Below are 134,030 nucleotides of genomic sequence, written 5' to 3'. Positions count from 1 at the left end.
CAGGTCGACCCTCTTCCCTCCCCTGTGCCCTCCTCTCCCATTCTTCCCCCCACAGTATGCCCCCCCTTCATCACTTCAGCCGGACCTCTAGCTAATCCGCTCCTCGGCCAATCTGCACCATCCAACCTTATCTCCTCCCCCCTTTCCCTATCTGCCACCCCCCTTTTTAGTCCACCTCTCCTCCAACCGTCCCCCCTAGTTAACTTTCCTCACGTCCCCCTTATTCCCTCCTCTTCTCTTCTCTTCCCCCTCCTCCCCTCGCTTTGTACCCTGATTTCTCTATTTCGAAATGACAGAATTGACAAAGTTGGGGAAGGTGTTGCAGTCATCTTTAGAAACTCCCTTCAACTCAAGGCTTTTCCTAACAGCTCCTTCTGCACTTTTGAATGTCTATCTCTTGAACTTCAATTGCACCACCGCTCACCCCTCAGATTCCATGCCATTTACCGCCCGCCTTGTAACGGCCCTTCGTTTATGGAGGAACTCACTGACTTCATTAGCAACCAATACTCGCAAAGTGACAATCAGATCTTTGTGGGTGACTTCAATTTCCACTGGGGCTCATCTCAAGACTCTTCTGCAAATTTGCTGGCCACCTTCCTCTCTGCAAACGATCTTATCCAACACTGCACAGAGACAACACACTCTAAGGGCTCAATACTGGACCTTGTTATTTCAAAAACAGGCATGCTTACTATCGCTACCCCGTTCGCTGGCGTCGTGTGCGAAACAGAGTTCTAAATCTTGAACTTATTGATGATCAAGTGCATTTCACTGAACCTGTCTGGAGCCTTAAACGGCCAATTTGAGCAAGATCACAAATGTTGGATACCTCGCAGAGAATCCCAAGGTGATAAGGATATCACTGAAGAAGTGAATATTGGAGGATTACTCATCGACTTGCTAGGACGTGGAATAGAATTTTCGACGATAGCCCTGATGAAGCCCGCTGGGGTGAAACGCGTTGGCTGTGTGGATCAGGAATAAAAGGATATTTTTCTATGAAGACAAGTCTCTTTAACAATCTGTGTGATTTGTGCGCATACTGCATGCTATTTAATTTGTGCCTCTTTGAGCAATTATATTGTATCCTTACTATCGCTACCCCTATTCATGTTGACTGGTCTGACCACTTCCTCATCCCATTCTCTCTTCACCTATCACACTCTATAACACTTGGCCAACCTAAGAGGGCTACCTCCTGGTTCCATGACACTAAAAATATTGACCTCGGTACCTTCTGTGAATCAGCTTTGCTATCACTTCCAAGGATGGACCCGAACCTAGATGTTAACGAACTCACCTTCCAATGCCTCACAGTCCTTGCAGTCAAAATCAATAACGTCGCTCCTCTCCAAAGCAAAAAGAAAAGGCCCACTCCCTCAGCACCTTGGTTCAACAAATCCCTCTATGAAGAAAGGAAGTACCTAAGATTCCTGGAGAAACAATGGAGACAAGCGCCCTCCACCGATAATTTGGCCACGCTTCGTTCAGCAAGATCCAAGTACCACAAGCACATCTTCCTTGGAAAAGCGACGCACTTCAGAACCCTCCTCAACTCAGCCAAAAATAGACCCAAAAGACTATTCGATCTCATCAAGAATGCAAATTGCTCTCCCCCATCCTCCAAGGTGGAGGATTCTACAAAGAAAGCAGCGGAATTTGCTACATTCTTTGACGAAACAGTGAAATCACTTGTGGATCAGGTCAGTCATCCTACCCCTCCAGAGGAGTGCAAATCCTTAGCCATTTCGCAGAACTTTGACCCCATCTCCGAAGATGCGCTCCTCAAATGCATCCTCGAAACAAAGCCCTCCAACCATTCTCTTGACCCCCATCCCTAGTGCCATTGCCATTGCCTTCTATACCCATTCTCTGTCCTACTGGACGACTTTGGTTAACCGCTCCCTCTGTCAATGCTCCCTTCCTGTTTCCTTCAAAACTGGGCAGGTCACCCCTCTGCTTAAAAAACCCACTGCTGATGCGGACAACCTCAACAACTTCCGCCCCATCACCAACCTATCTTTTCTTGCGAAAATCACAAAAAGATGTGTAGCGAAACAACTCTCTCGTCATATCAAAGACAATGATCTTGTTAACAATTTCCCAGTCCGGCTTCATTCAAAACTGCAGCACTGACACAGCCAAAGTGATTGATGAAGCGCTGCAGATACTCGATTCTGGGGAGTCTTGTCTTCTTATTCTCCTTGACCGTTCTGCAGCCTTTGACACTGTCAATCACAACACTCTCCTTAACACACTTCAACAAAGAATGGGCATGGAGGGCACTGTGCTTAAATGGTTTGCTTCCTTCCTCTCTGATAGATCCCAATGATCAAAATAGCGAATAGTCTTTCATTTCTTTGGTGGTAGGTCAAGGTGTTCCTCAAGGCTCTATACTTGCATCCACATTGTTCAATCTCTATTTAGAACCATTGGGAAATCTCCTAAGTAAATCCGGGATCCACTATCATCTCTATGCGGACAACACTCAAATCTACATCAAGGTTGCCTCCACTCACGATCTCTCCATCCAAAGCTCTACTCTCGACTCCATTCAAAACTGGATGTTAACTCATCAACTGATTCTGAATCCCTCAAAAACTGAATTCCTCCTCCTCTCCTCCTCACTTTCTCCTTCCCCAGTTCAATCATGGATGGATCAGATGAATCTACTTAACAATAAACCCATCATTGTCGACAGTGCAAAATCCCTTGGTGTCATACTCAACACAAAACTCAATCTACTCTCCCACATTAATTCCATTGCAAAGTCTGCTCGATACCAACTGCACCTTCTTTGGAGGATTTGTCGCTTCTTCCCGGAGCATGACCTTAAAACCCTGGTCCAATCGCTGGTTCTTTCCAGACTCGACTACTGCAACTCTCTTCTTACTGGCCTCCCCAAATCCCAACTGTCTCCCCTTAAATCTGTTCTCCATTCAGCAGATTGTTTCATACATGGGGCAAAAAGAAGCGACCACATCACACCCATTTTATCCACCCTCCGTTGGCTTCCCGTTGAGGCAAGATCTATCTACAAGACTGCCTGAATCACTCACAAAGCCTTGCACTCCTCCTTTCCTCGTTACCTGGCGAATAAACTGAAACTCTCTGGAGGCTCTAGACCATCACGTAATGCGGAAAATCTATTGCTTGAACCTCCCACTTTCAAGAAGGAAAAGTCAATGGCCCAATCCTTTTCAGGCAACGCAGTAAGAATCTGGAACTCACTTCCGCCTCAGCTCCAGACCACCACCTCTTCCCAGGCCTTCAAAACTTACCTCAAAGCTCTCAAAGACACTTCCAAACTTAATTCACGCCCTCTCTATTATCTGAAGGAAGTCCCTCCTTTATAGGAAATTCTGTTCTACATGGCTAGAAGTGCTTTCCCAATGTGTTCTTTTGGTTTGAGAGTCTGCCATTTATTGCAGTATTATACTTCTACTTGTATTGTGTACTCCTTTGTAACATGCACACGTCACTTTCCCTCTTGAAATTTATCGTTTGCTACCTCTTGTATTTTGTTTGCTTTTGATACATGCACAATTGCCACCATTGCCTCATGTAACATAACGCTTGTTCTTGTGTTTTGAGTATCTGCCATTTAGTGCAGTATTATACCTCTATTTGTACTTTGTACACTTTTGTAACATACACACATGTCACTTTTTTTTTCCTTTTGCAACGTATCGTTTGCTACCTCTTGTATTTTGCTTGCTCTTGATACATGCACAATTGTCACTATTGCCTTATGTAACGTAATGTTTGCTCTTGTAACATGCTGACTTGAAATTTTTCCTCATGTTCCACTACTGTTCCTATTTTGAAGCACTCTGACACCTTTGGGTAAAGTCCGTGCTATATAAAAACGCATTAAATAAAAAAATAAAAATGAAATAAATGTAAGTCTGCCCTGGGCACACCAAGTAGCCTAGGGTGCCTCTCATGATGCGAGTGCGTGTGCGACAGCTAGAACGACAACTTGTTTGTCAGTTGCGACTCATACGCTTCGACGCCACAGGCTCGTAGTCATCTTTGATTACAAGGTTATCAAATTCAACTATGCCACAAAATTGATGTTTAAAAGCAATATGGCAAAGTTCTAAGGCGGCATCTACAGTAATCTGATCTCAAATATTTTTCTATTCGACGTAGCTTTCGCTTTTACCTGAGTGGATCTATTACGATGAAGCTCAAAAAAACAACAATACTTAAATATGTCCTGACTTTACAGGTCGTTTTTGTTGAGTCTCGAGCCAGATCTTTCCTGCCTCGAGATCTGGCTCGAGCACTACTCGCGCTATGTTGGTAAGTAATTGTTATTAATCAAACTGCATGAGTTGTTCTATTTAGAATTAGGGAAGTTGGTCGACCACTGATTGGGAAGAGAGCTGACCAGCAGCGGCTGCGTCCGCAGTTCCTCTGCAACCGGGTTATGCTTAATAAAGGAGTATAATTAATTTTAAAGAATCGTTTCATCATTACAACAATGGCAACGATGGCAGCATAACCCGACGGAGAACCTACGCTGAATATTCATTCAAAAGTGATTTAGGATCATTTTGTGCATTCGGATACGTCGTATTCAATTTCAAAGTGGACTATCGAATTTTTAGGAGCTCTACCAATGTAGGTCATTGATTTAATTAAACCTTTAATGCTGGCTGCACGTCTTAAACAACCACAGTTTCGTGTTATTCAGCCTTGATATAAATTACGTGTTAAAGAAAAGAAAGTTCAGCTCGCAATTACAAGTCTTTGGTTTTTATTACTTCCAGACGTTATGTATGTGTTTGGAGATTGAATAACACAGCGGATTAAGCCACCTTGATGCTTGTGTTTGGATAATATATAAAGTCCACTTAACCAAAACCATTGTGTATATTTGGAAGAACGCATCCGTTACTTGAGGAATCATTATTCTTAAATGAGTAGTTAAAGTGAATTACCTTCAAGTGCAGGTGAAAGTGCGTGGAGACGAACGTTGAGAACCGCATCTTGTGATTTTCACAACGTTCTACTGCGAGGCACCGTATACTTGAGGTTCGTCATTACGTCTAACAACGTCATAAAGTCATAACGAGAGACTACAGAAGTCACGTACACAGGTCACGGTACGTGACTCCATTTTGGATTTTCTTTTTTTTTAAAAGGCAACGTATTGAATTTAATTGAGGAACACGCGCATGCATCCCTCTGTGGTCAGACAAGGCGTCATATTTATTTCAAGAAAATAAGTTATGCGAGCAAAACGAGGAGAGCTTCATCAGTGACACGCACACTGTGTGTCGCTAAGGATTGTCCATCAGTGACACACACACTGTGTGTTGCTACGATTACAAGGTATCTTTCGTGCATATATAAATATATATAGTCTTCATCCAAGAATCGCCATCTCTTATTATTCTGTTATACTTAAAATAACATATAAATAAGGGAGTACCTTTTGCGTCTTTACATAGCTGACTTCTTTATATTGTATTGTGTTTATGACTCCTTGCTTGTTTTCTTTTCTTTCTGTGAATTTCCTCTGACTGCATGCTATTACATAGAAGGAAGCAATTGTTGTTAGACACATTACTGTACTTTCAAACTAATTGATGGTGTGACATTATTATTATACTATTACCTACAGTCTAACAATACAACTATAAAATGGCTACTACAACTATGAACTTACCTGCACCTCAAGCGTTTATGATTAAAGATGGAGAGTTTTCCAGCCAAAGATGTGAGGAATGGAGAGACTATTTAATTAATTACTTAGAAACATTTGAAAGTAAAGAATTAACCCCGGAAAGGAAAAAGAAAATACTTTTGCACTGTCTAGGCCCTGGTGGATTAAGAGCCTACAACAGAACTGAAAAAAAAAACAAGTGGTGGAAGTGATGACAATGTATTTACACGTGCTTTAAATGACCTTAACGCATACTTTGCCCCTACAGTCTGCAAGGCAGTGCACAGGTTCAATTTTTACCATAGGAAACAGGAACCTAATGAAAAAATTGAAGACTACATAGCTTCACTCAGGAGACTAGCTCTGTCATGTAATTTTGGCACTTTAGAAGTGTGGTAAATAAATAATTAATTACCGGTACTATTTTTCTATGCATTAAATAAAACAGATAGCTCAATAAATAAGAGGCAGGATCCGGGGTATCTGAGTTGAACAGGCTTTAATCAGGCACAAGGGAAGGGACAGGATCGGAACAGCCTGAAATAGAATGGCATGGAATGGCAGCTGCAACGTCTCATTAACAGTACATGATATATATAGTAAAACAGTACAATTACATTGCATACAGTAGGCGTAACAAGTGACAAACGTAAGATAAGAACACATGGGCGTACAAAGAAGGCGTGCATAGGGCGTGCACGTAGACATGTGATGAAAACGTCACAGAAGTGTCATAAATGGGTGGATACATGGAGGGGGCTACCTGGGCAGCTGGAACCTTTAACCTAGTGGTGCGCGCAAACGGACCATGACGTGTAACCAGGGAGAGCTGGGGGCTCTGACTTCTGCACTAGAAGAGGAGACTAAAGTCTGCGATGTCAGGACGACATGTACCTATAGCATATCTGGTATCTGGTGTTTGGAGTACATGTTGATAGAATCTAAAAGTTATCAGGGCAAAGGCTACTTGACACTAAGGCTGGTGCATGCATATATTCTTCATGTATTGCGTGTGCTATGAATCTTCTATGGATATTAATACAGTAATCCTCTTGCATGGAGACAGGAAGACTAGACTATAGCTGAAGATGTTTATGCGGTTCGTTAGCTTAGGAATGTGAAGACGGAGAGCTGAACTGATAACTGTAGGCATAACATATTCTTGGCAGACAGGCAGGCAGAGCCAGGCCGGGCACCGCGCTGCGCGGCAGGAAGTAAGCGAAGGGTCAGGGATGCGGGAGGGGCTGCATCGCTCCTCGGAGTGGGTTCAGGAGACTGGAGCTTGAATCTGGTGTTCAGGCCCTTTGAGGCCTAGAAACGGGGACAATTCGATGAATTAACGTGCACAATGTAAAACGTTGGCAACATAGGCCTAGAAGCCTAATTCACGTTGCTTTCACGGGGACCGGATAACTACCGGATTAACTGACATACTAACGTTGGACACAACTATAATTGCATCTTTATCGATCATAGGGGGATATATGCATATTAATCATGCACATATTACATAGGATGGGGAACACGTAGGCACACATGACAAGGCAAAATTCAATTTTCCTCAGAAGAAGAATTGATTTGTGACCAGTTGGTAATGCATTGTAATAATGAAAACCTACAAGATAAACTATGGGTCAGAAGCACTAGGTTGTCTGTGGGGTCTCAAACATTTCAAACAATTCATTTGGGGGACATGCGCTACAATATGTACAGACCATAAGCCACTAACTAAGGTCCTCACATCCTCCGGACTTGATAATGTTTCACCCAGAATCTCACGCTTTTCTGCATAACTCCTAGACTTCGTGAATGAAGTTGTTTATGTGCCTGGTGTGCGTAATAGAATCGCAGATTTTCTAAGTAGGAGCCCACTCCCTACAGTTGAAAATTGTAAAGATGATTGGGATGAACGGTTTGTTGCCTGTATTTTTAACAATGAATTCAAGAGTATAAGTCACAAGGAGTGGATAGAAAATATAAGCTCTGATAGGGAGATTCAAGATGTATGTCAATGTGTTAAAGAAGGGTGGCCAGAAAAACATAGTCTGAACAAAAGTTTAACTCCGTTCTGGGAAGTAAGACATGAATTATCTTTTGAAAATGGATTGTTACTCAGGGGTGGCAAACTTGTTCCACCTCCAACTTTCCAAGAGAGAGTCATCAACCTGTGTCACGATGGACATTTAGGAATTGTAAAAACCAAAAGTAGAATTAAACATGACTACTGGTGGCCAGGCATTGACAGGGAAATAGAGAAAGTTGTACGAGAATGTTATGACTGTGTTAATTCTGATAAAAGTTTAACCACGTGTAACACAAGCCTACACCCCATTGTGGTTCCAAATATGCCGTGGGAAAGAGTAGGTGTTGACATTTTTGGGCCAGTTAGAAGTATTGATGGATTGCATAAATACATTATTGTGATTGTAGACCATTTCTCCAAGTGGCCAGAGTATAAGGTTGTTGAGAAGTCTGATTCAGAAAACATTTTAACATTTTTATGAGAAGTTTTTATTAGGGAAGGTCTTTCCAAAGACCTTATCTCGGACAATGGAGGACAATTCATTGGAGAACAGTTCAAGAATTTCATAAAGAACTCAGGTATTATACACAGGACTACCTCAGTTTATCACCCAGAAGGTAATGGTAGCGTTGAGTGCTTTAATAGGGTTATTAAGGGGATAATCGTACTGTGCAACAACAACGACAAAGACTGGGAAGATGAGTTAAGGAAAACTGTTCGTGCTTACAGAATTACAAAATGCGATTCCTCAGGGTTTTCACCTTTTGAATTGATGAGAGGTCGTTCTCCCCGTACTAAGGACAACATGTGTTGGTTGAGTTGCACTAAAAAGATCAATTGGTCTGTTCAAGACGTAAGACACTCCCTTGTAGATAAACAGATAAAATGGAAAGAAAAACTCACCAAAAATAGAAGGGGTATTGCACTTAAAGTAGGTGATATTGTTAAAGTAAAAAAAAGTGAGGATTGTTGCAAAAGGTGAAAGTAAGTACTCCTGGCCACTCAAGGTTATTAAAGTTCTGTGCAATTCTGCTCTATTGACAGGCCTGCCAAGTATAACGCATCACGCGTGACACTAACGCATTTCAGTGTGGTGTTCCCGCATCACCGCACTGAAATGCCTTGTCACGCCTTTTTGCCACTGACCGCACTCTGCTTACAGTGCTGAAACTGGCTGCCCACTAATCTAGGTGCTAGCGCACGCCGGCGCCACCTGTGTGTGCCACGGGCCGCAGCAGAATTCACGTGCGAGGAGCCAGCAGCAACTCAATAGTTAAATACCTGCTCTGACTCTAGTGCTACAACAATGTTACAATCTCAGCCCTGCTTCCTGCCAAATTCCCGCCCGCGCTGCGCCGGCTGCGCAGCTAGTGTCAGTCTCACATTGAGCCACTCTGACTGCAGCCCAATTAATACCAAGACCCGGCGGGGCCTGCCGGTTGTAGGTGCTCTGCTGCAGTGGTAATGAACAGTGCTCGCACCGCAGTAACCATATTTTTAAAAAGCGTGATCGACTAAATCCACACGATCGGCAGCAAACTCGACCTATCCCCAAGCACAGGAACGGAGCGGTGACTGCTAGATCCCAGATTGAACACAGCACACTACAGGCAGCTCGGCCGCTGAATTTTCATGCCGCTGGAGTGGTTGTGATCACAAGGAGGCCTGGCCCGTACCAGTTTGCAGCCGCTGAAGCTCACTTAAAAGTAAGTCGAGTGAAATATCCTCTTCTAAAATGTGGTTTAAATTATATTACCATGCGGGTTATCTTTGAGTGCCTGCCCTGCGTTACAGCTGAAGTTTTACAGTTATTTATTCATTTTCAGCTACGACATAATCTGTACCAAGCTGGTGGCTGCGGGGATGGGCTGGTAGTTGTGCGCCAACCGGGACGACCGCAGCGCTCGGGGTGAATGATTTATGGTCGACACGTTTTTTAAATAAATATTGACATGGCGTGCACCTTGGTTGTGACCTGTGGCCCTCCTGGTCCCAAGTGACAGCTCAGGGGACTCACACATGCATCCAGCTCCCCTTCGAGCATTTCTGCACTTCTCCCAGTCCACTTCATGGAGTGTGAAAACAGGAAACAGTAAACCGGAAAAAAGTTGAAAGTTTACAAAGGATATCAGAATTTGGGCCTTAAACATGAAAACTGACAAATACACAAGTAAGAGAGAAAATAAAAGTTAAACGAATTTTGTTATTTTATAACATGTAAATATGTTTGAGTACAGTCTTCGATGACTCAATATACTCCGCCTGATTAAATTAGACCCCAGCATTTTAAGAGCAAATGAACTTCTTGCAAGCAACAGTCAAATAGTAGTTTCTTTCCACGATTCCTGTTAGTTTAACAGGATTTGAACTTGTAACAAACCAGAAAGTGGGCACCGAAAGATGTCTTAATTGTATTTCCTCACTGCCCTGAAGATGTATATATGCCACTGTGAGGAGGAACTCACCGAGGTATCCCCCTGGGCGGCTCATTCCAGTGGTTCATCAAAGGATCGAGTATGTCGGGCCGACTTCAGGAGTCCCGATCCCAGCTCTGAAAATCCATGCCGTCTTTCCGTGTTCCTGCAGGGAGCCAACGACAGTTAAGACCCGGAAGGGGTTGGACATAACCCAGGAAGTACAGACAATAAGCCAATGAAAAACGGAGGTCGCGGGGAAGAAGGCGCGTCGGATTGGGAAGTGAAATCGACGGTGAGGACGCCAGTGGAGGAGACGGAAGCCATTCAGCGAAACCAGACCAGCGTAGCCGAGCTCCGGAAAGAAGACGGCGCCGAAGAGGAATCGGACGACCCGTGGTGTGAGGACTGGTGGAGTCCCCCGGAGGATGCTGGAGAGCGGCCGTGACTCTGGAGAGTTACGGCAGAGCCGGTGAGTGGGGTGTTACAAGGGGTAGAAGGCATAACGCGGGAAGGTGGTGATAGGAACCGAAGGATATAGATATTCTGTTTTGTATTTGTTGAACTCAGTTATCCTGACATAGCGTTCCTGGTCTTAGTAGTGTTTCTCGTAACTGCTGAACTGCCTTTAAGAAGTGTTTCTCGTAACTGCTGAACTGCCTTTGAGTAGTGTCTTGTACCAAAATCCTGAAGTAGGACACTGTTTTGGTTTGATTTAAATGTTCGATTACGCATCCAAATAGGATGTGATGATCAAGATTCTTGTGGTTTATTCCTACATAGTTCGTATCATCTTAAGTTCTTATGCAGACTCAATCATTCTCCAACTCCCTTCTATTATGCTAAATCACTCGACCCTACCCAGAAACAAGCACTGTGTGGTGTGGTGACGGTATAACCCTTTATAGCCTCATAGGACTAGTGTTCTGACGGCCCCTTTCTTTTCACTTCTTTTATGAGCCTCCGGGGAAATCCTGTGAACTCCGAAGACGAGGAGTCTGGAGCAACATCCTTAACAGCCCTCCTTCGAAAAGAAGCCAAGCCGGAAGAAGCTAGTGACTCACGAACCTTTGTTCCCCAACCCATTATTAATAAACAACCTATTCGAACTTATCTTCAGCCTCCACGCTTGTTTATCCGACCTGCGCTCCTACAGCCACGATATATCTATGTGGAAGCCTAGAAGCCCTGGCAGTGAAGGCGTTATTAACAGCCGAGCAAGTGCACGCTACGGAAAATCCAGGAAGCGGCCAGAGAAACTCACGGATAATGAAGCACAAGAGAAAGCACACAGTCTCAGGCTTGCAAGGTCTGAGTAAAGCCAGCCCTGTCCAGTACAACGCGTCAGGTGTTACAGCGCCTGCGCTGAGCTTTGCATTGCAGGCACTATCTGCAGTCTGCACAGGGTAGGGTTCAGCCTCAGGGAGGCTGGCTCAGGCTCTGCTCTCTGGCCTCCATTTTTGGTGCTGTGGAGCAGTTTTAACATCTTCTGAGAGTTTCTCGTTGCTCAAATGAGTGTAATTTCTAATATTTATACGTTTCCCTCGTTTCCATTGCTTAATTTTCCTCCTGAAAAAGTGTCACTCATAGTCGTTGAATGTCACTCATAATTCCACTGAATTTATGAAAATGTCACACATGAGCAACCTGAATCCTTGGCAGCTATGTATTGAGCGATGGTAAAGTATGGAATGCAAATAGAATTGCATTATTTAAAGGTGATTTTAATTCACAACCCACAGGGAAGTTATGACAGGATTGAAGGTGGAGATAGTACCACCTTAGCAACCCAAAGCACTAGTGTTAATGTAGAAACTCCTTGCAGCAAAAATCTATTGGAGTATACTTCATCTAACACTAATGTTGATTCCTTGCCCACGGATAGTAATACCATGGAAAACAAAAGTGATTACATCGCTCCATGCTCAAAACGTATTTGCACCAAACCAAAGAAATGTAATGATTATATTACTTAAGTACAATGACAAATCATATTGCTTGTAATTCCATGTTTTTTATTCTTATAGTATATTAAGTTATTCTGTTATTATAAGGGGGGGGGGGGGGGAGTGTTGTGTCTCGAGCCAGCCACTACTCGCGCTATGTTGGTACGTAAATGTCATTAATCAAACTGCATGAGTTGTTCCGTTTAGAACTAGGGAAGTTGGTCGACCACTGATTGGGAAGAGAGCTGATCAGCGGCTGTGTCCGCAGTTCCTCTGCAAACGGGTTATGCTTAATAAAGGAGTGTAATTAATTTTAAAGAATTGTTACATCATTACAACAGTTTTCGCCTGCGAGTGCTTTATGTTTCCTTAAAGGCAAAAGTCTGCCGTGTGTTTGTTATGTCGTAGTGTTTGCACGGTAGCATGGAAAGCAAGGCATTTTTTTGCCTGATTTTAAGATGGCGCTTAGAAGGCAACGTTGTGACGCAAAGCTACGCGAAAACATAGAAATAAAGGACAACTTACTTGTACTCTGGAGCCTGCTCTGCCATGCGATCGTGTTGGCCAGCCCCATTCAGCGATTGGATAAAACTCCCGCGAAACTAAGTCGAGGGATTTGCCCAACAATGTTGCTATTGGTCTGGTGTGGCGCGAACGAGTCACGTGGTGTACGCTGTGGCGCGAAACTTTCTCATTGTACCGAAGGAAGTCTTTGGGTGGAGTGGCGGAGAGTGGCTGGAGGTAATCGGGCCCTGGGATTAACGCGTTTACCCCCAGCTACAGCAATATGGACGTTACCGAACCCGCAAGCGGCGTCGCGGCGCAGCAGGTGAAAGACGAGGTGGCTGAGAAGTGTCAGAAACTATTTTTGGACTTCTTGGAGGAGTGAGTATTAAGCCCTCAAACAACGCCCACCCCTCCCCCCAGCTATCTTTAATAAAGAATGCATTTATGCGCTGAAACATCTTTGAACTATCCGAAATTAGTTCATATGTTCCTTCGTGGGCGGTGGTGTTGGCAAACATGAAAGAGGGCTTTGGTTATTTCCTGTACTTCCTAACATGTAGTTACGGCGCTAATCACCCAGCGCGAGTGGCTGATTTTGTTATTTTTTTAAATGTGTTCGTGGAATAAAAGTCATTGTCTTTTCGATGTCTTCCCCTATTTGAAATCGCCGCACCCGGTAACTATAGACCTTTTTGGCAGTCGACCTCATGGCTTTGCGATTTACTGCACTAACCCGAAGGGTGTAGACTGAAACGCACAAAATGTGATGGGAGGAATGCTTGCTATTTCTCTAACCACAGGTAATTGCTGGGGGGGGGGGGGTGGATCCCAACCCATTGTTATTTTGCTCTCCATGCTAACTCAGTGTGGCTCTATCCTTATGCTAATCATTCTTAATTCTGCTTCTCATTGGAACAGTCCAGACCTAACTGGCAGATCTTCCCTGAACTGCAACCAAGGATCAGTTTTGTATTCTTTATGAGCTTATAAGCCGGGTACAGCCTGGTTCCAGTCACAGTGACCATGGGACCCAGGTCTGGGCATAACCATGCAGTTTAGGGCGGTATGATACATGAAACATAGGACCGTACATGAAACGTTAAAAGGTGCTGGGAGGAATGCTTGAAATGTGTCTAACCACGCGCCATCGCTCTGGTAACATCCCAACCCCAACCTACTGTTCTATTGCTCGCCATGCCACCTCAGTTTTGACCCAGACGTATGCAAATCAGTCTTGAGCCAGCTTGTCGTGGGAACAGCCTAGCTCGAACTGCCAGGCCCTTCCTGAACTGGAAAACAAGCAACCCAGGAACGGTTGCACCCTAGTTATGGGCTCATCAGCCGGGCACATCTTGATTCCAGTGAGTATTGTACCCACGCCTGGGCATGTCCATGCCTCAGGGTGGTACATGAAGCAATGTGAGTTTTGGCAGTTCGGGCAGGACTGCTCCCATGAGGAGCAGATTCAGACAAATTTGCATTTGGCTGCGTACAGGTGGCATGGTGAGCAAAAGAGCAATGGGTTGGGATGCTACCCCGAATGATTGCCAGTGGTTAGACAAATTGCAAACATTCCTCCCGCCAGTGTGTGTTTCACATGTTTACCTGTCTTCTAATTGCAAGGCAGAAATATTTATTCTGTTGCACAGACTGTTTGCTTTTTAGCCACTCTTCAACTGACTGCTTGTTTTACTGACATGATTGAAATTATGATCTTTACTGTGGAGACTCCACCTGGTGCTGGCAGAGCTGGGGCCCACACCAAGAACCTCAGGGTATTAATGAGGTAGACTTTTTTTTCCCCAAAGATTCACAATAATTTCTAAACTCCCCATGGTTAGCTGTAGATGCTGCGAACCCTTTCTTAATGTCCTCTGTTAATGCAACAGAGGTTCTCCAGACCTGCAGGCAGAATCAAAGCTGGTTGAGCCAACTGGGCTGTAAGGGAACTCGTTTCTGATGTGCTGTTATCCGACGCTCCTAATAGTGGTTGTACTAAATTTGAGGCAACAATTAACAAATCTTCATTACAAGCAGTCATATCCCCAGAATGAGTCCCCTAATCCTTGGACTGGAGGACTGAACCTGTGGCTTGGGAGACTAGTTCTTTTGAAGTGACCGCCTCTGTAGGTTTTTCTAATTCAACTATATAGACTCCATTCCTATCACAGGAACTATGTCCAAGGGCTGGTAGGGTGGATGGGAGTGTACTTATTTCGAAAGTTTTATATAGCGCGGACAAGATCCTTGCGGATATCAGAGCGCTTTACAAAGAGTACATGGGGGAGCATAGTCAGACAGTTACATCAATAGGTTACATGGTATAAATGGTACAAATAAGTGGAAGCAAAGACAACCTGTGTGTAAAATATTACAAAGAAATGGCTACAAAGTCCAACATGTGAACAATCAGACAATTCCTAAAAATAATCAAGGTTGAGTGAGAGAGTACGACGGTAGGGTGGAGGACCCGTTGGGCGGGCAGGTGTAGTTGTGTGAGGTGTTGCCGGGGCAACGAGAGGGACGAGGGCAATTGCTGCGTCTACGAGCAGGGAGTGTGGCGTGTTGGGTGAGTAAGACCGCCGGATGGGTGGGGGATAAGATGGGAGGGGAGGTGGGTGAGGGGTGTATGGGGTGTGTGGCGTAATGGGGGCTGAGGGTAGGAGGGGAAATGGGATTGGGAGTGGTCCTGTTGTGGGGAGGGGAAGTTATACTAAGAGGAGGTGAGAGGGTAGTGGGGACTGAGAATGGGGGGGGATAGGGGGGATCCATGTTGCGATGTTGGTTTAGGTGAGAGTTGGAGAATGCACTATAGTGGCATAAATGTGCAGGGAAAACAAAAACAAACAATAGGTTACACGATGTAGGAATAGTACTAGTGATCGTATCCTAAATGTAAGAGTGTGCAGAGTAACATATAAATAGAATAGGTTACAATTTTATAGGTTATAGTGTACAACAGTGGTACTAGCGATCAACCAGATATATATATATATATATATGTGAGGTAGTGTCACCATCATAGATATCAGAAGTGACAATAGTTAGCAAACCAGGGTAAATGAGGTAGCATTGCATTACAAAAGTTCGAAATACCGGTCGAGGACTAATGCTGCGGTAAAAAGGTGTATGAGGTAGCAATCTGTGCCTTAAAAATGATCAAAATACAGGTATAGGTAGAATACTGCAAAACTAGGCAAACGTTCTATCCGATATGGTGTGGCAGACTGTACATCACCATGTTCAGAGTAAAGCTAGGAGTGAACTGCAATCATAGGCATCTTTCCATATATGAGGTATCATTCTGTGGATTACGCATGTTCAGAATATAGTTCAAAGTATTGTGGTACAATAATAGGCAGGCATTCTTTCTTACAAAGGAGGGTGTAGATACCTAACTGAGCCAAGTGATCAGAAGTTGTGCTTAGTCTAGAGTGTTAAATTCTAAACGAGTGATCAAATAAAGAAGAAATGACTAATCCAAGATGTCCGTCCCTGAAAGAGACTAATCAGACATGTCCGCCAAATAGGTGGAATAGAGACATTAGTCCTCTGTTTGTTTCAGCTGCTTAACTAGTATAGAAGAGCAGTTCCCCTTCTCCTTCATGCAAGCAGATGAGGTGGAGATATTAGTCCTCTGTCTGCTGCTGTTACTTTAGGCATAGGGGGAGGGGTTTCACTTTCCATCAGAGCCAGCAATGCTCCAGCTATCTGGGAGGAATGCTTATCTCTGTGTGGGGGAGATAAAGTGAGGAGCCTCGTGGCTAGAGGTACCGTGGGGGGGGGGGGGGGGGGATTTATTGTTACAGGTTTATGGCTCCAGCCATCTTGAACAAAGGAGGTAATTTAAAGTGAGCAGGCGGGTAGGAGAAATACAAATACCTCAAGTCTCTGTGTGCCCCCTGAATCCGCGCGCAGAGTCTTTCAACAGCAATGCATTGTTCCACACAGTGTCTCAGTCCATTCCAATTTGCTGAAATTTGTGTATTGCGAGTGGTTGAACTCCATAGAATACAGTAGATCAGTTCATGGCTGCCAGTCTGTATCACTGAGAGGCGCAGCGTATGTAGACACCCGGTAACCCAAGGATCCGATGGGGGCAGGCTTCAGTCTTCAGACGCAGCGCCGCTCCGGTTGTTGATCTCAGGGCTTTCCTCAGTCGCTCCCCTGGGCAGCGGCGGCGCCCTACCCTCCGGGGGTATCCAACTCATTAGCCCGTGTCCTGTCTCCGGGTTTTGTGGTGCGGTGGGGGGAGGGGGGGGGGACTGCTCCCTTCTTAGCAGCCGGCGTCCTCCACCGTGGAGCGGACGGTAGGGGGGCCACTTTCAGACCTCTGGCGTCGCTCTCTGTAGTTAATCTGCTGTGGCTTTGCTTAGCCTTCCGTAGCTTCTGGGACTATTCACTGCGAATCACTGCGGTGGAGCGGGCGGTTCCGGCACAGTAGGCTCACGGGGGGTACCCCTCTATGCTGCCGGGGGTGCCCTCTGATGCTGACTTTGTAGTTTAGGGATGAATGAGTCAGCAGCCAAGCTCCACTGGGACTGGGAATTAAACTAACCGGGCACTGACTCCTAGATCCAGGGTCTGATTGCTTGCCAATAACCAACACTTCTGGCTGCACCCTGAAATAAGAGCGTAATGATGGAGTCACTTTAACCACGCTAATAGGTAACCTACTTTTTTGTAGTTCTAGGTTTGATAGATTTCCCATTCACCTGGCAAACCTGAAAAGCAGAGTCACCACCGGTAGGCTTCACTTTTCCAACGAGAGACCTGCACTCCACTAGAAGAGGAGAGTTCTGCAGCAGCAAAGATTTGTGATGCCGCCACCTCAGGGAGATCCTTTCTGTTTTTAGTTTTCCCAGGGGTAGTTTTAATACCTTTTTTTTAGCCTTTTTACCACCTACTGTAACTTTCTTGGGACCCCCTATCGCCCCTCTTATAGATTTCTTGTGTTTACCCGACCTCTATCTGTAAACTTCAGCGGTAGGAGGTTACCTCCTGTACACTAAGGGGGGACTTTTATCTCAACATGCTGTACTAGGGAGCTGACCTTTTAGCTAAGGATGTGAAACATTTTCTCTGGGCAATGAGGCAGCCAGTGATTACTGGGCATCAGTGGTCGTACCGCCACCACAATTCAGACTGCCGTCCCAGGGTACTGAGTACTGGTACACTCTAGTTCATAGGTCTTCAAACTGTGGGGCGCGCCCCCCTGTGGGGGCGCACACTTCACCTTTTATTGTTGCTTTCAGGCGCCAGTCGTGTATCGCAGCCCCAGCTGCTGGGGGCTGGGCTGAGAGTGTCTGGAGTCACAGGTCTTTAGAGGCCAGAGGCACAACGATTTTAGAGGTGGTGGGGAGTGGGAGAGGGGCTAATTCTTCCAGCAATAGGAAGAGTGGAGATTCAGGGGCTCTAGGAACGGGTGAAAAACAAAGCCTCAATAATGCATAAATTGTCTTTTAAAGACCTGTAAAGTGCTTGTCAGTATACAAAGTGGAAATAAATGTTCACATTCTTTGGCTATCTGATCATCAGAATACACTCTGACCCCCCAGCAAACTCACAATCTTGGAAACCCGTTGCTGATTGTCTGGTTTTGGAGCCACTGTTCAAGGAGCTGGCCTGATTTATTTCCCCAGCATAACATTTCTGCCCAGTGTGTAGGAGTGCATATTCTGCTGCATCCATATCATATGCTCTATGTAATTTACGAGATGCTGTATGTTGGAGTCTTGCTTTGTGAGAGCCAGTGCATAAATTAACTCCTTCCAGTTCCACTCGCATTTGTCCCACCTGCCTTTATTAAGCCCAGGCGACATGTCACTAACCAATGTCGGAATAAGCTTAATCCCCCATTGAAATCTAAACTTGTAACTGGAAAGCTAGAAAACAATAGCCACTATACGACCGGTATGAGGTTGTTCAAAATAATGGGGCCAATAAACTTGCTAGGGTGTATGCAATGCTCAGTGTCCTAAGGGAAGCCAAGGAGTCCTGATGGCAACAGAACAGGTATGTGCATAAGTATAAAATCAAAAAGAGGGTGGGGGAAGAAAAAACAAGAAGCTGCCCAGTTCTCTGTAGCTCTGAAATCCTATTCTTGCCCAATGTATTGTGGTACAGTCCAGGGTAATAATGAGAAGGCTGTAAGTCTCAGAAGGCTTGCTGCACTGCCTCTGCTAGAATGCTCACAACACCAGCTCCTCCTGTCTAATATGCTCCTCCAAAGGAATGTGACCTGATGCCTGGGCCCAAAAAACGTCAGTATCTTGGCTTGTAAAAACCAGTCCAGGTGAGGCGGTTATTGCCTATGACTTGGCAAGAGCCAATCATCCAGTGGCCATCCAACAGTTGGTTGGAGGTTTTCCATTCTGCAAGAAAGCTGATTGGTCACGAATACTGATAAAGCCTAACCAGCCGTTGGTCACGAATACTGATAAAGCCTAACCAGCCTTACAAGTACAATATTCAGGATTCCCTTTGGAGCAAGGGCTGAGCTGTGTGCCAGTAAAATTGGGAGGGACTACATTCCAGGACACAGCATGCTGCATGCGTATGGTCTAGGACTGAGTCGGGCCATGACTTCTTGTTCACTACTTCTGGCAGTACTGCTGGATGGTTTTACGAGGAGAAAGGCATTGCCTGCTATGAAACTGAACAGTGTACGCACCCCACAGAAGAGCGCGTAATGTAAAAGATGCTCCTGTACCTTTGGGTCATGTCGCGCTATATAAAACTGGAAAAAAATATTACAACATTTTGTGAGCACTCCCGTTTCCAGGCACTGCTCAAGACTGGAAGTGGACCACAACCTAAGGATGGCAGAAGCAAGAATCCATCCACACATTGTCTCTGGAGAAAAACATGCACTCCCACACCTGTTATAGGAGTGTTTTTGCTAATCTATCCTAAATGTTGTGTTTTATGTGAAAAATAAAGCATCAATGACCTTTTTTGTGCTAATCGTTTTCTTTTCATTTGAACTTTAGAATAAACACATGGACTACAAAAACTTCAGTTTACAAAACACTCTTACTTTATTTAATACATTATTTGTCCTATACACCATGGGCTCTGCAGGAGGAAATGCCCCTCAATAATGCAGAGTACCAGCTTCCAGAACTTTTTTTATCAGGTGGTGGCGATGGAGGGGCTCGACGTGTAAAAAGGTTTAGATGGGGAGGCTCGGCCGACAAAAGTTTGAAGACCTCTGCTCTAGTTACTAACTATGCAAATTAGAGGCAAGTGGGCTAAGCCCATTCATAACACCCCTGATCAGCATGCGTGGATGATAGATTATCTCAAATACGAATGTAACAAATCCAAAACGCTATGGCCATTGCAGGGTGATCTGTGGATTAAAACATTTTTTTTAACAGGATTCCTAAATAACTTATTTTATTGTGCCTAATGTTACTTTCCAAAGTAAAGAGTAGACTTCCTAGTTATTTGATGGAGCAATACAGAGTTCATGATGCAACTAGTTAGTTGCCCAGCTTGTCAGTCCAAACAAAGTCTGCTGATGCAGAAGTCGGGCAGGTGCCATTTGAGGCTGGAGATACCAAAGTTTGCAGGTCTATATCTTAAAACTTGTCAATTGGGTTTTGTGGTTGTTGGGTAACATCTGCAGTAGGGTGACACGCATTGATCATAAGCAGTGTGAGTCCATGGTCTTGAAGCTCAAAGTCTGAGGCTCCTTTCAAAAGTACTTTCCGCAGTTAATATTACACTAATTAAAACCCAAAGCTACATGGAAAATCTTATTGGCAGAGGGTAAAATGCAGGCTCCCACAATAGAGAAGTATCGTATGATCTGGGTGGTGTATTTTCGTCATAATCAATCCTGAAATGCACTTTTCATGCATGTTTTGACCACCTGGTTTGTTCACTTCCTCGAGGTGGAAAATGTTAAACTTGCAGGCTGCTTTGCCTGACCATTTGCATGCTGATATTTGCTTTCGAAAGAATTGCTGTTATAACATGTTTCCAAGACTTATAGTTGAATATTTATGCGGCGTTCGAAAAGCTTAATGCAGTTATTGGTGCCAAAAAGCACTTAACTGCTTAGGGTGTTTGGAGGTATTTCTGCATCTAGATTGATACTTTTTTATATTTGCCTGTTGCTGCATTTTGATTTGATTATCAGATTTGTAGAGCGCACAAATGCCCGTGGGCGTCTTGGCGCTAAAAATGACTTCAGACTGCCGGAGGTGGGAGAAGAAGGTATGACAGAGGTGCCGGGGACTATTTTGAAAAGAGCCAGGTTTTTAGGGATTTTCGGAAAGATCCCAGTGATGGGCTGTTTTTTTATTGCTACTGGTATCTGATTCCAGGTCTTTGCTGTGTGCAGAACAAAGCTTCTCCCCCACATCTTATTTGTTTAAATATGGGGGTCTTCAGTAGCATAGCACTGCTAGACCTGAGGGTCATAGGTGGGTCGTATTGTTTTAGGTTGTTTTTCAGAAAATGGGGGCCTGAACCATGCAAGGCCTTACATGCCAGGCAAGCTGACTTAAATTGAATTCTCTTTGTTAGCCAGTTGAGACTGCCCATTCTGTGAGCCACCGGCTCAAATCTGGGTATGTCCAAAACTAGCCTGGCTGCAACGCTCTGGAGGCGCTGGAGTTTTAGTAGTAGCTGTTTTTGAAGTCCTGCATAAAGAGCGTTTTCATAGTCCATTTTAGATAATGCCAACCTAGTTACAAGAGTTTTCCTGGTATCTAAAGGGACAAATGGCAGGAGCTTTCTTATCAGCTTCAGAGTGTGCCATACCAAGGAGGAAAGTTTATTGATCTGGGCCTTGAAATTTAGTTTGGAGTCAAACATGAACCCCAAGTTCCTTACGCTGTATACTGACACATGACAGCTTGGTATGTAAGGTACTGTAACCCTTCTGGTCTTGTAATGTCTCTGTAACTTGTTCGCTAGCACAGCTGGCGATGGTCTTCCAAAGTTTCTTGTACGTTCTGTGCACCTTGAGGTTCTTTCAGTAAATAAATCAGCCCTTTTATTACACCCACACTCTCTAGGCAAGATAAATGCTTCGATTAACAAGTACGTTCGCTTCTACCTTCAGGTTCCAAAGCAGCGATGGTGAAGTTAAATACTTGAGAGACGCTGAAGAGTTAATTCGTCCAGAGAGGAATACACTGCTAGTCAGCTTCCTGGATCTGGAGCAGTTTAACCAGCAGTTGGCGACCACAATCCAGGAGGAATTCTACAGGTAAACTTGGTGTGATTGTCTGCTTTCACTACAGTTTTCTTGAGTTTCCAGTTGAACGTTTATTGAAGGTACTTAATTATCTGTAGCCCTAAATATATCGCATGCATATAAGGAACTTTTCAGCTTGTGCGTATTCTTGACGTGGTAAGTGTGGTGCACGTTGTATTACTGTAGTTGGGATTGTATGTATGTGCTTGTTTTTCTCCTTTAGAACAGTTTTCCAAAAATAAGTACTTTGAACACTATATTCTGCCACGATATCCCAATTATACCTAAAAGGACACGACTTGTCTATATAGTCCATATAGTTTGTCCCCGCTGAACCTCTCCTTCTGTATTTGGAACTTAGTGGCTTATATTTCCATTTATGCAATCTGGTACGAAGTTGCTGAAAGAGGGTCTTCTAGACTGTGGTAAACACCTCTCTAATGTTCTTTCGTTTTTTTACAACAGCAAGGTGGTAGTTTGATTTATTTGTTCAGTGTATCCACTCGTATAAGAAACAGTTTGTCAGGCAACCAGAATTACCTTTTTTTATTTATACGCATATTAACTACGTTCAAGGTGATTAAGTGTATTCTTGTATATTTGCAAACACTTGGTAAGTACACGAGCGGACAAGACTATCCTGCACTCCACACTTATTCAGTTGCTTGTGTTGCTGCTTAGCACTGTTTGTATACATGGGCTTTCCTTAAATGTATCCCTACATAAACAGTCTTTCTAGTTGGCTTGTACGTCGTCTACCTCGAAAGGTATTGAGTGATACATAAAATGCCTGCAAACCAAACATTTAAGTACATTAGTTCTCGCTGTAGGGATGTAAATGCAATGCTGTTGGTGGTAGGTGCATTTCTATGTAACTAGCTGATCTGCATTTTCAGCTTCTATTTTTTTTTTCTCTGCCGCTTTTAAATTCCATGCTCAGTGAAGTATTGCCTATTGATTTTTTGAGTTTGTGGCTGCTCTCTAGCTCCCCCTGTGTGTTCATTAGACCCTGCACTGTTTGCAGTTTGGACCTGTAGAGTTAACCATGCTCTGATGTCCTGCTTGCAGTGCTTTACACCCACCTTTGTGTTCTGGCTCCTAATATTGTATAACCAGGTTGGACGCCAATTCCTCCCCCCCTCTCAAATTCGCTCCTATTGGTTTGCTGATGACCACGTGGGACTGTTTTAACTTTGTTCAAACTTTATTTTGTGAAATTGAGCCACCAGCTGAGGTTTGGTGCAGTGGCTGAAGGCTGACCTGGTGTGTGAGGATCACAATTCGATTCCTGGCGGCAGCTCAGCATCCTGTGACTCTGGGCAATAGCTCACTATCTTCCCGTAATTAGCTCGTCATGTTATGTACAGCAAAATGATTGCTTCTCTAAATGGAACTAGTACGGAACATTTCAATCATGCCTGTAAATGGCTCCTCTACTTGACAGTTCTTGGCCACATTTAAATTGTATTTATCATTAGAACTACAACTGAGGGTTGGACACTAACACCCTTTTGTCTTTCAGAGTTTATCCGTACCTGTGCCGAGCAGTAAGAAGCTTTGCCAGAGACCATGGCAATGTTCCCCCAAACAAGGAGTTTTATGTGGCGTTTCAGGAACTGCCGACAAGACACAAGTAAGATGGTGATCGAATGGATTGTTGAGGGCCTATTTCTATTTTAACACTTGTAGTGATAGTCTTCTGGAATTTTGTGGCCCAAAATATTGTGATTGCAAAGTTTACAGCAGCCAGAATCCAGATCCTCAAAAGAGCACAAAGGTCAGCCACCTAAAGTTCAGGGCCCAACTTTTCAGGGAACTATTTTGTTTTGGGTGACCTACCGGGAGTCTGTGTTGGCTGAGGGATGTACTTTGTGTACTCTAGTTTTAGTGGTCAGATGTCCATTCTCTCCAAAATTGATGATCCCTTTTGGGGAGGAGGTGGTGTTGGGGGAGAGGGGACACGGGGGAGGGAGGTAGCGATGCACTCATAAAGATTAGAGGTAACTCTTGAGGACAAACAGTGTGTAGAAGGATCTTTGAGTTAATGAGAGGAAATACGTCCGCCTTATTTGTTGATTTAAAAGCGATTAACCTACGAAAAGGTGAATAGGTTTGGAAAGTTGCTAGATAGTTTCAGGGAGAGCTCGTATGTGAAGGAAGCTTTTTCTGAAGGAAACTTTTAATTTGCGTTTCTTTTTTGCATTTTGCACTGCAATACAAAAACTGCTCAGGGCAAACACCCGTGATCATAACAGATAACCATATGAACCGTTCTGCAGCATAGTTGGCCCCTGCTTTTTAGGGGTGCTAATACAAGCAGTTTCCTCCCACCCAGGAGATTGGGGGAGGGGGGGGGGGGGCAGGGGGGAGAAAGATATGTATGCCCACACATAGAACTAGAAATCTGTTAACCGTGCGGGTAACGCTGGGTGGGAGGGTGGTCAGCAGTGCAACACCAAGCCTCTGTCACACTTGTTACACACCCCACATCAGAGGCTGTCTGACTCCTCACTCCCAACCCCCAGACTCTTTTTGGGGGTGGGAAGCCAACAGCCCACAGCAAGGCTTGTCTTGGTCTCTCACTGCAGTGAGCACGGGTCGGAATCCTCAACCACCGCTTATCTATCCTCTCAAGAGGTCTACCATTGCACCGTATATCACCAGGTCCATGCATTGTCATCCGTGCAGACTATTCGGAGTCTACATTCTTCAGCATCTGCCCATTCCAATTGGTCAGTTCTCAATTTACCCTGCATCGGTGGTGTTGGGCTGGCCCAGTGGAGATCGATGCACCATCTAGCAAGCACCCCCATTTGGGAAAATATTTATCCCATATTCCTACCTTCTTTAGGGAGTGGGAAGAGTCATTAGGCAATGGCACATCATATGTTCAGCCCAGCCCTGACTCCAGTTACCCGCTGCATATCCTGTAGTTTTTCCTCTGAAAAAGGTCTTCTCTCCTGGTACGTCCTCGTGACGTGGCTAAAGTGAGCTGCGGTCTCTCTGCACAATGTACACCCAGCTGAACTCGTCTGGTAGACCCTGTTAAGCTGCTGGGGCGCCAGGTGAGCCCTGTGTAGGTAATAGAATTGTCAGTTTTAATCTAGCATTTCTGGCTGCTACATGCATATTTGTCCTAATGTGCCTCCACTCCGTCTGAGAGAAGGGCCCACAAGAACCCATCCCAATTTGCGCAGGCAGAATCCACTTCTGTCTGCCTGTTGCTCTTAAGGTCGGTGTACAATCTGAAGATTATAGCTTTTAGTGAAACCAGAGTCCAAAATGACCGCCAGGATGTGGGAGTCTCTCGGTTCCTCAGGGAACTTTGTCCATATGTCTTGGACCGTGTAGGACCTGCTCGTGTACTGCAGAAAATGCCCTGGTCCCACCCCAAAATGTGTTCTCCTTCCGCTAATGTCATGAAGGTGCCATTCAGAAAATGGTCTCCTGCCCTCACTCGCTAGTGCAAAACATCCATGGAACTGCGCTGCTCGTGAAGCGGCACAACCACCAAATGGGAAGGTTGGCATATGGGGCACATTTCAAAACCTGCATGACCATCTTTTTCCATGCCTCTGTGACCTGGGACACCACATAGCTGGTACTTGCTGGCAGTCCATGGCCTCACATAAGTAGTTTGGGAAGGTCCTCTGGCTTAAGTCTCTTCCAGCAGTGCCATTTCTCAGTTGGGGCCATCGTTTCACCAGTATGCAGCATACGGGAGGAAGCCTACCAGATACTACAATCTGAGGTCTGGGAGGCCCAGCCCACCCTATGTAAGATCTGACCTCTGGACATCTAGTCTGACCCTGCTCTGTCTCCATGCCCAGACTTTTACTTTCCCAAATAGGAACATTGGTGCGTCTCCCAGAGCAATCAAACCATGGGAGTTTAGTTGCCCTGCTACCAAGGTCACAGAGGGAAAAAGCACTGTTTTATGGATGGGGCTGCTTCTCCGCTAAGGCGGAGAACCGTCACCCCAATGCTCTTTGAGCAGGAAAAATAAACGTAATTGCGATTTTTATTTTTCACAGGTTCGGGCTGGGTTAGGGTGGGCTGGAAGCACAGGGAAGGAGTGGTTTGTACATTTCAAGTGAGCATGAATGCTTGGCAGGTCCTGACCCGGCCAAACAGTCATGCGCACTTTGCATGTTTCTGGTGGGGAACATGCCCAGTCCACATCTGAGCACCGATTCACGACGCTCAGAGCAGTCAGTGCTGCATTGCAGGGTTGTGATTGGCTATGGGTAGTCTATTGCTTCCTGGTTTCAGCGAAGCAAAGGAGAACGCGGGCACGTTATGTATTTTTTGGTTCCGCCATTCATTTCCCCCTCATTCACTGCCCGCCGCTACTGGTTGTGGAGGTTAACATGCAGACCCCAAAGTTGCCTGTAAGAGTCTGGACCGGAGCTGTCGATACAGCGCCTTATGTCACATACATCTGGGCTTAGTCAGCGTACATTGACTCAATATGCATTGTTGCCTACTCGATACACTCCTCATGAAAAAGAAAATATTGGGGTATTTGGAAAGTGGTTTTTTTAATTAAAATTTGTTTATTTTTATGGAAAGACAGCAGACCTGTGGTAGAGTAGTGGGTGTGTCTGCAGGGTTTACAAAGTGTGTGGGTGGTAAAGGTAATTCTATCATTAGGATGAGTCCTTTAGAAGGAACCTGTTGCAATGTACAAGCATTGAAGAAGCACAAAGTCTGACAATAGATTGTAGTCCTATCCGATAGTAGAGCGAGTGAGTTGAGGCCTGTACTGCAGATGCAACAAGTTAAGTGTATTGGTCAACAGTTTGGTGTTGCCAAGTGAACATTATGGTTGACTAGTATAAGCGTTTGTGGTCGCGTGGAAATTAAAACCTAAAGGTGTTCCGCCGCCTAGAATCATTAATGTTTGTGGATTAATGCCTGACCAGGAAGAGGGAACTTTGTTTGAAGGTCAGTAGTACCTTGGAGATGGACGTGTGAGGTTAAAAAATATATTGGATTATACATCTGATCTTTAAGCAGTGCTCTGTTAGATTCTAAAATTTAATTGTATTTTAGGTTGTTTAAATTTAAATTTTTGCATTGCTTGTGGCAGTAGTTTACACACTCTGTATATCGAACCTCACTGACCTTCACCCTGATTGATCTTTCCCCACAGAATTCGAGAACTGACGACTCCCAGAGTCGGCTCCCTGCTGCGCATCAGTGGGCAGGTAGTCCGGACCCACCCTGTTCATCCCGAGCTTGTTAGTGGTTCCTTCTTATGCCTGGACTGTCAGACGCTGATCAAAGATGTGGAGCAGCAATTCAAATACACACAGCCCAACATTTGTAAAAATCCTGTTTGTGCAAACCGCAGGAGGTTCATGCTGGACACCAATAAATCAAGATTTGTTGATTTTCAAAAGGTAGACTTTTTTTGTTCATCCTTCAATTAAACCAGTGTGGCATAAATAAAACAATATATACATTTAAAAAAAGTACATTGCTAGAATAGATTTTAAGTCTTAGAAGTATTCACCCAGCTCTGGTTTTTCCCCTGTACACACCTCTCCATGTCTAGATTGGGATATCTTGTTTGTACCATTGGGGTTTAAATGACATCTTTTAACTCTAAGAAATGAAGTAAACGTTTACTGCCCAAGTAGTTAATCTAGCAGATACAGTGAAGAATCTGCCTACACTCCTTTGGCAATGTTAAGTAGCTTGACACAAGTTATCTTTAAAGGTGGATCTGCTGTTTCTCCTGTGATCTTGTAGGTGCGCATTCAAGAGACCCAGGCAGAGCTTCCTCGTGGCAGCATTCCTCGCAGTGTGGAAATAATCTTGCGTGCTGAAGCCGTGGAGTCGGCGCAGGCAGGAGACAAGTGTGACTTCACAGGAACATTAATTGTTGTGCCAGACGTCTCTCAGCTGGCCACTCCTGGTAAGATGGCTTCCAATTTTCGTGTGATTCAGGCCTGTGTTTAAAATTTGTATTAAGTGTCAGTTTATTTCAGGAGTGCGCGCGGAGACCAGTTCCCGGGTTGGTGCTCCTGAAGGCTTCCAGAATGAAGGTGTGCAAGGACTCAAAGCTCTTGGAGTCAGGGACCTGTCTTACAAGCTGGTGTTCTTGGCCTGTTACGTGGCACCTACAAACCCCAGGGTGAGTTCAATCAGGAAAACCTATGTGTTTTAACGAATGGTATGTCCTCTGCATATTTGGTGATTAAGCTGGTGCGAGGAAATGACCACCAATTCGCCTAAACTTCATCTACTGTAATCTGCTGTAAAACTTACAATTTGATCACCCTGTATTTCATGTGCCTGTTCCAAGAATGTGCTTGTCATACCTTGCGGATTGTGATTACACTTAAAAGCGCAGTGTGCCCTGTCCTGATGCACTCTTCCTAGAGCGACAGTGGTTAGTGTTGGCGTCCTTTACCACTGAAGTGCAAATCCCAGGGACGTGACAATGATCTCGGCTACTTGGGTAAACTTCATATAAATGGACTTTAACAAACGTTTTCTTTCTTTCTCCTCAGTTTGGCGGAAAGGAGTTGAAAGATGAAGAACAGACTGCGGAAAGCATTAAAAACCAGATGTCAGCCAAGGAGTGGGAGAAGGTTTTTGAAATGAGTCAGGACAAAAACCTTTATCACAACCTGTGTACCAGCCTTTTTCCAACGGTTCATGGTAAATAAAGTTTCCTTTACTGCCACAGTCGGACATTGCGGTGGAAACTTAATAGAAATGATGCAGTGATAAAGGCTTCCAAGTTATATTTTGAATCAAAGACCTGTATATGGGTAGGATGTTTCTTAGTCTAATTGAGGTTCAAATAATAGGGGCACCCCAACTGGAAGAGCAAGCCTGGAGATATACTGCCAAACAGCGAAGACATGAATGCGTAATAGACTTCTTGGTTGCTTAAACGTCTAGCCACTTGAAGAAAGTAACAAACATTGGATAAGCCAATAGTTCTCACCTAAAACCTTTTGGCTTTGTGTGTTTTGTAGCCATGCTGTTCAGCATGGCTAAAAGTAATTGGAGGCGTAAAAAAATGGTACGGGGCGGCCAGCACTAGCTGGCTCCTTCATATATTTTTTTTCCTTTCCTGGTGGGATGGGGCTAGCGACACCGCAAATGGGACGTGGCAATATAGACTGTAGTACTGATTTCTTGAAATTAACAGGAAAAAAATTATATTTGTGTTTGAGTGCAAGTGGACTCAAATATTTATTACTTGGATTTGGTGCTTTATTTGCAAATAGTGTTTAAGCCCTAGTCATGAGGCCACTGCAGTTTGCGCCACGCATTGCCACTGTACTACACAAATACTATCACACTGCTACAAGTGTGGCAATTCAGTCTGAGGTCGCCTAAGCTTTAAGAATGGCTTAGTTGACAAGTATTCGCTGTTAGGTCTCGCCTAGCGATGCAGCGCCATGTGCTGCGCGCGTAAGCGAGACTTATTGTTGCCGGGTTGGTTAGCGAAGTGGGACAGGAGCGGTGCACAAGCTTGTAAAAGCCATTGGAGACTGGCTGTGAATGCGCGCTTCTGGAGACCTGCGCTGTGAACCGCACGCTTTTGGAGACCTGATCTGTGAGCGTGTACGGCGGCGCTGCCCCACGCTTTCACTTTCGCATAGACCGCCCATGTGCATGCTGATGGCGTGTGCCCCAACTAAGAGCCGCTCTGGAGAAGGACCGCGCAGAGAGAAGTGCTGTCTCAATAGCAAGCGGCTGGGTGAAGATGACGACCCGGAGTACGGCCTCGCTGCTCCTGTCGGAGCCCCCCTTATGAGTTGGCTGTGACAGCGAGGAACTAGCAGAGGCATGGGGCTGTGCAGAGGCGGTGAGATGCTGGGGAAGCTCTTATTTTTAATTGGGCTGAGTGACCAATCGGAGAGGACATCCGGGGAGACCCTAGGCAACTTTACTGGAACAGATGCTCCCAGATACCCGCCGCTGCAGTGTAACACGGAGGTGAGGTGGTAATGAGGCATAGTCGGAGCAGTTATTCAACTACTCAGGGGGAACAGTCAGAGGTTAGTTTGACCCCCTGACTCCAAAGGGGTCATCTTCCACTGCAACCCTACTTGTTACTAACTTCTGGTCTGTTTGTGCTAGACATTTTTGTTGATTAAAATCTACAGTTTGTTGCAGATAATGGACTATGGGGCAAATGCGTAATCCATAATTTATGCAGGAAACGCCGCGGCCGCAGAATCGAGCTGGCACTATAAATGCTTTCTAGTAACATGGAATCTGCCCTGACTGTCTAGCGCTTCACTTTACACTTTGATCCTCATGGCTTGCAGTTCAACTTGTCCAAACTGTCAAAGTTGGCTTAGTCTTCCTCTGTCTCCCTCCCTACCAGGATCAGTGCCCATCATACCCTGTCCGTCACACACCCCCGCCTAGTGCAGCACGCAGCGGATTTGGACACCCTTCCACCCCTCCATAGGGGTGCGCTCTCCGCTCCTGACGGGAGTCTGGTGGTGTTGTGCTAATGCACAGGGTGGAGTCTCGTGTCTTTGGCTCACTTCCAGCCTCTCGCTGAGGAATGGAGCACGCAGCTCTCTAATAACAGCTGCTGGGAGTCTTGTGTAGCAAAAATGACAGCTGGGCAATCCCACAGATAAATCTGCCAATAATCCAGACAGTGACACTGGCTTCCAAAGGTGCAGTCTCTCGGCGACGGTGGTTGCTGCCGAGAAGCAAACTTCGTCAGAGCCAGTTTATTTTAGATGCATTGTGCAACTGGCAGGGGAAAGGGCGTTGTAGGACAAAGAGCACTGTCCCAATACCCTCCAGTACAGGTATGTACAAGGCTCTGTCGGTGCACTGTAGCCCTGCAGCAATACCCTCCAGTACAGGACTCTGCTAGTGCACCTAAGCCCTGCGGTAGTACCCTGTGTTATTGCAGTACTATGACACGCAGCTCTGCCAGTGCACCTCGACCCAGACCTCGGTACTCTGTTATTACAGTACTTGGGCATACAGCTGTGCTCTTTCTTCCCTCTGTATCCTGTTATCCCAGTACTGGAACACTCAATTCTTGCAATATACTTCCACCCCAGCCTCAGTATCCTTTAGGGTTCTAAGCGCTGCATCCTCACACATGCTTGCAAGTGCACCCCAGTACTGGGTACCACAGGCATCTGCAGTGTGCTGGCCTGCATCCCGCGCTGGTATCCCTGTGCTGGGATACCTGTGTCCAGCATTTCAACTCGCAGAATCGCAGCCATTGCATATCAGTACTGCCATGTGGCAACCCCAACTAGTGGGAGACCCGCCGTACTATGGCCCGGCTCACCTTACTACTCCAGCCCCTACTGGTCCCCAAGGCAGTTAATGCAGGGCAGCTGCCTCTGTAATGGGATACCAAAGGGAGAGGCATTGCAGTGGTACTGAAGAAGCAGGTGGTTGACAGCCCTATGCAAAAACAACAGTTGATGGACAGAATGCAGAACAATGTCATACATTCACCCCAGTACAGAGATCTGGGCCTAAATCCATCGTTTTTTGCACTCCACACCACCCCAGTTCAGACATGGCCATATGCAAACCAGCCTTGACCCTGTGCCTCATGGGAACAGTCCAGCCCGAACGGCCAAGCCATGTCTTTCCTGGACTGGAATCAAGCATCCTAGGACCAGTTTCTGGCTATCAGCCGTCTTCAGCCAGGATAGCTTGACTCCAGTGGTGTGGAGAGCATGGGACTCGCGTCTGAGCATACCCATCCCACTCGGGGTGACCAATGCAAAAACAGTTGATGGATAGAATGCAGAACAATGTCATACATTCAGCTCCAGCCACATCTGGTGTGCACCGCAGGCCTGGCTCCATGAATAGACCAGAGTCCCGATGGTGCCGCGCCCTAGGGTGTCCATTACTGAAAGCTCAGATTCAGGACTCCAGCCATGTGCCTGCTAGAGCATCACTGTCCCCCTGTGGCACTACAGTGAAGTGCATATCATGGAAGTGCTGCTTCCTCGTGCAAGGTCAGTGAGTGGCGCGCGCTCTCACTTAACAGTGATAACTCCTTCACTGTTAACGCGTATCGATATGAGCGATGGTAGGGATCTCACAGGGCAAAAACATGACCAGCGTTGCTGTATTTGTGAAGTGCCATGAGCAAATTGTAGATCTGCCACTGAATGGGCACCATTTAGTTTGATAGTGATTGGTTTTGATGTCTGCAGTTGGAGAATCTATTCTTATTGTGCTTTGCTCTTGATAATTTAGGTAACGATGAGGTAAAGAGGGGAATTTTGCTTATGCTCTTTGGTGGTGTTGGGAAGACCACGATGGAAGGCACTTCATTGCGTGGAGACATCAACATTTGTATTGTTGGAGATCCAAGTACTGCCAAAAGCCAATTTCTCAAGTAAGCCTTTTCCACACCTTCTAATTGTGTTAACTGTTTAGTTTCTCAAAAATGATTTACACTTTTTCTCTAGGGGGAAACTTATATCTTTCTAACAGTCTTGACATTGCTTCACATTTCACGCCTTGATGCATGCAGAAAAAAAAATCTTTCTTACTCCTGCATGAAGACCGTGACCGTTCTGTATTTTTATGTATATATATATTTTTTTACCTTACTGAATGCTCCCACTTTTATCTGTTTATTGAGCTACATTACACGCATGCTAGTGTGTTCTTGCATGCAGGTCACAAATATTACTCTGGTTCAGGAATTCACATTTTGTTCACTGGTTACTGATATTATTAATGTATTCCTGCGTCGTATGATTTAATAACTTCTGAAAGAGGGATAAAAACATGAACCTGCTCTACGCAAGTGTTGGTACTGAAGATATTAAAACTGCTTCACTATATGCAATTTTGTGCACACTTGGTATTTAATATATGCCCAACGTATTTTGATTGTATGGACACGGATCCCCCATTTATTACCTTCATCCCCTCTACACCAACTCATTCATCTTGCAAGCTTTGGTTGATCTTAAAATTTTAAAAAAACTGGATACGATCCCTGTTTTGTAGCATTTGCTTTGGCCTTCGGATGCCAAAACAATTTTTTATCGTCCCTGTTGAATATAGTTAGCAAATTGAATTCCAATCAGTAGAATCAATCGTCCTTTGACTAACAGTAATTGAGTGGTAATGGTAGCTGTTATGGAGACGTTTGATTTAATTTTGCTGCCTCTTACCATTAAAAGTATGTGCCCATACTTTAATATTAGACAAATAGCATCTTAATTCCTGATTTTGGTGGTCTGACTTGTCCTGCAGTAACTTTGCACTATTACGGTAATCTAATACTGTTCTTGGAGCATAGTAGTTTAGTTCTTCAAATGTACAGTTGCATATTTCAGTTTAAAAGCTTTCACGTTTATGGAGTGCCATGTGCTTGTTTTGTTTCTGATCACAACACATTTACTCTATCCTAGGCACGTCGAGGAGTTCAGTCCACGTGCTGTGTACACCAGTGGGAAAGCGTCCTCTGCTGCTGGTCTCACTGCAGCTGTTGTAAGAGACGAAGAATCGCATGAATTTGTCATTGAGGCTGGAGCTCTGATGTTGGCTGATAATGTGAGTAGTGTTTGTGCAGTGGCTTAATGGCCTTAAAAGTCAAGACTAACCTGAACATGGAAACTTTATTTTTGCTTGCGTGCTGTATTTTTTAAATGTAACATTTGTTTTTCTTGATTGCATAAAACATGAAATGATACTGCGTTGAAGGCATCGCATTTTATCTGAGGTGGTAGGGCTGAACATTCAGCCTGAATATGGGTGTACTCAAACTGCATGAACACTGCTGCTGTCCTGGTCCACTTTGTCAAAGTCTTCACTCCGCCTACCTCACGGTTTTCCACGGCTGCTGTGTAGGAGTCTTGTATTGCAGGGGGAGACGCGGCAAGATTTGTTTAATGGCAAGATTTGTTATCCCAAAATGCATGATTTGTCCCCAGGTACCAAGTGCATGTGATCACAAATTACATTCCATCATGAATGGATAAACCAGAGTAGGGAAACTTATGTTTTAGGTTTGTATATGTACAAATTATTCAATTGCAGTGATTTTCGTTCTGCATCTCACCTCTGCATGCATGTGCCATTAAACTCTCGTATTTGATCACAAAGAATATTTTTCCTCCTCTTGCCTCCCACGAGAGTGCTTTTGTAAAGGGCTCATAAAATTACTTATTGTTCATCTTGTAAAATTGCACTTAATATTCACCTTGTATTGTGTAACTATCTTCAGCATAATCACTGTCTAGGATTGTGGTTAATGGGTACTGTAGTTGGGTACAGCTTTTTGGAGCTGCCTTGAATGCAGGTGCATACTGTTCACAGCGCTACAGGGGTTAGTTAGCTCCCCAACTCTCTGCTACCAGCGAAAGTGACCACAGTTTTAACCATCACACGTCACACTATTCGTTCTTTGGGATACGATTGCCAGTCTGTTTTTTCAACCAGTCTAAAGTTGCCAATTAAGGTGGTCCTAGAGCTTTTTAAACTTTGTTTCATAGTCATGACCGTGCACTAAAAACGGTTTGTGGCTTAGACAGCTAGTCCTTCAGACAGATAAATGTTAAATCTGTGACTGCATGCGGACAAGTACATTTAAGCACAAAGGTGAAATACTTGAAGTGTCCGCCACTTGTGCTTGCTCAATTCCACAGTCCATTCTTTTTTTTAGAGCCCAACCTCGTGCTAATCGGCCCTGCTCCTACTCCAATGGGGGACAGTCTAGCTGGAACTATAAGGTCACATGTAGACTGGATAAAATCCCTTATTGGTGGGAGGTACATCACTTTTGAGTTTCACTAGATTGCACTGTGGTGCATTTATCAGATTTTTCAGAGCAGTTGCTCTTTTCTAGTATACAGATACCACTGGGTTTTGTTCTGTTTGTACACATTCCTGTCCGAGCCCTAGTCTTAACTATTGTCTGGAAAGAGTAGTGGCCCCTTGCAGAAGTTATCTGCTTTTATCATTCTACAAATTGTACAATTAAATGTTTTTGTCGGGAAAACCTAATTTGTCATTTAATTTCGGTTTCAGGGCGTTTGCTGCATTGATGAATTTGACAAAATGGATACTCGAGATCAAGTTGCCATCCACGAGGCCATGGAGCAGCAGACTATTTCGATCACTAAGGCTGGAGTTAAGGTACGCTGGCCCCCAGTCTTTGTAGAGTGCTACACATTGGAAATTGACTTGTTTGATGCATTATTTGTTTCCCCTTAGGCTACTCTGAATGCTCGAACCTCCATCTTGGCAGCTGCAAACCCCATTGGTGGGCGTTACGACCGATCAAAGTCTCTGAAGCAAAACATAAACCTATCGGCTCCCATTATGTCCAGATTTGATCTCTTCTTCATTCTTGTGGACGAGTGTAATGAGGTAAAGTGCTCATTGTCTCTACATGTAAAGAGGATGTCTATAAAGGTGCTTCTGCAATAGTTTTCTCAATGGTGTTTTTGGGTCAAAAGGCCAGTTGCACATATTTACATAAACTGTCGTTAGATGCATAAAATGTCGGTTAACAACCCAGCTTTTGTTTTCAGTTGGTCGCTCTCTACCTCACTGTTGGATCCTAGAGTACATGTACTGTCTGTACTAATACACACTCACTCTGGTTAGTTTCCAAGTTTAGTTGGTGAGCAGCTCCTGAATCTAGCTCCCTACACCAGTTAAACCACTAAATTTGCTTGGCTCACATCAGTTTATTCTTTCCAGGTTGGCTTGGATGGTATTTTGCCAATCCAAAGCTGTGATACTGTGCCTGGAGTGGCAAAAAGCTTTTGTCATTTTACAGCTGTGTTGTTGGCACTGTGCAAATCCTATTCTTAAAGACTTTGAGGTAGAAATGGCAAAATACTTAGTACTTTTCTAGCTCCGCGTGGATAGCACTATGCTAATTCAATGCTTAAACTTTCCTAGAAAAACAGACATTTGAGTTGAGCAAATTCAGTGTTGCTGGTATTGTGGGGCACTCTACTCAGGAGCTGCCCTCCACCTAAACTTGAATTCAATGCTTAAACTTTCCTAGAAAAACAGACATTTGAGTTGAGCAAATTCAGTGTTGCTGGTATTGTGGGGCACTCTACTCAGGAGCTGCCCTCCACCTAAACTTGGGAACTACCCAGAGTGCTCTGCTTTTTTGCATGTATAATTTGTGCTGCACTCTTAAGCATGAAGAGGGTATTGCTTTGTGTGTGTATATATTCGCCCTGCCATGCTGTTTTCTCAAAGTTAATTGCAAATCTTATTATCAACGATGTCACGAGTGATGTAAATATAGGGTAATTAGCAATGTTTACGTGTTAAGTTTGATATATCTGTAACCCTCTAAATAAGTCAGTTGAACTTGCCAGTTTAGGCGCTGCTAAATGTGGTCCGATTCGTATTCGATACACCGTATAACACTCTGAGCAAGTGGTTTCAAACCTTTAGAAACTCACTGCACTGGAATTTGTGTTGACTATATGGGAATTTATAAAGGTATTCATTATCATTTTTTGTGCATTTTAATATATATATTTTGTGCTGGACTTCCGATGTACCGGACTAATTTACTAATAGCAGACAATCTGGTGTTTTTGGTGATCTTTTTCATAAGAACATTATAGTGTTAAGTGAAATAAGTTTTATCCTTGCTTCCAGTATGGTATTCATGCGTGAGCAAACAAAAGCAGTAGTTTCTCTGCAGGGTTACTCGAATTTGACAGCTTGAATGGGTGAATCTAATGACTGTATAGACTGAAGACCGTTGCATGCTGGTTCTTTGAGTGACTTCAACTCTTTCTTTATTAGGTCACAGATTACGCAATTGCCAGGCGTATTGTGGACCTACATTCCAGGATCGAGGAGTCCATTGATCGAGTCTATTCTTTGGATGACATTAGAAGATACCTTCTGTTTGCAAGACAGTTTAAACCAAAGGTAGCGTAAAGTGTACAAACTAAGACCTGAAATTGATTTTGTGGAATTTAATGCATTGTCTGAAGACCATGACTTCATAGCTGTAACTTCGTAAGCATTTTGGATCTCATGGGGGCTTTCAGAGAGGGTATCAAACAGTGCTGCATCAGAGAATTGCCTTCTTAGTAGGTATTGCTGTTCAAATCCATTTTCTTTCCCCGGATTACACCTCCACCCAATACTAACTTGCAGAGAATCCCTGTAAAACAATTCAGTCCTAGGATTCAATGTACTCCCATGTATTCTTTTTTTTTAAATGGTTAATGCAGTCTACAGTCACTGTCTATGAATGCAGCTCAAGCAATGGCTTAGTTTGGATCATGTGGTGAAACTTTAGCCTGTTGTCTTACTGCCTGATTTATTACACATTTTGTGAGCAGCCCTATAAAAGTGCTAGTTGAATCAGGCTTTGTTAGATCAAGTGGTTTCCTGCTGGCAGGGACTCTGCAAAGCCAGTTGAATCTACTCCTCTAAATATATATACACGTCTGAACCTGTGCTCACTCATGTGTAGCTTTGCACTGACCAGTCCAGCTTATCCTCGGGGCCCTAGTGTAAAGTATTGGCACAACCCCACACTCGCAACTCAAGGTGTACACCACAAAGATTCCAAACAGTATGTATAAAACACTTTTTCATTACACACTCAGAAATCAAAATGAGACCCATGATTTATACACTTTAGTTGTAGGCAATTGTCGAACTTTTCCATTTGCAGAAAGGTCAAACAGTCGCAGGTCTTCGACTATGCCTCGTGTCCCAGCCCCTCAGTCATTCAACTACACCAACCAATGATAATTACCCGTGCTGGTGCCCCGTTGACTAGACAGTTGGAACCACCTAACACGGAAAGAAATGTTTGCAGCGTGAATCTTTCTGGATTCACTATGCTGTGCATATTCCGCAATCTGGTGGTTGGGTCCGGAATCGTAGTCTGTCTTCTCTCTTTTTTTTTTGTTTTGTAGCCCAGGTGGGTGTCGACGTCCCACCATTTGGTGTACCTTCGGTGACGTCGGTTTGCTTCCGGCGGAAGCTACCACCCTTGGGCGCCATCTTCAGATTCTTTTTTCCACCGTTGGGTCTGGATCGTCGCGTGAAGCTCCAGAAGTTTTGGAGGAGAAAAGAAGGAAATACAGCAACTCTTTGACGGTAAAGACCTGAGAAGATCAGGAGAAGAGGACCATCTGAGAAGAGACGACTAAAAGGAAAGAACTTTGAGATCTTCGACGTCCTTGGAGGAATGCACACACATGGAGCCCCCTGAGCGCAGGGATGTACAAGACACCCTTTAAATTCTGCAAAAACTGCCACCACAAGTTCGCCCAGAAGGACCAGCACCCGGTCTGCAACCTCTGCCTGCCAATCGACCACAAGAGCAGAGACTGCAACGCCTGCTCCGTCTTCAAGCCGAAGACACTCAGAGTTCGAGAGAGACAGAGGACTGCGCACCACACGATGCAGGGCAAGGGCCAGGCCCCGACGCTTTACGAACTGGGCCTTTCCACCGACGACGAGGACAACATCGCTGAAGGTCCAGATGACTTCACGGTCGCAGAGACCGATAAGAAAACGCCTGACAAGGTAGGAGAGTCTACGACCCCGAAAACCCCCACAGGGTCTCTAAAGCCAGAGGCAGACTCTCGAAAGTCAGAGCCCAGAGCCTCGAAAGGAGCACCGGCGCCGAAAACTTCGACGACCGAAGCTGCATCCTCCGAAAAAGAGCCCAGCGGATCCTTCGAGAAGGACTCCTGGAGGCCGAAGACCAGCGAAAAGCATAGGTCATCGAAGCAAGCCCCCGAAAAAGGGCCTTCGACTTCGGAAGAAAAGGAGCCGAAGAAAGTTTTGACATCGCCGCCGAAAAGAGCAGCCGAAACGCTCGACGACGAACAGGCCGCAGAGATGCAGAGAAAGAAAAGAAGGCTCGAGGCCGAAATGGAGAATATCCTTCAGAGAAAGAAGGACTTCGATGAAAAGTTACAGGATCCCCTCGAAGCCGGCACCGACTGTCGCTGAGGTACAGGAGCACGAGGAGTTCGATGTCGAGGAGACGCCGAAAACTCCGGAACCCTCGGAGCATGAAGAGGAAGAAGACCTCTACTACACAGAAGGGGACTACGGGGAGCAGCAGTCAAGCTACGGCTCAGGTTCCTCGATGGCCCAAGACCAGGAATGGCAGGACATCGAGGCTGAAGGAGGAGGCTGTGGAAACATACCCCTCGAGGCCTTCATCACCGGACAACATTGGGGCATACAATGAGGTGGTCAGGAAGGCGGCAGCAGCCTATGGAGTTAAGCTGGAGGAGGAGAAGCCAAAAGCAGATTTCCTGCTGGAGACATTGCTCCCCACACAGACAAGAAGCCAGTTCATGCCCATGCTAAAGAGCGTCACAGACCAGGGGAAGGAAGCCTTCAAGGAACCGGCTACATGCAGATCAGTAACGCCGAGGACGGAGAAGAAATACAAATTCTCCTCCCAAGACCCAGCTTACATCAAGGGATCCGTCACAGCAGACTCAATATTCGCTGCAACGGCCAAAAAAAGGGCAAACGTCCCAACAACATCTGGACCTCCACCTGACAAAGAAAGCAAGAGGATGGATCTAACTGGCAGGAAAATAGAGAGGAACGCCGCAACGCACTGGCGGATGGCGAACTCAAATGCCCTCCTAAACAGACATCAATACCAGCATTGGGATGAGATGGGCCAATTAATTAAGCACCTCCCGGAACAATACCGTGAGAGGGCATCACACCTTGTGGAAGAGGAGAAAAGCATCGCTAACTCGTGCCTCAAGACAGCCTTGGATGGGGCAGAAACAGCCAGCAGACTGATGGCTATAGGCATCCCAGAGAGAAGGCAAGCCTGGCTCAGGATCTCAGGCTTCAAGGCTGAGGTTCAGAACAGCATTCTGAGCACACCCTTAAGCGGTGAAACACTGTTTGGAGCCCCAGTTGATGAAAAGCTCACCCAACTGAAGGACAACGAGACGGCAAGGTCCATGGGGGCCCTGCAATTCAGGGGGATGAGAAGGGGCACTCCTACACGGAGGCCTAACGGCAGGGGTGGAAGCCAGCAAGGGCAATCACACCAGGCATTCCACCAGGGACAACAGGGACAACACTGGAACTACCAGGGCAGGGGCCAGTCCTTTCGATCAAGAGGAAACGGACGGGGCCAGAGAAGGAGGCGGTGAACAACCCCCCTCTAAGTGACTTCACACAGAAAAAGGTGCTCACCCACTCGAACCCTCCGGGGGAGGAGCACGGGAATACAAAGAGGAGAGGGCTACACGTACAAGACACAAAGGAACATGTGACGCCAGTAGGAGGAAGATTGAGATTTTTTCTCCAGGAGTGGAGAAAAATAACAACGGACAAGTGGATACTCAACATTATGCAGTTCGGATACTGCATAGAGTTGGAAAAGAGACCACCAAACAGAAAGCCAAAGAGAAGAGAGCACTCTGGAAGAGAGCTGCGATTACTCCAAGAGGAAGCTCAAGAACTCCTCCTCAAAGCGGCCATCGAACGGGCTCCATTCAAAGAACGCAACGGGAGTATACTCAAACTACTTCCTGGTGCCAAAAGTGGACGAAAGTCTAAGACCCTTCCTGGACCTTCGGTTCCTAAACAAATACGTAAAGACTCAAATTCAAAATGACGTCCCTACAAGAGGTCATCCCGCAGATAAAGGCCGGGGGACTTCTTGTCCACCATAGACCTCAAAGATGCGTACCTGCACGTCCCCATGAACAGGCAGCACAAGCACATGCTAAGATTCACAGTGAACAAGGATCACTACCAATTCACGACCCTGGCGTTCGGCCTAAAGTCCGCACCAAGGGTGTTCACCAAATGCCTCGCGGCAGTGGCCGCACATCTAAGAAGGGGATACATGTGTACCCCTACCTCGATGACTGGCTCGTGATGGCAAGCTCTTACAGGACATGCAATGATCATGCAGAGCAGGTCACAAGAACTCTAGCAAGCCTGGGTTTCTCCATACACTGGGGAAAATGCTTAATAGAACCAGAGCAAGTGAAAATCTTCCTGGGAGCCCAAATCGACACCGTCCAATGCAGGGTGTTACCCAGCGAGAAGAGAACACTCAACCTACTGAGGGAGAAACGTCACTACCAGAAGGGGCGAGCTCTGACAGTGAGGACTGTGAGCAAGATTTTGGGGATGATGGCGTCATGCATACACCTGGTCCCCAATGTACGCCTACAGATGAGACCACTCCAAGAGTGGCTGCAACAGTAATGGTCACAAGCCACAGGAAGTTGGGAGGATCTCGTGGTTGTAACGCACAGGGTGCAGGAAGAAATAAGGTGGACCAAGGAAAGAATAACAGTAGGGAAGACTCTAACACCACCGGACCCAGCAGTGACCATCACCACAGACGCATCCCAGAAGGGATGGGGCGCACACATGAACAGGCTCAGAGTGAGGGGTCTGTGGAGCCCTACAGATGCGTCAGTCACATCAATTACCTGGAACTGAAAACAGTGTTGCTAGCCCTCAAGGCCTTTCACTAAACACCTGTACAGCCAGAAGGTGCTGATACAAACAGACAACACCACAACGATGTTTTACATAAACAAACAGGGGGGGAACTCAATCATTCCCTCTGTCAAGCCTCGCACAGGAAATCTGGAGATGGGCAATACCACTCAAAATAGACCTGCTAGCCATACACCTGCCAGGGAAGGACAATGTAGAAGCGGATTGGCTCAGCAGGCAGACTTCAGCGTCCCACAAGTGGGAACTCAATATACAGGAAACAGACTATTCAGGAGATGGGGCACACCAACAATAGACCTGTTTGCAACATGCCAGAATGCAAAATGCCAATATTTTGCATCCAGGCAAACAGAGGCACTATCACAGGGGAATGCCGTATGGATAAGCTGGTCAAAAACATTTGCCTACGCTTTTCCCCCGATACCACTGATCCCCAGGGTTCTCAACAAATGCATGAAGAGCAACATGACGCTCATCCTGGTGGCACCACAATGGGTCAGGCAGACCTGGTACTCTCAGATAATGGAGATGGCACAGGGCCCCCCCCCCCACACAAGTTCTCAAAAAGAAGAGACCTACTCTCCATGGAAAACGGAGAAGTTCTACACCCAGAGCCGGAGAGCCTCAACCTCTCAGCCTGGCTCCTGTGGACTTAGAGTTCGCACATCTAAAACTACCAGAAAGCACCCTGCGGGTGCTGCGTGAGGCAAGGAGGCCCAGCACACGCAAGTGCTATGGGGAAAAATGGAAAAGATTCACTCAATGGTGTTGCAAGAAAAACCTCCATAGAAAACTGACCACGGAATCTACGGTGCTAAGGTACCTCACGCACCTAATTAAAGCTAAGCTCGTCCTCGCTGAGGGTGCACCTGGCAGCGATTGTGGCATACACAAGAGGAGAAACAGTGAGAAGCTTCTTTACATCCCAAGTCGTAAAAAGATTCCTGGAAGGGGCAAAAATAATAGCGCCACCAAAGAGAATACCGCCACCGGCCTGGAACCTAAATGTGGTACGAACGGAGCTCATGAAAGCACCGTTCGAACCCATCCACAAAGCATCACTGCAAATGCTAACAATGAAAACTGCCTTTCTAGTAGCAATCACCTCGCTACGGAGGGTGAGTGAACTGCAGGCACTCACACTGGAGGAACCCTACATCCAGGTACAGTGACAGGGTTGTGATGAGAACAGACCCACACTTCATGCCAAAGGTGGTGTTGAGGTTCCACATGAACCAGAGTATTCAGATCCCTAGCTTCTTCCAAAACCCCACTACAAGCGCTTAGAGGTCTCTCCACACTCTAGACGCAAGAAGGGCTGTGATGCACTACATTGAAAGGACGAAAGGACACAGGAAAACAAAACAGTTCTTCGTATCTTTCGCAAACAGTTACATGGGCAAACCAGTGACTAAAAACACCATAGCCCGATGGATCGCACAGACAATGCAATTCTGCCACAAACAAGCGGGCCAGGAGCTAACAGGAGGGGCGCAGGCCCACTCCACCAGGAAGAAGGGAGCAACAATTGCCTTTCTGGCCAACACACATAATTCAGGACATATGCCTGGCGGCAACATGGGCTTCAGTGCACATTCACTAAGCACTATTGCGTGGATGTACAAATGAACAAAGAAGCACAAGTAGGACAAAAGGTGCTTCAACATATATTCAACAACCAACGCTGATCTTCCACCCAGCCGCCACAAAAGTAACGAAAACCGCTACAAAATCTATGCACAGCATAGTGAATCCAGAAAGATTCATGCTGCAAAACAAATAGTTTCTTACCTGTCGGTGTAGTTTTGCAGCTTGAAGATCTTTCTGGATTCACTAGCTAACCCACCCGCCTCCGCCAGAAAGATGAGGCTGGAGAAGAAGGTGGAAACACATAGAAAAGAAAGCAAGTTCAAGCTTACAAGATACAGGAAAAGATACGTGAAAAGAATTACGTTGAAAAACGATTAACAAACATAGCCATGGATTCACTACAAACCCAGAAGAAAAAAGAGACAGAAAAAAGAATCCGAAGATGGTGCCCAAGGGTGGTAGCTTCCGCCGGAAGCATGCCGACGTCACCGAAGGTACACCAAATGGTGGGACGTCGACGCCCACCTGGGCTACAAAAAAAAGACTATGATTCCGGACCCAACCACCAGATTGCGGAATATGAACAGCATAGTGAATCCAGAAAGATTCAAGCTGCAAAACTACACCGACAGTTAAGAAACTATTCGTTACTTAATTTCATCCATCCAGATTGGACCTCCAGTTGCCCAACGGCATGAAAGGTTGTGACACAGGACGCTGGTGCTCTTCCATGTCTGGAATAAAGTTTTCCTTAAGGCGGAGGTGTGAACTGCCGTAGCACAAGGCAGACAGCTGCAGGTGCCCACAATGCACACAAAACCCCTCTAGCTTCGTCACAATGTCCTCCACTTCAAAGTACTTTGTGGAGAGGGAGCCAACAACCTCTGAGGCTGCAAGGTCAAGCACTGTCGTCTTCCTGATCTGGAGGTCGAAGACTGTCTCCACTCCCAGCTCAGGTTCCCCCAACACCCCACTCACACCACACACTGGAGCGCAAGCTAGCACCAATCCCCATGGTTGCGAGTACGGGTCCCTCTGACTCTGCAAGCTTCCCCCACACTCCTCACGCCTTGGGTGGTTGCTGATCCTTGTGAACACACCCCTATGCAAGCTTCCCCCACACTCCTCACGCCTTGGGTGGTTGCTGATCCCTGCGAACACACCCCTCTGCACATAGTTATGATGGTTGGATAAGGAGCATCCTGACGTACACCATCACTTTCACCCACTTCTGCCAAACCCAGTGTAATCCTTACGATCTTTTGAAAATGGTGAGATCATTTGTATCCCTGGGGTCTCGCGAACAGGAGGCCAGCTAACCGGCCCTTGGAGAGCACTTCCAGAGCCAGGCCACGGAAGTTGGCACTAGCTGCAGGCCAGCAACATCCGGACAACATCCACCAAGTGATGGTCCCTTTCCTGGAGCAGAATCCCCAGGCCACCATAAATCCTCAGATAATCCAGTTGCAGTTACTCCTACTCTAAGGATATCTCATCTGTCCCAGCATTGAACCAGTGTAGTATGGTTCGAAATCTAAAAGCTTTTCTAACTGCTGAGGTTTTAAGTCCCAATAGTTATACCCACGCTGGTCTTTGAAAATGCAATTGGTTCAAAAGGCCACCTTTGAAATGCATAGGCCCTCTTTAAATTCTGTACTGTCATTTTATCCTGGGAGGTTAGATCACTATCTTTAGTGGGGTCAAGACCCTACCCTTTGAAATGCAGGTGCCAATTCCTCTCCTGCATAACCATCCCAGAAAAGCCCCTCAGCCAGAGTTCTGCAGTTTCCCTTGAGCCCCTAGTTAATGGCCTTCAATCAGGAATGCACAGATGTAGCTGTCCCCTAGCTGCCAGATAAGAATTTGAGACTGGCTGACAGGCATACAGAGCCATAAGCATTGAAATGCCTGCTTCCCCAAAAGGGTCATTCCCACACATGTAAGGTCTGATCTACTCGCACTACCGGAGAGGATTTGCGAATACAAACTAGTCTATGAACCTCTCAATATCCCAACACACTACTGCTACTACTCCACCCATAGCAAATACTGCACAGCAAACTTTCCATACATTCCCCATGCAAATCCAATGTGAGAAGCAGGCCCTTCATACAGAATACACCACCTGGTGCTGTTCACAACCCCTGTATGTAATGCGTGCACACACGTGCCCTACCTCTTCCCAGCACTGCATCCTGTCCCCAGGGAGAACTGTGATTGCAAGAGACGTGAAGAATCATGGCTCGTAGCATTTTAAATGCCAACTGGAGTAACACTAACCTGGGTACTCAGACCCCACCATGGCAAACCTGTGGCACAATCAATGAGCTGTTTCTATGGATGTACAACCTGTACATCAGGCCCACGGAGATGCATTTGAGATGCATGTCCTGGGGAAGGTCTTATTCCTTGACAAGGGACTTGCAGCTAACTCTAATCAGTCAATCATGTATGACTAGCACACTAAATAGCAGTGTCAAACATGCTCAAGGCTAGCATCCCGATCAATATAAAACTGGAAAGGAGAAAAGCCAAAATTCAAATTAAAGCACACTGAGTGATTTCCAACAGGCTTCATCTCGTGAATTATAATCCACAATAGCTCCCGGAAATGGAATGTTAAACTAAATATATGTGTAGTAATCAGTAGTCTGTAGGTGGTAGATTAATGGAGGTATTCTGAATCTGCACTAAATCGACCCAACGCTGGTAAAGGTCTTTCAAAACCCAGAAAAGCCAAGAGACTTTTGGACGTACGGTCTTTCATGAAGTATTTTTGGTATTGTCTTGGGTGAAAACAGAAAAGGGCCCAGGGACAGCAGACTGAGTGCCCACAAATTGGAGTCTTAGTTGGATATTTGCATAACCAGAGTTGTCTGTTCATTTGGGATTTTTTTCTTTTCCGGGAAGCTATTGTAAGAATACAGCAGGATCCCAAGACTGAGTGTTCTGGTGGTCTCAAGACACCTTTTTTTACATGAAGCGCAGTTCCAGTTAAGTGAATGACCTTAAGCTCTTCAAGGTCACATCAGATTTTCATGTCTGTGGGATTAGTAGAGGTTACAAATAGGAGACCTAAGCAAGGGTGATATGTTGCCTGGTGGGTTGTTGAGGGCAGTAACCCGACCAATAAAATTCAGATTGGAAAGGGTGTGCTCTTGCACTACTTTTGTTTAACTCAATTATTTTCCACTTAAAGTAATACTTTCAGAACGATGTCCCTTTGCTAGGTGAGGGTCCAACTACCAACGTGTTTCTAGCCGAATGAATTAATTTGTGGATGAGAGAATCTCCATATGTCTAAATGCTGTTTTAAGGCCACAGGCCCTTACAAGCCAGTAGGTCTGGTTTGTCAAAGAAGCACAGATCGAGATGTTTGTCCAGGTCTTTGTTTCTCCAGCTCAGAACATGTCGAGGGCAGATTTTAAAGCCTTCAGTGTCAAATTTGGAGCCTGTGAGCCCTGGACACCTGGAATGCCATATTCTTCATGTCATTCATAGTGCTGAATTATGGGTTCATGAAAACGTACCTCGATTTCTATTTTGCATTAGTCGGACGTTCCCAATCATTTAAGACCAACTGCTGTTAATCCTTCGTTTTATAGATCACTGAAGCTCAGAGGATATAAAGCGTGGCTAGACTCTGCCCTTACCTTGCTTACTCAGGTGAAGGAAATCTGCTATGCGGTTCACAGCATATCTGGTACACTGTGGATTTAATTTCACATGGTTCAGGAACTTGAAAGCACAAACGAGGCAGTGGAGGTGGCAGTCTTTGACTTGACAGTCAGATTCAAGAAGCAATTGTCACCACGCCACATAGAACTATATTTGGGAAGGAAGGTGCTTTCAGATTTATTTTTTTGCTCTTTGGAAGGAGCGACTCAATTAGAAACGTATTAACGGGTTGCTTGGCATTTGTCCCAATCTCTAGAAGCAGCCTTGGCATATTTATTCTTGTCCTTTTTTTTATGGGGCAGCCTTAAATGACTGGTCTCTGTAGCAAATGCTTTGGGTTTGTCATTCAGCAGGGTGACTGTCATGTTTGCATTGAAGTTGATATAGTGCTTGGGTTTTGTAAGGATTTGTTAAGATTTGATTTACAACCATGATTTATCAATATGAATTGCATGAAGCTACTTTTTTCTTTTTTAATATGCATTTTATATTTCGTAGGTTGCACTTTTATTCCTACTAGTTCCTTATTTAACCAACGTAAAGTGTTTTTTTATATAAGAATAATATATAATTTGTACTCTTGTTTGCTCGGCGTTTCTATCAAAGCTCTTTAAAGAGCAAGACTGCATGGGTTTTAGAGTTTAATCATTGTGTATAATTGTGAAAAAATAGTATACCAGAAAAACAACCTGGTTGCCAAGAGGATTGATTTTGAGGACTATTTTGTCGAAGACATTGCGTGACTCCTCGAGCTGCTGTCATTTTGCTGCAGATTTCAAAGGAATCTGAAGATTTCATTGTTGAGCAGTACAAGCGCTTGCGTCAGAGGGATGGCTCTGGAGTTACGAAGTCTGCCTGGAGGATCACGGTGCGACAGCTGGAGAGTATGATCCGTCTGTCTGAATCCATGGCCAGAATGCATTGTTGTGATGAGGTAGGAAATGTGAACCGTATATTTTGTCAGTTTGTGCTTTGTCTAGTTTTATGCTTGGATCTGTTTCTAGTTTTTTCCCCAACACGCCATGGAAGTATAGAAGGTTTTTATTTTTTACTTGACTAGTGGAGCTACAGTATCACTTCAAGGAAGACTGGAGGCATGGACTGGGGCACTTGTACTTTCCCACCCAGTTTTTCATCATTTTAGTTCCAGCAACACACCAGGTTACTTTTTTCTATTTCATTGGAAGTTGACATTTCTGATTTAATAAAGTTTGCACGACTCTCTTGATTCCGCAGACTGGGAGTCCTTTCATACTCCATACTGCGATTACAAGGAGGGATGTAATATATCAATGAATTTTCAACACCATCTACAGTCGGCTGCTACTGTATTCTCTGAGGCATAACTCAATAGCTCCTTATCATAAATCATAGTTTGAGCTCTTAAACAGGACCTAGAAAAAAATTAAGGCACTTAATCGTTATGACTTTAGCACAGAAAGGTTTTGGGCTTAGAGGACTGCTAGCATGAAACCTTTGTCTGTGGTTACTAGTTTTAGAATTCTCTTGCATCATATATTGACAATTATCTGCCACAGTGCAGTGGCACTGTTAAAGCCCTATTCATGCAATCTGGTAATCACAAAACCCTAACCCCTTCTCAAGTATGACATCTTCCAGGAATACAAGAGTAGGTAGAGAACAAGTTAAAAAAAACGGGGCTTAAAGGCTGGGTCTCCCATCTAACCTACCCAATAATTTCTTTAATTTGCCTGTGGCAGCAAATCCAAATGAGCCTAGGGGGCAGATGGGTGAGATGGCAAGAGGCATCTGACATTTTAGTATGACTGTTCTAACACCCCAACAATTTCATTTTTGTGCATTTTTAATTTCTAAGCATGTACAAATCAAACCAGCAAGCACAAAGGTCTTCAGTATGGTTTGACAATCAAGCCATGAGCCTCTGATCATTTGATGCAACAATTAGTGTATGCCAGGAATGACCGCTCCATGGCAAATATTTAGGATAAGCAGTCATAAGTTCCTTTTTGATCCTTTTCATTTAAAACCTCTTTAGTGGATATTTTGAAAGTCTGGCATGATGGACACCTCGTGGACCCCCTGATCAAATAAAAGCAATTGCCCTAAATGTTTGATAGAACATCACCTCAAACTGGCAAATATGTTAGTTAAAATCCATGCATAGACTAAGATCAGTCACCAGTCAATGATGCCTCCACCACTCGCACAGTTGTTGCAAAACAGGAAAATGTATGTGGTAGAAGGAAGCTGGGTCAAAATCTGAAAATGGATATCTTCACACCTAAAGCGAGTTAAGAAAATTGAGTTAAGCTTCTCTTCAGAAAGACCCCTGTAGGCTCTTCAGGTGACTGGAAACTGGGTCGACTGCTACTGTACCATGTTTTTAACATGTGCATCAAAAATAGTATAGTAACCATGACTAGGAAAGTAAAACCCTGTCTTACAGCAGTGCAATTTGTCAAGTTACTTCCAAATTTGAATGCCTATGACCTTTTTCATGGTCGCATAGTGTATTTGTAAGGGATCAGCCAAGGAATGGGATACGGTTCTCTGTAGTTGGGGTGACCACCTTCCCGCTAATTAAGGGTACTGTTTATAAGCTGTCTTACTGAGGTAACAGACCGCATGCATTTTAAAGCTTTCATACTATATTGTATCTTTCATATAGATGACTTCCTCTTTCTGGGGTGATGGTGCCAATATGGACTGTATGCACCAATAGTTTGTCCATCTATGGATCTCTGTAGACACCCACCAGATGCATCCGCCCACCCATTTGGTCCAGCCACCCATCTATACATCTTTGCACTCTCAGGACCATCTCCTCAAATAATGCAGCCATTGAACCATCTCCATTCATCCCCAAATGGATGGGCTGACCATCTGTCCACCTAATATAATAACCAACATATATAAATTCCACTCCTTATAATTGGCTTTCCTGATTGGGGAAATTTGTATGCAGGTTTTGGAGCAGTTTCTGACCTCTTGGTGAGGAGAGGCACTCCCGTTTATTGGAATGTGGAAAGCAGAAAGGGCAGTGAGACCTGGTCCTCCACAGCCACATAAGTGGGTGAGTGGAAGGGAACATGTAGTGGTGGCTGTCAACGTGTTCAATTAACCAGGCATCACTGGGCTACCTAATTTTGAAAGAGATCTACTGGGGATATTTACAGATCCATCACCAAGCTCAGACAGGGGGTGGGGAGTGGGGTAGACTTTCATAAGCTATTAAATAGCATCAGACCGCCACTTGAATATAATCGATTCTTCGTCATAGTCACCCAGGTACCTACATCTCCGGCCTCAGCTCTTCGGTTTTGAGAATCTACCAAAATACAAAAAGCAAACCCAAAGCTTCTGCTGCTAGCCACCTTAAAATCTATTGCAAGTTGTTTACCTTAATTCTTCTGATTGGCCAGTTGGCTACTTTGAGCATACGATCCAGGAAAATGAGTATCATTCTTCTAAGCATCCAAGCTACTAAACATTTTACAAACCATAATCCAATCCTGTGTAAGTTTCAACCGAACCTCTACACTTTGTTCTGGTGGAATTGCTTAATCTAGTAGTTTCCATTGACCATTTTGCTTTAAATGCTTGTAATGCCAGTGTGTTGTCCCACAGGACGGTAGTAATTGTGCTGTTCTTATTCTTAGGTTCAGCCAAAGCATGTTAAAGAGGCATTCCGGTTATTGAACAAATCTGTCATAAGGGTGGAGACCCCAGATGTCAACTTGGACCAAGATGATGATGAGCAGGAGGTTCCTGAGCATGAGGCCCATGCTGGAATAAATGGTAAGTTCTTTGGCATTTATGTAATATACATTATAATTTGCCACCGTCTTATGATAGTAAACTTGGGGTTGCTTTTGCTTTGTGTAGGTCATGCTGGATTACCCAATGGCATTAATGGACATGTGAATGGAATTAATGGTCACGCTGAAGAGGAGCTGAAGGATGCAGCCCCCAAACCTTCCCTGAGGCTTGGGTTCGCTGAATATAGAAGGATCTCCAACCTGCTTGTTCAGCACCTACGCAAGATGGAAGGTAAACCTCACTGGCAAACGATGCTTTCTGGTGGTTTGATTGTCTTGGTAGCTTGTGGTGGAGATATTCAAGAGTCTTGATAGAGTAGTTAGTCACTTGTTCAGTGGATTCACAATTAAGTCTTGGGTAATTGAGGAACTGAGGATAGATTAACACAGAGCAACCATTCTGTACCCCACAATGAAGTATTAAATAGTAAGTGCATGCCATAACATTTGAAAACAACCATTGATGTGAGATTCCAAGTACCAACCACTCAAAAATTTGGTCTTTACCATTGTGCTACTTTTATAAACCGACCCCCAGATGCTTTTTAATTTACCAAACTGTCCCCAAAAAATTTGCAGCATTGTCTGATTTGGATACCCAGGACAAACTACAACTGCCCCTCAGATTGATGGGGTCGACCATATATCTATATGCCCATGCATAACATTAAGACACACAATCAAGTTGCTATAACCATCCTAAAGGCTTCTGATAACTTTGACTATAATATACTTAGTTGGAACATTGCTGGCCTACAATCCAAAAAAGACCTAGTAGATTGGATGGAATTAGTTGGAGAGCAGGATATTCTTAAGTTACAAGAAACTTCTGTCACTAAAGATATGTCTTGAAGGGTTCGAATGTTTTAAGCCCCATCTCCCAAACGTGGTCGACTGTCTGGTGGCCTCTCGATCTGTGTGAACATTGCTGCAGGGGGTAGTGTTAAAGATTTACACACTAAAGTGATACATTTCAAGCTCTACAGTACAAAAGGGGGATATCAATCTACTCAATTTCTATGACAATTATTTTTTTTCAGTCCCCCCTCAATACAAACTTTATTAATTCAATTTTGGCACCACCCTAAAGAATTGTAATGGGCTTGACAAAATAGCTGGCATCTGTTTGGGGGGGGGGGGTGCGATTTTAATGCTAAGCTCTCCAATGAAGGTACTGCTGTCCCAAGGTTCAGTAGCAGAAGTCAAATTTGCCATAGTGGTGTGGAGTTACAGGAGCATTTGCGGAATAATGATTTGAGTAGTGTTTTGGATATTGCTGCCGTAACTAATAATTTATCTGAACCGACAAAGAGGCAGGGGTAGTGCCACCACTATCTATTATATCTTTTTCTCCAGTCTTGAGGCCCTTTTATTGAAAGTGAAGGTTATTTCCACACAACATGGTGATCATAACCCGATTAAAGTAGTGTTGAGACTGTCCCCCAGACCGGCGAATAAAACAGAATGTGACGCTAGGAATGTTACCCTCAACAGATTAAATTAAAATTAGTGTAACGAGGGGTTAATAGCACATATTTGTTTCATATGGTGGTTAGAGATGAGACTTATTCACAGCGGTCTGTTAGCACAGGAGCCCATTCCTGAGGTAATTGGCGCATTTATTTAATTTCTGCAAAGCTATAAAATACGTGTTATCAAAACCTGCTGTCACTACAGCGGATGGACCTAGATGGTTCAATGGTGAGTGTTCAGCGATACACAGCTACGGCAGGTCTAAACAATCAAGCCAAGGTGTCATCCTTTAATTCAGTTGCTTAGACAGAAGTATAAGCTACTTATTTCCCAGAGGAAGGAAGAATTATTAAATGAACGAATGGATGCTCTTGCCAGTGCCGCTAGTTTAAAGAATGGAGATAAAAAAATTGGGCTTCTGTTAAAGATATAAGTGTTACAGCAAACAAATGATGGACTCCTTGAACCTGCTTCAGATTGTTCACAATCCAACACACACCGCTGGATATATCCTAGATGTCATTTTTGCTAATACTGAACTAGTTACCTTTCAAACTAACTCCAGTCACATGGTCAGACCACCACTTGCTTGCTTTCCAACATAAAACAATGCTAAGCGACTCACCTAAAACTACCTTACTTCCGTCCACCTATCGGCAGTGGAACAAACTCAATTTGGAACACTTGGAAACACAACTAACATCCAGCACAAATCTGGAATCCATAAATTCTGTTCATAATCTGAATGGTTACAGGAAGCTTTTGACATCCTGATACCACTCAAAACCACACAACAGAACAAAAAACAAGCATTGGAAATGCAATAGGTCTCGCATTAGAAAATTTGGAGCTTTGGTTTTGTAAATGACAACTTTTTTTTGTGTTGGTCTTGAAAATAGCAAAATTAATTGCTTTGTCATTTACAATGCCAATACTTTTAACTTTTTCAAATGTGACACCTATAGCATTTGTAATGCCACATGTTTTGTATGTACGTGACTTACATGTATTCATATAACAAATACAAATGGCTTTTAATTTTTTTAAATAATTAATAGTTAAATAAAAGTTCTTGTAATTTGCACATGATATTGGCATTGTAAATGACAATGCCTTTTATTTGTTTTAAAAACCAATACATAAATAAAAGGCACTGGCATTTAAAATGCCAATAGCTCAAACACTCACAACTGCGAGACCTATTGCATTGCAAATGCTTTATTTTTAAAGCCGACATACAGGTTTCCTCGAAAGTCAGCTCTGGTCTAAAGGAGTTGGTGATGATCAGGGGTCCAGGCCTGCCCAGGCTCGCAGCTGGGTTTGCCACACACAAGTGGAGGAGAAGACACCCCATGCATGCTGCAAGGACTAAGTGAACGAGGCCTTTGGATGAGACTAACAGGCCAAAGCAACGACTTATCTTGAGATTCTGGTACTGAGCAAACATCCGAAACTACAAAACAAATCATTAAAATGTGTCTGAGAATGAAAGCATAACCACTGTTACCTGGAAAAAGGCATGCATGTAAGATGACAACGTAGACAAAATGTAGAAGGCAAAGAGCACGACTGGGCATAGTGAAGAGAATAAGAAAGTGCAGAAAGGAGGTAGAGAGAGAGAAGTGAGGAAAAGGAGAGAATAAAAAAGACAAATGAGGATAGATGAGAAGTGCAGTGCAGAAATATAGAAGTGAGGGCGCAAAGGCAGAGAGAATGTAAGTGGGATGAGAGTGTAGAGTTCAAGGGAGGGAGATGGAAGGGCAGAGAGAAGAGCGATGGGCAGAGAATAGAGGCAGAAGGTCAGGGGTTGCAAACAGAAGGATGGGAGATTGAAAGTAATGTCAGAGGTGAGCTGCTGAACAGAGGTGAATGTTTGCCAGGAAGCCAAACGCTGGTGTTTCCTTCCACCCAGAAGGGTGTGAAGCACTTGTGTGCTTCCGAGCACAAAAACACACGAACGTTACATGAGACAAGGAATGGGAGGGTTGCAAAGGGCATAGGTCATAGGCTCCTGCATAAAACTAGAAAGAGAGTGACAAACGTGTGTGACACGGAAAGATATTTAAATTAAAGAGCATGAAGTTGTAGCTAAGACATGCATGTTAGGGGCAGAAACCCTACATGTAACAAACAGCTCTTTTTATTTTAGTTTTTAGTTTTATATAGCGCGAGCTAGACTGGAGAGCTGGACCGGAGACGTCTGGTATCAGAGCGCTTTACATGAGCACCAGTTTCATCACAGAAGATAAGCTTTCGAGTGATTCAGGAACTTTGAAACATCTAACACAATGAGTGCGGTCAGTGAAGGGTGTATTCAACGTCCGTGTGAACGGTAGATTAAACAATTGCGCACGTAGTGCGATACCCAAAGTTAAGTGGGTATGGAGCGCTTACCGTAAGCGTGATACGGGAGACCAAGCTCATTTCCAACAATATCATCGCAAAGTGATGTTGAATAACCCGGGTAGGCGTGACAGACTGTAATAAAGTGATCATAGAAGAAAGACTATGGGTGCTTTGTGTCCAAAGAAAAACACATGCATAAAGTTACGTTAAAGTCAATCCTAAAAACTGAAAAAACGGGGCTGAACATGTAAAGGTACCAGATAGAAAGTGTCCGATAAGCAAACAACTATGAAGTGTACCAAAATAAATGGTGTTATAGCAAACAAGGCAGCGCTGGAAGGAAGGAGAAATGCGAGCCCTCAGATCGGCTGATCTATCTTTGGCACGCACGACCAAGATCCATAGATGTAGAGCAGGCGGTCGCGCTTTTAGGTACCTGGCGCCGAAACTGTGGAACTCGATCCCACTTACGGTTCGGGCCACCTCTAACAACTTTCTGTTTCGTAAACAAATTAAAACTTGGCTGTTTTCCTCCATTTAATCTCCCTGTTGTGTTGTCTGGTTTCTAGGTCTGTCCGCAGCGCTGGGACGCCCCATTGCTGGGGTAGCCACGCGCTATACAAGCAGATTTAACATAACATAACATAACAGTCACGGCCGGAGGCCGGCCGTGAAAACAATGCAGCGCTCCTGAAACTGAAAGCACGGCCGGCCGGCCGTGAAAGCCTTTGATGCCGCAGGGGGTGGAGCGGCACCAAGCTGGGCAACAGATGGCTGACGATTTGATGCTGTGCACGCGCATTTTAGGTCAATGCGCTTGCGCATTGTCCTAAAAGCGCACGGGCACAGCACCAAATCGCCAGCTAGTTAAACCTCTTTTTAAGCCCCTTTATATCTCGCTCCCGCTCAATGCGCATGCGCATTGATAGGTCGCCCGACCTAAAAAGCGCCTTGGAGAAACATAGAAATAAGACATAAAACAACGAATTAGAAATCTGCAACATACCTGGCTCAAAACGAACACCAAACAAAACAAACTTCACCTACAGAAAATTAACATTATACAAGTCGGCATCAAAAAAGCTAAGAAAAAGTACGATTCAGACAGAATTCAAAACGCTAAATGTGCAAATAAAGAATTCTATAAAATACTCAATGAATTTCGCAAACCAAATTGCCTAGAAGGAACTCATCCTGTTACTCAAGATTTCAGACAAACTGGCAAATCATTACACTGACAAAGCAGACACTTTGGACTCGTACTTAAAACAGAAACAAAGCACCAGCACTAACCCTTGTACAAAACAACAATCCAAGAACGTTCTAATCCAGCCTCTCCGTTCCTTCCAACACATCTCACACGATGAATTTATGGACCTGGTCAAAGCAAGCAGGCCTGCCGGCAGCCCTTATGACCCCTGTCCGCTACAAACTGTCAAGACAATTCTTTTAGCAACCTCTGCTGCCACTCCAGTAAGAAGAATCATCAACAATTCCTTATCTACTGGAATATTTCCAGAAGAATTCAAAGTCATACATACGCCCTTTACTGAAGAAAACAAACTTTGTCCCGTTGAACCCTGACAACTACAGACCCATTAGAAATGGACCTTTCCTGGGCAAACTGATAGAGCAGTGTTCACCCAGATGTCACAATTCATTGAAGAGAATGACATACTTTCAGACTTCCAAACAGGATTCCGTCCGGGAAGAGGCACTGAATTGGTCCTGCTTGCCATCTGGGATGACCTAAAGAATACAGTTGACCGCAACGGGGTTGCTGCGCTACTTCTCAGACCTCTCAGCTGCCTTTGACACGGTTGACCATGACACTCTGAAATCAATAAATGTCACCTCACGTGCTATAACTATGCAGATGACACGCAAATACTCCTTCAACTGGAATGCCCCAAAGTCATTGGAAAATCACCAATTTTCAGCTGTCTCAGAGCCGGGGATCAGTGGATGACTTGGAGCCATCTCAAATTGAATGCTTCAAAAACTGAAATACTCGCGTGTGGCGATTGGAAACATTACAACCCGCTTGCCGCATGGCCAGATGAACTGGGATCCCTGCCTAAAGTATCGAAGGAAGTAAGAAACCTCGGAATGACCATGGACTCCAAGCTGTCGATTGAATGCCCAAGTGGATAAAGTAGCAAGATCAAGCTTTGCTACTATAAAAACGCTGCAACCTATTTTCCCTCATTTGGGATTTCCACACAAGGTCCAAGCTACCATCTCCCTTGTTCTGTCCAAACTCTATTACGCCAATAGCCTCTATCACGGATCACCTTTAATGACCATGAAAAGACTACAACGGATTCAGAACTCTGCTGCCAGACTACGCTTAAGTATCAAACCGCAAGACCACATCTCCCCTGCCTTGAAAGCCCTGCATTGGTTTACCGGTTGCCAGAAGATCCACGTTCAAGCTGCTTTGTATCGCGCACAAAGCAATACATGGAATAGGACCACTCTTTATTAGGAATAGAATCACCAAACACATTCAACAAAGGAACCTCCACTCAAAAGGAGCATCTCGCCTTAAAATCCCACCATACAAGAAAAAGACATGGGTGGGACATCCTTCTCTGTTCAAGCAGCCAAACTATGAATCTCTTTACCCCCAACATAAGGTCCACCGACAACCACCTTACCTTCGAAAAACTACTTCAGATTTGGCTCTTCCCCCACATAAGCACCATACGGAAACTGAAATTTACAGCATATCCCTCTGTATATAAGCATTTGTTTTCACTATAGATATGTACCTATCTTTGTGTATTACTTTGTATAAACATGTAAAATAATATTAAGAGAAAAAATAAATAAATAAAAATCATCTTTGGTCTACATGTACATACTTCCATTGTGCATCTATGTACCTTCCATGTACTTGGATCTGTGTGTCTGTTACTTTTCGCCTGAAAAAGCATATCCAATGCACTACCCTATTTCTCATCTACATATACTTACCTCCTTTATGTATCTATATACTTTCAGTGTACTTATGGATCCATATATTTATCACTTTCTTCTAATTTAGCATTTCCAATGCACTACCCTATTTCTCAGCCTATACTTCGCTCAATATATCTTCTAGCCCAACCTTCTGACTCATCTCAAACTTCTTTCTACTACTCCTTCCAATGCACTACTCTATCTCGCAACTCTACATCTATCAATACATCCTCTAAATCTATCAATACATCCACTCTCTCATTTACCCCAAACCCCATACCACTACTATGATCGCCAAAATAACCCTTTCTAGGCTCTCTCCTACTCTCCCCCTCCTTGCATCATCTGACACCTCTTTTTACTATACCGATCCCCTAAAACAAACCTTTCTAAACTCTTCCCTCTGACTCCTCCCCTCAAACTCCTTTTTACTCATCCAAAAGCCTCCTCCTACTGCTGAGATCTAAAAACAAAAATCCTTCACTCTTTTTTTATCCCTCCACTATCCTTTTCAATCAAAATTAACAGACTAACATGTTCACGTTCGAGGCATGTGGGCTGCTGAATTCATATCTATAGCATAGATCGCCGCCTAGTGTTGGGTCCGGATGATTGCACATTGTTGTCCTGGAAGAGTCTTCGAAGTATCACGAGATAGGTGGCTCCTCCCCTGGACTACAGTGCGCATGGGCATCGACTCCATCCCCAGATTGTTTTTTTCCGCCATTGGGTTCGGATGTACTTTCGTTCTCTCCAGTTTGGAATCGACAATATTCTCGAGGCCAAAAGGCCTTTTTCTCTTATCGTCGGTATTGTTTTGCGTTCGGTGCCCAGTTCCGTTCCGACTCGGTTCCCGAGTTGGACATCCAGGGAGTCGCGTGACTCTTCGGTGATCGAGGCCTAGTCGACGCAGCAAGACCTTACACACACCATGGAACGGAGCCCGTTCAAGAAGTGTCCCGTGTGCGGATCAAGTACCCACACATCGACGTCCACCCGGTGTGCAACAAGTGCCTGTCGCCGGACCACGATGAAGCCAACTGTATGGCTTGTTCCCGGTTTCGTTCGAAGAAAACGCTTCGGGGCTTGGCGCGCATGGAGGCCCGGCAGTCGGCCCTGGCACCGGTGGACATCTTCGACAGCGGAGCAGCGGACGAACACGATGTTCAGCTGTAGATTTCACCTCCAGCAGAAGAAATCGACTACGACTATCAAGTGGATGTCGAAGGCCTACCCATACAAGAAGTCATCGCACAATGGTAGGAGACGACGATGAGGCCTATGGGGCCATGGAAGATAGCTCAGAGGAAGAGCTATGCCCCGTTCGAACACTTACGAAGGCTCAGGTCGAGGGATCGCCTATCGGCCTTACCCAAGACCTTCTACCAAAATCCATGGCCCCGCCTCCCGGCCCGGCTACGGACAATTCGACGGAGCCACCATTACCGAAAACGAAAGTGAAACCTTCGGTGTCCACACTACCTAAAGTGGTTCAAGCGCCTTCGAAACCGAAACCTTCTGCTCCACCGTCGACATCCTCTTCTTCCGGGGTGTCGAACAGCCCAGGCCGAAGAAACCTGTCGACCTGGCGAAGTCGGTGAAATCCGTCCAGCCAAAGCAGACCAAGGGCGTCTAGCAGAAGCCCAAGAAGGCCGTCGAGCAAGAGCGTCGAGCCGAAGTCCAGAATGGGCGTCGAGCCGGAGCCAAGCAAAGGCGCAGAGCTGAGGGCCGCAAAGGGCGTCGAGCCAAAGACCAGCAAGGGCATCGAGCCAAAGATTGGTGCCCCTAAAGCGGTTGCCCAGGACGCCAACACGATCAAGCCTCGGACCGAACAGGCCAAGTCATCGACGCTCGAGTCTTCACACGTTGGTGGACCGAGGTCGTTTGTCGTGTCGGCGAAGCCGTCCGCTTCCTTCACGAAGCAGGTCTCGGACTCCCTCAAGCGTATCAGGAACAAGGCTTCGGCAGAAGACCCCAAAACACCTTCCGCACCGAAGCAGTCGATCCTCACCTCCAAGTAATCGACGCCAATCCTCTTCACGTTGCCGCCGAAGGTGGCACCGAAGGCCTTTGCACCACGGGTGGCGCCCGAAGCGAACTTGCAGAGTGCTGTGGGGTCGACGCCTACTCTCCCGGGTGGGGGCTTGAAGCATCGACCACCATTAATGGAGGAACAGTCGGAACGTTTCATCGATGCCGACACTGGGAAGCTTACGCTTTACAAGCGGAAAATTACGGCGACGACGCCTTTGGAGTCGTACACCATTCCTTTAAAGCGCAAAAAGCCTGCTACGGATTCACCGGTCTTGGTCGAACCACTGACTCCTCGGACTCCGAGTTGCCACGCCCTCGCCAACTTATTCGGATGCCGAGGATGCTGGGGATCAGGATGAGGAATACAGCTTCCCGGCCCACTGATCCTGATTAAAAACAGGACGCATGGGTGGACACAGGTGACCAGGGGGATCAGCAACCCGCCCTTGACCCTCAGATATACAATGTCAAGACCTCTCCCACTGAGGATTCTGCGGCATTCAATGCCTTGATTGAAAGGGCGGCGAAGAACCACGACGTTGAACTGCATGCTGACCCTGTGGAGGTGGACTTCCTCTTTGACACTTTTTCAACAGCTGAAAAGACTGTGAAAACCCTCCCAATACTAAAAGGGGTCCTCAAACATGCTGCGGACATCTTCAAAGAGCCCACACGGGCAAGGGTGGTCAACCCTAGAATTGAGAAAAAATACCGACCGGCACCTGGCGATCCCACCTACATCAAGGGCCAGTTGCCATTGGACTCCCTGGTCGTTTCTAATGCCCGCAAAAGGGCGAATTCGCAAACCACTGGTGAAGCTCCTCCCCCGGACAAAGAGTCCAAAGTGCTAGAAGCATCGGGAAAGAGAGTAGCAGCTCAGGCGGCCAATATCTGGCGTATCTCTAACACGCAGGCACTCTTGGCTCGGTACGACAGGGCACACTACGACACACTAGAGACCCTGTTGCAACATCTCCCAGACCAATATAAAGAGGCTGCGAAGATGCTTATCCAAGAAGGGAAGCTCATCTCCAACGCTTCAATTAAGTGTGCACTAGACGTTGCGGACACTGCAGCCAGGGCGATTAACACCAGTGTGATGTTAAGACGGCAAGCATGGCTCAGAATCTCCGGATTTAAGCCTGAGATCCAAACTACCATCCTCAACCAGCCAGTTAACCCTGACAGATTATTTGGTCCTGAGGTGGATACCACCTTGGAAAAAATTAAAAAGGATACCGAGACTGCGAAGTCCATGGGAGCTCTCCAATCCCAACAGCTTCGGGGGAGTACTTTTCGTCGCTCAGGCAATAGGGGTGTTTCCAGAGGCCAAATGTCCCAGCAAACGCAATTCAATAAAGGTGGGGCGCAATCCTCTTACCCCAAACAAAATAGAGGAGGTTATCGGGGCAACAACGCCAAGGGCAGAGGCAGGGGCAACAACAACTCCCGTTCCTCCGCCTCCAACAAACAGTGACGCCCTGTCACTGCCCCCGACCATTCCACACCTGTCGGGGGGGAGACCCCAGCAGTTCCTGCCAGTCTGGAAATCCATCACCACAGACAGGTGGGTCAGGAAACTTATCCAGTTCGGTTATTGTTTGGAGCTCACATCCACTCCACCCAACATACCACCAAAACACCGTCCTATGTCCACAGAGCATTTGCACTTATTGCAGCAGGAGGTTCTTGTCATGCTGCAAAAGGGCGCTATAGAGCTCGTGCCAGCGGAGGAGGAAGGCACAGGGGTGTACTCCCTGTATTTCTTGATCCCAAAGGACGGGTCCCTCAGGTCTATTCTCGACCTCCGGCCCCTATACCAATACATTCTCTCGGAACACTTCCACATGCTAACGCTGCAGCGAGTTCTTCCGTTACTCACTCCGGGGGACTTTTTCGCTACCTTGGACCTCAAGGATGCTTATTTCCACATTCCACTCCATCCATCACACAAAAAATACCTCAGATTCACCATTCAAAATCAGCATTATCAATTCAAGGTCCTTCCTTTCGGAGTGACCACGGCCCCCAGGGTGTTCACCAAATGTCTAGCGACAGTGGCGGCGCACCTCAGGAGACAACACATCCATGTCTGCCCTTATCTGGACGACTGGCTGGTTCAGGCAAAGTCGGCCCAGCAGTGCGCTGCCGACATGTCCCACACTATTCACCTTCACAGTCTGGGCTTCTCCCTAAACTATCCAAAGTCGCACCTTCAGCCGGCCCATGTGCGGCAATATCTAGGTGCAACAATCAATACTCTGGCAGCCACGGCTCAGCCAACTTCAGCGCTGATCAACAACATCCAGTCGCTAATCCAACAGTTCAAACCGCAACACTCGCTTCCTGCGAGAGTGTTTATGCAGTTGATAGGCATGATGGCCTCCTGCATTTTCATAGTCCCGCACGCGAGGTTACCTATGCGTCCGCTCCAGGAATGCTTAGCGCATCAGTGGAATCAGGCTCGGGGACAGTTGAAAGACCTAGTGTTGGTCACCGGTCGGGCATACAACTCTCTGCATTGGTGGAATCCACACAACCTTTGCAAGGGCCGACCGTTCCAAGAGCCTGTCCCACAGATCATCCTGACGGCGGGCGCGTCTCTCCAGGGATGGGGAGCTCATGTACTGCACTACACAGTGCAGGGACTATGGACAATACAGCAAAAGAAGATGCACATCAACTACCTAGAACTGATGGCAATCTTCATGGCACTGAAAGCATTCAAAGTACATCTGTGCAACAAGGTCGTGTTGATCCCGACGGACAACATGACAGCCATGTACTACATCCAGAAGCAGGGAGGTACACACTCTCCACAGTTGTCTCATCTGGCTCAGAGCATGTGATAGTGGGCCATTCAGAGGAACATCTTCCTCATGGGGGAACACCTCCCAGGCACAGACAATCAAATGGCGGACCTGCTCAGCAGGTACAGCCACCAGATGCACGAGTGGGAGATACATCCATCAGTACTCCGCCCGTACTTCCAGCAGTGAGGTCATCCACAGATAGACCTGTTCGCCACAAGGGAAAACGCAAAATGCCAAAGCTTTGCCGCCAGGTTCCCTCACCCACAGTCGCACGGCAATGCGATATGGATGAACTGGTCAGGCAGATTTGCGTACGCTTTTCCCCCAGCACCTCTCATACCGCTGGTGGCAAGAAAGCTAATGCAACACTCGATGCCACTCATCCTGGTTGCTCCAACGTGGGCACGCCAGCCATGGTACACCACGTTTCTAGAACTCTCCGTGGTACCGCATCAAAGGCTACACCTCACGCCAAAGCTTTTGACGCAGAGCCATGGCGACATTCAGCATCCAGATCCGCAACAGCTCAACCTGGCGATCTGGCTCCTGAAGTCTTAGAGTTTGGCTACCTTGACTTGCCTCCTGAATGCATGGATATCATACGGAAGGCAAGAAAGCCCACCACCAGAGCCTGCTATGCAGCAAAATGGAAGCGGTTTGTCATTTACTGTGCTACACACATCAACCCGCTAGATGCATCCACTCCCAACATCATCTGCTATTTGTTACATCTTTACAGATGCAATCTAGCATACGCTTCCATCAGGATACACTTATCCGCCATAGCGGCTTATCTCCAGAACAGGCAGCATCTCTCCGTTTCAGAGTGCCTGCCATTAAAGCCTTCCTAGAAGGCCTGAAGCGGGTCATCCCTCCCAGGACCCCGCCAGCTCCTGTATGGAACCTCAATGTGGTCCTCGCCAGGTTGATGGGCCCACCTTTTGAGACTCTACGTTCATGTGAGATTCAGTTCTTGACATGGAAAGTGGCTTTTCTCATTGCCATTACATCTCTGCGACGTGTTAGTGAGCTACAGGCGCTCACTGTACAAGAGCCATTCATTCAAATTCACTCCAACAGGGTGGTGCTGTGCACTAACCCTAAAATTCTTCCTAAAGTGGCTTCACAGTTCCATGTCAATCAGACCATTGAACTGTCCGCATTCACCCACAAACAGTTGCCGAAAGAATGCTCCACACTCTTGATGTCAAACGAGCCTTGATGTACTACATCGATAGGACCAAAGACTTTAGGAAAACACAACAACTCTTTGTTGCCTTCTCATCCCAGCACAAAGGCAACCCCATTTCCAAAGCGGGTATAGCCAGGTGGATCGTTAAGTGCATTCAGATTTGCTATCACAAGGCTAAGCGCACTTTAACGGTCCCTCCAAGAGCCCACTCCACCCGCAAGTTGGGGTCCTCTATGGCTTTCCTTGGTAATATCCCTTTGGAAGATATTTGTAGAGCAGCCACATGGTCTACACCACACACATTTACTAAACATTACTGTGTAGATGTGCACTCCAAGCAGCAGGCAGCTGTAGGGCAGGCTGTTCTTAAAACGCTTTTTCAGACTTCTGCAGCTGGCACAGGCGGCTGCAGTTAATGGAGGGACTGCTATGTATTCTATGCTATAGATATGAATTCAGCAGCCCACATGCCTCGAACTGAATATGCTACTTACCAGTATGCATCTGTTCTTGGCATGTAGGGCTGCTGACATTCATATCTATAGCATAGAATAGGAGCCCGCCCTCCTCCCCGGCGCCTGTAGCGGCTGCAGACTTTTTAACACTTACTCTTAGCATGGCCATCGCTTACACTATTACACTCCATCTTTGCCACAATGGCTAAAAACAATCTGGGGATGGAGTCGATGCCCATGCGCACTGTAGTCCAGGGGAGGAGCCACCTATCTCGTGATACTTCGAAGACTCTTCCGGGACAACAATGTGCAATCATCCGGACCCAACACTAGGTGGCGATCTATGCTATAGATATGAATGTCAGCAGCCCTACATGCCAAGAACAGATGCATACTGGTAAGTAGCATATTCATTCTCAAATTTTATATTCAACTATACTATTATACTACCCAAATAACTGAATAACATATCCACTACTATACTAATTTTCAACACTAATCCTTTATGGGTTCCGGAGTGGCGTGCTACTCGCCAGAAAAGCGTTTCAACACCCATCAGGGGTAACAAGTGCTAAATGAATGTAAATCTTTCTTCCCCTTTTATCCCTCTGCTATCTTTCTCACTCCAAGTAACTGACTAATATCCACCACTGAAATTACTTCATATTTCACCATATTAATTCACCACTAATCCTTTATAGGCTTCCTGAATAGCGTGCGTCAACAAGCGCTATATAAATACAGACCTTTGTCCTCCTCTATCCTTCTGCTATCATTCCAAATAACTGGCTAACCTATCCACCACTTAAAATGTACTTGCATGTTTCACTATACTAATCCTCTATGGGTCCCGGAGTAGCGTGCTACTCGCCGAAAGTGCTATGACGCCTCGTATGGGGTAGTAAACGCTATATAAATGCAATTACAATACAATACCAATAGTACATTTCTACCAAGGGTAGTGTCTCAATTCTCCATGATCAGTCAATTGAGTTACTAGCCCCCCCCGGCCTGATTCACTTGCAGTAAGGGCCCTACATAAGATGTTAAATGAGCCCTTAAGTATTGCATCAAAACCAAAACATTTATATACAACAACTTTGTTGCTTTTTCAAAACCACAATCTGGGCCATATCTAAAGCAAACATTGCATGTTAGATTGTTAAATGTATACAAAACTGGTACACTAGAGCAAAAAGAACTCTGCCTATCCCTCCTAGAGCTCACTCCGCTCGTAAATGAGGAGCTTCGCTGGCCTTTTAAGGCAGCATACCTATAGCTGACATATGTAAGGCAGCTACATGGAATACACCACATACATTTTCAAAGCATTACTATGTGGATGTGCTGGCCCGTCCACTCATTGTGGGCCAAGCGGTTCTACGTTCATTATTTCAAACAAATGTATACCCTAAAGGCTAGCCACTACTTCTGAAGGAGGACTGCTTTACAGTCTAAGGTTTGAGTGGCTGTAGATAACTCACGTTTAGCACAAACAGATACACATGCACCCACCCTCCTCTCTGGGCACCTATACTGGTTACACATCTTATACATTATCACAACTTTTACAGCATGGACATCTCACTTTATTACACTCTACTCTACATTCCATCCTCAACTGCCTTGCAGGAAAACAATGTAACAGTGCAGCCTATGACAATGCGCATTACCTTCAAGCGGCGTTGCCACCATACCTTGTAACTCGAAAGAATCTTAGGAGAAAAACAACTTGCACACATCCAAGCCCAACACTAGATGGCAGGATTATTCTAAGCATTTGAATCTACAGCACTACATGCCACAAACCGATGTTTACTGGGTAAGTAACCTCTTCCTTCCTTCCTGCACTGGCCTTTACCCCCACTTGTTTACTGAGACATTTGTGACTGACCCAGTCAACCAAGGTATTCATGATTTCTTTTTTCTGTTCTAGATGAGGATGATGACTCTTTAAAAAGGACTGAGCTCATTAATTGGTACTTGAAGGAAATTGAATCTGAAATTGACTCTGAGGAGGAGCTGATAAACAAAAAGCAAGTCATAGAGAAAGTGATTCACCGGCTTGTACACTATGTAAGTGCAGTTCTCCATATTACTCTGGCTGCACTCTGCCACTGTCTGTTTTTGATGTGTGTGTAACATTTGTGCATCTGTTAGTGGCTTACTACTTTTGGTGGCTCTTAGCCCATGTTTTTAAGTGATGTGTTTTTTTATTTATTTCAGGGCGTTTTTATTAGCATTTATAGAAAAACATAACGCAGTACTTAGTACAACAATGTGCAGATGTTTCAAGGCGATACTGAGAGAATTAGATCGAGACTCTATAGTCCACATGTCTTCTCAAGCAATGCTAGCATAGAAGGCCTAATAAAGCAGACGAAACATAATTATATATTACCGTCAACCCCATCATTAGCAAAAGGCAGTGTCTGGTGCAAAAGTCCCTATTACTGGTGTCTTGGGGTTCCAATTGTCCAGTGGCAAAAGCTGTCTCTATGGCACAAGGCCACGTGCCAGAGTTTTAGAACTTTCTCTATTAAGCATGCCTTTACTGCATTACTATAGCATTATTGTACCTATTAGCTACACACCATGAACAAATAAACTGAAGAAACAACTAATAGGGAGGGGTGGAGAGTAGGGAGAGGATAGTTGTGGGGGGGGCTTGTGCGGCAGGGGAAAGTTTTGATGTCCTACTATTTCCGAGGCAGGTCACACCACTGGGAGGCGCAGTTCCGACTGCACCAGGTACTGTCTCTAATAGCACGTGGGGCAAGATCGGGATTGGCAGCAGCGATCAAAGAGTCAGGAGGTAGAATGTCTAGATTATGTAGAGTGTATAGGGGTGGTGTACTGTGTGGTCAGTCAGTGGGGTTCCAAAAACCCTCTGGGTTAGTGGGGTGAACTACATCAAAAAACTGTAGGGCTCGTAGTCTTGGTGGCTGCAATCGTAACATTTTCCAGTCGCCCCAAGTGGTCCACCAACGGTTTTCACAGCTTTGTGAATTTGGTATCCCGAAGTTGGAGGCGTGCTGTGAGTAACTCCATTGCCACTGTGTACCATAGGCGGGTGAACCACACGTTTATGGAAGGTGTTTCTGCTTTCTTCCAATAGAGGGCTATAGTCTGTTTTGCTGCACCCAGCATATGAAGGCTGAGATGCCGATCTCGGCGGGTCATAGCTCGCAGGTTTTCAGGCATTGGGTATCCGAGCACCCGTTTGATATGATTGAGCACTTCCTTCAAATAAGCAGTCAGAAGAGGGCACGGCCACCAAATGTGTATAAAATCCCCCAATGCTTGAGTGCATCGCCAACATAGGGGAGATGTGTTGGGGAACATTTTTTGAAGCAGAGTGGGAGTATAGTACCATTGAGTCATTACCTTGTAGGCAGATTCTTGCTGGGGATGCCATGGAAAGTTTTTGGGATGTCGCGCCAAAGACTCTGCCATTGAGAAGGGGCAACGTCCGCATCAGAAAGGGACTGCCGCTGATATAGGTGAGGGTCCGAGCGCTGAGAGTGCTGAAGAACTTAGTATATGCGAGATATTAGTCCCTTGGAGGTGCCGAATGTTCGTGCCAGCCGTTCAAACGGCGTGAAAGGTCGCGTAGCCACCCTGTGATAGAGGATCCCTGCAACCAGTGTTGGAGCTGGGTATACTGAAATCTGTCCTTCTCTGTTAGTCGGAATTCTTGTTAGCATTGAGCAAATGTTTTGATGTCTTCCCCCGAGAATAAGTCCTGTATCACTCTACAATCCTTGTCTGTCCAGTTTGCAAAATAGGGTGGGCGACACGCAGGAGGAAACTGCGGGTTGCGAGCAATGGGAGTATGTGGGGACGGGAAGGAAGTGAGGCCCCTGTGGACTGCCACTTTGTCCCAAATCTCAAGTACAGTTTTAGTAGGAACCGCCATGTAGGCGCTGCGGTGATACGCTTGCTGAGGTAGCCATTCGTGATCCCAAAGAGGGCGTCAGGTGACCGCCTGGTCCATGTGTAACCACACCTTCTCCCTCTCCCATGCTCCTCACTCGGGTATAAAGCAAAGATGAGACGCCCAATAATATTCTATCAAATTAGGGCAGGCGAGCCTACCCTTGTCTTGCTGGAGCATTCAAATTTTACTAGAGAATCGCGGTTTCTTTCCTCCCCGTATGAATGCGGTCAATTCACGTTGTAACCCCTGGATTTTGTGTTCTGGAATGGGCGTCAGCTAAGTTTGGAATAAGTAAAGAATCTTCGGAAGAAGGGACATTTTAACTGTGTTGAGGTGTCCTAACCAGGAAAGCGTTTTAGCTTTCCATGCTCTCTGACAGTTTTTGTATTCTTGCCAGTTAGCTTTGGTCCATGTGGAGAAGTCTGGTGTTATGTTAAGTCCAAGATATCTTACAGAGCTGATCGCCCATTGGTAAGGAACGAGAGCCTGCAAGGTTGCAAGCTCATTGACCGGGATCGTGAGGTTAAGAGCCCCTGATTTTGTATGGTTGATTTTGAGCCCTGAAGCTTGTTTTTAAGTCTGGAGTAGTGTATGTACTGCCTAAAGCGAATGTAACGGATCGAATAAGGTGAGAAATTATCTGCAAAGAGGGCTATCTTGTGATCAATGCCCCATGGGCGAACAATAGCGGTGACAGGGGGCAGCCCTGTCTGGTACCCCTAAGGATGGAGATGGGTTGCGTAAGTTGTCAATTTACACGCACTCTGGCGAGAGGTGAAATGTAAGGAGCCATGATGCGCGCTGTCATCTGCGGGCCTAGGCCTATCTGCGGGCCTAAGCCTACCTTCTGCAGTATGGCACAGAGAAATTACCAGTCCACCCGATCAAATGCTTTTTCAGCTTCTAGCGAGAGCAGGCAGAGACCCTCCAATGCCTTGCCTTCCCAACAAGGTGAGCTCCTCGGCACACCTTGTCCGCTCCTTGGTGGTAAATAAAACCCACCTGGTCCGGTTCGATGAGGTAAGGCATGTGTGCGCTAAGTCGTTTGGCAAGGATTTTGGTGTATTATTTGAGATCTGTATTTAACAGGGCAATGGGGCGAAAGGAAGAGCAGAGCGTGGGGTCTTTCCCAGGTTTCGGGACAAGGGCTATTTCTGCCATCGCCATGTCCGGGGAAGGCCCGACTGTATCCGTGAAGGAGTTAGAGGTGTAACATATCAATTTGTGGCAGGAAGGCGCGATAAAACGAGACTGGGAGCCCGTCTGGGTCTGGCGTTTTGCCGAGTGGAAGTTTTTGAGGGCACTAGTTTAACTCCTCTAGAGTGATAGGTTCTTCCAAGAGCTTGGCATGCTACTCTCTAGGGGGTCCCAGGTTCAAGCCTCCAGGGCAGCCGATATTAAGTCGGTGGCGGGCAGATCACTAGCATAGAGAGAAGCATAGTAGTCTTGGAACGTTCGAAGTTTAGCAGATTCTGTGGTGGCAAAGACCCATCTCCCAGCTTTAGTTTCGCAGTGTGGGCTTTGGCTGTCTGTGTTCTCAGACGGTGTGCTAAGACAGTACCATGCGCTCGTAGCTGGCCTCTCAGGATAGCCAAGCACCTCTTGTGTATCGCCAAAGGGCGCTCCTGGTCTAACTTATCAAGCGTCTTGATTTCGCGCGTGAGTTTGGTCTCATATAGACGGCCTTCTCGCAATTTAGCAATGGCGATGGATGTAAGAGCGCCGCGAATCGTAGCTTTGATTGCGTCCCACAAACCAGGGAGAGGTGTTTCTGGGAGGTCGTTCGTTTCGACATAGGATGAGATTGTGGCTTGAAGTTCTTCTCTATCCACCGGGTCTCTAAGAATGTGCGTCGGGAATCGCCATCTAGTAGTCTTGCTTGGGGTGGGAGAAGCGCTCGTGAAGTAATTCCACATGCGCGTGGTCAGAGACCGAAATGTCACAAGTGGCTGCTAAGAGGGTGTCTTTAACCAAAGAATTTGACACAAAGAGAGTTAATGCATGAATATAGGAGCGGTGCACGTGGGAGTAGTAAGTGCAGTCCCGAATCTTGTGGTAGCGCCAGGCGTCTACAAGGTTTAAAGCAGTGAGATTTTTTCGTTGCTGCCGACATAGCACCCACCCCATGAAACGCGCTCCCATTGCGATCTAGTTCCGCATCCCATACCAAGTTAAAATCCCCCCAACTATAAGGTTTGAATTTACCGGCATTATATGATCTCGTAAGATTCCACGCAGGTAGGTGCGTATATGTTACAAAGAGTGCGGTGCCCTCTCCTGACCTCCACTTTAAGAAATCTGCCCTCAGATCACCTTGGTATCTCCCTGGGGGGTGCCTGCCCGGCAAAGGATAGCTACACCCACTGTCTTAGTGGTTACTGATTGCCAGAACTGATGAGGGAAACTAGGGAGAGACATGCGTGCTACATCAGCCCTACGGAGATGGGTCTCTTGCAAGAAAATTATGTTGGGGTTTTGCAACAGTAGATACCTCCATATTTGGCGCAGTTTGTTGTGAGAGTTGTCCTTTCACGTTAAGGGAAATAATCTTTAAACAGGGTATGGAAGTCAGTCACCTAACGTCGGGTGTGATTGCGGTCTCAAGCCGATTATCTATGAGGCTTAGTAGCTGCTGGAAGTTCTCCCAGGTGTCCCCAGCCAAGTGGATGGATAGGAAAGGGAAAGAGGGGGGGTGGGGAAGGATAGGTGCGTAAACAACAACTCCAGTGGTGAGGCGGCCAACAAGGCCTATTCCAGTCTGGAGTAGCCAGGCACAGGCTGTCCCGGAGATGTCACTCTCTCAGGAATAGAAGTGGGGGTCGATCATTGCTCTAAGTAACAAATCACTATCACTGGGCTATAGCTCCAGGCCGCCGCTTCTGCAGTGCAGGCAAGATGTCTACTATTGTGAGCTCCGGGGTGAAGGAAAGAGGGGTACAGCAGCTGCAGGTGAATGGTCCAGAACCTATCCCCAGGGATTATGCAAATGGTCACCATATTGACAAGAATCGAGGCGAATCATTTGATGGTAGACGCTTGTGACCCTGGGGGCGACTATCCTAAGGATTTTATGTTGTATTATGCCCTGTTTTTCTTGGGATGATCGGCTGCATTCTCGTGAAGATGGTTGTCTAGCATGACTTACCGTGGTCCACTGCGGTTTCAACGGGACTCAGTTTTGGGAGCTTGTGTGTAGGACTGGCCAAGGGAGTATCTGCGATTTGAAGCAACTGAGCCGCTTTCCTGTAGGATCTCGGCGCTTGGACTCCCATTGGAACATGAGGGCAAAGGGGTGTCCCCATTGATAGCTGATGAGTTCCCGGAGCTTGTCCATAATGGGTCGGAAGTCCCTCTGGCGCCGGAGTGTCGTGGGGGCTAAATCCTAGAATAGTTGAATTGACGCGCCTCTGCACAGTATCTCAGATTTGTCTCTGGCTGCCTTGAGGATGGCTTCTTTTTTCGGTAAAAAAGTGGACTCTTGTCAGGATATCAGGGATGAGTCCAGGCCTCCCGGATAGTCCCGAGACCCTATGCGCACGGTCTAGGGTAGGCGATGAGGCGTCGTCATCTCCTCTGTCGTGGAGCAGCTCAGCCACAAAGGTCATTATGTCCACGCCTTCTGCCCCAATCGGAACACCCCGTATGCGTATGTTCTGGCGCCCCCTATCTTCCAGCTCTTCTTGCTTTATCTGGAGCTCAATGTGCTACTCCTCCAGTGTGGCCAGCCGTTGCCACAAGTGCTCCTGTTCTTCTGTGAGAGCGTCAAGGTCCTTTCGAGGTTGTCCGCCCAGTTCGCCCACATCCTTCCCGAGCACTTTCACGCGTAGGGACTCAATTTTAGACTTTAGCTCTTGCATGAAGAGTGCCATAAAAGATTGTGTAACAGGCTCTGAGGGCCCCCAGCCACCATTGACACTGCAGTTGTTGGGGCTGGGCCCGGCTTGTTCCACAGGTCTATGACTGTAGTGTCCTTGGGGCTCTTTCCGAGACCTGGAGCGAGTCATGTTCACAGGGTGTTGGTGATATTCGTAGGAAGTCGCCGGGAGATAGCATTTTTGCCACCAGCTCTCAGCCATACCCAGGCTCCTCGACTCCAGCCCCTTGGGGTGTTAGACAAGCTGTGGCAGGTGGGAACCAGTTCAAACGTCGCAGTGGCGTGGCGCGTTCCAGGAATCCTGTGGGGGTTGCTAGTTGTAAGGGCGCACGGGCCACAGATCGAGCAGCAGCTAGTCTGGCTGAACTGTGGTGTCTCCCCCCAGTTCGTGCAGAGCAAACTCGACCCGAGGGCTTCACCAGTCGTCAACCGGGTGTCCTCGGAGTGGAGCGCGATGCCTTGAATTTCCTGAAGTCAATGAGAGGGCAACGGAAATAGTCAGTCCTCCAACCAATGGGTCAAGTCTGTGGTTGCCTATTGGCCTGGCCTTGGTTCTCGGGTGAGCAGGCAGGGCTAGCCAATGTGTAGGGGGCTGCCGTAATGCTCGCAGGTGAACTAGTGCTCAGTTTCAAAGCGCCCAAGGATGTATTGGCCTGGCTCACGTGATGACGCAGATAAAGCAGCTCTGCAGGGCAGGGGCGCCGCCGAGGTGTACTCTAGGCCCCAAGGGGAATGCAGGGGGAGCAGGATTGCAGGTGGCCCAAGTCGCAAGATGACCCCCCCCCCCCCCCGCGCACCTGGCTGGAGTCTAAGCTTCAGGATCGCTCTGCCGGTGAGAGGCCTGCATGGCACTCCTGCACGAAGATGGCTGCCACAGTCCCTCTCCTGCACCAGTTCCTGCCACCTCTATCACCGGCAGGGCGCGTCAGAAGGCCTGCAGGTGTGGAGGGGCAGTGGAAGTTGGTAGGTGGCGGGCAAGCCCAGTCCGGACACATGGGCCACCGATAGTCTTCTCAGCCTGCAGGATCTTTCACCAACCGGGGCTGCGCAAGGGGCCCGGGGGTCCCGCTGGAAGATAGGCACTTCTGCTTAGGGGCGGGCAGTTCAAACCAGGCCCGGCGGGAACCCGGGCTATGAAGGCCTAAAATGGCGATGAGGTGGGCTCCTGTCTAAAAGGGCACTCCCTGAGTGTTCATGCCGGTGTTCCGTGGCTCCCGTACCTTGACTGCTTCTGTGGACTTGCTGGCGTCTGTGATCCAGGTTCTTTGTCTCCGATCCGCTCCGGGGTCCACTCAAGGGCGTTCAAGGTCAGAGTGCAAAATGGTGGGCTCAGTCCTGCCGGCCGGCGCAGGCAACCGCCCTCCTGGTTGCCGCCAGTTGAAGTTGGGGGGGAAAAAGAGCGTCACCCCGATTCAGCCCCCGCGGCACCTCCAGAGGCCCAAGCGCCCCTCCTCCGACAGTCTCCCGTCAGCGATTGCTGATCCACGACTGGAATCACCTGCTCAGGAGCACGCAGGACCACATGCCTCAAAATGGCCGGCGTGCTCCCGAGGGCTGGAGAGTCTGCCCTCGTCCACTGCACACACCGCTACCAGTTGGTCTGGGGGGGTCGCCAAGCCCTGGGCAGCAGCTTGGGTCTTTCTGCTAGCCAGTCACCCCCAGGTAAGGCACCACCAGGGCTGTTGTATAGCTTAATAATGCTTATTTCACCAGCGGCGGCCCGGAGCACCAAAAGCGTGCGTCTCACTCAATCTGCAGCAAGACCACGCCCCGGTCTGGTTTTTTTGTGTAAACCTAACTTATTTTTTTATAAGGCTCTCGTCCTCGCTCCACATCTGCAACTGATGTACCCTAATTTGGCAAGCAAAGCGTAGATGGGTTTTGAAGGCACACTTCAACTTCATATTGAGTACTTCTGAGTTATCCAGGTGCACTATTCATAGGGTATCTAGTTGAAGATTCTTCCTGCTGTCTGTATGTGACCATGGTAATGCTGATTACACAAGACTAAAGTTTGCTGTGTATTTTAGAACCTGCATCCAAGTGCAACGTTTCTGTGGCCAAAGTGTGTACCAAAGGGATACTGATGCTTAGATGTATTCCAGTCCCTATGGTTAGTTTGATGTTGAATTTGCATCAACTGCTACTGATTAGGAACAGGTGGCCTCGAAGATGTGGCAGTCTTTATTTTAAAATTGTATTTTTGCTGCTTGTCAGGTAATTTGGATCTAGTTTTTGTTTGCTTTTAACATTAATCAACCGTCGCTCCCATTTGTTAATTGAAACTAATTTTAGTAGCCCTGTAGCAAGTTGAAATGTTGGCCGGAATGTTGGCACTTCTCAAACTGTCTACTTTCCACATATTACTGGAGGAACCCCAAGCTACTCAACTTAGTCTTCCATGAAGTTTTTTGAAAGTGTCATGTTTTCTGTAAAAATGATATACACTCCCTACCACTTTACTCTTGCACCATGTAAGGTGCACACTAGCAGTGCAAAACATTTCACTAACTTTGGCTTTGGGTTCGCAATCCACCTTCTAACCCTTTCCTACCTCCCTTAATGCACAAGCAGTGAAACGAGAACAAGCAAAGCTTCATCCTCCAACACACTCCTTATCGCCATTGCTTCCTCACCTCAACCCACCTGCACACGCCCACCAGCTGCTAACCATCCACTCCTCACACTTTCCTTACTCATCTACCCAACCAAGCCTTTCCCCGTTTAAAGCAGAATGCAAAACAGTTTGCTACTGGCAGCTCTACAACCACATCCTTCCTCTACCTACCTCATTTTTTGACTCATTGCACTATACAATCCATTGGAGCTACCAAACCTGTCGCTCACAACAGCTTCCCCACTTGTATGCTGCTCAACACAAGGTTCTTGACCAAGAATAAAAGCTATATCTGACTGGATAACTGTAATGGATAACATTGTACAAGTTCTGCATTTGGCTTTCATATCCTGCTGGAATTGTCCTACGGAGAACAGCAAAGGGAAATCTGGAGGAAGCTTGGCACTACTGTTCAGAGAATGAATCCATTCTATCCTCTAAATTCATAGACCTGCTCAGTGGGTTGTGAATCCTTTATAGTAAAATACACACCAACTCATCAGTTTCCTGCTAATATTCTCTGCTGTACTAGACATGTCCTCCAAACCTGCGTAACCAGTGCATCCTTGGCCAACTGAGCACCTGGTTCAGCAAAATGCCTCCGCCAAGAGCCATCATTACAAATCTGGCTGCACGAACAGGCCCTATCTAGGGCATGGTGCTGCCACTCTTAAAATAATCATGGTCAAATAAGGACAAAATCCAATTTTCTGAAGTACCATTTTCATCTTTTACACCAACTGCTGGCGCCACCTTTACGCAATCCTCTACCATATGTTGAATTTCTTCCATTTACAGTATGACAGAACTGGGGTGTCAACTGAATGCACTCTACTATGATCAAATAACAAACACCAAACAACTGTTAAGTTGGCTTAAGGCATTAAATGACCTGTCAGCATTCAAAACAACCCCTGTGAGACAGTAACTGCAGGGGAATTCATGACCATCTTCCCAGCCTTAATATCGCTTCAGTGGCTTATTTACATAAAAGAAATGTAAAGGATTCGGAAAGTAGATACTCTTAAGTGATCAGCTTCAAGGGTCCAGTTCTCCTACAGCTAAAGCTCAAAAGATACTCAGATAAGAACACAGCAATCTATATTGGCAGAGCTTGCCATCCTGAATTGAAAGAGTGTAGTCGTACCATTTTCTTTGTTCAAGATGCCAAGCTTTGGAACTTCTTTGCAGATAAACATCTCTTCTCGAAGAGGATTAACATTCCTTAGATGAGGTGTTTAGAAGAGGCCTGCTCCTTGTGACCTTCCCTGGTCCCTATAGTTAAGAATGAACTATGGTGCCAGAGATCTGTGTTCCTTAGATTGTGCAGAACACATGCTACAGCATTTCTAACAACAAATCCATAGTGAATGAACGATCAAAACTAAATGCAATTTATTCAGTGATTTGCTTAAAGGAGCAGCTTCAAATGTGACTGAAATGTTATGATTCAGCAGAGTCTGGTGCTAACCAGTCCAAGCCAATTACATCGGGTGACTGCAATCTTGTACTCTCTGTTAATAAGTAATAGATTGTTAATCTGCCCAGGCATCCTACTTGGAGTAAGGCCTACTATTACGAAATGCACTAATGTTTTCCATAAATAAGCCCGAGACAGCTTGTGAATTACCTTTACTTGTCCTAGCCAGGGCCGGACTGGGAACAGCAACCATCCCTGGCAGGTTGCTTCTCCACCGGCCATAGGAACGGAACGGGAGGGGCGGGGTTGTTAGCCGCTAATCAATGCTCCCGCTTTTCTTACAGAGGGCCGATTTTGAAGCACTGCTGCAAAACCGGCACCCTTTAAGAAAAGCGGCCCCAAAACTGGCCCACCAGGGAAATGCCTAGTGCCCACTACGGCCTGTCCGGCCCTGGTCCTAGCATGAATTGTACTGCCATTTCATGTCCTTTGACATATGAGCCAACAGTTTGTGTGATTGCCTACCTGTTCATCTGCTTGACCAACTATCAGAACACTGACAACTATATTACATCAACTAATGATCACTGATAATGACAGATTGTATCGTCATGACCCTCATCATTTTTAGCACCTCAAACTTGTATAGCTGATTACAAGACTAATTTAGCAACTTTCATCTTGTGACTACTTTGTGATAAATATCATTATTTATAACTCATATTTATGACTGTTCCGATCTTCTGATAGCCTTGAAGCGTACTTAAACGTTGAGACAACTACATGATACACATGACAAATTTAACTCTGATGTATGACCATGGAGCTGATTTACTGTGGACAGATGGCCCCTTCCACCAGGAGGATGGAGTAAGTTACTTTGTCCCTCTTTTGGAGTGTTAGAAATGGGGTTGCTGGTTGGCTAGAGTATGTACCAAAGCCAGGCAGAACCCATCGCTCTACTCTAAGCAAGTAAGTTACACACCAAAGATAACCTGTGCTCTCCCTCTTGCAGCTTGGTGCAGAGCAATCCAGCTTATCGGAGGCAAAATGTGTAAAGGGTGTTTGCAACACGCATACAGAAACTCAAGGAATACAGAAAAAGACTACACTGGATTATATGAAAATATATATAGCATATGGTACGGTACATAACATAGACTAAAATGGCATGAATCATAAATACTGTGCATACTATGTGAATCCTGAGATGATACTCGTTACCCTGGACAATGCAAGACTCAAAAAGACATGGCATCAGGGCATAACAAATCAGCTCTTTGGTTAGAAGGAAAACGCACAAACCACCAGATATCGTAAGTTCATGGACCACTAATTAACGTCATTAACACATAGGATACAGTGCCCCTGCACTCCTATTAAACTTCATACGATTATTTGACATCACCTGTAGGGCACAGGAGCACCTACTATTTGTATTACAATTTTACTCCAGTCCTTGAGTGATTTGGGTTATCAAGTACGGCCAGTTTCCATTGGCAGTGACTGCCTCCTTCTAGGTCTCACCCAGTCTTTACCACATTATGTGCCCCCCTTTGTGCATTTACAAGGAGAGGGGCACACCTCAGAATTCAGCGGGGAGACCTCGCTGGCTCCACTGCATGTAAAATTACCAAGTAACATCTGCCCACAAATGCGTGGTGCAGCCGTAGAAAATCACCCAGCGGGGCCTGTTTAGGTTCCAGAAGGTTGAGGGTGCCTGGAGTAATCATCCCAGGGACCCCACCACATTCAATACCACCTTTGGGCAAGAGATTCTGTTGAGTCCTCTTGGACGCAAGGGTGACTGGCGTCTCGCCCGGGCTCCTCGGACTGGCTGTTTGCTGAGCAGCCTTGTGTTGTCCTGGTGACCGTGTTGCAGGGTTTTCACTTGCATAGCGGTGCTGACTGTCCCCAAATTTTGGGCTTTCTCATCAACACTGGTTCTTAAGGGACGTCGGCAGCAGGGTAAGGAGGGCATCCAAGTGGAGTCTGTGCAAACTTAGAGCACTGAGCTGATCACAGCCTGCAATAGCACCAGTCCCAAAACGTGAAGTGCTTGCTCTCACAGAACAGCTGCTGCAGGCAAAACGCATGGAAACCTGCTGTTGGTGGGTAAAAGGAGCTTGCAGTCATGACTCTCAGCCCGCTCGGCACATTGTTTTCAAGCACAAGGCTGTCGGCCACGCACTGGTTTTGTCAAGCAAGGAGTGGTTGACCACAGCTGCTCACGTAGCCTGCTGCTGCCGGACTCCCAAATTAGTTGTCTCGTGGCACAGGGGCTTAGGGGGCCATCACGGCCCTTGGAGAACATATGATGCGGGGAACAAAGGAATACAGCGGGCCAGAACATAGGGCAGTTAGCAGAAGGGCGGTTTCGCCTGGCAGCAGAACAGTTCCCTCTCAGTGTGCAAATTGTAGAGCCAGCATCTGGTTACAATTCCCACACAGAATCGACTTACTCCAGAGTCATGGAGTAGCAAGGCAACAAGCAAAAAAAGCAGGCCAGATGTGTCCTTTAAGCAGCGCACAGTCCTTCTGACAGAGGTTCAGTCCCAGATCCAAAAGAGCTTTATCATGCGGTCAGAGCCAATGTACTTCTATTCTAAAAATTTCTTTGTTCAAGGGGTTACTTCAAAGGAACCCTTTCAAGCAGTGCCGGCTCCACAGCATCCGATGCAGTGGGGCAGGTGGTGGGAGAATTTGGGCGCAGACAAAAAATAAAATTGAGAACTTACCTGCCTTAATGCTCCTCTCCTGATGGTCCTGTGCTGAACACACTGCGCAGGCTCCCAGATGGCAATTCCTGACTCTACACAGGCTGAGAATGCAATTCCCAGCATAAGAGCAGCGATGGGATGGATCTGGAAGCTGTGGTTCGGCACTCAGACTGTGCTTGGGAGCCTGTGGCTTTTCTCCACCTGGCTGTACAACACAGCCCGGTGGAGATATGCTAAGTGTGCATGGCGTTTTGGCCAGCTTAAAGCGGCCGGTCAGTCATGCTCACTTAGTAGTGCACATCACCCTGCCTCCCCACTGTTTGATGCATGGCTGCGCCCTATGAAGTGCTGCTGGCAACCGCAGGTAAGATTTTTTTTTTTTATGATTATAAAATTGGGATATGGATTGCTTTGCTCCCCGAATTAGAATGGGCACTAAATATTACCTCGATCGCTGGCAGGCCATGCCGTTCAGCCCTTTTGAGAGAGTGGCCTTGTTTAAAATGATGGTCCTTCCACGATTCCTTTGTTATCCAAAATACTTCCTTTCATTTCCCGCGCATCTGGTTTAGGGAGATTGACAGTGTGGCCACAAGATTCCTGTGGGCGAGACCATGCATCGCCCGATGTCAGATTCCGCCCTTTGATGGCTGCATGGGCATGACTGACCTAAACTTATTTTACATAGCTACCCGGCTTCTGGCCCTACATGACTGGTTCACTGGGGGCTGGTTTGACCCAGCCTATAGAACAGAACTCAAGGACCTGGAGTTTCCCCAGGTGCAAGCATTCCTATATAGAAGTCCAATACCCACAGCAATGCCGTTTATCACGAGGGTGGTCCTGGTGGCCTGGCGTACAGCCCTAAGACATACACGTTGGGACCAGAAACGAAGCCAACAGACGCCTCTGGCATGGCAGGTGGCTGGGAGAGGTGATGACACAGGATTTAAACGATGGGATCATAATGCGGCATCACTGCTGGGCGATGTCTGGGTGGGAGACCACATTAGAACATTTCAAGACGCTACACTCTTCATACCTCACAATTCTAGAAGTACCTGCAACTACGTTATGCCCTTGGCACGCACAACTCCACGGGTACGACACTCTCCAAATTTAGCCCACTAGAAGCTCTGTTCATGATGGGAAACCGGGGGAAGGGTGGGGTGTCTCGTATATACCGTACCCTGATTATAGCCCGACAACACTCGCCCCACTCAGGACCTGTTGGGAGGGATGTTTGGGACCCTTGTAGGAAGAGGGATGGTGCAACGCCCTCATGGCCCCAAAAACCATTACCTCATCCAGACTCCGCCTAATTCAACTATACTTTTCACACACCGCCTATCTTACCTCAGAATGCCTTTACAAAGCAGGATTACGACCCTCTCCGGGCTGCACGCCTTGTGGTCACGAACAGGCAGATTTTCTCACATGACCTGGACCTGTCTGTGCCTAGCCTCCTACTGGGCTCCTACCTAACTCCCCCTCCACAAAACAAATCTAGAAAAAAGTGAGTCAATAAGCAAGAGTAGCATCCGCGCGTGGCTTCTGTTTTCGCTTGGGTGCCTGCTTATCCAGGATGGGGTTGTCTGCCAATCGGAGAAGGCGGAGTTAACGGGGACAACTGAGCTCACGGAATTCCCCTGTGAGGAGGGTCAGGAATGGCCGCCAAAGCTCCGGAAAGTCGCCCCCTGCCCGCACCAGGGATAGATTCTCCATTCCAAGCACCATCCACAAACTGTGTAGCCAACCTGTATGCGGGGGGCCTGTGGTGTCCTCCAGTGTGCTAGAATATTCTGCATAGCCGCCCCTAGCGCAATAGCAATCAGGCGACCCCTCCAGGATTTCAAGGGGTACATCAGTGCATTAGGTAGTCCCAGAGGATGTACGCAGGGAATCGTGGGAGTTTGGTGTCTAGGTGTGAATCAGTCATCTAATATCGTGTCCCAATACCCCTGTATGCGATCGCAGCTCCAGAGTAGGTGTTCCAGTGTACCCAGTTATCCAGTATTATGGGTGTCTTTCATAGATTCACATGCCTGAATCATTCCCCGTCTTCGAGATGGGAGCCCCGGTAATAGAAAAGTAATGTCCTATAGACATACATAGAGAAAAATAGGCCTAAGGGCCTTGCCTTAGTAGCCTATCTATGTCCTTTTGTGAAAAGGACCAAATTTCCAAAGGTAGCCAATCAGCTACCACCTCCCTCTAGAACCTTCCTGCCAGGAGCCTCAGTCTCTCAGATTTTCTACCGCACGTTGTGCTAGGGAGTCCCCACCTGAGCTCTCCTCAGGTTTCTTCAAATTCTTTACTTTCTTCACAAAAACTTGGATTCTACTTCAAATATGGCTGAACAACAGAAAAGAGGACTATTCAGAGCTTGTTCTTCTTGTGGCAAGAAGAGACTGCACGTCGACGACAAGCATGAGACTTGCCTCTACTGCCTCTACCCTGACCACACAGTAAAGGACTGCAGGGTATGTAGAACATTCTCTACCAAAACCCTTAAGGATAGAGAAGGCAGACTGCTCCTCTGGCTAAACAGACTAAAAACCAGAGATGTTGAGGTGCTCTCCTCGGAGGGCAGTGAAATGGCTTCAGTTTCCTCAAAACTGTCCTTAAAAAGGCCAAGGGAGGCTTCCCCTGGCCATCCAGACGTCCCTCACAAAAAGACTACTTCAAAGTCTTCTGAGGCAAGATCTGATACGTCTGTGAAGGATGCTGCAACCTTCAGAAAGCCATCGCAGTCCTCGTCGTCTACTTCGATGACATTATCTTCAAGAAAAACGAACTATGTTTCCACATCGACGACGATCTCGACGACGGTGGCATCGTCAGCCTTGACTTCAACGACGACGACCACCCACTCGTCGACGACGGGTAAGCCAATATCGTCGATTGTACTTATTAAAAAACAGCAATCGTTTGTCAAAACTCCGTCGTCATCTCCGTCGACGTTGACAAAACAGAAAACACCGACATCGTCGACGAGAATTCAGTCGACGTCCACCGCATCGTCGACGAAGACACCGACGACGGTAGGAGCACCGCCGACGACAACTACACCGTCGACGGCTACTACGACGCCGACGACAAAACTGCCGTCGACGTCCACGACGACGGCGAAGGCACCGTCGACGACCGCATCGACGACGGCTACTCCGTCGACGACCGCCTCGTCGACGACAGCTTCATCGGCGAAGGGACACTCGACGCTTGAAAAGCGATCGACGGCGATACCGTCGACGACCTCGTCGACGACGACATCATCGACGCCATGGAAAAAAGCGGAGTTAATTCCATCAAAAAAGGTCACCAAACTCCCTATTACGCCCGAATTAACATCACCCAGTAGGGTTCAATCACTGCTTCCTTCTCACATACTTCAAGCTGACGAATCAGATGATGACCACTTCGAACAAGCTACTAGCCCGTCAGATCTCAACGTCAAATGCCAGAGTACTGACGATGACGGAGATGATGTTATATTTACGGAAGAAACTATTCAGGCTCAGGTACATACTCAAGTCACTCCAATGATCGTATTACCGGCCGAGATAGTTCAGGATCTTCAATTCCTGATCACAGACTATAAAAAGAGATTCCCAGAATCGTCAGCGACACCATCACATGGCAATTCTCAAGAATCTTCCACACAGCAAAGATCACCAAGGGCAAGACCAACGCCTTTGGTTATTCCTCAAGATACTGAACAGGTTCACAACATACAATCCTCTGATGATGACGACGAACCTCCTGAGGAAGGTGAGGTTAGAGATGACCTCTCTCAAAACAGAGATGATGAGGATTACGTTGCTCATTCTCCGGCCACACCGGAACCCAGCACATCAGACTCTCCACCAGTGGATATCGGTGGATTCCACAATTTAATAGAGAGAGCGGCCACCAGATTTCACATGGCAATGGAAACAAAAGTAACAGATTGTTTCTTGTATGACTTCAAAGACCCCATAAGAAAGGAGGCACGATCCATTCCCATAATAGAACATATCTGGGAACAGGGGCTACAACTCATGCAAACACCTGCATCTGTTTCAATAGTGGTCCCTAGACTGGACAAAAAATATAGGGCTCCGTCAACGGCAGCCACTTGTTTTAATTCACATCCAAAACCTGATTCGGTCGTCACTCAAGCCGCCCAGAAGAACTCCAGAAACCCATCCTCGCCACTCTCAGCACCACCAGACAAGGAGGGCAGGAAATTGGATGGCATAGGCAAACGCTTCTCCACAACGTCAGCCATGACGGTCAAAGTGGCCAACGCCATTGCTCTGCTGGGCAGATACAATAGGCAACTATGGGAAGATATTGCTCCATATCTCACGCACGTGCCTGATGACTTGAAAAATGAGGTCCAGGCACTCCTTCATGAAGGTCAAATATCGGCATCAGAAATCATAGACTCAGCTGTCGATGTCGCCATGACAGGCTTCAGACAGCTTGCAGGTGCCGCAGTTTTGCGCAGGCAAGGTTGGCTCAAAGCGACGTCCTTCAGACAGGAAGTACAAACCAAAGTTGTAGATATGCCCTATGACGGACAACTACTATTTGGAGCTAAAATAGATGAAGCCTTGCAGACGATAAAGAAAGACACCGATACTGCAAGGGCTCTCGGGACTTTACAATTCAGGAACCAGTCCTTTCGAGGGCACAGAGGACGAGGACAATCCACGTACAGAGGATCTTATCAAGGCAAATCCACATATAATCAAAATCGCTCCCAATATCCACAGCGGCAGCAACAACAAAGTCGTCAGACCCCCTACGGGAGACCGAACTTCAGAGGCAAATCGCAAAAGAAAACGGCTGGCGGAAGACAATGACCAATTCCCGCAGCCAGTCCCCCCACCGTCCGGTCCGCTCAAAATTGGTGGCAAGCTAACACATTTCCTCCAAAATTGGAAAAGGATTACGACGGATCGGTGGGTACTACAATTGATTCAACACGGTCACACCTTGGAATTCAACTCCATCCCACCGTTCACCCCTCCTCACAAACATCATCACAGACACCTTCGTCTGTTACTGCAGGAAATCTCTTCCATGATAAAAAAGGGAGCAATAGAGCGAGTCCCATCAGCTCAAAAGGGAAAGGGATTTTATTCCCGCTTCTTTTTAATCCAACAGAAAAAGAAGAAATGGAGGCCCATTCTAGATCTCAGGGCACTCAATGCCTTCCTGAAAAGCCAATCGTTTCGTATGGTGACTATCCAGGAAATCTTAGGCTCCCTGGAGGAAGGAGACTTTATGACATCTTTGGACCTGCAAGATGCATATTACCATGTCCCAATACACAAACGACACAAAAAATTCCTACGATTCGAAGTAGCAGGTCTCCATTACCAATTTTGTGTCCTCCCATTTGGCCTCAAATCAGCACCTCGCATTTTTACAAAGTGCCTGGCTCCTGTGGCAGCTTACCTGAGACAACAGAATCACCAGGTCTTCCCCTACCTAGACGACTGGCTGGTGAAAGCACCGTCTCTCACGGACGCACAGCTGTCTTCCAACGCCTGTCTCAACATTTTCCGGAACCTGGGTTTGACTCTCAACTTCGAAAAATCTACTTTACAACCCACCAGGATAATAACATTTCTGGGGGCCACTATAAACACCATTTCCTCCAAAGCTTTCCCATCTCTGGAAAGAAAAAACAAACTGATGACTCTAGCTACCGCGATATCTTCAAAACCAACCATCAAAGTAAGGATTTTCAAATCTCTTCTAGGGATGATGTCTTCCTGCATTCTACTCATCCCTCACTGTCGGCTCAGAATGCGCCCCCTTCAGGAGGCCCTGACCAAACAGTGGACCCAATGTACAGATTCCTTCGAGGATCACATAGTCGTCACTCGACAGATATCCGAGACGCTGGGCTGGTGGATGAAGCACAAGAACCTATCCAAAGGTCTCACGTTCTTGTTACCAGAAACTCCACACGTCATAACGACGGACGCTTCTCTCGAAGGCTGGGGTGCAGTCCTTCAAGACTTACAAATCAGCGGCAGATGGTCGGAGCAAGAGAAGGCTCTGCATATCAACCTCCTAGAACTACGTGCAGTCCTTCACTCCCTACAGGCATTCCTCCCTCGCATCAAAAATTCTGCAGTGCTAGTGAGGACAGACAACACGACCACAATGCACTACTTAAACAAGCAGGGAGGGACACGCTCGCTGACGCTGTCTCGCGAATCACAAAAAATTTGGAGCTGGCTACTGCTCAACAACATCACATTAACATCGGAGTATGTCCCAGGAAAAGACAACGTCATAGCAGACGCTCTCAGCAGACAGAGGTCAATGTCCCACGAATGGGAACTGAACCAGCAAGTTCTAGACAACATCTTCTCGGCATGGGGAACACCTCAAATAGACCTCTTTGCCACCAAGGAGAACAAAAAATGCCAAAGCTTCGCAAGTTGGCATCCCCAACAGGGGTCATTAGGAAATGCATTTTCCATCGCATGGCGCAACGTGTTTGCGTACGCGTTTCCGCCATTTCCCCTGATCAGCAGAGTCATCCGGAAGATGAAAATGGAGCATTGCACATTGATTCTCATGGCCCCATACTGGCCGAGACAACATTGGTTCGCGGACCTCCGACGCCTCTCAGTCCGTCCATCAATCCAACTGCCTCAACATCCTTCTCTACTCTCGATGTCCAAAGGCCAGATACTCCACCCGAATCTGACATCTCTCAGATTATCGGCTTGGCTCCTGAGTACCGAGAATTCTGTCACCTAAGCATCCCGCAGGAGTGCAAAGAAGTCCTAGCTAAAGCAAGAGCAGTTAGCACGAACAAAACTTATTCCTTGAAATGGAAGCGCTTTTGTATTTGGTGTAAAGACAACAATATACACCCTTTTAGAATCACTCCAGAGCAGATACTGCCTTATCTCCTGCATCTGGCCCAAACAGGTCTGGCGCATGCTTCCATCAGGGTACACCTGGCAGCAATCTCTCGCTTCACCAGGTCTTCAAAAGGCCCTTCACTATGGTCCAACAGACTGATAAAACAGTTCCTTAAAGGGCTTTACAGATCTTTCCCTAGACCAAGACGAATACCACCAACGTGGCATCTGAATATTGTACTCAATCAGTTAATGAAACATCCATTTGAACCTATCCATAGGGCTGAACTCAAATACGTTTCCTGGAAAACTGCACTTCTTTTAGCTCTAACATCAGCCAGAAGAGTCAGTGAGTTGCAAGCTCTTTCGATACAGGATCCTTTCTTGCAATTTAGAGAAGACAGAGTCATCTTAAGAACCAACCCACGTTTCATTCCTAAAGTCCCCTCGGACTTCCATCTCAATGAACCGCTTGTGCTTCGCTCATTCTTCCCGAACCCAGGCACAGTGGCGGAAAGATCTCTTCACTCTTTGGACATTAAGAGATGTCTAAAATTTTACCTGGACAAAACGAAAGCTTTCAGAAAGACCAAACAACTTTTCGTTGCCTTCAGCAGGCCGAGAAAAGGCATGCCACTCTCCAAACAATCCATTTCCAGATGGATATCGGCAACAATTGCATTTTGTCATGACAAAGCCGGACGTCCATTACATTCCTCAGTCCGAGCACATTCCACGAGAGCTGTGTCCACATCGGCAGCACTATTCGCTGGTGTACCGATTCTGGATATCTGCAGAGCGGCCACCTGGAAATCGCCGCACACCTTTACCAGACACTACTGCCTGGACACGGAACTGATGCAGGATGCAGCTGTGGGCCAAGCTGTACTTCGCCATCTCTTCCAGTAAGATGAGCCTTCCTACTTCCCACCGTCCTGCAATGGTATGCACATTTATTTACTTTACTCTCTATATTACTGATGGTATCTAGTCACATGATATGTATTATCTCAGACTGTTATATTCCATCGCATATGTGCATAATGTATTGCTTGCTATTCTGATTCAGGCATGTGAATCTATGAAAGACACCCATAATACTGGATAAGAAATGCGTTACTTACCTGTAACAGCAGTTATCCAGTATTGGTGTCTTTCATAGATTCACATGCAACCCTCCCACCTCCCCAGGAAGGACTCATCTCTCACTACAGAGCATATCTTACGTCTACCTAGCTTGGTGCGTACGAAAATCTGAGAGACTGAGGCTCCTGGCAGGAAGGTTCTAGAGGGAGGTGGTAGCTGATTGGCTACCTTTGGAAATTTGGTCCTTTTCACAAAAGGACATAGATAGGCTACTAAGGCAAGGCCCTTAGGCCTATTTTTCTCTATGTATGTCTATAGGACATTACTTTTCTATTACCGGGGCTCCCATCTCGACGACGGGGAATGATTCAGGCATGTGAATCTATGAAAGACACCAATACTGGATAACTGCTGTTACAGGTAAGTAACGCATTTCTTCCCTGCACCCTCTCCAACAGCGATCCCTGATACGGTGGTCAAACCGGTGCAAGTGCTCAGGCGTGTGATACCAGTAGGTGGCCACTTTAGTCAAGGTCTCGGTCAGCCCAGAGTGATCTGTAGAGTGTCTTGCTCTGTGATAGATGTTACCCCATTCTTTGTGTTAGGACCCTCCCCAGTTCCCGCTCCCACCGACATCTGCCCGCGTTGTATGTGTAAGTGCCCGTGAGGAGGAGATGTTGATACAAGTCTGAGATTAGTTTCTTCTTGTCTGCATTTTTAAATGACGATAAAAACAGAAATTGGGTGCTTTTTTGAGTGATTCTAAATACACTTTGGCATGACTGCCAGGCCAATAACTGTGGATTGATGGGTAAGTGGGGTTAAAAGTATTTTTAATAAAGAGGCGTATACAGCAGTAGATATGCAAAAGGTTGAGCCTGAAATGTGCATATTTTCATATAATTGTAATGATTTTTCTTATGCGGGGGTTCATATCACTGAAACCTGGCATGCATTCAAGGATGACGTCATATTTATTGGTTAAATAAATGTGGAAATATACTAGTTTCAGCTTTATTTTTTTCACAAAACCCATAATAAATATGGATAAATACAAATGTCCAAAAAATAAATACCATAAAACCAGGATCCCTAATTGTAACTGATCCCGCATATCTATATGACTGTAATGATTAGAAACAGGTAAATGTCCCAGTCCACAGCCCTGACCTATAAATCTTACAAAGGTAATCTGTGACGTTATGAATACTAAGACCAATTGTGTCCAGCTACTATCTGTACATTCAAAAATCAATAGTTTATGAAGAGCAAATTGGTTTACTCTATTTTTCAATTGTTTAGCTCTGCTGCCTCCTAGTGGGTGTGACGCTCCGCCATAACGGAGGAGCTGCCCCTGCTTTCAAAGTGCACAATCCCTCAACCCTGGCTCCTGACGTCAGTAGGGGGTTAATCAACCTTTTGTGTGAGGGCAGGACACCACTTATACAAATGTAAAGTGTAAATAACCTCCCCCTTTCCCAGCCCAGGAAGGCTATCTGTATGCAGATGTAACCCTGGCACACTCAGCCCTTCCTGTGTTTTGGCTATCTGGAAAGTATGCACCAAGTGTAGCAGTCACAAAGGCCTAGATGTGGATTGGAGTCTGGCTGGAAAACAAAGTGCTAAGCATAGAGAAATGCCAACTTACTAAAAGTGCAAAAACAATTGATGGACGGAATGCTAGACAATGCAAACATTTCAACCCATTCACAAGGATCTGGGTTTAAACCATCATTCTTTTGCTCACCACACAACCCCAGTTTGGACCCAGCCATATGCAAATCAATCTTGAGCCTGTTCCTTATGGGAACCGTCAGCCGAACTGCCAAGCCAGGTCCTCCCTGGACTGGAAACAAGCATCCTGGGACCCGTTTCAGGGCATCACCCTTCATCAGCCAGGCTAGTTTGAATCCAGTGGTGTAGTGAGCACGGGTCCCACGTCTAGGTATACACTTCAGCATTCTGTCCGTCAATTGTTACTTTTGCATATGTTGCCCTTAGTGGGAAGGGTTCGCCCAGACTGCCAAAAAATGGTATAATGCTCCTTGCGCCAATGAAGTCCTCTCCCATGACCAGGGGCTCATTACCATTTTTTGGTCCCTCTGTTTCAGGCAATCAAATGGCTGTCAGCCCATCCTAATTTGGTGGGACAACATATAGCCTTTTCTCAGATGGCCCTTACTCAGTCGGGCTGTCGGAAGTTTGACTATGGTGGTGACAGTCACCACCATGTCAAAGCCTATGGTCTGTCCTCATCTAAATCGGGCAGGCAGGCAATTGTCGGCGGTATGTATACTGTCACCTTTGCAAACGAGTATACATACCGCCAACATAAGTTAGGCCGTCAGTCTCCACTTGTCCCACGTGGTAGTGTGGTCTCTTCCAAAATATGCTACCACGCCACATCAGAGTAGAGTGCGAAAGAAATTTAATTACAATAGAATCTAATTACCTGTTTATAGTAGTGCAATCTAACGTAGATAGGTTTATTTGATGACCTTGCATTTATAAGGCTTTATAGACGCAACTAAATGGTGATAGTTTTACAAAGATGAATTTTTTGCCTTTGGCTCCTTTTGATGTAACAGAATTGACAGTTCAGGTAATACGTAAATTGGCACATTGCAAAATGCCATCATAACACACACCTTATGTCTACTTTGAATAAAGATCTATGAATGGGAAGTAGACTGTTGGTGATAGTTTCTCAAATGTTTAAGCTGGCATTTAGTGCGCGTCTACTTCTTTGAGAAGTATTAGGGTTTTGTGTGACCCAAGCTTTCATAAACCACGTGTCCATGTTTGCAATGTCCAAGTCAAAACAATGTCACACCCGACTTGCCTGTCGGTATTTTGCTGAGCAACCTTTCTCTCGCCAAACATTGTTTGCAAGTCCCATTTGAGGAGGTAGACTGGTTGTAATAAACTAAATGAGAATTTCTCCAGTTCCAAGGAGCAAATACCACTTTATAAAATAAGGTCCTATAATTCTGTCCCAGGGAAACCTGAGCATTAAATATTGTTTCAATTGAAGACCACAAGAAGTAGCCCACAATGTATCTCTCTCTAGAAAGGTGGTACAAATTTTCTTAATTTATAAGGAAATTGTCAGTGTCTTTCAGGCCTTTTGTGATGAGGAATGTTTAATCTACGCTTGAAATATTTTAAATGAGTTATTTTCTTTGTTCCAGGATCACATTCTGATTGAGCTCACTCAAAGTGGATTGAAAGGTGATACGGAGGAGGTGGTGGAAATAACAGAAAGCGACCCCTACTTGGTAGTTAATCCAAACTACGTGCTGGACGATTAATTGTTTCATATTGAAATATTGCACAATTTGACAGTCATGTGGGAGGTCACCATCTCGAATTGGACTCTGGTCAAAGTTACGTCTGTACATATGCCGAACGTTCGTTTTACTTGGATTTTAAGTGTGTTTTAAGTCCTTCGCCATGGGTTAAAGCTTTACATTTTAATGTCTTTCATGATCTACAGAAAGGATTATGGAGTTTTACACATCCACAATTTAATTTGCTCCTCAATTGCTGCCCATGTGGTTTGAGTATAAGCTTTGTGATGGCTTCTTTGAAGCTTCATTGTTACTTTTCTGCTGTTAAGATTTTTTAAAAAAAAGCAATGTTTTTCTAACATTCTGTTTTATACCCTTGCGATTTTTGAGTTCTTTGTAGCTTAAATCTTTTCAGCATGAAAAATGTTAACTATTGGATCATACTGTATCTGTTTAAAAAAAATAATAAAAGCTTAGCCACACAATCCAGATGTATTCAAAGGCTGGTTTATAAATATTGCTTTGAGGTGAAGTAGATCTTCAGTTTGAATTTGTGCCTTTTTTCTCTAACCCAGCTGGTTTAATTCCATCACCCCTTAGGCTGCCTGTCCTTTAAAATTTCCGTTCAGTATCTCAATCCTCTTGATCACGTCTGTTCTGGCATATCTTAGTATTTCTATGTGCATTTGCATCTCCAATGATACTTTCTCTGCTTGTGGCTCTCTGGAGGAAGGAAATACTAGAGTTTTCTGACCTATAGCTTTGGCCTCCTTCACCATAAAGCCTGCGTTCTTAGACCTGCCATTACTTGGGAGGTGACTACAATAAACTGATGTCTGATTCAACTAGTGTAGCCAAGACAGATTTAAGCAAAACGCGCTTTAGATTAGATTGTAGGCTGCAGAGTATGGATGGGGCATGGAGGTAGCGAGGAAATAAAAATTGAACTTGTGTTGTGTTCAGTCTCCATTGCTCGGATACAGTTGACTTTCTGGGAACTGAATCTGAAATTTACAGATCATTGCAGTGGATCCATTGGGTCACTTAACCCTCATTGGGGTTTGAATAAAACATGCAGGTTACACCGCTCTACGTAGTACATAAGCCCTCTGATGTAGGTTGGTCACATTTCATCCTTTGACCCTGTGCTCATCAACATCAATCCATTATTTATTTTCAGTATGATCAGCTTTACATGCATAAGCACTTATATTCCAGGGTGTTTTACTTTTGCTTTTTATTCTTGCTGTTTGCTCCGTTTTTCTTATATTCTTTGCTTTATCATTTTCATTGGTTGCTTGTTCATATTTCACAAATTCAGATATTTTTGGTGTTCCTTGTATGTCTTTTTCTACCTGGGCTGGGCTGACCTGCCCAAACAAACCCTAGAAAAATGGCTGCTAAATAGCACATTTTTAGGTATATAATGAAAATCCACTACGTAACTTTGTGTAATAAAAGCAGTTATAAAAAAAGCTGATTATGGTATTGCACACCTATACACTAACCTCTTCTTTCCTGCCTCTTAAGTTCAATCACTGGTATCCCTTCCTTGGAAGGGATGGGTTGGAAAATTCCAAAGTAATAGAAATCACAGATTCCTTCAACTGTAGAGCTAGACAGATTCTTTAGTCTTACACAGTTAGTGTTACTGTTTTACATGGAGCTTTCAAGATCAAACTGGTTGTCCTATATGAGCTTTTAAGTTTAGTGCAACAGATTTATCAATATTGATATGCCTGTCATACCATGACTGCCATAGCAGTAAGTGGAAATAGTTTTTCCACTGTTAATATTGTTCTGCTCTCTGAACTTTCAGTCACAACTTGAAACATTTACCGAGGTCCTGCCATTGAGTTACTGTGGCTATGCATCCATATAACATGTTCATGTATCTAGTTTTGTTCTGCATCTCTGGATGTGATTAAGATGATGCCGAATGATTCATGCAGTGGGATAGTGTAGGATGCTGGATCTCTATAAAGTGCATTCAAATAAAGTACACTGTGTAGAGTCTAGGCAATTACTTATTGGTTTACCACTAATAGAGCACTTTCGGATTGTTAAAGAAAAGCCAGCCCTTGGAGTGTTGGCGAGTAGCTTTAGGTTTAACAGAGGGGAGCGAGGAGCATTTGCTATACAGTCAATAAATGGGTCACTTTGAAGAAATCCTCCATTAATTAATGATATATTTTTATATATTCAGGCACCAAGATCTGCGTGATCAGGGTAGTACTTTTTAAGAAGGGTTTTTAGCATTTAAACTGACAATACTGAGTTCACAGTAAAGTTAACCTATGGGAGAAAACATACTGCATACAGTAACTTGTCAACAACTTAGACTTTTCTTCTGGACTTGAAGTAGATAGGGGCCACCTAGTCGGCTCTGGGGCGTCCGGGCGCAGAGGTGCTCTTTGATTTCTGGTGCCAGTTTGTCAATGGGAGAAGTACCTGTAAGAAAGATGCTGCAAGTGGAAACCAATCCAGTTTAACCAGAAACTGGCTCACATCTCTAGGGTCTGTGTCCTTTTGACAGTCTGTTCACCTCTACTCTGGCTGGGCGTTTTTGTGTAGTGTTGCTTAGTCCGGCGGGAGGCTCTCTTGGTTGTCTGTCACTGCAAAAGAGGCTGCAGGCAGTGACTGGGGGACCAGTCCAGCTAAACCAGAGGAGTAGCTTTGGACTTAAGGGTCTCACGACCCCATAGGCACCGTCCGTTCACTTGGACTCAGGCTGTGGTTCTCGGGTGTAGAGGTGCTTTTAGGTGTCTGGTCACAGTGGTGAGAGACTCTGAGATAGACCTGGAGATTTGGAAAAATCAGAACAGCAGGCCACTTGGTGCTGGCCTCTGCAGGGCTGTCGTCCGTAGTCTGCGGATTAGGATTTGTATGGTCTTTGTCCAGATTGGGCAACCAACAAGTCTTTGCTGCTATGAGTCTGGTACCTCTGGTATTGATGCTGGAGGGCCTCCTGAAGGGTCTAGCATCTCGTCTTGCTGGTGAACCGGGCTGACCCCTGGGAGCACAGGACACCTCCAAGGTGGCTGCTGTGCGAGTCCAGTGGTCAGCTGTGTCGGTAAACCAGAGCTTGCCTTTTGGTACCTGCAGGATGCAGGGAAGTAGCTCCGCTACTCCACAAGTGATGCTGGCTGTTTATTGAAGGTCTGGCAGTCCTCCCAGGCTTTTAGATGTCGCACAGCGGCAGGACGAATTATTGGGAGCAGCAGACTGGCTGGTGGGTTTGGCACGAAGTCGGTCGCAGGTCCCCAGTTCTTCCTGCCTTGGCTCTTTTTTTGTCCTCCTTGAGTCAGTTGATTCTGGTTCTCTGGTGCCAGGGGCTCACCTAGATACGAGATTTAGGTGCGTTAAGAGGAGTGACTTGCCACTGGGGAGTGACTTACCATTGGGGGCACTGCACCACTCATTTGACCACTTCCTGTGAAGGGTGGGCATAATCCTGTCCCGGAGCTTCTAGTTCCACCAAAATATGGTGGAACCCTTCCTTTGTGAAGTACATGAGGTAGCCCACCTTGGGGGCGACTAGCCTGTGTGGGTTGTATGATGGGCACGCATGGCTTAACCATGTCTTAACTGCGCATTCCTTTACAACCCAATTTTGTGGTAAAGGATTGAATTGTAAAGGGGTATGCATTGCTAAGGTGGCCACTACTTGGGCCCTATGCTGCAAACCCCCTACCTGTCCCCACGTCCTGAACCCCAAAACCTTTTTTTGAAAACGACCAATCCCCTGCCCTGAGCCCTAAAAACCTGCCCCATCATATACAGCACCCGAATCCCCCTCCCCGTTCTTAATTCTTAACCTGCACTATCCGGACCCCCTCCCACACTGTCCCAAAAACGACCCCAACCACAGACCTTGGGCCTGTAACCCTAACTCCTAATTAAACTACCCCGACCCCCAGCCCTAAAACTACCCCGCCATCCCCTAGGCCCTAAACTATCTTGACTACCCATTCCCCTACCCTGCCCCTCAATATACACTGCCCTGACCCCCCCCTCCAACCCCCAGTGCTGTCCCTAAAATGACCCCAACCCCTTCCACGGACCTTAAGCCCAACCCCTAATTAAAACAAGCATTTGCAATGCAATAGGTCTCGCATTAGGAAAGTGTGAGCTATTGGTTTTTTAAATGACACATTTTTTTAATGTTGGCTTTGAAAATATATAAATTAATAGCAGTTATTCACAAAGCCAATAGCTTTCACTTTCCTAATGCGAGTCCTATTGGCTATGGCAATGCTCATTGGTAGCAAGCATTGACAGTGCTGTTGTGGTGTTGAGTGATGTGGTTGGGCTGAGTGATGTGGTGGTGTATATGTGGTGGTGCCCCCGAGTGATGTGGTGGTGCGCCCCCGAGTGGTGTGGTGGTGCGCCCCCGAGTGGTGTGGTGGTGCGCCCCCGAGTGGTGTGGTGGTGCGCCCCCGAGTGGTGTGGTGGTGCGCCCCCGAGTGGTGTGGTGGTGCGCCCCCGAGTGGTGTGGTGGTGCGCCCCCGAGTGGTGTGGTGGTGCGCCCCCGAGTGGTGTGGTGGTGCGCCCCCGAGTGGTGTGGTGATGCCCCTGGGTGGTGCCCCAGAGTCATGTGGTGTGCCCCCGGGTGGTGCCCCAGAGTCATGTGGTGTGCCCCCGTGTGGTGCCCCAGAGTCATGTGGTGTGCCCCCGTGTGGTGCCCCAGAGTCATGTGGTGTGCCCCCGTGTGGTGCCCCAGAGTCATGTGGTGTGCCCCCGTGTGGTGCCCCAGAGTCATGTGGTGTGCCCCCGTGTGATGTAGTGTGCCCCCGTGTGATGTAGTGTGCCCCCGTGTGATGTAGTGTGCCCCCGTGTGATGTAGTGTGCCCCCGTGTGATGTAGTGTGCCCCCGTGTGATGTAGTGTGCCCCGTGTGATGTGGTGTGCCCCGTGTGATGTGGTGTGCCCCCGTGTGATGTGGTGTGCCCCCGTGTGATGTGGTGTACCCCCGTGTGATGTGGTGTGCCCCCGTGTGATGTGGTGTGCCCCCGTGTGATGTGGTGGTGCCCCCGGGTGGTGCCCCCGAGTGGTGTGACGTGGTGGTGTGCCCCCGAGTGGTGTGCCGCCATCTTAGGGAAGGTGCAGTTGGCCGGACGATCCAGCCCCCTGTCAGCATAAAATGACCTCATCCTCTCAGCCGTGCAGCGGACAAGCGCAGCGGGTGCGCCAAAGGCAAGCCCGTCTGCGCCGGGCCCACGGCTGTAATCCCTGGCCAAATCCATCTTGAAAGGAGGAAGCTGATGTGTACTCTAGGTCAGGAACTCCTCTCGCTAAGACCTAGAGCTTCTTGCCCTGTTATCGAGTTGCACAAGGAATGTAAAAACTGTCCGGGCTGCTCTCGCGCCTTTGCGTTCTCATCTATTGGGGTCAATCTCGCCCCACAAACAGTCCAAGATATCAGATTGCAGACTCGCCATCATTAAGGCAGGTTTAATAAATACCAGGTCGCTGGTTAATCACAATACTCACACGACGGAACTGATCGAAAGCCAATACCTTGACCTACTGTTTATTACGGAAACCTGGGCAGACGAAGCCTCTGATGCTGATCTGACCTTGGCAATTCGAGATGGTTTCTCCATTTGTAGAGCGGACAGAAAAGGGAAACGTGGGGGGGGGGGGGATTAGCAATTATAGCAAGAGATGGGCTTAGGATCAAGAGTTCAGAAAAAGGTAGCAATCCAGACTGTGAAACACTGATCTTTCAGATCAAGATCACTAACAACTATATGTTTAATGGCCTATTAATCTATAGACCTTCCAGTGCCAAAACTCCATTGATTGAGTTACTAAGTCCTTTCTTAGAATCTAGTGTAACAGGTCCTGACTATACCATTCTGGGAGATTTTAATTTACACTTGGAGAAAACTTTCGACCCCAAGGTAGCCTCATTTAAGGATGCACTGGCTAATTTTGCCCTGGACCAAAAGGTTCTTCTAGATACTCACTGTGCTGGCCATTCTTTGGATGGCATTTTTACCTCCTGTCAGGGCATAAGCAAAATAGGCACTCTTTTGGTCCCATGGTCGGACCACAAGTTGGTCACCTTCTCATTGGAAATTAAAGAAGACACGGCAAGGCCCATTGAAGCTCTTAGGAAGGCCACCTATCCAGACTGGTCAAAAGTCAACTCACAGACTTTTCTTGATAAACTTTGTTTATCCTACCCAGATCTTGCTTCGGACAGCAACATGGCCTGTAAGCAATTTAATGAGTGGATAGATGCCGCTGTTCAGGCTGCAGTCCCACAAAGGAGAGTGATTTTCAAAAGGAAAACTCCCTCACAGCGTTGGTTTTCAGAAGCACTGAAGGTACAAAAACAGAACTGCAGAAGGGCTGAGAAAGTGGAGAATAAATTATGACACCAAGCTCAAAGAAGAATATAAAGCGGTCCTAGCCATCTATCAAAAACTGATTCTGACTGAAAAAAGCAAATACTTTGTGCAAAAAATTTAGAGTAAAAAAATTCTAGTAAAGCTCTTTTTTCCACTGTAAAAAAATTATCAAAAATTGAAAATAGTACGGAGACAGTGGCTCCAGATTTTTGTAACTCATTGGGTGAATTTTTTGTTAACAAGGTATCTTCGGTCTTCGATTCCTTCAAAACCCACCACTCCGCTAACTCAGCTCAGGTTTTTTCATACCCAACAAAAATAGCTGAGCAGTCAGCACAAACCCCATTGTTTCAATTTACTCCGCCTACAGCAGATCAAATCCTGCAGGAGGTGATTTCTACTAGTTCAGGCAGCCCAATGGACCCCTGTCCCTCTAAAGTTATGCAGCTCTTCCCAGAGCAGTTGAGTACATTATTGGAAAAACTATTTTCACATCCTAAAAACCGGTACTTTCCCAGATGCCCGGAAAATTATATCGGTGATGCCACTCTTAAAAAAAAAAAAATCGCATCTAGATCGCGAGGAACCAGGCAACTATAGACCCATAGCCAGGATTCCTTTTGCAGCAAAAATTCTCGAAACTTCTAAATAATCAGCTGTCTAGATATCTGGCGGAGGGTAACTGGCTGGATCATTCTCAATTTGGTTTTCGTGAGTGTCACGGAACGGAAACGGCACTGCTCACGGCGGCAGAAGAACTCAGGAGTGTTCTGGATGATGGAGGGAAGGTCGCCTTGGTTCTATTAGACCTATCGGCGGCCTTCGATACGGTCAGCCATGAGACTCCTGAACCGTCTGAGAGAAGCAAGGGTCCATGACCCAGCCTGTGCCCTCCTCGCATCCTATTTAGGGAACAGAACTTTCTCGGTAGAACTAGGAGAGGCAAAATCTAAATTATTTAGTTCACCATGTGGGGTTCCTCAGGGGTCCTCTTTGAGCCCCACCCTTTTTAATTTATATGTTGCACCACTGGCAGAAATAAGGGGTTATGGCTTTACTCCAGTATCCTATGCCGACGACACCCAGATAGTGGTGTCTGTCAGCAAGGATGTGAACGAGACGGCAGAAAAATTTGGATGGATGCTGAATAATTGCCTAAAGCTTAATGGGGACAAGAGCGAGGTGATGCTACTGGGGGGTGACGCAAACATCTGGTCCCCGGCCTGGTGGCCTGATAACCTGGGCATTTGTCCAGATCCGTCAGAAAAAGTGAAAAATCTGGGCATTACTCTTGACACCAAACTTTCATTTGATGCACAAGCCAGCAAACTGGCCTCAACAGTCTGGTTCATCTTGAAGATGATAAAAAAATACTGCCCTACTTAACAGAGGATTCACGAAAGACAGTGGTGACAGCTCTAGCCTTGTCGAGGTTGGATTATGGGAATGGTCTGTACGCCGGGGCTAGAGTACAGATCCTAGCCAAACTACAACGCCTGCAGAATGCAGCCGCAAGGCTGGTGCTTGGCATCCCTAAATATGAGCCAATTGCCCACAAACTAAAAACCATACACTGGCTCCCAATAGTAAAAAGGGTGCAGTTCAAATCGTTGTGCCTGGCCTATAAGGCGCTTCAGGGATCAGGCTCACAATTCCTGAAGACCCACTTGAAACTGTACGAACCAGCCAGACTTCTTAGATCCAGCCAACTGAAACTTATCAGAGTCCCGCAATTTAGACGGGCTAGTTGGGGCGGAAGAAGTTTCTTGGAGCACACAGCACGGGCCTGGAACCGGCTGCCTCTATCTATAAAAAATAGCCCATCTCTGGGGTCCTTTAGAAAAGCAGTCAAAACTTGGCTATTTACTACGGTTATCTAGGTTGCCCGTCTCAGAAGTTTGCAGTCTGTCATAGCGCCAAGACGCCTCCGGGCATTCGCGCGCTTTACAAATGGATAAATCAAATCAAATCAAATCAATCAACCACGCATATGCGTGGCTAAGGCAAGTGTGGTTATGCTTGCAATGTTGGAACACGCATGGCTGAGGCCCTGGTGTTCCGACTGTTTCCCGCCTGTGTGCAACACGCCTACTGCATAGTTGATTTCCCACCAATGGGCCTTGGGGAACCTGGGGTCACGCATCAAAGGTGGCTGAGGCTTTGAAACCTCTAGCCTTGATATGCAGACCCATTAGCCATCTGTTTGGAGGAGGTGATCACACCTCTTGCCAGAGCAGGCATTGCATTATTCCTGACCTGAGAGCGTGGGATGGGCTCTCGCCCCTGGGGGTCAAACCTGCTGCTGTAGGGGCTACTTATATATAATATGCAGTGACTTGGGCATGGCACACATGGGTGTGTACCAAGTCTTTTCACCACACCTGCAATGGCAGTCTGCCTGCAAGTTGTTTGAGGGTTCCTTAGAGTGGCAGAAGACATGCTTAAGTCCCTAGGGACCCTCTATGGTACTCCTGCCCTGGGTACCAGGTGGTACCATTTACTAGGAACTTACAAGGGTGCTACAGTGTTTGCTAACTGTATTAATCTTGTTTAGGGAAAGCATTGGTACTGGGGCCTGGTTAGCAGGCCTCCAGTCAAAAACATCAGTATTGGTGAACAAAAAGAGAGGATGACCATGACAAATGGGCACCTCTCTTCTAGGGGATCCTAATCCAGTCATAAGCACTGAATATTCCCGGCTATGCTCAGGAAACCCCTTGAAGAGAACTAGGATTTTGCAGCGTGAATCTTTCTGGATTCACTATGCTGTGCATTATTCCGCGGTCTTGTGGTTGGGTCCGGATTCGTAGTCTTTTCTTTGTTTTTTTTTTTTTTTTTCTCTTTGCCCAGGTGGGCGTCGGCGTCACACCCCCTTTGGGTGTATTTCCGGTGACGTCGGCATGCTTCCTGCGGAAGCTCCCACTCTTGGGCGCCATCTTCAGATTCTTTTTTTCCGCGGTCGGGTCTGGATCGTTCCCGTTTGGGCTCCAGACATTTTTGGAGAAAGAAGAAAGAAAATACAGAAAAGACGAGGAGAAGTCATCTGAAGACTCCAGGGGACTTCACCGACGAAAGACAAGCAAAGATAAGGCGTTTTCCATCCAGATCTTCGACGACCGTCGACGAACACGCGACCAGAGAGGCCCTGGACGCTCGAGGATGGACAACACGCCGTTCAAGTTCTGCCGTAACTGCCACCACAAGTACGCGCAGAAGGACCAGCACCCGGTATGCAACCTTTGCCTACCGGTGGACCACGAAAGCGGAGACTGCAACGCCTGTTCCGCCTTCACCCCGAAGACCCTTCGTGTGAGAGAGAGGCAGAGGGTAGCACACGCCGCCCTGCAGGGGAAGGCCCCGACCCCGTCGCTCTACGAGCTGGGGATGTCCTCCGAGGAAGAAGACAACGCTGCCGCCGAAGACGACAGCTACACGGTCGTAGAGACCGATTACACGAAGACTTCTGACAAGGTAGGAGACTCTTCGGCCCCCAAGAACCCGAGAGACTCTGAGTCTCGAAAAATCGAGGGCAAGACCCCGAAAGCGCCGACGCCAAAAAAGGCGGCGTCCGCGACTACTCCCAGGCCCAGCGGATCCTCAGAGAAGGAGTCCCCGGCGCCGAGAGCTGCTGATCAGCAGAAGACGTCGAAAATCGTCCCCGAAAAGGATCGATCGACGAGGGAGAAAGACCCGAAACTGTCGACGACGACCAGAGACCCGATATCCGGTTCGACGTCGAAAACTTCGACTCCGAGAGGCACGGCGACGAGCCATCCGTCGAAGAGAGCGGCGGAACCATCCGACGCGGAACACGCGGCCGAGATGGAAAAGAAAAGAAGGCGCCTCGAGGCAGAAATGGAGAACTTCATGCAGCGGAAAAAAGATTTCGACGCAAGGATGAAGGCCTTCACGATCCCTCACAAGACCAAGCCACCAGTGCTGGAGGCGGTCGAGGAGGAAGAAGAAGAGGTCGCCGAAGTCACCGAGCAAGACCAGGACGTCGAGGTGTTCGACGACCAGGAGGAGTACGAGAATCCCCACGAGAGCTACAGCTATGGGGAGGAAGATGAGGGCAGGACAGACACAGAGTCGGCGCCCTATGACCTTCAGGAGGTAGATTACATCGATGTCGACACCGACAGCCCGGAGGAGGTGGTCGACACCTACCCCTCGAGGCCCTCGCCGCCGGACGACATCGGGGCCTACAACGCGGTGATACAATCTGCCGCAGCAGCTTTCAAGCTCAAGCTCGACGAAGAGAAGCAGAAAGCAGACTTCCTTCTGGAAACATTGCTCCCAACACAAACGAGGAGCCAGTTCCTCCCGATGCTCGAGAGCGTCTTGGCTCAGGGGAAGGAAGCTTTCAGGGAGCCCGCAACATGCAAGGCAGTAACTCCCAGAACTGAGAAGAAGTACAAGCATGCCGCAAAGGACCCGGCCTACATTCAGGGCACGGTCTCCGCAGACTCCATTATCACGGCCACAGCAAGGAGGAGGGCTAACGTACCCACTACCTCGGGCCCGCCACCGGATAAAGAGAGCAAAAGGATGGATCTGGTGGGCAGAAGGATCGAACGGAATGCCGCGACCCACTGGCGCATGGCTAATTCCAACGCCCTGGTAAACAGACACATGTACCAAATCATGGAGGGACTGGGGCAGTTGGTGAAGGACTTGCCCCAGGATGCCAAGCAGAAAGCCGAAAAGCTAATTGAAGAGGGGAAGAATGCTGCAAATTCTTGCCTTAAGACGGCCCTGGATGGGGCAGACACCGCCAGCAGGCTCATGATGATGGGCGTCACGGAAAGGAGACACGCCTGGCTCAGGATATCCGGTCTCAAACCGGAGGTGCAACACAGCATCCTGAACACACCATTCAACGGCAGTACGCTTTTCGGACAAACAGTTGATGAGCAACTCAGCCAACTTAAGAAGGATAACGAAACAGCAAGATCCATGGGAGCATTGCAGTTCAGAGGGAACAAGAGGGGCACCCCGTCACGGAGGCCCGGCGGAAGAGGCGGAAACCAGCCAGGTACATCACACCAGGCTTTCCAGCAAACGCACCAGGCAGACTCGCAGGGTCAGCAGGGCCATCAGAAACAGCCCTGGCAGTACCAACAAAGAGGCCAGTCCTTTCGAGGGAGAAATGGACGGGGACAAAATAGAAGAGGGGGCCAGCAGCCCACCTCCAAGTGACTTCAAAAAAATCCGTGTGCCCACCCACAAAAAAGATCCCAGGGGGCAGCACGTACAGATGGGTCAAGACAAACTAGACACCTACGACCACAGGACACCAGTGGGAGGAAGATTAAGATTCCACCTCCAGGAGTGGAGAGGAATCACATCAGACAAATGGATCCTCAACATTATCCAATTCGGATACTGCATAGAGTTGGAGGCGAGGCCAACAAACAGAAAACCAAGAAGAAAGCCGCTAGCAAGCAAGCAGCTGCAGTGCCTTCAGGAAGAAGCAAAAGAACTCCTGCAGAAGCAGGCCATAGAAAGGGTACCCTTCAAGGAAAGAAACACAGGAGTATACTCAACATACTTCCTGGTACCAAAAGTAGACGAGACAATGAGGCCCATTCTCGATTTACGGTTCGTGAACAAATTCATAAGAACGCAAAAATTCAAAATGACCTCCCTGCAAGAGGTGCTCCCACAGTTGCAGACCGGGGACTTCATGGTCACTATAGACCTCAAAGACGCATACCTGCACATCCCAATGAACAGGAAGCACAAGCACATGCTCAGGTTCACCGTCGGAGAAAGCCACTACCAGTTCACGACACTGGCCTTCGGTCTAAAATCGGCACCAAGAGTTTTCACAAAGTGCCTCGCAGCAGTCGCAGCGCACCTAAGAAGGCAGGGAATACATGTATACCCTTACCTGGACGACTGGCTGGTGAAAGCAAACTCATACCAGAAATGCAAGCTGCACGCACATACAGTGACCAGCACGCTCATAAACCTGGGGTTCTCCATCCATTGGAAGAAATCATCAATGGAGCCGGAACAAGTGAAGATCTTCCTGGGAGCACAGATCAACACCTTACAGGGCAAGGTGTTCCCCAGCGAGAAGAGGGCGAGGGCGCTGGTGAAGGAAACTCGCCTCTACCGGAAGGGACAAGCTCGGACAGTGAGGACGGCGAGCAAGATCATGGGGATGATGGCATCATGCATCCACCTGGTACCGAATGTACGACTCCACATGAGACCCATTCAAGAATGGCTACAGGAGCAATGGTCACAAGCTACAGGCAGTTGGGAGGATCTAGTGGTTGTAACGCACGCAGTGCAGAAGGAGATGACATGGTGGACCATGGAGAACATAGCAAGGGGAAAGCCTCTAACGCCCCCAACGCCAACAGTGACCATCACCACAGACGCATCCCTGAAGGGATGGGGCGCTCACATGGAGGAGCTCAAGGTGAGGGGACTGTGGACACCGACGGATGCCACAAAGCACATCAATTACTTAGAATTGAAGACAATCTTCCTTGCACTGAAGGCCTTTCAAACAAGACTGTACAAGCACAGGGTATTGATACAAACAGACAACACCACTGCGATGTTCTACATCAACAAGCAGGGGGGCACACAGTCCGCACCGCTTTCAACGCTGGCGCAGGAGATATGGAGATGGGCCATCCCTCTCAAGATAGACCTGCTAGCCATACACCTACCAGGGAAGGACAACATACAAGCCGATTGGCTCAGCAGGCAGACATCGGCATCCCACGAGTGGGAGCTCAATGCTCAGGAGACAAGATACCTGTTCGACAGGTGGGGGACACCATCGGTGGACCTGTTTGCCACACGCCAGAATGCAAAATGCCAAAACTTCGCATCCAGGCAGCCCGAGGAGGGGACACTGGGGAATGCCCTATGGATAGATTGGTCAAGGACATTTGCCTACGCCTTTCCCCCGATACCACTGATGCACAGAGTACTGAGCAAGTGCAGAGCGAGCAACATGACACTGATACTGGTCGCACCGCAGTGGGCGAGGCAGACCTGGTACTCGCAGATCATGGAGATGACACAGTGTGCACCCCACAGATTCAGCAGGAGGAAAGATCTACTGTCCATGCAGAACGGAGAGGTACTGCATCCAGAGCCAGAGAGCATGAGCCTAGTAGCGTGGCTCCTGAGGACATAGAGTTCGCACATTTGAGACTACCAGAAAGCACCCTGAGGGTACTTCGGGAGGCACGAAGGCCCAGCACTCGAAAGTGCTACGTTGCGAAATGGAAAAGATTCACAATATGGTGCAGACAGGAAAGACTCCACAATAAGATGAAGAGGGACTCCACAGTGCTAAGGTACCTGACGCACTTACTGGAGAAGAACCTTAGCTCATCCTCGTTAAGAGTTCACTTGGCAGCGATAGTAGCCTACACAAGGGGAGAAACGTGCAGGAGCTTCTTCACATCACAGGTGGTGAAGAGATTCCTAGAAGGAGCGAAAAGGATCGCACCACCCAAGCGGGTGCCGCCACCTGCATGGAACTTGAACACAGTCCTAACGGAACTCATGAAAGAGCCCTTTGAACCACTTCACAAGGCCTCCCTAAAGATGCTAACTATGAAAACAGCCTTCCTGGTTGCGATAACGTCCTTACGCAGAGTAAGCGAGCTTCAAGCGCTGACGCTACAAGAACCATACATACAAATACACAACGATAGAGTTGTGATGAGGACTGACCCACACTTCATGCCGAAGGTGGTATCCAATTTTCACATGAACCAGTCTATACAGATACCGAGTTTTTTCCAAAAACCCACAACCAGCGCAGAGAGAGCTCTGCACACCCTGGACGCCAGAAGGGCAGTCATGCACTACATTGAAAGGACAAAGGGGCACAGGAAAACGAAACAGTTTTTTGTGTCCTTCGCAAACAGCTTCATGGGCAAAGCAGTAACCAAAAGGACCATTGCACGATGGATCGCACAAACAATCCAACTCTGCCACAAACGGGCAGGACAGGAACTGGCTGAGGGGACACGTGCCCACTCCACCAGGAAGAAGGGCGCTACAATAGCCTTCCTGGCTAACACACCCATAGAGGACATATGCCTGGCGGCAACATGGGCTTCGGTGCACACGTTCACGAAGCACTACTGTGTGGACATACAAATGAACAAGGAAGCTCAAGTGGGACAGAAGGTGCTACAGCACATATTCAACACCCAACGCTCATCTTCCACCCAGCCGCCACAGAGATGAGAAACCGCTACAAAATCTATGCACAGCATAGTGAATCCAGAAAGATTCACGCTGCAAAACGAATAGTTTTCTTACCTGTCGGTGTAGTTTTGCAGCTTGAAGATCTTTCTGGATTCACTAGCGAACCCACCCACCTCCGCCAGAAAGATGAGGCTGGAGAGAGAAGAGGTGGTTAACTAAAGAATAGACTTTGAAAATACAAAGCGGTAAATACAAACTAAGAAGAACATTGCCATTACTTCGGAAACGAAAGAAACACGGAAAAAAAGAACCCGAAGATGGCGCCCAAGAGTGGGAGCTTCCGCAGGAAGCATGCCGACGTCACCGGAAATACACCCAAAGGGGGTGTGACGCCGACGCCCACCTGGGCAAAGAGAAAAAAAAAAAAAAAAACAAAGAAAAGACTACGAATCCGGACCCAACCACAAGACCGCGGAATAATGCACAGCATAGTGAATCCAGAAAGATCTTCAAGCTGCAAAACTACACCGACAGGTAAGAAAACTATTCGTTACAGGTAAGTAACTTGGACTTCCCTACACACACCCCCACCCAAAAATAATAAAAAGATAAAGGGACTAAACTTTCCCAGTAGTCTTTATCGTCTTCATTGGAACACAGACCTGGGACCGACCATGCCTAGGCAGATGGCCTTTCCAGGTTCTGCCAAAGTCCATACGCTGTAGGGAGATTGACCACCTAAACAGTGGTTTTCACCTTAAATCTGCACCAGCCATCTGAGGCCTGCGGTCGGTTTGCACTAGGAAGTGCGTACCAAAGAGGTATGGTCTCCACTCCTTCAGGGACCAAACCACAGCAAAGGCTTCCCTTTCAATGTTGTCCCAGCGATGTTCTCCTGGGTGTAACCACCTGGTAATATAAAAGCAACAGGCTGGTCCTGGCCATCATCATTGGTCTGGGAGAGAACTACCCCAATCCCATGCTCAGAAGCATTTGTCGGAGCAATTAAATGTTTGGTATAGTCTGGAGCTTTCAGAATGGGGACTGAGCACATTGCTTCCTTTAGTGTGGCAAAAGCCTTTTGGGAGCTCACTGTTCAGTTCACTTTATTGGGTTGTTTCTTTGAGGTTAACTGTGATGGTGCCACAATAGTGCCATACCCCTTTGCAAACCTATTGTAGCATCCATTCAAACCAAGGAATGCCCTGACTTGTGCCTGGGTTGCTGGAGCCACCCATTCCGGAATAGTCTGGATCTTGGGTTGTAAAGGTTCTACATTTAAGGTGGCCCAAGCATACAACTGAGCCCTGCCCTATCTGGTACTTGCTTGTTTTGATAGTAAGGCCTGCTTTCTGCAGATCTATTACCCTTCCCAGGTGGATCTGTTGATCCTGCAGGTGGCGATATAGACTACAATATCCGGATATACTGTAATAAGACTCCAACCCAGTCAGGGCTTTGTCCACCAGCCTTTGGAAAGTGGCTGGGGCATTCTTTAAGCCAAATGGCATCACAACGAACTGATAGTGCCCTCTGGGTGTAGCTTATGCTTACTTCTCTTTTGCTCTTGGTGACAGTAATTTTGATTACGCCTCCACCCCAACACAAACGAGACAGTCTTCCTGCCCCTTCCCAGGAGGCAGATGGGGGGTTATCAACCCCGGTCTGCCCCCCAGGAGTTCTGGAGGTGCAGGAAGCCCACTAGGCACCAGGGATTCTTTTTTTGTGAAAATGAAAATGTTTGCTGCCCCAAATGGGCATTAATGCCACCACCCCGCCCAAAAATTAGCAGTCTGTCTGCCCACCCAGTGTTTCCCCTCGGTCTCCTGATTAAAATTCCTCACTTGTGTGCGTGGGCCGAGGGCCTGCGACTGGGAAAGACCAGAAATAGAGCTCTGTGCTACAACCTCCATATCGAAGCGCAATATAGTTTTTATATATAAATCTTTAGGCAATTCTGCATTGAACACCCAAACAAGTGAGATTATTTTACTCTGGAGACCAAGGGGACGGCTGGATGGTAGGAAATGTGTGCAGGCGCAGTGATCCTAGACAAACATAAGGAAAATGTTTTCTTTTTTTAGCTAAAATTGAGGTTTGCAGAGGATTCTGGGTAAGAAAACATTGGAGGATCCATACAAGCTACACCTCCCTTCACTCCCCCGGGTGTCTAGCTTTCAGAAATGTCTGAGTTTGGTAGGTTTACCTAAAAGGCCACCTAGTCCGGAACCAAAAACACAGGTGCCCCTTGCAAAACCAGGTCGTTTTGTGATGCATAATTTTGATGTCGCCACAATGTTTTTGGTCTTTCGTGGTCACAGGTACTTGGCCCACCCACAAGTGAGGTACCATTTGTATCAAGAGACCTGGGGGAATGCTGGATGGTAGAACATTTGTGTCTGCCTGGTGAATCCACAACTTTTAGATTCAAATAATGAGATGGGCAATGCACAGCGTTGTCGATTAGGAAAGTTTAATTCTTTGTCTTGTTTTTAATTGAGTATAAAGGTGCTCCAACTGGAGGCGTAACCGTCCGTTTACGCCGAAGTGTAAACTGAAGATATGTGTGAGCAAATCAATGCGCACATCCCAGTATAGTGGGCACTCCCTCTGGTTCACAAAAAGGACTCCTCTATTTGGGTTCAAACGTTTATTGGTTTGAATTGAATTTCATGTTTTTATATTCATTAATGGATTATTTTTCATCCAGGTTTATCCTTTACACAAAAACAACATTGCTCCAATGCATTTCGAGTTGAAAACTCTTTCTCAAGGAGCTCTGTGAAGGAATAAGAACGATCTCAGTTTGTATCAGCGTTAGCATTAACAGGTAAATCAAGTAAAAAAGACATTCTTAATGGTGAATAACAGCAAAATTACATATAAATGTAAAAAATCTGTGCATGAAATGCCAGTAAGACTTTTAAACCAAACGTGAATTATCACATTGCTTCATATGTGTAATCAAATCATATAAGAGAATGGTCAGTGCACCCAAGAAGGAAACCAGAATATAGAAGCAAACCAGAATATAGAAGCAAATGGTAAGTGTTAGCGATAGGCAAATGAAGATTTGCTCACGTGTATGTCGGGCAGGAACTGCCGTGCTGGATGGGACGGAAAGAAAAAGTGGGTTAGGAGAACGCTCAGCGGGCGGGTACTGGCGCGTTTGAGACACACTCGAAAGTGATGTCAAGGCTTACCAAAGCTGGATTCTTCACGGGACTGCGCGAGTCTCCGGGTTGGTTAGTAGCGACGTGAAGTCGCCGGCTTAAAATGCGGGGTCTCATGCAAAGCTGACTCTGTTATGAACGCGCGGCGGGCAGAGTGATCATGATGATCAAGGAAGGACTAACACGAAGTGACTTTGGGCGCCATGTTGGAACGGGTGTTGCCACGTGGGAAAGGATTGGGAAAAAAATAATGTGGGAGTTGTCAAACAGTGAGAGAAATTAGTAAAGGACACAACAAGGAGTGAGACAATAATATCAGAAGGGTTGGTGCAACAAACAATAAATTAGTAATCAAAATTGATAATCAAAAAAAATGCAGCGAATAAATCAATGTTTAAACATCTATGTGAACTCGCACAATTATTAATGTGTCCTTATATACCCAGCCGGGTATTTATAGGAAGCAACTCAGTTCAATGCGGTCATTAAGACCGAACGGTTTATAAGATTGCAAACGGTAAATCCATGAAGTTTCTCTTTGGAGGAGGAACTTGCTGTTATCTCTTCCTTCTTTTTTATCCACAATTTCAAGAATCATAAATTTCAACTGTGCCACTGTGTGATGATTTTCCATGAAGTGTACAGCTACACTTGATTTTACTTGCTTTGTCCTGATATTAGATTTATGTTCATTCAATCTGACTTTGATTTTCCGCTCAGTTTTCCCTATGTAGATCTTCCCACAAGGACACTTGAGAAGATAAATCAGGTTAGACGAGTCGCATGTTGCATTGACTTTTACCTTGATTTCTGTGCCTCTCATTGGGTGGTTGATTTTATTACCACTGATAATGTTGTTACAATTGTTGTAATCACAGACCTTTACAGGAAACCAACGGATCGCAATAATACGTTGCATTTCACGAGTTTTCACCAACAATCATTGAAGCGCCATCTCCCATACAGCCAAATGTTACGATTAAAACGTATAGTATCTAATCCGGATACATACATTCAAAGGATTGACGAAATGAGTCTAAGATTCACAGCCAGAGGTTATCCAGCAAAAACCACAGTGGAAGCAAGAAGAAAAGTATCTGGAATCACACGTGAAACAGCTCTCAAAAAGACAACTAAAAAAGAAACAAACCGGATGGTAGTCGTTTCAAAATACTCCACACTAAGTGGAAGATACAAGAAGATCATTTTACAGCATTGGAGAATTTTGGCATTGGAACCAGATTTCAAAGATATGTTTAAAGATCCTCCAATTTTTGCATACACCCGTGCTAACAACCTCAAGGAAATCCTATCGAAAGAAACACCTGTTCAACCCACCTACAAAGGCACAAAACCGTGCCTTAACTGCAACAATTGTAACAACATTATCAGTGGTAATAAAATCAACCACCCAATGAGAGGCACAGAAATCAAGGTAAAAGTCAATGCAACATGCGACTCGTCTAACCTGATTTATCTTCTCAAGTGTCCTTGTGGGAAGATCTACATAGGGAAAACTGAGCGGAAAATCAAAGTCAGATTGAATGAACATAAATCTAATATCAGGACAAAGCAAGTAAAATCAAGTGTAGCTGTACACTTCATGGAAAATCATCACACAGTGGCACAGTTGAAATTTATGATTCTTGAAATTGTGGATAAAAAAGAAGGAAGAGATAACAGCAAGTTCCTCCTCCAAAGAGAAACTTCATGGATTTACCGTTTGCAATCTTATAAACCGTTCGGTCTTAATGACCGCATTGAACTGAGTTGCTTCCTATAAATACCCGGCTGGGTATATAAGGACACATTAATAATTGTGCGAGTTCACATAGATGTTTAAACATTGATTTATTCGCTGCATTTTTTTTGATTATCAATTTTGATTACTAATTTATTGTTTGTTGCACCAACCCTTCTGATATTATTGTCTCACTCCTTGTTGTGTCCTTTACTAATTTCTCTCACTGTTTGACAACTCCCACATTATTTTTTTCCCAATCCTTTCCCACGTGGCAACACCCGTTCCAACATGGCGCCCAAAGTCACTTCGTGTTAGTCCTTCCTTGATCATCATGATCACTCTGCCCGCCGCGCGTTCATAACAGAGTCAGCTTTGCATGAGACCCCGCATTTTAAGCCGGCGACTTCACGTCGCTACTAACCAACCCGGAGACTCGCGCAGTCCCGTGAAGAATCCAGCTTTGGTAAGCCTTGACATCACTTTCGAGTGTGTCTCAAACGCGCCAGTACCCGCCCGCTGAGCGTTCTCCTAACCCACTTTTTCTTTCCGTCCCATCCAGCACGGCAGTTCCTGCCCGACATACACGTGAGCAAATCTTCATTTGCCTATCGCTAACACTTACCATTTGCTTCTATATTCTGGTTTGCTTCTATATTCTGGTTTCCTTCTTGGGTGCACTGACCATTCTCTTATATGATTTGATTACACATATGAAGCAATGTGATAATTCACGTTTGGTTTAAAAGTCTTACTGGCATTTCATGCACAGATTTTTTACATTTATATGTAATTTTGCTGTTATTCACCATTAAGAATGTCTTTTTTACTTGATTTACCTGTTAATGCTAACGCTGATACAAACTGAGATCGTTCTTATTCCTTCACAGAGCTCCTTGAGAAAGAGTTTTCAACTCGAAATGCATTGGAGCAATGTTGTTTTTGTGTAAAGGATAAACCTGGATTAAAAATAATCCATTAATGAATATAAAAACATGAAATTCAATTCAAACCAATAAACGTTTGAACCCAAATAGAGGAGTCCTTTTTGTGAACCAGAGGGAGTGCCCACTATACTGGGATGTGCGCATTGATTTGCTCACACATATCTTCAGAATCCACAACTTTACCACACAAAAATATGAGGAAAGTTAGATTTTTTTTAAAAGCTAAATTTGAAGTTTGCAGGGATTCTGGGTAAGAAAACATTGGGTGATCCATGCAAGTTTCACCTCACGGCACTCCCCCGTGTGTCTAGTTTTTAGAAATTTCTGGGCTTGGTAAGTTTCCCTAGATGGCCATTGAGCCCAGGACCGAAAACGTGGATGACTTCCTTGCAAAACCAAAATATACAGCTTTGCACATTGCAAAAACAGGGTCTGTTTTCACATTGCATTTTGGGTGTTTTTGTCACAGGAACTAAGCCTACCCACACAAGTGAGGTACCATTTTTATCCGGAGTCTTACTACTACACAAAATAGTAGAGCAAATGCTATTTGACTTTTTTTTACACAGTCTTACATTTGGAAGGCAGAAATGCATAGACAATTTGAACAAAATCCTCTAATTCACATGCTAATATGGGTACCCACAAATTCAGAGATGCACAAATAGCCACTGCCTCTAAACTCCATGCCTTGTTCCAATTTCAGAAATACATAGGTTTACTTGATACCGATTTTTCACTCTTTATATTTTAACAAATGAATTACTGTATACCCCGTAGACAATGAAATAACATTGCAAGGTGCAACTCAGTTATTGGCTCTGGTTACCTCCTGGTTCTTGGTGAACCTACAAGCCTCTTATAACCCCGCAACCAGAAGGGTACCACGGACGTAACGGTATAAAGCTGTAAAAAATCTTCCATAGTTAGAAGTTACAGGTGAAAATGTAAGCACAAATGGCTGCACAACTAAATTTCTATATTTTATTTAAACTTACTTTCCATTGGAAAACCTTGAAGGATATACACAAATAACCGCTTGCTGAAATCAGAATGTGGCGTACCTTTCAGAAATATATAGCTTTCCGGAATCTATTAGTTTCACACTCATTCCTACCTCTAACTGGAAGGAGGTTGAAAACACAATAAATAGGAAAATAGGCTATGTCACAGTAAAATGCCAACTGCGTAGAAAATGTTATGTTTCTGACAAGTCTGCCTGTTCCTCAAAGTTGGGAAGATGATCTTAGAACCACAAATCATCCTTTGATACCATTTGCAGGGAAGAAACCAGACTTTTTTTCTGCAGCACTTTTATCCAATTAAAGAATATATTTTTGCTGGATGTTGCCTAATTACTCAGTCCCCTCCAAGGGAATCCATCCACAAACCCCTGATAGCTTTAGAATCCTCAGGATATTGGAAGAAAAGGACACACATTTGGTATGGGCACCTTATGTGGACAGCAAGGTATGGAGGCCTAAGTGCAAACTACCCCAAATAGTCAAAGGGTGTGGCACGGGGGAAGTGGGGCTGGCAGCAAAGAGCTTAAGGTGGTTCACATGGGTTCCTGGGCGCGCCAAGGTCCATCATTTAGGTAGCCCCCTTTTCTGTCAAGGATAAGGTAGGGTCCACTCAATTTGTCCTGGAGGGCCCTAGGTGCCACAGGCTCCAAAATCCACACCTTCTGTCTTGGTTGGAACTTCACCAGTGCGCCCTTTTGATCAAACCAGAGTTTCTGGAGCTCTTGGCTTGCCTCAAGGTTTTTGTTGACTTTTTCCTTGTACTCAGCCATCCTGAAACGAAGGAGTTCTTTGAGAGGCTTCTCCCAGCCTGCCTTACCATGACACATGGACCTCTCACAGGATTGTTATGTGGGAATCTAGGACCCTAGTGTAATTTCTCCTGATTCATGTCCATATATAGGTATAATTCACCCAGTCCTTATATAGGCATAAAGAATCATTACCTTATTTAGTTCTAGCCTGTGCAGCCCTAATATGGCATGGCTACTTCCACTAAACTCCGAGAATCCACATTGATTTCGTGGTCAAACCAGCCTTCAGCAGTCAGGACATTCCCCCTGCTTGAATACTGATTTATCCAAGAAATCCGGGAGTTTTCAAGGAACTGAGGCACTAGTGACAATGTCCAATCTTATGTCAAACTCTGCACCTTCAGGGGTATAAATATGTCTATATTTGCTCAGTCAAACACGGTGGTTCAGGAGCAGATCGACTAACTACTTGCCCGACACCCTGCTGCTGCAAGTGCTGAAGGAAGCCGACCCTCCAACTGACGCACTGAGAGACTGTCATTTCTCCTGCCGAGAAATTCAGCTCCGGTGTTTCCAAGCTACCCTTGCAGGTTGCTGGGAGATCGAGTCCTGAGAGAGAGAGATACAAGACCTCTATCATCCTAAAACCAAGGTAAGGAGCTGATTAGATCCCTAGAGAGTTCTTGAACAGATTCTTCGCAGAGAAATACTAAAACTTAAACTACTCCTCACTTACTTCTTCCCTTGTACTAGGCTTAGGTTGGGTACACTGGAGTAGGCGTATGTTAGAAGCACCAGTTGAGTACTTTTAGCCACTCTTTTATTATTGTATGTATTTTATGTATTCTGTGTTTATGGCTTAGAAACCATATCATGCTTTTACAGTACTATTTTATAATACTATTCGTATTATATGCATTGTACTTCTTAACTAGCATTTCAATTGTAGCAGTGCATTTCTTATGCTTAAAGAAATAAGACTGTTCAATAAATACTTTTATTGAAAACGCCCGTCTCTCTATTTCTAAGCAACTCTGGTGTAACGAATCATGCACATCTGACTGAGTGAAATAGCCGTCTATTGTTTCCGCGATTCTAGAGATACGTTTCATTCTGGGGAAACAAAGTTGTCCTGTTATATGGTTGTCTGAGACTAATCCCTTCTTGTTTATTCCAGAAAGTTTCTAGTGATCTCTGAGCTAGCTGGCACTCACAAGTCTAATATATTCGGCAGAGACCTAGTCGACATAAGTCCTACGTCTAAGCTGCAGGGTATATTATTCCAATACGCAGAGCCCATTGGGCAGACCCTCCAGGATATCGCGATTTCGCGGTTTGCCGCAAAATCGGCACCTTTGTGAAAATGCCGAGATTTTTACAGAACTGCCCGCGAAATCGGCACTTCTGTAGAAATCGCGCTGCATTTTTACAAAAGCCGCTATATTATATCCTGGGGGGTCTGGTTAGTGACTAAGCTCTGTGATCGACTTCCTGGAGTGCAGTCTGGACCTATGCATTGTCCACTAGAATGCACTTACCTGCTCTACGGGACGGGCGATTAGTGCTCGCTAGAAACAGTCACCTTTGACTGACAGAGGGAGATGTGATCGCTGTAAGTGAAGTCATTAGGGCTGACCCTGAAAGAATGGATTACTGAAAGAGAAACGCATGTGCGTGCATCAGCAAAGCGCTGGGGCATATAGAAGCTCCCTGGCTACATGAGCTCTGGCATGCATCGGATGGCGGCTGACGGTAGTGGCAGGCAGTGAGAGTGAGGGTCAGAGTCAGTCAGGGTCTCTCTCTGCACTCTCTCTCTCTCTCTCTCTCTCTCTCTCTCTCTCTCTCTCTCTCTCTCTCTCTCTCTCTCTCTCTCTCTCTCTCTCTCTCTGCACTCTCTCTCTCTCTGCACTCCTCTCTCTCGGCACTCCTCTCTCTCTCTCGGCACTCCTCTCTCTCTCTGCACTCCTCTCTGTGTGGGCACCCATCCTCTGTTGGCTCTATGCTCTTTCACTCTACCACTTACTGACAGCGTCTGTGTCCAGTCCAATTTCTCCTGCCCTCTCTTTCCTTCCCATACTTTGCCTTTTATGGACTACGTTTATTCGAAATGTTCTAGTTCCTTGCCTACTCAATACCCTTGTAGATCTTTTATGTTTTTCACAAACCTGCCCTGCTCACTTATTTGTGATAGGACACTACATGCTCTGAAAAATGCCAACTTTTAAGTGTATATTATATTTGTGCTTCTGTCTGACAGTTAACGATGAATGATTTATATTTAATTACATTGTTAAAGTTTGTATTCATACAATTTATAGTAGGTCATCATTTCTCTTGTTCTCCTGTTCATGGGAATTGTCCGTGCTGAATAGATGCAAACAGACATTATTCAGGAAGGAGACTCACGACCGTTAAAGCAAATGTGACTTTATTTCAGTTGTACCCTGCCTAACATTGCCCTCACTTCAATGTAGGTCAATGGGTAAGATACTTCTCCCCATTTCTTTTTCAAAATCTAACTCTTTACTGCTTCCAAATAGTGGCATGCATGTTATACTGTAAATGTCAATGCTGCTCAATTTAAATATCATCTCTTCTCCCTCAGCTATGGGCAGATGTATGTTACTACTCTCTCCTTACTAATTACTTGAATCTGTCACTCACCTGCTGTCTGAGAAGGCACTGGCCACGGCACAGAAATGCTGAACTGCAACAATCGCCTCATTAGTCGGACAGAACCCTAGCCTTGTTCTCTATATTACATGAACTACTCACACCAAGCCATAGTGGCTTTTTATATGTACTCCCCTTTCTGAAAATCTATATATTTCTCGGAAGGTCAATTTGACTTAAACATTGGCAAAGCCATTTTTAGTAGAAAGTGCAGTCTGGACATACCGCGTAAGTTTATGTGCAGTTTGGCTAGCCTCCCAATGGTTTGGGCTCATGGTTTGGGTGCAGGGTCTGGACACAGAACAGGTACTGTGGCCAATGTGTGGTGCACGCTGCCAAAGGCCAAAAGGAGTATGCATAGTTATTGCTTGATGTGCACATACTCTGTATCCCATATGACACTGGTTCATACAATGACGTCAGCAATGATGCCATTGGTGATTTCATATGTGATCTCAGTGAGGTAATCACGTATTATCTGAGATGTTTAGCCTGGAAATACCATGGGATCAGGGGAAGCCCCCTGCCTCCCTCTGATTTGGGTCGGATAAGTTGTTGTTGGTGAAGATGCAGATTCTTGCCTTTCCAGATGAACCAGTTAATGACTAGTTGTAGGTTACGGAGGATCGCTGGCAATGGGGTTAATGGTAGGGTCTGAAATATAAAAAGAATGCGCAGGAGTATTGTCATTTTGACAGCCGCAATACGGCCGGACCATGACAGCCCTGAGCGGTTCCATGCAGAGAGCGTTGTGTTGGTCTGGGCGAGAAGGGGCCTTAGCTGGCTGCAAGTGTCTTCACCGGTGTGGGGGCCAGTAGGATGCCTAGGTATGGTATAGACAATTGGGCGCTCACCAACTCATGTGTTGGTAGACTGGGAGCTGCCATGTTAAAATCACGTAGTGCACCAGACGTAGTGGCTGCAGTACTAGCTGGAAAAACTTCTGTACAGTGAGGAGGTGTTGTTGCAACAACAGGGGAAGGATGGGACGGGGGGAGCAAGATACAATAAAATATGGACAGGAAAGAAATATTCCTTCCTAGTTGTAGATTTGCTGTGAAACTGCAGCAGCCCATAATTGTGAAGCACACGCTCGAGGGAGACAAAGTGTCTACATTGTAAGTAAACCAAATATACATAGCTTAATGTTGTTAAATAACAAAAAAAAACTAAGATATATGTGTTTGTTGTAGAAAAATGGCCACATAAAATGCCGCAAAATTGCCGCTAAATTTCCATATTTGTGCCGCTAAATTTCCATTTTTGTGCTGCTAAATTTGCTAATCCATGCCGCTATATCCTGGGGGGTCTGATTGGGAATATAGGAACTACACTACATGGCGCCCAACGTTTGGTAAGGCGATAATTTAACGCTAGATACTAAAGTAACTCAGTCGTGCTTTTCACACAGACCCCTTTTTCCCGTAAAAACTCCAAAAGACGTCTGGAGTGGGTGAAAGGATAATATCCGCCAAAACTGAGTATGACGAAAAATCCTATGTATTAGTTTTCGGTTTATACAACGTTGAAGTGTTCCAAAATATTGTGCACCTAATCTTTGTTTCCTTGAAACTTGTTCTGCAAACTCTTCAATAAGTAAAAATAATGGTTACTGATGAAGAATTAGCTGCAGCAGCAGCTCAAGCGATCTTAGATGACGCTGAAATCCTAGAAAATTACACGGATGCTATACTGCTCCCGGTAAATGTAAGGAAAAGTATAACTTACAAACTGATAAATAATGGAGTATCAGCAAGAGGTGGCAGAGTAATCTTTGTCATAGAGGCACATGAATATCGACAGACAGAGGTATTCTATTCATGGATTCAGTTTCCAGTAGCAAATGCGGGAACACGAGAGTTCCACTACTACAAAGCAGAGGAACCTCCAGCGGAATACGTTCCTTTCGAGGACATTGAAATTCCATTAACTTACCAAGAGCATCAGCTCTGGTTTAAAGGCACCCTAAAACATCAAAATCACATTACCAGGCTCGGTCCACTAGGTAGACCAGGAGCAACATGGCCGGTACTAGCCAGCAATACACCACATCCAGACATTGAAAGGATGTTGGATACAGAATTATTAGCTCAGCTAAAACAGTTAATTAAAATACATAGACAATTGGTTCAATATGTCATGTGGACATTAACAGTCCAACCAGCTGTAAGAATTCCACAGCACACCCCTCACCAGGGGAACACAAACAAAATCACACCACCGACTACACAGTCGGTCATTGGTAAACTACCAGCAAAACGAGAACAAATCCCGTTCTGGTTAGCACAAAAAATTACTCCAATAGAGGCGGTATTTCCTGATAGTACGCCTCATGAGAAACACAGGATTCTGACAATCTGTTTACCTATGGGGATTGCACCACACATAGAGGACTGTGACACTTGCGGTACAGTCTTTGCTCCAATCTACACTAAAACACATGGTGTTCCGTCCATGGCGGTAATACCAGACGCTCTAAGACCGATTCAAAATGAATACGGTCCAGGACCGGCTTTAAATGTAGGTATGAAATTACTGAATGATTTTAAACAGGTCTCGGCTATACTATTAGCCAACATTAACGGTGAAGCAGCATCAGTGGCAATCCGCCAGAAATTAAAAGAAACAGACATTACTGAGCAACCTTATGATCTTGCCAGAATTATTTAAAACTCCTATGAAGAACTAGGTAGAGATAGTTTGGGTGGGAAACCACTAAAACCACAATTAACAGAGAATCCTGAAAAAACTTTTATAAAAAATAATCTCACTACCCCTAAAAAGAAGTGGGAAAATACTAAACAGACACCTCCTAAAGAGAAACACTCTCAGTCCAGAGGAAGGTCTCCCCAACGAGAGCCCTCTGAAAAAAGGTATAACCTTAGAAATAGGGATACTTTAAGAAAACCTGATAGATTTCAAGATAATGACACACGTCCCTCTCGATCTTTTCAGACTTCCTCACAGAAATCGGAAAGAAGAGGACGGTCAGAACACAAAGAAGAACGCGTGAAGTCCAAAGACTAACAGCACGTTCCAAAAAATAAGAAAACTCAATTTTCCCAAAAAAAAGGTAGCAAGCATAAAGATCGGATGTATGACGTTACAACGCATGCTTTTACCATGCATGCTGTTACAACGCAGTTTTTACAACGCAAACCTTTACAACGCATAGCGCTTTGGGGTGCTGGATAGTGAATAGTTTAATTTACTATTCCAACTCCAGTCCCCGTGGACACTAGGGAAGGTGTTGGATAGTAAATTAAATCTATTCCCTATCCTAGAGCGCACCCCAGCGCAATGCGTTGTAATGGTTTTTGTTGTAAATACCTGCGTTGTAAAAGCACTGCGTTGTAAAAGTTTCATTGTAAAGGATGTTTCTCATAAAGATCAGACATGCCGAGGATTCTGAGGACACAACTCAAGAACGGGGAATAGGCTCAGACAATGCTAGACAGCGCAGCAAAAGTAACCATAGTTTGCAAGATCTTGAAGAATCATCTGGAGACAGTGGACTTGAATGAAAACATTCAGGTTGAAACTGCCGACACCAGAGTTAGTGTACCCCACAAGTTATATGAAGTGACACTCCTGATGGAGGGGGACATCACTAGAAAACCTTTCCCTGAAAACCTTGTTTAAACTACAGCCAAAGCCCAGCGAGGACAAGACAGACAGGAATGTTGGAAAAGGGGCTTTAGTGAGCCAACCACTGGGAGATCAGTCGACACTGCCAGCTAAGCCACCAGCCAACGGGAATGCTTGTACTCCAGCCTCCCAGGCCGGCGCGAGGCAGGCAAGGCCGAGTGCTTTCACTCATGCTGCTCAAGTGCATGCTACTCCCTCCCCAGCAGTGACAATTCCCGTGCTCAATCCCGCTCACAAGAAACAACAGAAGGGAGGGACTGGCTCAAACTCTCAATCCCTGGCTGCTCCACACGTAAAAACCAGTGGAGTAGCCATAATTTCTAAGGCTAAACCCACCACCCCTCCGCCTAAAAATCCCTCTCCAGTGGCCATCCCGCAGAAACCAACACGCAAGTGCCCCCCGGTCAACCTCTCCCCCCCCCCCCCCCCGAGTGCCACCCGTACGTTGCTGTTTTTATCAAAGTTCCCCCCATAAAAGATACCCAGCAGGAAACTCACCAGGCGCTAAAGAACAAGGTCATCCACTGGTTGAAAACCAATGGACCCCTTCCATTGGGCGTGGATGGCCTGATTCTTGGCGTACGTAGGGTGGGCTGGATCGGACACGGGAAAAAACCTTTTGAAGGTGACTGCGTGGTGGTTAATTTCCAAGACGCAAGAGTTGCCCATTCAATATGTCGCCAAGGGCGATCTGAGGCCGGCGCGGGTGTAGATGCAGTTGATCTAACATTCTTCTACCCGCGGACGACCCCGATTATCCCTTTTATCCATTCCGGGCCCCTTCCTCAATAACGCCCATGGCCAATTTTTCCCAGGAAATACTGTAGCGCAGGCGTATACAGTCCCACCACCACCGAATTGGGGCTTCTGGGGTTGTTGACTTCGTGGCGTTGCCAAGGACACCTTGGCGACTTGGAGTCCCGGTGTCGTGTCCCCCCATTCTGCTAAAATCTATAGCCCTCCGCCCTCATTAGAAGATCAGGTCATTGTCGAGACTTCAGGGGAGGCGAGGGTGCCACTTGACCCTTCAGTTGGTTTACCAGCTGCGGGTGCCATGGACTTATTTGCTCCTGTCTAGACCTGTAGCATTGCGGCTGTGGCGGACCCACTCATTGGGTTCTCAGCTGGAACGTAGCAGGCCTTGAGAGAAAGTTAGCACTGCCCGACTGGAACTCGCTTGTGGAGCAATACTCCATATGCTTGTTCCAGGAAACCTTGAGCAAGGAGCCCCTACATAAGGCAGGATACTCTACCCATTACTCACCAGCTGTCCACTCAGCAACTGGTAGGGGGCGCCCCTCTGGCGGCCTCCTCATCTGGGTGGCTACTGAACTTAACTGTAGGGTGGTGGAGCGGGATACTAAATGCCCGGACCTTCTCAATATTTCCCTGAAAAACCCTCAGGGTCGAGTCATTCTAAACATCTTCAACATTTATGCCCGAGGTACGAAGGGGGGTAGAGAATCCCCAGTTATAGCTTGCCTGGAAGCCTTGCTTCGTTCATCCCCACATAAGCATTGCACTCTGGTGGCAGGCGATTTTAATTGCACCTTCGAGCCCTTGGGCCCCGAAATTTCGCAAGACCAAGAGGCACACGATAATAGGTGGGGGATACCGTCCCTAGAACTTAGTCCAATTAAAAAGTGGACAGAGGTGGCCCTCCAGATTAACTCCATAACCATGGAGTTTGGTCTGAGGGCCGCTAATGGCAGGACTGGTTCCGACAAAGCAGGAGCTCATACTTACAACAGGCCTGGACACTCGTCAAGAATTGATTATTTTCTTCTTGACGTAAATTTGTGGAGCATGGTTAATGACATGGTGATCTTACCCTCCATGGAGAGTGATCACAATCTCCTCTCGCTCACATTGTCCCATAGGTTGCTATCTGGCACTGAGAGCAGAACTGCTTGCAATCCCACCCCGGATTTGACAACAGTCTCCAATTGCGGTCGACGATTAAAGTGGGCAATGCTGTTACTCTCAGAGGAAAAGACCACTGCCATAAGGCAGCTTGTCATCACAGCTTTAGATAACCTTGACTCTTGCGAGGTTGGGTTGTTGGATGTGACTATTAGGTTCTGCACCCTAACTCAGACTATCAGTGACCTTTTCGTAGTCCCAGCTAGTACCAGCAGGAGGAATCCCCGTATAAGGGTTAGACAGGGCTGTTTTAACCAGAAGTGTAGGGAGGCGAAGTCGCTTCTTATTGAAGCAGTTAAATCTAAAATACCCATTAGGACCAGGGTGGCCAGAAGGCACTATTCCCTTTGCCAAAAAAACGCCAAGAAGGAGTGGGAGGACAACTACTGGCAGGACCTCTTGGCAGCCAGCCAAGGGAGAGATGCTAAAGGCTTTTGGGACTTGGTGGGAAACAGGAATCGTCCCGAGGATACACTGAGGACCGGTAGCATTAATGCCCAGACATGGTTTACCCACTTTCAAACACTCTATTCCGCCATAGAAGGCCAGCTTAATGATCCCTTCATTCTTCCGCCATACACCCTAGATAGAGACCTGGACCTGTTTTCTGTACAGGATGTCACAAAGCAGATTAAAACCCTGGTGCCACTAAAAGCAGCTGGCCCGGATGGCCTCCCAGGAGATATTCTCCGAGCCTACTCAGAAGAATGGGGGGTACTGATCTCGGCCCTTCTCAACGCAATCATCAAGGGAGGACCTGTCCCAGACTCCTGGAAAGGGGCCGTGGTAGTCCCAATCTTTAAAAAGGGTCGCAGGGACTTACCTGGGAACTACAGGCCCATAAGTCTAATAGACTCAAGTCAGAAACTGGCGGGGAAAGCTATTTTGGGGAGGATCTTACAATGGGTGGATGACAACCACATTCTGTCTGACATGCAAGCCGGGTTTCGCTCAGGAACCGGAACTATAGAACAAGTGTTCAGGCTCATGGTACTGTACTGGAAGGTGGTGGAGCTAGGCAAAGGCAGTCTTTACCTGGCCTTTATAGATCTAAAGACTGCCTTTGACCTGGTTCCCAGGGAGGAACTCTGGAGGGTGTTGCACGGTTTAGGGATGCCCCCGTACATTTTAAACCTGCTTATCAAATTGCATAACGCCACCTATGCCCAGGTTAGATGGGGTCTAAATGGGGAAAAGACCGAAAAGATCAGGGTCGAGAGGGGAGTGCGGCAGGGCTGTGTTCTGGCTCCCACCCTATTTTCCCTCTACATCAATGGGGTGGTAGAGCACCTGCTCGGCGAACCAGCAGACGCCCCCACCTTGGGAGGCGTAAAAATTCCAACATTGCTGTTCGCCGATGACACCCTCCTCATTTCAAAAACCCCCCAAGGACTCCAGAAACTCCTGAATCGCTTCCAGCACTTTTGCACCATCAGAGGACTCGTCATTAATGTGGACAAGACCAAGTATTTAGTCATGCACCCCCCTCGTAAACTTGGCCGTCCCCCGGTTCTGAATTCAACCCCCCTTGAAAGAGTGGCAGAATTCGACTACCTGGGAATCCGTTTAAGTGATTCGATGAGTTGGTCCGCCCACATCAACAAAATGACAATCGGCCATAAAAGGGTGGGGGGGGGGCCTTCTCAAGGAGTACAGCAACTCTACCAAACAATGTGTTGCTCCATTAATAGACATCTATAAAGCCCGAGCTGTTTCTGCGTCACTTTACGGAGCTGAACTGTGGGGTCAAGGCAAATTGGATTCTCTGAGCAAGGCCGAGAACAAACTCATTAAAGATCTCCTTGCTATCCCGATGAGCACCCCGACAGTCCCGGTGCTAATGGACGTAGGCTGCAAAGCAATTGGGGATCAGGCACGCCTTCGCCCTCTCTTGCTTTGGGCTCGCCTGTGGAGGGTTCCGGAGTTAAAATCCTATGCTGACGGGTTAGCAGAGGTGATGTGCTCTGTTGGTTGGCAGAAGATCAAATGGCTCAGGGACATTAATCAACTTTTAGGGGATCTAGGTTTGGAATCCTGTTGGCTTAGCCACTCCGCCCCCCCAAAGGACTCTCTAAAAAGACTATATTGGGAATGGGTCTCCACGAAGCGCATCAGCAACCAGCAGCACTGCAATGCCACCGCAGCTTTTTTGCTAATAAAAGATGTTGTTGCCTTTGAGCCCTACATGGATTTAATCATCATCGCCATGGACCGGTCTTTGTACATTAAATTCCGATTAGGAACTCTACCTCTTGCCGACCTTTGTTCCAGGTGGAATAAGTCCCAGTCAGCATCACGTTACTGTGCCCTATGCTCTGATAAACCAGAGACTGTGCCACATTTCCTATTCGAATGTACGGACTATGGGCGCCCTAGATCACGATGGCTTAAACCAATTTGCAGAGAACTGGGCACTCGCCAGTATACGGTCGCCCTCCGGATTCTATTAACCAATACAGCCCCCCCCATTGTTTGTGCTGTTTCCAAGTTTTTAAAATGGGCTTGGTTGATTCGACTAAAAAGACTGTCCATATCAATTTAATTGTGTCTTAGATAATTTATTCTAATCAATTGTGCTTTTATTCCTTTTATTCTTAATGTACAGTCACATTTTCGACATGCTGTTTTACTTTTCGGTTTTTTTGTAATGCTTTTATGATATATGCATATCGAAATAAAGCAATCAACCAACCATTAGAAAAATAAAAGTTCTCTTCTGGGACAAGCTTTCCAAGAGTTATGACATACTTTTAGCTGAAAAAGACTGGCCACCTGCAGTTGTTAGGGAGTGCCCACACGGCGAAGAGACAATTATGCCAGCCTTCTCAAATCACATTCCAATTCATAAAAAATATACATATGCCAGGAAATGGGAAGTAGCTCAAGCACCAGCATTATATAAAAATAACATAGGATGGGATGAGGACTCTCCTCACCACAAAATCCAGTTAGAAAATCAACCTACTGCTCAGAGGCAGTATCCAGTCAAGCAAAAAGCTAAAAAACAAGTCGGGGAGATCTTAGATCAACTTTAATATCAAGGGGTGATTGAAACATGTACCTCATCTATGAACAATCCTTTGTTTCCTGTCTCCAAGCCAGACAATACATATCGTCTAGTTTTGGATTACAGACACCTGAACTCTTGTTGCAAAACCTTTGCAGTACAAAATTCACATAGTGCAGCACTGATGAATAACATTGTGCGCAAAAAATATAAAACCACATTAGACATTTCAAATGGGTTTTTCTGTCAAAACATTACACCAGAAAGCAGGCATTTGACCGCTTTCTCAATCTTGGGGTCAGAGTGGCAATTTTGCCGTCTCCCCCAGGGATTTAAGAATAGTCCGGGGTTATTTTCAGCCAGAGTAACAGAAATACTACAAATGTATGATGATGAGGCGTTCTCTTATGTCGATGACATGTATCTTACAGATGATGATTTGGACGTGCACTTGAAAAGAGTGAACACCATAATACTTGGGTTTCATTCTGAAGGGTACAAATTCAATTTTAAGAAATCACAAATTGCCCACCTCAATGTCCTATTCTTAGGATACGAGTTATCAAGTAAAGGCAAAAGCCTGGCAGCAAACTTTCTTGAGAAATGTGCGCTGCTCCAACCTCCAAAGACGCTGAAAAACGTACAGTCAATTCTAGGTTTCCTGAATTTTGGAAGAACTTATGTTCTAAATTATGCAGAAAGGGTTAAACCTCTCTACGAACTAATCAAACCTGATTTCAAACCAACAAATTGGACTCAGAAACATACAGAAATTGTGCGTTCAGTACAAACAGACATGTTAGCAAAAACACAATTAGATACACGCAACAATGCACGCAATCTCGTGATCCGCGTCATCCCAGGGAAATGCGGGTTCACATACCTGACCTTTAATGAAGGAGAAAACGTACCAATTGCATACAAATCACACTTGTACACACAAGCTGAAATGAAATTTACGTCAACAGAAAAAATTCTGACAGCGGTTCAAACTGCAGTAGCAAAAGAAAGAACTCTGGTGCAGGGTAAACGCATATTGATAGTTACACCTGTACCTGCCTTAGAGGCGGTAACAAAGGCAAGCATTCCCAATGCTAAGGCTTTACATCCAAGATGGATTCAATGGGTTAATTCTCTTGCTGCAACGGACGTTGAATACGTGTTTGACCCTTATTTAAAAACACAAGAATTCCTGCAATATGAGAACGAATGTCCAATGCTGACCGAAATTCTGCCTCTAGAACATTACGGATGTATAATCTATACAGACGGATCAGCACAACCCGCAATTGAGGGTAAACAAGCCTATAGTGCTGCGTGCGCGATCGTTTAAAGGTCCTTGGCGCGAAGGTAAATTCAGACCTATGGTCACTAAAACTCAATCACTCGGAGACTGTACAGCTCAGCGAGCTGAACTACAGGCTTTCAATATGGCGCTTGAAAATACCGATCGCGAATTCCCCACACTAATAGTGTGCGATTTGTATTACTGCGTACAATCTTACAACAAGTATCTGCAGAACTGGGTTCAAAACAGTTTCAAAGATGCAAAAGGGGGCACAATTAAGCATAAAACGCTTTGGGAACAAGTAGTTCTTTTGTGAAAAGAACTACAAAAGACTCACGTGATTCATACACTGAGTCATCAACGTGATGGCATTTACGTTGCAGGGAATTCATTGGCTGATGAAGCCGTGAAGGCAGCTGTGCAAAGGGCTTCTGTAGCTGCGATTACTCTGTCAAAAACAAAAATAGACAGCGAAATAATGCAAGCTGTCACTGCTTCAGTCAAAGACAGTGGTAAGATACTCCCAAAGGCGTTTCCCATAAAGTACTCATATATAACTGATGCGAATAATGTTCCTTTTGCTCAAATCCCTGGAGTGGGGGATAGGGCAATTCCAAACATGGAACATAGGTTAGGACTGATCTTAGCAGCACATGAAGGACTGGCATCTGCACATGCAGGCATTTCCGCCACAGTATCTTTATTAAAACAGATATTGGTGGCCTCTGCATGAGTAAACAAACTAGGAACTATGTTCTAGAATGTGAAATCTGCCAAAAAATGAACGCTTTTACAGTGAAGCGTCCTGCACAGACGCCTCTTCTTATTTCAGATAAACCACTAGCGTGTGTTTACCTGGACCACTGTCGTCCCTTAACAAGGGATGGCAACTATAAATATATCATGGTCGCAGTGGAATTATGCACAAGATTTATTTGGATGTGGCCACAGCGCTCGGCTGACGAGAGAACTGTTATAAAGGATTTGAGAGTCTTTATCGGCACATACACAATTGGCATGCTACATTCTGACCAGGGCCCTGCATTTAGCTCTCGAGCTTACAAGGAGGCCATGGCTAGCTTGGGCATTGCATTGCGGTATTCTAGTCCCTTCCATCCTGAGGGTAATGCGGTAGTGTAAAGAAAAAACCGTGACATAAAGCAATCCATAACAGCTAAGGTATTAGGTTCAGGTGATGGGTGGGTCAAACATCTAACCAGTGTCCAACGTAGTCTTAACAATCTGCCAAGAAATTCTCTGGGTGGAGTCACTCCGTATGAATTAATGTTTGGTACTAGAATGATAATCAAAGACCTCGATAGTCACACTTCAGTGGTGGAACAAAATCCCTCTGATGTCAAAAATGGTTTGACTGTTTTACAGGACTTAAATGAAACAAGAAGTCTGAGTAATACTATACAGAAGCAAACGCCCACTAAAGAAAAAACACCTGTCCCAGCAAGGCCTGTCTGGATTCCAAAGATTGGGGATCTGGTCAGGGAGAAAATTGCGGTGAAGAAGGAATTTGGGCCGTCTTACAGAAAAGCAGTACCTGTCTTGGCCATCCAAGGAACGAGATCAGTAGTACTACTGCCCCTTGCTGGTAAAAGGGAGAACAGAGTTGTATCTATCGACCTGGTCAAGCCACAATCATGTGGCCAATAATAAGTAGGAGGCCCAGTGGACTCCCAAGAAGTAGCAGAAGACCAAACCTAGCTACTATTCAAGAGGTTCAAACTGAAAGACTTATCACCTTTGATAAACCAACAGTAAGAAAATAAGTACTATGTAACAAAACAATGGAGCTCATGCCTCTTGAGACCCAAATAACAGTTCGTCAAGAAACACCTGTCTACAATGATGTACCGTCTGAGTATACAAATATGACAAGGGAAGAGACCGTGCCAGTGATTTCAAGTAATCCTGATGCAATACCAACAATTGACAGAACTGCCTCTGGCTACTTTATCAACTTCAATAACTTTTCTGAGGATCCCAGTGAACCTGAAGATGAGCCAGCAAACAAAACTCTCAAAGTAAAAGTAACAAAACTCCATCTATTGAAAAAAAAATATCTGGTTTCACCATGGGTGGAATTTTGGATTGGATTGGATTGGGTGTACTTTTCCTCCTGCTCTGGCTCCTGCTAGTATTGAGCTTGGGAAGGATGATTGATGGAAAATACAGTACTATGGACACAGCAAGTAAGAAAATCAACTTGGTCCTGAAACCTTACAAATCATCTCATCGTGAAAAAAAAGGACTGTCAGCCGTGAACATCACAGCCGTTCCTATACCTGGTGGTATAGCATGGGACAGAACTGATTATGACATCTATGGTCCGGTTGAGCTTCTGAAGCTTCCACACCAATTTAAGGTTTCTTTGAGTGACTTTGTCGCACCCAGTACATTTTCTGATGATTGGGACTTTGAGACTATTAACAACATGATGAAAGATTTAGAAATGTCAGCTAAATTTACAGAACATGACTACTTGGAAGGGTCATCAGATTATGAACAAATGTATTGTTTTAATCATTATGGTCATCATTATTTGCATAAATCTGCAAGCCCTAGAAATGTGTTTTATTACAACCAAAGGGAACATTGTCCAAACTCTGCCAAAAGGCAGTTCGAGAAAATTCTTTGAAAAATTTCCATACTTTACAGGGTTTAATGTTACAAATCCAGAAATGTTTTATTTTAAAAATATAAATAACACAGGAATGAAAACAATGTTGACCAATACTAAACAAATGTATTCTGCAAACTTTTATGCTCAACTGTCTACTTTAGGGTTTGACTACTGGAAAGACAACATCGAGACAAAAACTGTCTGGGGCATGAAAGATTGGCAGGTAAAAGGTTTAGAAGCACTATTCAGAGCCTGCATTATACCAGAACAAATTTTGTTTTTAAATGACACTGTGCAACAGACTTCTTGTCTTGGCTTAGCTAAGATAAAAGATTTAAATAAACCGTCCATACCAAAACCTGAACAGGACAGTAATAACGCTTCGGATGAGGAGGTAGACTTAAACCAATATATTAAAACAGAACAGAACTGATCCTAACTGGAAAAAATGGTTACTCTGGGAAACAGACACTAATAACTGTCATGAAAGATTCCTGAACAAATCACAAGGATTCAGATGGAATAGGCCAGATCCAAGATATTCCCAGAGACAACATCCAGGGATGGTAACTACTTACAGTGTAGGGAAGCTTTGCCTTGAATGGCTTCAGAAATCTACACTTCCAGAAATAAAACAACACTTACCTTTACTTAAAGAAAGCAATGATTTGCGAGATTTCTTAATGGGACCTCGCAAGCCAAGGCAAAAACGTTTCATATACGCCGGTATATATGCGGCATACAACGAAGCTTGGAAAGTGACGCAAATAGAAACTGCAGAAAAAATACGAGAAATTGATCATATTAATTTGGAGAAAGCACTCTGTAGTGGACAATGGGTTAACGACTCTGTCCTCGAATATATTCTATGGACAGCATCGTGTCATCTGCTATAGACATCATAGAACAAGACTTACTAAAGTTACAACATGGTCAGTCTCAATTGTGTTCTATCATGCTGTTAGGCTGGACGTTGCAAAATCTGCGTTCTGGCTATGTGCCATGGCATCTAATCAATACAACGTCATTGTTTGCTGTATTTAACCTTACAGATAAACAAATCTCTCTGGCACAAAGAGAAGCAGACTATACGGTGCTGAGCATTGAAAAACTAGATAGATTAAAATTGACAGTTTCCGAGAAGCCTGTGATTGAGTGGATAATTCATGGCTCCATTTCAATTCCAGTCACGGCATTCCGGTTTCAGTATTGTCTAGAGCATATACCAGCGGGCCTGTATGAAAGGTTGGGTAAGGAATACCTGAAGTCGACCTGGGTTTTACCATATACACACGTGTTGGAATGGGGGACATGAAGTTTTCCTTAGTGGCAATAATTGCAAAAAGTCACTAAGTGATACACTCATGTGCAATGAAGTTAATTTACACGGGGCCTGTGACGGTTCTGCAAATAACCTTTCATGCCACCTGCACGCTTCACCCTCTCCTACGATAATACCGGTTTTCAGGCAGCTATCCAATGGCAGATACGTTATGTTGAATGATCACAGCTGTTGTGGCATGTTGCCGGAAAAAGTTATCTCGTAACTGTGTCGTCCACGGTCACTTGTTGTATGCAAGTATTGTATCCAAAAACAGAGACAGAAAGGGAGACGGCTATATTGCCTTCACTGAATATCTCTTCTATACGAATTGATACTTTAAGCAGAATGAAAACCATTCTTTTACAGAAAAAAGTGCCACTGACCTCGTCTAGATAAACGTATGATCTGCAAGTAGTAAGGTCTTCTGCAGAGATACATGCATTATTATTAACAAACTGCCCAGTGCATTTTGCAGAAATGTTAAGCCAAATCTTAAACATGTCTGATACCAGGGGCATCGACACGTATTAAGACGATTTTTTCGGGACTGTTAACACCATTTGAAGCAGTCCTCGGCATTTTTCCAAATTTCGTGCATTCTGTGTTCGGCGGCCTTCCTCATCTTAGGACTGGTAGCGGGAATTCTTTTTTTATTCCTTCTGCTCCATTATGGCAAGACCAGCAGCCGACAACAATCAGACAACCATGGAACAATGCCTCCTTGCCATTGGATATCGTGAGAGAATTTCCCAGATTCTTGGCATTGCTTGCTTAAGAGATCTGAACACCACCTGGTTTCTATCGTTCAGACCAATCTGGCAAGATTGCATCTTACCTGTTCTTCGATGCCTGCTTTGCGGAGAAGAATGCGTGTTAGACATATGTCTTACACTTCCATCAGTCCTGCCTGTGGATGTTGACGCTTTGCTAGGTCCTGTAACGGCTCATGCATCGTGTTGTCCCCAACAGCTGCCAATTCTGATGACGGCATTCATTGAGATCTCATCGCAAGTTTGGTTGAGGGTGAGATACGAGGAACTACAGGCATACAGGTAACATCTACAACGGACTTTGCTAATGCATCAAACGCTGACGGCAATGCTCCCCACTTCTGCACATTTGACCTACTAGATGAAGTGGTTCAACTTTCACCTACCACGGTAGACGACTTCTTTTTGAGCCTAGATGATCTGATGTTTTCTCCAGACTCTGCTGACACTCCTGAGAATAACTTTTGATTATTTCACACAGAGTTCCCTCAACTCTGCAATTCGGCCTTCATTTTTCAAAACAATCAACTAATTTGAACTCTTTCTTAAATAGAACTTTTTGGCACGGAATAATCTGCTTGAAGTAGAACTATTCTTAAAGAACAAGATTTCGTGTTTTGAACTTCCTTAAAATGACAATATTTGGCCTCAACCTCGATAGAGATAAAAAAAGAAAACAAACACAGTTAAAAACTTATGCTATGGGACTGATCTCAGGTATCGATTAATGACTACTTTCGTTTTATATAATGGGAAGATATATGCTCATAGTTTATACTTGATTTCATGTGATACCTACGAAAATGCATTTTTTTATTTTGGGGTGGGATTGTAAACACTTTGCTTTGAAATGTGTTCAGTGCTTATGTATTATTGAACTTAATATTCGTGGAGTGGGTGTTATGTGGGAATCTAGGACCCTAGTATAATTTCTCCCGATTCATGCCCATATATAGGTATAATTCACCCAGTCCTTATATAGGCATAAAGAGTCATTGCCTTATTTAGTTATAGCCTGTGCAGCCCTAATATGGCATGGCTACTTCCACTAAACTCCGAGAATCCACATTGATTTCGTGGTAAAACCAGCCTTCAGCAGTCAGGAACTTCCCCCTGCTTGAATACTGATTTATCCAAGAAATCCGGGAGTTTTCAAGGAACTGAGGCACTAGTGACGATATTATGTCCAATCTTACGTCAGACTCGGCACCTTCAGGGGTATAAATATGCCTACATTTGCTCAGTCAAACACACAGTGGTTCAGGAGCAGATCGACTAACTACTTGCCCGACGCCCTGCTGCTGCAAGTGCTGAAGGAAGCCGACCCTCCAACTGACGCACTGAGAGACTGTCATTTCTCCTGCCGAGAAATCCAGCTCTGGTGTTTCCAAGCTACCCTTGCGGGTTGCTGCGAGATCGAGTCCTTAGAGAGAGATACAAGACCTCTATCATCCTAAAACCAATGTACGGAGCTGATTAGATCCCTAGAGAATTCTTGAACAGATTCTTGGCAGAGGAATACTAAAACTTAAACTACTCCTCACTTACTTCTTCCCTTGTACTAGGCTTAGGTTAGGTACACCGGGGGGAGGCGTATGTTAGAAGCACCAGTTGAGTACTTTTAGCCACTCTTTTATTATTGTATGTATTTTATGTATTCTATGTTTATGGCTTAGAAACCATATCCTGCTTTTACAGTACTATTTTATAATACTATTCGTATTATATACATTGTACTTCTTAACTAGCATGTCAATTGTAGCAGTGCATTTCTTATGCGTAAAGAAATAAGACTGTTCAATAAATACTTTTATTGAAAACGCCCGTGTCTCTATTTCTAAGCAACTCTGGTGAAACGAAGCATTCACATCTGACTGTGTGAAATAGCAGTCTATTGTTTCCGCGACTCTAGAGATACGTTTCATTCTGGGGAAACAAAGTTGTCCTGTTATATGGTTGTCCGAGACTAATCCCTTCTTGTTTATTCGAGAAAGATTCTAGTGACCTCTGAGCTAGCTGGCACTCACAATTAAGTCTAATATATTTGGCAGAGACCTAGTCGACATAAGTCATACGTCTAAGCAGCAGGGTATATTATTCCAATGCGCAGAGCCTATTGGGAATATAGGAACTACACTACAGGATGTCCAAACAGAAGTTCAATGGGACAAAACCCACTTCCTTCTGTGGGACCTCTCTAAGCAAACAGCAGGCATCGCAAGAGAACATCCCATCTCCTGAGCTTTTCAGGGAGTCCCATGGTCATACCTTTCATGGTCTTGTTGCATTTCTCAACTGGGTCATTGGTTTGTAGGTGATATGAGGTGGCAAACGTACATTACCCCACACTCAGCCCACATGGTAGCTAGACATTGTTACTACCTCTATCTGGTACTACCTGCTTAGGGAAGCCCACTCTAGTAAAGATACTTATGAAGGTTTTAACCAATGCAAGAGCAGTGATGTTCCCGAAGGATAATAGCTTCAGGGTACCTGGTGGCATGATCCACTACCACCAGTATAAATCTGTTCCATCCTGCTGTTTTGGGGTCCCGTAGGGCTAACAATATCAACCCCTACCCTCTGAAAGTGTAGCTCAGCCACTGGAAGTGGAATTTACCTGTCTTGCCTCTGGCCTGACCGGTAACACAGGAGCTGCAGAACTACTTTACTTTCTGGGACATATGTAGTTAGTAGAAGTGGGTGACTAACCTACTCAATGTTTTTGTCTGGCCAAGATACCCAGCAAGGGTGATGTCATGTGCTAAGTTGAGTAATATTTCTGTACAATTTGTATGGGGGTCCCTTAGGATGGCATAAGACATTCTGCAGCCCTGACCCCCTCCCCCCCTGTGGAACCCCTGCCTTAGGTACCAGGGGGGTACCTTTTACTTAGGACTCACAAGGGTGCTATAGTGTTCCAGTTTACCTTGTTTAGGGAACACTATTGGCACTGGGGCATGGTTAGCAGGCTTCCAGTGCACTTCCAGTCAAAAGTATCAGCATAGGTGAGTAAAAAGTGGGGTGACAATGAAATGCACTTTCCTACAGATAATGCTTGAGTGATAAGGCAGTCTGATGAGTATTTTCATGTGCTCTGGTTTGCTGAATAAATTGCTACATTTTCTTACCACAATGAATCAGCAGATTCTGTAAATTCATATGTGGAAATAATGTATAAAAGACCCTCTATTTGGGGATGAGCCCGAAAAGCATTTCCTGTTCTACTAGGGATGCTGTCGGTTACACTATAAGTTTGCTGCTCACTTGAACCTTAGAATAACTTTTGCTTTTTGTTTTCTCTGTATAACCTTGCGTTGCGAGCCTTCATGGAGTTGGGTCTGTACCACTTTATTTTTAAACTCTGTAATAGTACCGTCTAACTTTTTCCAAAACTGAATTAATTGGGCCTTTACTTAGTGAATTGTATTCTGATTTTGTATTTGTTTTGGGTAATGTTTTTGGAGGTGACAATGCTGACAAACGTTGCATCTTTAAATTGGGGATTCACACAGTCTCCACTCTAGTAAATGTGGTAACACGACTAAGGGAATTTTTGGGGTGTCTAAAATTTCAGGCTGCCGCTTTCTCCCACAGTTTTGGTAGAGGATGGTAGCACATTAAAGAGCCCCTGCTTTCTGCTGTTACAATTTTCTTTGCTTAGTCCTTAACAGTGGATATTCCTACATGGATTACCCTGGTGGATTTGGTCAAACTTTATTTTCAGTGCTGTTCCTGAACGATTTGGATTCTAATTATGAATAGGGCGAAATTATTTTGGTGTTTGAGTGCCTTTTGGTGTGTTGTACAAGTGAGTGAGGTCTATGAATTATGAAGTGAGGTTTTTATTTTGCGATGTTGATTTTTGGTTCAATTGGTGGTCTGAACACTATCTTGATGAGCTAATCTTATTTGTGATTTGTTAAGTTTCTTTTTTGTTTAGCAGGTTTGTTGAAATCCAAGACCTCAGTAGGTTTTTTTACTTGTCTACATAAGGTACTGTATTTTGTACGGTACTCATGTACATCCATAGGGTATGCTGCATTAACAAGATTTACTTTATAGGGAAATAGTCAAATATAGGTTGATGTCATATGCTCAGAAGTGCCCCAGAGTAGGAGAACCAATCTAAGGTGGACTGCTGCTGGACGGGAGTCTGTTTAGTGTCAGTTGTTTTACCAGTGCCACAAAGGTGGCGTTCTGTTTGTTTGAGATGACTTATCCTAGCTTTTTGATATTCCTCATACTTAAGCAGACAAGGTTTATTTTAATTAGTGTGAAATTATTAAGACCTATTTTGCAACTGTTTTCCTCATTCACAGAAAAGGTGTGCTGTGATTAGTCTGCTGGGGATCTATGGTGAGTAGTCACCACAGTTGCAATGTCATTGGCTGGGTACTGACAAAGGCACACTGATTGGCTGACCTTTGGCAGAGACTCACTAGGATTAGTGGTTTATTTCTTTTAAGCAAAAATAATAGGTGCTGTGTTGAGAACCTAAAGCTCCTAGTGTGCTTTCTACTGAAGGTAAGAAATTACCTCCTGAGGGATTTTCTGCCTAGGAGGGGGACAGTGGTTTCTATATGTGTACCTGGATTTTGAATGGCATGAATATACTGCTTCTGACAAAGACATGCATTTACCTTTAACATTAGAAAGCTTCATTTTCTGAGACAAACTATGAATGATAGAAAGCAGCCACCTAGAACTACTCAGTTTGAGGGTTTGAACAAATGAGATCGGATAGCGACAGAAGGAGAAAGAAAATGTTGAGGCAGCAGAAGGGTTAATTTAAAACAATGTCTTGAAACTCAGCAAGTGGGATTGACAGGAAAGGGGAAACATCCTAAACAACGAAGTGTGAACCACGACTTACCTGAACAACGATGGGTTAACAGCGAAGAATCTCATTCAACGAAGTCCTGAACCACGAAAGCCTGAACCACGACTTTTGGGAACAACGTGGAATCACATATTACAGAGTCCACGACAGACTTACCTCTTGGTTGTTTCCAGGAAGCTTACGTCACTTCTCTCCGCCTCAATATCCCTTATCTTCACTTTGATTAGGCAGTGTTGGTGTGTTACGCCACTCATCTCCACCCCCTCACCCTTCCGAACAGCACAGTAGTGAAAGTGCTAATACCTCACG

The 134,030-nt window shown here is 45.8% G+C and overlaps 1 protein-coding gene across 1 annotated transcript; it reads left to right on the top strand.

Annotated features, from left to right (window-relative positions):
* The first annotated feature begins 12,717 nt into the window (after nucleotides 1-12,717).
* On the top strand, nucleotides 12,718-89,906 carry MCM6 (minichromosome maintenance complex component 6). The gene is made up of 17 exons (XM_078682455.1): nucleotides 12,718-12,948; nucleotides 21,650-21,796; nucleotides 23,307-23,417; nucleotides 26,940-27,189; nucleotides 27,542-27,707; nucleotides 27,781-27,926; nucleotides 28,306-28,456; nucleotides 32,015-32,156; nucleotides 33,187-33,328; nucleotides 34,805-34,912; nucleotides 34,991-35,146; nucleotides 36,560-36,688; nucleotides 47,292-47,453; nucleotides 50,161-50,299; nucleotides 50,387-50,551; nucleotides 65,533-65,672; nucleotides 89,323-89,906. Exons 1-17 carry the CDS (start codon nucleotides 12,851-12,853, stop codon nucleotides 89,440-89,442), a joined length of 2,472 nt encoding a protein of 823 aa, XP_078538581.1. The 5' UTR covers nucleotides 12,718-12,850; the 3' UTR covers nucleotides 89,443-89,906.
* The last annotated feature ends 44,124 nt before the right edge of the window (nucleotides 89,907-134,030 follow it).

The sequence above is a fragment of the Lissotriton helveticus genome, chromosome 3_1 (assembly GCF_964261635.1).
Source record: "Lissotriton helveticus chromosome 3_1, aLisHel1.1, whole genome shotgun sequence".
Lineage (NCBI taxonomy): Eukaryota > Metazoa > Chordata > Amphibia > Caudata > Salamandridae > Lissotriton > Lissotriton helveticus.
This window is presented reverse-complemented; position numbering and strand designations above follow the sequence as displayed.

Excerpts from the sequence above, each read along its gene's own strand:
- MCM6 (XM_078682455.1), top strand. The coding sequence starts at position 12,851 with ATGGACGTTACCGAACCCGCAAGCGGCGTCGCGGCGCAGCAGGTGAAA. Across the intron at positions 33,329-34,804 it reads CTCTGATGTTGGCTGATAAT|GGCGTTTGCTGCATTGATGA; the intron begins GTGAGTAGTGTT and ends TTTCGGTTTCAG. Across the intron at positions 65,673-89,322 it reads TTCACCGGCTTGTACACTAT|GATCACATTCTGATTGAGCT; the intron begins GTAAGTGCAGTT and ends TCTTTGTTCCAG.